Here is a 144,179-nt window from a genome sequence, read left to right as displayed (position 1 = left end):
GCAGTGTCTCTATTTAGAAATAAAAGGGCAGGAAGTCCTGACTGAAGCTACAACATGGATGAACCTAGAAACACTTCATACAAAATGTTTATCCACAATGACAGAGGGCAGGTCGGTTGCTGCCTTGGGCTGGAAACATGGAGGGGGCGGAGTGGAGACAGCTGAGTACAGAATCCCTTTTGAAAAGAATTAAAAATACACTATCAATCTAAATCCATTTGAACAGTCTACCAACTCAAATTTATCACCATCATTTCTGATGAAGACATTCAAAATCCTTTTTCTAGCTTTCTGGGATACGCAATACCTAACTGTTATCATTTGACACGGTCCTGTGCAATATCATACCAGGATTTTGTTTTTTAGTATTCCTTGACCAAGCTTACCTCCCTCTGAAAATATTTTAAACTTGACTGTGGTCATGGATTTAAAGCTCTGAATACAGTCAGTCCTCTACCCACTGGTTCCTCATCCACAGGGTCAATCACGTAAGGATAGAAACTATTGAGAGGGGGGAAAACTACATTTATATCTAAGCACAGAGGTATTTTCTGGTCATTATTCCCTAAAGAATGCAGTGTGGGGAGTATTTACATAGTTCTAGGTATTATAACTAAATATAGAGGAAGTTTCAAGTACAGGACAGGTGTGTGTAAGTTCTATGCAAATACTATGTCTTTTTATATAAGGGACATGGGCATCTGCAATGCCAGTGCCTGCAGGTTTCTGTAAACCAGAAACTGTATGGTTGATATTCCAAGGACTAGTATATATAACAACTATCTACTGAAAGCACTGAATTATACACTTCAATGGTGATTGGTTATTTGTTTTGTTTGTTTGTTTGTTGTTGTTGTTTGGCAGAGTTTCACTAGATGGTCACAGTTGAATTTGAATTTGACTGAAATCCTACTGCCTCATCTTCATCAGTGTTGTGACTACAGGTGGGCACTACCACATCTGGCTTCTAATGGTGAATTATGTACCAATACAGCTGTTAAAAATACTAAACTGATCCAGAAAGGTTAAATAAGCCTGCTCAAGTCACAAGACCATTAAGGCAGTAAAAATGGACCCAGGCTTGCTTTTTTATTTTTAGGTATTTTTAACTGTATACATAGAAGGGGTACAGTTATATATGTCAACTGAAGAGTACATTTCTTTTTTGGATAATGCCTAGGCTTGCTTAAATTTTTTTTCTTTATTCTCATAGCACAAGACTCAGATTCTGTTCATTTCACCTATATATGGTCATTTTCACCTCCACAAAATAAAGAGGAGAAGATTTCTATTTTGCTTTTCCCTTGTGAAAAACTAGGTTATGTACTGACTAGATATCAGCGTCCAGTATTTCCAGACTTGAAAAGAACTGAAATGCCCATCGCTCAAACCCATAGAATCAGCTAACACACTGGGACCACAACAGACAAGGATTAATAAGCATTACTGTCTGGACCTTAGAAACGAAGTCCTAAGTGTTTGGCAAGGGCCTAGTGTCCACACGGGACCTGCTTCTTTGACCATGGCCTCAGATCTAAGCAGATCCAACGGGTCCTCTCTTTAACACCACCTTCAAGGCTCATTTCCCTGGCTTAGTTAACTACACTTGGGTGTGAGTTCACTAAACAAAGGCTACCCAAACCTTAATGCTTTATCTACCAAAAAAAGCTAAATAAGAAGTGTTCCCAATACATAAATGACATTCTACTTTAATGAAAACTCAAGCCATTCACGCTATAGATTAATCACAAATATTTACATGGGTTAATAATCAGTTACTAATCAATGAAACGAGCAATTGAAACTTTAAAATGGCAAATTAGGAAAATCCACAGGGAAGCCATTTCTCATTACTAAATTTAGGCATAAGTAATATCCTAAGAGAGTTAAACAAATATGACTCCTAAGGCTGAAACAATTAGAGTGGTATTAATGTATGTCTTATTAAAAACTCATTCACCAAGAACTTCATGTGAAAGTAAAATGAGTGGCCAGGTATCACATCCTTTCTGATAACTGGCTCAAATTTTTTAATACAGTCTAAAAATGTTCTTCAGAGAACCAGTTTTCACCCCTGTATCTATTTTCTCCATGGAGGTTTCTTCCTCTTCTTACACTGCCCATTATCTTTCTTTTAAGGAAAATAACCCCAGCCTCTTGAGTGCTGAGATTACAGGCATGTGCCACTCATCTTACTTGTCTTTAATTCTTGAAATGACTGGAACATTTTAAGAACCAGAGTCAGACACAGGTTCAAAGCCAGCCCTGGCAGGGAAAGTCCGTGAAACTCATTTCTAAGAAACCATCAGAAAACCAGAAGTGGCACTGTGGCTCAAATGGTAGAGTGCTAGCCTTGAGCTGAAGAGCTGAGGGACAGCGCCCAGGCCCAGAGCTCATGACCCACTACCAACAACAACAAAAGACATTCTAAATTGTATTTATTATTTGAATATCTCTGTGTGTGCGTCCAATATCAGAGCGTGAACCCAGACGTTGTGTTCTATACTTGAGCCATGCCTCCAAGCCAGCATTTTGTTGGTTAGAGATAAAGTCTCATAGAGTTCTCTGCCTGGGTTGGCTTTGAACCATGATCCTCAATGTCTCAACATCCTGAATAGTTAGGATTACAGGCATGAGCTGATAAATGCACTTACTACATGCAACCAATGGCTATAAGGATTAATATAAAATCTGTAAGGGGAAGCACTCTTAGGTCTTTGCTAGAGATACAATATTGTTGAAATTTTCAGGAAAAAAAGATTCAAAGGAAGTCATCCGTTTCAAAGACGGTTTATGTCCCTTGTGCCTTTCTGGCCCGTGGGCATCATGGGTGAATTGAATGAAAACTAACTTTCTGGACTTTCAAATTAAATCTAATCTCCTGTAAGGGCTTGATTAAAGACTGTGTTCTCCATGAATTTAACAAGAGAAAAAAGAGGGCTGGAAGATTCTTAGTCTGAAACAAAAAGTTGTTTCTATCTACTGCTGATAAGTAAACAACTCAAATAAAATGTCTACTCTATATTCTTTGGTTTTCTCTAAACAGTTTGCCTGAAAACATCTTAGAACTTCAGGAAACAGGAGGAAACATTTAGTGAGACAGAAAGATTGGTGAAAGGAAACCCAATCCTGTAATGCACACACTTCGGACCAGAAAAACAGAAACAGCTCCAGTGGATTCAACTGTGAGCTGCTACCCATTCTCTACTCCCTTCCCAGTCCAGTCAGGCACAATTAAATTTAAACTGACAACCATGTGTGGTGACAGTTCTGTGTTCACCAGTAAGAGTTGAAAGAGATTCTCAATATCATACACAATCGACCTATTTTTAATTTTTGCTTTTTTTTTTCCAGTGGTACTATCATTTAACCCACCACCACCATCTTGTCTTTGTTTGCTTTGGTTACTTTTCAAATAGAAGCTCATGTTTTTGCCCAGGATTGTGACCAACCTGGACGGCAGTGTTGCTGATTCTCCTCTAAGGGAGGAGATAAGCTCTTGCAACAGCTTTCTCATGGTCTGACCTTGATACTTACTCTGATCTTTGCTTCCTGAACAGCTGAAAATATAGGCGTGAGCCACTGCAACTGGCCCATAATTTTAATACTTTAAAATTTGCATACCATGTATGTATAACTTAAAGATAGGCTGGGGAGAGCCATTGAAAATGGGTTATTTGAGCATTTTAATGTGATGACAAGTAGGTCAATTCTAAACTAGAATAAGACAGTGAGACTACATTCCACCATTTAATTTTGTACTTAATCGTTTTTAATGTTGAGAAATAAAGGCGTCTATAGATTTGGTGTACCTTTTGAAAACTTTAATCATTAGGCAAATATCTGCTCACAAGAGAAAAGCTTGAACTTGCTGCTTCTGAAAATACCACACTAAATGCCAAAGGTGACATGCTTGTCAGTCCCTGGTCCTCAGGAGCTAGTCCCAGCTGACCTTTCCTCCCAATTCTCTAATTTCATCTCCAGGGTTCTTTGCCTGGCTGTGTGTACAGCTGCACGCAGTTCCCAAGAGATCACGTCTGCCTTTCCTGAGTGTCTTGCTGCCATTCTGAGTCTAAACTTGAAACTGCCTAATTCTTTGCTTGAGCCCAGACTAAACAATCCATTTCCTCTGACAAGGTGTAAACCATATCCAGTGCTCAGCCTAGTACCTGGCATTTCCTTCAGTGTGGACCAGAGGAAGCAAACAGGAAGTGACTATGCCAACCACTGAAAAAGCAACACCAACCTGTCTGGAACATTACAGAGCAGGATGCTCTGTGTGGGAAGTTTTCATAATGTGTTGTGAGAAGTGTGTCTGAACCAGTCAGAGGCAGATCCAACTTTAACCTGGACTTATTGAAATAGTGTAGGTAATTGTTTATGCTCCCCCAAATCTGTAAAGTAGATCCTTGAGCAGGAACTTTTTTCCTATATAGTAAGAAAATTCATGGCTTGTTTTTTCTTCTGAATATATTAAGAATTATCATATCAAAAAGTAAACCAATCTAGTTGGGCATGGTGATTCACTCCTATAATCCCAGCAATCTACTTCTGGGTAGCAAGATTACAAGTTCTAGGACAGCTTGGGTTACATAAATGAGATTTTGTCTCAAAAAACATATAAAAATAAAAGTAAAGCAATCTTCGATTGCATACAATTTATAAGATATTACATAAATAAGTCATCTGGTAGGGTTGAGGTTGGCCCATCAGCCTATTTGAGCACTGACATTTGTTACTATGCTTATGGTTATGTCCATTTCAGATCATTAATACTTGTGAAATTAATATACTGTAGCTGTGGTACTTGTGAAGGGAAAAGGCAATGTTATTTAATAACTGTACTGAGCTAACAGGTATAAACCAGAAAATGAACCAAGTTATCACATGACTGTAAATGGGCAATTAATGTGGTTAATTTTGATAGGTTTTGACACACATACACACACACACACACACACACACACACACACACACACACACACACACACAGAAATTGAAAGGTAATCCTTCTTATAAGAAAATCTTGTATTTCTTGCCTAATTAAAGAAGATTCACACCTTTTTTTTTAAGCCACAGCTCCACTTCTAGCTTCACACTTTTTTTTTTGAGACTTGAAAAGTTAGCATCTAAAGTCAGTAAAATGCTTGAAGGTTGGGAATTAGAAGGTCAGGTGTGGAAGACAGTAAGACGTTATAATATTGTTTACTCACCATTTTGGTGAGTAAATGCATTTGTACATATTAATACATTTTTAAATGGCTAAAATCTCACTAAATTATCAGAGATGACATAAAAGAAAAAGCAAGCACTATTTTTCAGTGTATACTTTAAAAGTAACTTGATTAATGGAGACTGAAGTTAGAGGCTAAGTAATTCATGAAGTGATTCTAAATTCCATCTCAGACTATTTCATGCAGAAGAAATAATCTCTACCACATGAGTCCTCTGGAGTTGAGTCAAAAGGGGAATCAGAGCAACAGCAGAGAATCCGGGGACTCATCCCAATGGTACCACGAGGGGTACTACAGGCCCAAAGGGCACAAAGTTGTCCTACGTAGGGTGGTTGATGGGGAAACTTCAAACTACCTTCACGTCATTCTGTGGATGAGTCACTATCATCACACCCACTCATATGCATCTAATTGCATCTTGCAGCTTTTCCGACCAACTTTCCTCCTGAGCATCTGTCTGTCATCTTGCTCTGTCACCAACCCTATCACTTCCATTCTGCTTGTCCTTCTCAAATGTCTCCCTTTTCCTGAAGCTAGCTTCCAGCCCTCTTGTGTTCTACCCCTAGGGACACCATTCCTCCAATTTCCTTCTTCCCACACCAAGTCCTCTGCTTTAAATTAATTATCTTCCAAACAGAAGATACACACTTTCACACACTTTCATGAAGTGTGTACATCTACACACTTGAGTTATAAACTAAGGTTATTTCAATTTTATTCATCTCTGAGACTGAGTTTCATACCTCTGACTTTTAAAGAAGGCTTCGGGAAAAACGCTGGAAGCAGCCAAGACTAACACGACTCACCTCTGAGAGCGTGAGTCCTTTTCCACCCAGCTGGCAGAGCTGTTTTCACTTTCTTCTTATTGTACATTCTAGACCTGTGCATATGTTTTGTTATGGCACAAGCTATTGTTTTCTAGCGAGTGACAACTCCATTAGCCTTCAATCCCTTTGAGTATTTTTAGCTTTGATGAGATATAACTTATCCACTTAAAGTGTACATTTCAATAACGTAGTAGTTTGAGTTTTGCAACCCTCACCATAACTTTGGCACACTTTTACCATTCCAACATGAAATCCTATGCTCATTTACTCTCAATATCCTCACCTCTACCTCACCGTAATGCTAGCTAACAACTACTGTACTCTTAACTTACAACACCTATTCTGGACATGTACTAAATCATAGCATGTATGATGGTCACAATGATTCAATGTTCATCTGTGTTACTGAGAATGTGAATACTTCATTACTTTTTTTTTTTTTTTTTTTTGTCGGTCATGGGGCCTGAACTCTGGGCCTAGGCATTGTCCTTCAGCTCTTCAGCTCAAGACTAGTGTTCTACCACTTGAGCCACAGTGCCACTTCTGGCTTTTTCTGCTTTTGTGGTACTGAGGAATTGAACCCAGGGACTCTTGCATGCAAGGCAAGCACTCTACCACTGAGCCACCTTCCCAGCCCTACTTCATTGCTTTTAAGTGCTGAATAATAAATACTCCATTGTGTGGACAGACTATATTTAATTGACACACTTATTGGGTTGATCTACTGGTAGATCTGGTTTCTGGTTTTCATAAATATGCTGCTAAAGTTTGTACACAAATTCTTGTGTGGAAATGATTACAGACTGAATTAGGGCCCCTTCAAAAGATAAGCTTAAATAAAACAAAGGCAATGTTCAATAACAACAAGCTTTTAGAGTTATGATAAATAAATAAACCAGCTATTCTCCTAGTAAGGAAGTCTCGTTTGAAGAAATAGCAATGTCACAAAAGAATTCCCTAGAAAACCTAGGTCTAAAAACATAGCTGTAACGGTTTAAAATTGGAAGAAAGTGGGAAAACTAAATCATTTAATTTGAAAAAGTCAAATAAGACATTCAATTCCATTTTTATAATTCCCTCACCTTACAACAACAAAGTCTTATGGGCCTTTAGATCAATGCTTCTCAAGTGTAGAACCCTTAGCTGCAGATGCAGTAGCAGCAGCAGCAGTACCGGGAAATGTTTTAAGAAATGCAAATGCTCAGGCTGCACCCCAGACCTACTGATTCAAAAACTGATATTCCACATCATACTGAGCTCCTCTGGTGACTCAAGCCTAAAAACTTGTTTTGTATAGGTACCATGAATGCCAAAGGCATATGATTTTTGATTTTTACAACAAATGGTTCTTAATCTCAAGGGATCAATGGACATAAAGAAGGGAATTCTGTTATATAAACGGTGGATCAATTAAGGCTAACTCTATATCAAACTTAACTACCTCTACTAAGTAGGGACATAAAGTAGGGACATACCTTCCAGATGTTTCAAGAGGGCTCTACTGCTGTTCCCATGAGCAGATATCAGAATGGTTTTGCCTTTTAGCACTTCAGGAGCAATCCTTTCATTCCAGTAAGGAAGGAGTCTCTCTAGAACGTCCTTCAAGCTTTCAGATCGTGGCAATTGCTCCAAGGGTACATCACAGACTTTGTACCTCCGGTCACTGTAGATTTCATGGTAGTAAGGATGGGATTCATCAATGGGAGGTGGAGTCACGTTGTAGCTTCTTCTCCAGAGCCTCACTTGTTCTTCACCGTGATTCAATGCCATTTTCTCCCTGTTGAGCCCAATCAAGGCTCCATAATGACGCTCGTTCAGACGCCAGGAGCTCTCCACAGGAACCCATTCCTGCCCCAGCTCTTCCAGGATCAGCCAGGCTGTGTGAATGGATCGATTAAGGATAGATGTGAACACAAGATCAAATTCAAAGTTCAGTGCTTTGAGTTGCTTCCCACAGTTCCGAGCTTCCTCCAGTCCTTCACTGTTCAGTTTCTGATCTACCCAGCTGCAAAATCGGTTCTCCTTATTCCAAGCACCCTCTCCATGTCTTAACATAATAAGTTTATGCTTGGACATCCTGGTGACTGACCCTCCTTGGTGTTTTCAAATGGGATAATGTTCAAGACCAGCAATACATCTGGTGAGAAAAGAAACAAAAAAGCACAAGTTATTTTACACCTTCGAATGACGGCTTAGGAATGGGGGCATAATTTGACAACAGCCAGTTTCTAAAGAAAACTGAGACGCCTTTGAACAATTCTGACGTCAGTTATCCAGGCTTCCTACACTGTGGTACCTAGAGGCATGTTCTCCAGAAAGTTAATTACAGACAACCTAGCTGACTTACATGGCTGGATAGTAATGCTAATTGTATGACGTAAAAAAACAGAACACTTCATTCTAATGGCATGCTGTGTTTCCGCCAGATAAAAAGGCAGTTTATAATACTTACAGTAAGTAGACAGGATTTAATAAAAGGACTTGTCAATGTGTAAATGAATGAGCTAGGAACTCCCAGCTCCCAGCAGCTGACTCTACACTGACAGTATCCTTCTCTCTTTGCTTTTCCACAGTGGCCAAAGAAATGCATACCAGCCTTACCTTCTTATTATGGAAGTTGTAAACATGTTAACTCAGTGAACCACTCCATGTGGTTCTCCTATGCATCACTGATTGGTAGCAACTAGTTTATCAATGCTCCAGGCTATACCACATACAAGCAAATGTTAGGAATGTAAACACATTGGCTCAATATTTGAAAACACATCAAAAGTGATTTAAAGTGATATTAACAGCAAAAGTGGTACTCACCCAAATAAGTTTTCTACCGGCCTCAAGATACAGCTATGGGAAGGAATAAATCCGGATGCAAAACATGGTATCAAATACAAGCAGCAGAGAGACTGCATGTCTGAACAGATTAGGGGAGCAGGTCTGTAGAGGAGCAACACTGATAAGGAGGCCCGGCCTCCTCTTCCCCAACTGGGCAGACACTACACACACCAGCCACATCTTGGCAGAAGAATCTAGTAAAGTGGCATAGACCGCACTAAAATGATTTCAGATTCCCTTTGTCTCAGCTGCTTTCTAAGGATCGGTGTCTGCAGACCTGGCTGTGTCAGCCTGCGTTCATTCTCCATGCAGTGGACTACAGGAAGTCTACCCTGATGCACTCTGCCAGGTTGACATGTTCCGTGCCCTTCTCCTCCACCTCAGTGTTTTTCTACACTGGGAAGAAAGATTATATGGACATCAGAGTCTCGCTTTCTGCCATTCTTGGCAACTTCCATTCACTAGGGATTTTCTGTCCCACTTAAACTGTGATTCACTTCCAATTATACAACCATCAGGGACCAAGTTCGCTGGAATCTATAAACAGTTTCTACTAATTTCTTTAACAAATTCTGAGGAAGGGGGAACCCTCTTTTGTATAAGGCTTCAGGGATAGGGAAGAAACCGAAATGAGGTAATTTGCAAGTAACTGAGAGGCTATCATAGAATTACAATTCCCCTTTCTTGTCAAGCAATAGGTTTGAACTTTGGTGCACAGAAAAGAAAAACCACAGGTGATCAGAAGAGGGGAGTGATCAGGGTTCAGGGCTCCGGTTGGAAGCATCTCAGAGGCCTAGGAATTTCTGGGAAGGAAGCACAATGTCTATTCTCAGCCTAGGAATGGACAGAGGAGAACAAAAGCTTGGTCAGGGACTGCCTGTGCCAGGGGCAGAATGACCATGAGGCTAATGAGGCTCTGGTCCCACACCTGGGAGAGACCAGACACTGGATTCCTAGAGATGGGTGTACGGGTTTGTGAGTCGATGGAGGGTAAACAAGTTAGAGTCAGACCAGAGAGAACCTGGAAATTAGAAGAATAAATATTTTTGGTTTGCTTCTTTTGGTTTTGATTTTTTTTTAAAACAGGATCTCACTATATAGTCCAGACTGGTCTCCAACTTGTGATCCTACTGCCTGTCTTCTAAGTGTTTACTGCCACACACGGCTAAATATTCTAACACCCAAACGATCATCTCATCTGCTAAAAATTCATATATAAAATATGCTCTGAGTAACTTCCAGTCACTATTACCTTCTTGCCACTTCATTCTCTCCCTGCTTTAGGAAACCTCTGTTCATCCTTCAGATCAGCTGGGTCTAATTAAAATATAATGTAAGTCACACATGTCATTTTTAAACCTTCTAAAAACCACATCAAAAACTGAAAAGAAGCTGGGCACCAGTGGCTCATGCCTATAATCACTGCTACTCAGGAGTCTGGGATCCAGAGTATCATTGGGCCTGAGCAGAGAAACTCTTGAAACTCCATCTCCAATTAACCAACGAAAAAGTAGGGCTGGAGGAATGGCTAAAGTAGTAGAGCACCAGCCTAGAAAGTATGAGGCACTGTTAAAAAACCTTAGTACCACGGAAAAGAAAGGAAATGGGTAAAATAATAATACCGTATTTCATTTAACTTTATAGATCAAAAATACTATCCTTCTAACATATGATTCACATAAAATTAAGGATATATTTTCTACTCCTTTTCTCAGTTTTTGATGTGTATTCTACACTTAAAGCACATCTCACCTGCCACTTTCAAGTGTTCAACAGCTATTGGATTGGACAACCCAGCTTTAGAGCTCAGTCTAAACATTTTTTAGCTTTAGGCATGTGGTTCTCAAAGGTTAATGTGCATGGAAATCCCCAGTATCAGTGAGAACAGTGCTTCCTCTCCTTCCCCCAAGATACAGGTGATGCTGACACTCCTGGCCTGAGAGCCAGGCTTTGAGGGCCCTCCTCGGGGCAGACTCTGTCCTCCCTTTTCATCCCCTGGGATAGGTCAAGACTGCTTGATACTGTCTTGTACTGCCCCATGGTGCCAGTCATGCATTTGTCAGTAGTTCTGTGTGTCCTGGTAGAGTAAGTGCTGTCAAGGCTCTCTAGAACTTCATGTGTCACCTGGCTCTCTAGAACTTCATGTGTCACCTGACATGCACAAGGCATCAGCAGGTGTGCTGACCAGACTCAGAAAAACATCACTAGATTCTACTTGTGCTACTGAGGCTAACCATGAAAGCAAAAACAGTTGGCTGGTTGAGAAGTTAGCAAGGACAAGTTCAAAGTAGAAGCCAAGAATAATTATATACCATGGCTTTGTAGCATGTACTTTTAGGCTGAGAGCTTAGTATATTCACAGATGGCCATGATCTCTACAGAGATCCTGACTTTTTCAAAAACAAATGGCCTACCTGGACGCTGGTGGTTCACACTTGTAATCCTAGCTACACTGGAGGTTGAGATCTGAGGATCCAGGCTCAGTCAGCCATGGGCAGACAGATCCAATCATCTAGCACAAAGCCAAAACACACACACACACACACACACACACACACACACACACACACACACACACACACACACACACACACACACACACACACACACACACACACACACACACACACACACACACACACACACACACACACACACACACACACACACAAAATGATCAAACAAACCAAAAACCAAACGGCCACTAAGTAGCAAACTGGGCCTCTCACCTAATTATTCTGCCTCCAATCCCTGTCTTCTTTCTTCATACTCCTGTGGATTTTAATCTTGGCATCGGGGTCTAGGCTCACTTAACTTCACTTCACAAGATCATCTCCAGTCACAAATTACCCTTCCAAAAATAGGCTGCCATTTCATTAAATATAAATCCAAAGGCACAGAGTCAGGCCAAATAGTGACCACCCTAACTTATGAGAATGGATCTAAAATATACATACCTTTTACCCTCAAGTGAAAAACGATTTTTGAAAAAAACTCAAGTTGTATTTTGTTTTTGGTGAAGTCAGCCCTGCTGTTGTTTCTGAAGATTCTTCTTTAATCCCTCAGCAAAACTTATTGACAGTTAAGAACTACTTTTAGGGCTGGGAAGGTGGCTCAGTGGTAGAGTGCTTGCCTTGCATGCTTGAGGCCCTGGGTTCGATTCCTCAGCACCACATAATCAAAAAGAAAAAAGCCGGAAGCGGCCCTGTGGCTCAAGTGGTAGAGTGCTAGTCTTGAGCTGAAGAGCTGAGGGACAGCGCCCAGGCCCAGAGTTCAGGCCCCATAACTGGACCCCCCCCCAAAAAAAAAAAGAAAAAGAAAAAAGAAAGAAAGAACTACTTTTAATCAATAGTTTTACTACATACCCCTAAAGGGGACCACATGATATTGGATTATTTTACAGTATGTGCTGGCTTAAAGAAAAGGTTTAGTCAACCAACATCTCTTACACAACTCTACCTCACCTTCCCTTTCTTGGTCCCTAGATATAACTTTCCCAGTGCCCTGACACCTCTAACAAGTGCTTGTCAACTCTACTGAAATGATTTTTTTTCAAAAGACTGTGTACAAGTTACTTCTTACCAAAGGGACACCATCTTCTCCTAGGACCCCACACTGCTGTGACCCCCTCTCCCAAGGTGACTGCACCCATCAACAGAAACTCATTCATTAAAATTTTGGCACTGCATTTCCTCCAGCTCTTACATCCTGGTTTGGGGTCTTGATACTTTCTTACCCACCTGTAATGGTAGTATGATGGCGTGATGACATTAACCACAACAGCCAACATTCATAGAGTCCTTACCATGTTCCCAGGACTGTTTTGAAGCCTCAACTGTCATTCCATGGAGAAGGTTCTATGATTACTTCGGAGACCTTAACTTGCCCAAGGTAAGACAGGTTGTAAATGGCTGTGCTGTAATTCACTACACCAATGGCTCAAACCATCTGGCTACACTGCCACACTGGAACCGAAAAGGCTCTCTCCTTCAAAGTTAACTTTTCTCAATGCTTTAGTCATATTGAGATGACTAATTCACAGATGGGAAACCCCACATACTCAGTTTCTTCAATCTAATCCAGTCAATTCCTTCCTCAAGAAATTGTGTGTGAGTGTGTGGGTGTGTGTATGTGTGTGTTCCTAAAGATGAACGTAGTTCACAATTTGAGAAGTGCTTCATTCATAAAGGAGGCAAGGAGAGATCTCTGAGTAAGATTTCATGGATATGGTTCTATTCTAGCTAGATCTGAAAAGCTATGTAAAAGGTTTAGAAAAGTGTCCTGCATCTTGTATATACATTTTTCTGATTTGAGGAGGGGAAGGGAAATAACAAGGTGCTAAAAATGGGGATACAGAACCCATTGTGACAAGGGATGTGAGGGACACTGTGTTGAGAAGGAACTTTACAACTTTTGGCGGGGTAGGGAGAAGTTGGGGAGTAGGGAGGGAAGGGATGATGGAGGAAAGGGTAAGGGAGGGGGTGACAATGCTCCATGGGAAGTGGACTCATTGCCTTGCTCATGTAGCTGTGGCCCCTCTGTACAACACCTTTACAATAAAACATAGATATCAAAAAAAGAAAAGTATTCTGCCTAAGGGAGCTATGAAGAACAGGTGTATATAAAGAATAAAAAGCCCATTCAAACTAGATACAGGTATAAGCAGGGTGGCTATATATGCTGATATGTCTAAAACAGGACTGTTTCCTGTTTCCTCCCTTAAGGGCTCCTTTCATACTTAAGTGTTTTGCTTGGAAAAATATATGGTCACTCTAAGTATAAGGTATAACCAGGAAGTAGGAGGAGATTTGCCCAAACAGATAAGACTGAAAAGTGACATAATAAGGGCTTTGTGCCAAAGAAAATATATATATAATTATGCTTCATACTTATATAAACTCTATAGATATTTAACAGCATATTTTAGGAGGATCAGGTAGCACTTCCAGAAAGAGATGGAATGAGGAGTATGAATACTAGTGAGGTTTCCATAATAATTCTGGTCCCCATAAAAAAAATGAAAGAGATAAGTATGAAAGATATTACAACCTATCTCAGATCTTAAAACATTTTCTTTATGAGGGCAAATAGTGCATTTTTAAGGATTTGTTATTATCTGTCATAATTACGTATAATTGTATCATTCTGTCATTGTCACTGAAAGCAGCTCTTGGTAATATATAAATGAATAAATGTTATTGCAAAACTATGTATAGACACTAAAATCAGAATTTCATAAAATTCCCATGCACATGAAATATTAATACTACTGGATTAATTTCAACAAGTCAAAATGTAAAAACCATTCACACTTTATAGACTACAAAAACAGGCTGTATCTTAGGCAGGCAGATCTCTGCTTAGCTGGATCACATACTCACATTAGCATGTGACCTTAATATCCATTTATAGGACACTCCCAACATTACCAAATCACCAGATGTTAGTTTTGATCAGAACTGAAAGAACTTTGAGTAATAGAATCCCATTCAGAATTGTTTTGAGTCCTCACAGAAGACAACGCGAGCACATTTACATCAGTCTAAATAACAAACTTTTGTTTCATTGAATTACATAGGAATAGGTTTGAGATAGAACCAGAGGAAAAAAGCAATTGCCCTTGTTAACCACCTTCATTCACACATTCACAGATACTTCCTCGCTCCGAGACATCCCCATAAATTGTGTCAAGGTGCTTCTCACTACAGGTGAACATGCACCTGCTCAGAAGTAGTGCTCCTATTCAACTGTCTTGGCAACAAAGGAATAACTAGGTGATACAGAGGACTTTCAAAGACCTTTTGCTATATTCTGCATAGAAGTTCAAGCTATCTTAACTAAAATGCACAAATGCTTCTTTTCCTCAAGTGCCACCATAAAACTGAAGTCATGCTTCTTGATTAGCATTCATCTGGCAAGGCAAGAACAGAGGCAATAATGGGGGAATGAAACTGATGCAAGGCTGATGTTTCATCTGTAAGACGTTCAGAATCTCCAACAGCTTCCAAAGTGTGCAGCACCACACATGGCCTCCACTTCCTTCACCTGCCTCTTATTTAAACAAATGATGTCTCATATCCCCCAGCTGAGGCCCATCCTGTCCTCCAAATGAAAATTTCTAAGACTTTGCTTCCTTCAAGTGTTTGCAAGTTAATGACTTAAGATTCTAGAATCACAACTCATAAAGGACAGGCAAATGATAAAGTCCAGCCTAAAACAAGTTGTTCTTATACTTCCAAAACCAGAGCAATCAAAATATGGTATCAAGTAATATAAACTAAGGGGCATAGAACCAGAATCATTTTGAGCCAAAGCTTACACTTAGCTAAAAATATTTGTCACTCCAGGACATTTAACTGGTTTGGTCCAAATCCGCACTGTACAGTTTTGAGCAACTTCTAACATTCTCTGCACTAGGAATCTAAGTTTTTTTTTGTCTACCATTTGAGCCACAGCTCCACTTCTGGCTTTTTCTGAGTACTTTACTGGTGATAGGTGATAGGAGTCTCACAGACTTTTCTTCCCAAGCAGGTTTGAACCAGGATCCTCAGATCTCAGCCTCCTGAGTAGCTAGGATTATAGGCATGAGCTATTTGCACCTGGCTCACTTAAAAAAAAAAAAAAACAAAAAAAAAAACTTGTGTCCATTTCCTGGAGTTCATTTTGATAAATACTATTTATATGATCAGATTCACTTTTGTTTTTTGTCATTCACAGGGCTTGAACTCGGGGCCTGGACACTGTCCTTGAGCTTTTTCCCTCAATATTAGCTCTCTACCACTTTGAGCCACAGCACCATTTTCAGTTTTCTGGTAGTTAGTTGGAGGTTTGAGTTTCATGGATTTTCCTGCTCAAACTGGTTTTCATAATCCTCAGATCTCAGCCTCCTAAGTAACTGGGATTACAGTCATGAACAACTGGTGCTCAGCCAGAATCTAACTTTTAAAAGATTGGCTAGCTATATCTGAGGACAGAGAAAAAGGAATATTAACAATGTCTCTGATAAATTAGAACAGTTCTCAAGGAAAATGAAATTTGATGCATTAAGTATCATAACACAATACATGCATCCAGTTCTGCTTGCTTACTAACAGTGAAAACTGTTAACATTCCTTAAGTCTCAGATTCCATATCCATAATGATGAGAAGAAACCATAGTTCTCAAAAGACTATTGGGAATTTTAAATAAATTACAGTGAAGCCTTCTAATAACAAGTGAGATAGTGTGGAAGCTCAGTAGTAGAGCGCATGCCTAGCAAGCACAAGGCCCTGAAATCTAACCCCCATACTTACAGTAACTCCTGACACCAATAAATTTATGAAAGTGATCTTACCTGGCTGCTGTTATGAGTAAAATCAAAACTGAAGAATAAAGTAAAATGAGAAAAGGGATTAGAGAGAAGTTTGCTAGCAGAAATAAAATCTAATGGGGGTGAAGAAGGTAATGAAAAAATACAGCTCTAGAAGCATATAAAATATTTGATTTATAGTCTATAAAGTACGATTCCCCCCGTTTGTAGCTAAGTTTCAAAGAAAGGGGTTTGGTTACCACTAATACTTTTTGCCTTGTGTCCTCATACAAATATTGCCTCATACCAGGTGTCATTCCAAGGATGTTCAAGAAACCATTCCATTCAAACATTTCTGCATCTTCTGTTTTCTAAGATGCAGATATGCCAAGATGAGTACATAGATGAATTTAGGTGTATCCATTATCACTTATAGAGAAATAGCCTTCTTAATCTCAGGCAAGGAAGGAGAAGAGAGACTACATGCTCTACCCAAACACTACCAGTGCTTGCCTCTGAGGGAATGAAGGATGACATGTTCTTCCACATTGCAGGGCAGAACTTTCCAAATTATCTACAGTGATTGGCTTGGTTTGGTTTAAATAAGGACCCCAAAGAGAATATGTCTTTGAAGCTGGAAACTTTTTATCTATGGGCAGATAATTTACTGCAAGGGGATTTGGCGTATGTATTTGCAATGGAAATTAGCTAATCATCTTCATTTTTAAAACAAGGCTTTAAATATGAAAAGGGACCTCAGAAACAATCTAAAGCAATTTCTGCATTTTTTAAAGATGTGAAAATTGAGAAATGAAATGATTTGTTTATGATCACAAAAATAGTAACAGCTTCAAGACTAAAACGAAAGTGTCTTTACTTCTCACTGACCATTTCTTAATCCAAGCTACTTGTTGAAATTGGAATTCTCTAAAATCCACCAGCATGTAGAGAAACATCAGTGTGTAAGGTCCAATAGGAATACAAAATTATATAAAACCTGGACTAGGGGGTAGGCTTTCTCCTTTGGTGCCCATACTGGGGCTTGAACATAGGGCCTATACACTGCCCCTTAAGCTTTATCACTCAAGGGTGGTGCTCTAACCACCTGAGGCACACTTCCTCTTCCAGCTTTTTGGTAGTTAATTGGAGACAAGAGTCACAAAGACTTTCTTGTCCAGGCTGGCTCAGATCTCAGCTTCCTGAGTAGCTAGGATTTTTGGTGTGAGCCACTTCAGGTGTGAGCCTGGCTTCAGAGAAATTTTAAGTAAAAGACAAACTGATCCTAGATCTGCTTTTATTATAGAAAAAAAAAATCCTTCGTACCTACTGATAAAGTGTAACCTTTGATTTTTTCCCCCCATCCATAGGGCTCCCATTCAATTAACATTCTAGGACCATTCACAAGCTATAAAATCCTCCACAATTTTTGAAGTGTAATTAGCTAATAATCAATTATCATTCAAAGTCTGTGAACTTCAACAATGCATCTCTTTGGGGTAATACAACCCCCATCCCTCTTAATCCCTAAAAATTACCCTTTTTTTTTTTTTTTAGGGCTTCTTGTAAACCTGTGATTTGGTTCCTGAATACGTTCACCTTCTCTCCTTTCAAACATATCATCATCATCATCATCATAATTATCATTATTATTCATCGACTTACCCATCCACAGCCAGGTCTGCCATTGCCCCGGATACAGCGCCAACCCCAATTCCTTCCAGGATCTATTAGGGGAGGCTCTGCCGCACCAAGCCCCAGGCGTCCAGGAAGGTAAGTTCACCATCTCTCTAACTTCTTATGCATCCTAGCCTAGGACCCACGACCGAGGCGGCCACCTCCTGCCCTGGGCCTGCCCCAGGACACTGGAGAGAGATTCGGGGACTCCCCGGGGCTCAGCATGAGGCGGGTGGAGAGGACATCAGATCCCCACCAACAGCTCGGGCGGGAGAAGGGCTGGCCTCCGCGCTCCGAAATTTAACACCACGTCATTCAAAAGCGGAAAGCACCCGAACAATAATATTCTACAACACATCCACTCACCTGCAAAGAAGCCGCCACCAGCAGCAGCAGCAGCAGCCGCTCCTCGGCGACGCGGACCTGCCAGCGCCTCCAAGGACTCATTGCTGCTGCCGGCATCCACGCACTTTTCTAGCCCTGAAGCCAAAGGAGGAGGGAGGGGGGAGGGACTATGGCATTGCTTATTGGAAACTTGCGCCGTCACTCACTTATGGCTCCGCCCTACCGCCGCGGGACCGGCCAAGGTCCTTTCCGGTTCCCAAATCCCTAGGGTAAGAAGCCAGGCATTGATTAGCTTGCTGAGAAGACGAGCACGTACCTGGACCAATAAGAAGATGATCTTATCGCCGGTGGGCGGGATTAGGACTAAGGAAGTAGAGACACAAACCCGGGAGTGTCTCCAGGGCGACGGGAAAGCGGCTGAACGGTTGGCGGCTGTAGAAAGAGGCTTACGTCAGAGGGAAACACCTGCCGTGAAAAGTCCAGTCGGCGGAGGGCAGGAAGAGATGAGGTGATTTCTTCTTACTCAGGGGGGAGTTTTCGGATTAAAATTAATCCTCACAGAAGAGAGCTTCTTGGCCACAGGTCTTAAATCGCGATGAAAGCGAAGGCCTGCGGCTGCCGGAGGATAAGCTTTTGTTAATTCCGTCTTTATCGAAGTGCTCTTAAACGGGCACCCCCTGACCGTGTTTGGGGTGAAGAGAAGATGCGAATGGAATGCCCCCAAAGCTTCCAGAACAGAAGATGGGTACGTGGAGAGAAACTGGTCAAGCTATGGAAATGCTACCCAAAGCCTGGCACCAGGCCCTGGAAACTTCTAGAAGGTTTGAACCACTACCACACGAGGAAGCACAGGTGTCAGAATTTTTTTGGCGGCTGGGGAGCGATTCTTCCCGCCCCCCCCCCTTGCAGGAGCGAAAGATAAGGAATGATGCCTTTCCTTACCCACATGGGAAATTCTCCTTTTTGATTTCTAGAAGCTTCGCTATCTAGTGTTTAGTGTCCTCTGAATTATTCTGCTTTCATCTCGGAATAATTAGATGTATTTGAAAGGTAGTCTTGCCACTCATTTAACTTCTGTAACACGTTGACGTATCTCATTAAGACCTAATTGTAGCCTGTTCTGTATCTCATTTTTCCATCCTAGAGCGCGATAATTAATTCCTCCTGAGTTTGCACCCCAGTAGGTGGTAGACCCTATGTAGTGATGGTTGGATTTTAGCTTGGATAAGATTAACTAGAATTCTGAGTCTGAACAGCCGACTTCCAAATGTTATCTGCTCTTCCACTGGAGTCTAGCAGAAGAGGAGAAAGTTTTCTACTACACTGTAATATACTCCTATTCAGAGTCCCCACCATCCTTACTTTGGAAGATAGAAACAGCCATAAGTTAACAGCCATAAGACAGCTGCATTTAGTCTTTTTTTTTATTGTGAAAATACTGTACAGAGGGGTTACAATTAAATGGGCAAGATAATGAGTACATTTCTTATCAAGCATTGTAGCCTCCTCCTTTGTTTCCCCTTCCCATCCCTTCCCGTCTTCCCCCCCCTCCCCCATACCGCCCCACCCAATCCTCCTCCCCACCCCCACCAAAGTTGTAAAGTTCGTTTTCTACATAACAACTTGTACATCTCATTGTTGCAATGGGTCCACCTGTATTCCTATTTAGAGGATTTGTTTTTTCCCTTCCCCTCCACAAATTATACCAACATCAAATACAGTGAAAGCAGGGGTTATACCGTGGGGGAGGGACATACAAAACAACAAAGAAATAATCTTATAAATGTGTTAGAAAGAAAAAAACATTTGAATATATATCTTAGGGTTCATTTCCCTAACATCAACTTATCTGACCTTTTTTGCTTGACTCAGACTAGTTATTGCAAATAAGGGAAACCATGGGACCTATGTTTCTTTGGGCCTGGCTGCATTTAGTCTTAATGGTATCTGCTCATTGGATTTAATTTTACTATTATGGATAGCAATGGAATACTGCCTAAAACCTGAACAATTTCAAACATTTATCTGTAGGTAAGCCAAGAATAGTTGGCTTATAAATATGTGGTTTTGATGTAAGACAGGAGAAATTTCCATCTTAATTTGGTCAAATAGGAATTTTTAAAGCAAATTTTAGTCACATGGAAGCATGGACTGTGTGGCATAGATATACAAATGCTAAAGAATTTTAGAAGTCATTTATTTTCTAATGGCAAGATGGATTTTCTGTAGTTATCTGTGTACCCCCCCCCCACACACACCCTTGGTTAGTAATTCTGATTTTCTCTGAATTACTTGATCAGTTGAGGAGAGAGTTAAATACCCAAGGTTACTAATTTGTAATTCTTGGAAATATGCCTTCCTCCTGCTATATTCCCCCTAAGCAGAGAGATGGGGGCGAGGCAAGGAGGGGAAGAAAGGAAGACGGGGAGAAGTTTGGGGAGAAGGGGGGACCAATCAGTTACTAAATTTGAATTAACTTCCATTAGGACAATCATATAGATACTATGCAAGTAACAACTTTTGATGTAGTCCCATATTCATCAAATAAGAAATAAAATTCAATGAGTTACAGCCATGTTGTCTCTTTGTCTTTCTTTTTGTTAAATGTGTATATGCAAAAGTCAATATCAGTCTATATGGTTCTTTAAAAATTGTTGGATTCATAGCTTGAATAGAACAGATATCCATGCAATGTTGAGGTCTTGCCTTTGTATACAGAGCCCCTGTAAGTCTAAACTGGCCCAGAAAACATAAAAACATCTTCCACTAACATAGGCTCTTCTTTCTTTATTTAACTTGGCAAAAACATTTTCTCCCTCCCTCCAAGAAACTCCAGAGTCAGTCCTCTGTCGATATACAGGACTGTCTCCTGTCTTAACAGTGTCATTATAAAGTGGCTGTTTTCTCCTGGTGTCTATTTTCTGACCTATCCTTTTCATGGTCAAATTAAAATCTGCTACCCATAATCTAGTATAACAGGCCTAGCTCTGGTCCCTGGTCCCTTGTTGACCTCTCTTTCTTTCCATGTAATTAGGCCTCTGCAGAGATATTTCCCCTACCTTTTTACACCAATTGGTCTAATGAAGTGCTCTTCAATGTTGGTATTAGATGAATGATCATTTTCTTAGAAATGTGTTCTTTCCTTGCTCAGTTCTTCTAGATTAAGGCACTATTCACTTCACTATACACTACACACAGAGGTACTTACATTGTACATTACCTTTTTCTCCACTCTGCAAGCTCCCTAAATAAATAGGCCCTGTTGCTTTGGTTTACCATAGGTTCACACTGTACAGCATTCATGGCTTCAAAATTATTTCACTAATGAATGCACCAATAAAAAGATATGAGATTAAGTTACCTCCAACTTTATTTTTACTAAATAATACCTGATATGCATGTAGAAGAATGTATATACCTATATATATATATATACATATATATATATATATATATATATATATATATATATGTCTGTATCTCTGAGAATGTATTCGTGAGCTAGTTCTTAACTTTTTTCTATACTGGCTTTAAACTGTGATCCTTCTGATTTCTACTTCCTGAGTAGCTGGGCTTGAATGAGCTACTGTGTCTGGCCTTTTCTTTGTTAACTTGATATAATAACAATAAGTATATGAAATACAGTGTGATAATTTTGTACACATGTACAGTACATAGTGAACAATATAGGGTAATTATTTCTATATTCTTAAACATTTTTATTTGTACTAGGAACCTTTGGACTCCTAATAATAAATATATAATAAATTGTTGTAAACTATATTTACCCTACTATGTTATAGACCACTAGAACTTACCACTCCTATCTAACTGCCTGATACCAAAGGGTATTCCTTTCCTGCCCTTTAGGAATCACTATTTTATTTATTATATACTTATACAAAACCAACATTTTTTGGCATCCCAAAAATGTTTACCTTTCAGAGCTGGGCTTCTTATTTAACATAATTTCCTCCAGTTCCATCCATTCAACTCTCTTATTTTATAATTGAGAAAAAATGGAAGCTCAAAATGTGAGAAAACTGCTTGAATACAAAAGTATTTAAGACTCAGGATAAGAATCAACATTTCCTAACTCTCAGGCTAAATCTTCAATGCAAGCATATTACTGAGAACTAATAATAATCCACCCAGGAGATAACAGAACTTGTGGATTTAAAGACACAACAATGTAGTGGGTAGGATGTGTGGAGCCAGAATGTCTGAAAGTACTGACCATTCTGCACTAACCATTGGTCTTGGTCAGGCCGAATAGTGGTAGCTGCCTCATAAAATTCTTGTATTATTTAAGCAAGTAAATATGTGGAAAGTAAGTAAGTTCCAGCTTTAAAAGTCTCAGTGATCATTTAAAGACCCAATATAATTTATATATAGGGCAAAATCAACATTGTTGATTTTCTCTTGGTCCCCGCTGCCCCCCTACCCTACTCCCAGGGACATAGCATATAGATAAGCAGGCAACTGGGAGGCCTTCCTAGGGCAGAGAAAGGCTGTTCCTGGCAGATAAGGTTCTGGGGACTGAGTGAGGTAGAGAGAGGCATGTGGTTACTTGGTCAAAACAAGTGCCGGGTCACACTTTGGTCAGTTAAGAAAACATGAAGCCAACACAGAGAGGGTTAAGCTGTTTAAATAAATCTAAAGCACATAGCATTTAAAAAATCAACAAATGACACACTAACTGTTGAAATCATCATCTTAAGCTCCTAAAATGGAGTATTATAATGTTAAAACATTTTTTCCTTAGGTATAAGCATTTTGGAGGCTACCTGCAACCCCAGGCATCACCCTTTTCAAACATGTTCTCTACTGCATGTAAGAGCCGTCATTCCGATAGCTTCTGCTATTTTATGTTCAGTGAGAAACTCCTTTTCCTGTAACTCTATGAATCCAACATGAAGGAGAACAGACTTTTATTTTACATCTGAATCTGTATAGGATCCTTATAAATTTAGGAAGAACTTGACTGGTTTTGTTTTGTATTGGATGTTCTGGAACTCACCATTCTATTCAGCCTCTCAAGTGCTGAGATTACAGGTGTGAACCACCAGTCTTGTATTAGCAGTCAGTACTGTAAATTGACTTTTGTTTTCTTCATATCAAGCAAATGTCCTCACTGGCCTGTCATACGTGCTTTGTGTGAGGCAGCAAATTAGAGAAATAGATGAATCTGTCAGCAACTAGAAAGTGTGAATGTTATCAAGAGAAGGAAGGTTACTCTGTATGGGGGTTTATGTATACAAGTTCTGATTTATGAAGTGAGTAAAGGTGCAGGCTCCAAAACACACTGATTCTAAGAAAGATGGCATGGAATTCAGGAAACTGTGACATATAATCACTGCAAAGAACTGGCAAAAATACCAAATAACCAATATTTCTTTGCCAGGGGAGCACCAACTATCAAAGGCCAGGCATCTATGCCTTGCTAGGGTTGGTTATTTCTGTAGAGAAATATTTTAGGGTAGGTAGGAAAAGGATCTATGTCCCAGTTAGGCAAAAAAAAAAAAAAAACAAAAAAAACAAAGAATAGCACAACTTCATAAAGAACATTATGGAAAATGTAACTTCATCTGTTTCCTCTGCTTATCTGTGTTCCTGTTTCCTCATGTATCTGAACTTTCAGTGGAAAAAGAAGAGCAAGAAAAGAAAAAGGAAGAAAGAAACTAAGTGAAACCTTCAGAAATGTACAGGATTTGATCTCAACCAGCAAATTAAAGCAGTAAGTAACCACCATTCATTGAATGCCTCCTAAGTTTAATTTCAGAATTTGCTTAGGAATTTTGAAGGAACTGAATTAACCTTTTTAGTGCCTGCCATAAACAAGTTATTGTGACTAAGTACTCTCCAAGTGACTCTAATAACCTGCTTTAAAATTTTTAATTTCCCACTTACTACAATGCTGTTTGCTTGTACTCCCTTATACATATATCTTTATGCTCACCCAATACTTTTCATCTGAGAATATCAGAGTGCTATAAATACTCTAATCATCAAAACCTGTGGGCAACAGCAGAGAAAGGCCACTTCCAGCTGTGTAACCCACATCTCAGCACACTCTGTCCAGATCTGGAGATGCCTCCTGCTCAGGGTTGCATCTAGAAACTTGTAAAATCTGAAGAACTTTTTTGAATGTATATGGACTAAGGATTGAATCCAAGGTCTTAACCATCCTGAATTTGCACTGTAAGTGATACACCAAGCCCTATATAATTTTATTTGGATGTATAAATATAGGTGGCTCATGTCTGTAATCCTAGCTATTCAGGAGGCTGATCAGTAAAGTCCATGAAACTTATCTCCAATTAACCCTTAGAAAACCAGAAGCAATGCTGTGGCTCAAAGTGGTAGAGCACTAGGCTTGAGTGAAAGAGCTAAGAGCCAGCACCTGGTCTCTGAATTCAAACCCCACAACTGACAAAAAGAAAAAAAACAGGTATAATTACACCTATAGAAGTTTGAGTATATTTCTTCCATGTGAGACTTTACCCATACCTCATGCCATTTGGGCCATGATTTGTATGCTCATCATCTGATTAATTGAATCTGAAAGAGGGCCAAGTATGGTGGCTCATGCCTATAATCATAGTTACTTGGGATACAGAGATTGGAGGACCTGGGTGTAAGAGATCAAGCAGGTTTTCTACCATTTGAGCTATATCTCCTAAAGCACTGGGGATGTCACTCAAGTGGTAGATCATCTACGTAGCAAACTCAAGATCCTGAGTTCAAGCCCTACTGCCACTAAAACAAACAAATGTCTTTTTCACTTGCTTTATTCTTTTTTATTTTGTAAAAATAATAACACATATGGTTATTACTATATGATTTGGTGAGAGAACAGCATTCTTCCATAGATGCCGATGAGAGTGAGCCCTCAAGCATGCTTAACAGACACAAGGGCAGCAGCATGGGCTGAAAAGTGAGAAATATTTTCTCAATGAAAGAAGCTCATTCAGTAGTACAACCCTCCCTTATATTTTTCATTTTTTTTGAAACATGGTCTTATTTTTCATCACCTAATCTTATAACGTAATACCATTGAACCAAAAGGAAATAATTCAATTAATTATCTGTCATCGGTTTATTTTTTAAGGCTTCATGAAGCTGGAGCCCTGACTTTAGAAACACAAAAGTGTTTTGTATAATGTTCTGAAAAACTTGTATTTAATTTACTGAAGAGATGCACCGTGATAATTGTGGATATGAGAGAATCATTATCTTTGAGGGCACATGAAATTATGGGCCCAGTTTCTGAGTACTCTTCAAAAGAAAAATAGCATAATAATTATGTCTAATTGTATCTCTTAGCCATAAAATAATAAAAAGAGTTTTGCAGACCATATATTGTATGATTTCAGTTTTATAAAAACTAATCAAAGAGGCAAAATTACAGAGATGGGAAGGGAGCAGAGATTACCTGCAAATAGTCAGAAAGGAACTTTGTAGGACAGGGGAGTATCCTGAAATTGGTTTGCAGTGACTGTTACATAGTTGTATTAAACAATTAAAACTCATCAAATTATATAATTAAAATGGGTACTATTAGCTGGGCTTTGGGTGGCTGTCATCTATAATCCTAGTGACTCAGAAGGCTGAGATCTGAGGATGGTAGTTCAAAGCTAACCCATGCAGGAAAGTCCATGAGATTCGTATCTCCAATTAAGCACCAGAAAACTGTAAGAGGCACTGTGGCTCAAAACGTAAAGTACTCGGGCTGGGAAGGTGGCTCAGTGGTGGAGTGCTTGCTTTGCATGCATGAGGCCCTGGGTTCGATTCCTTGGCACCACATAAGCAGAAAAAAGCCAGAAGTGGTGCTGTGGCTCAAGTGGTAGAGTGCTAGCCTTGAGCTGAAGAGCTGAAGGACAGCGCCCAGGCCCAGAGTTCAGGCCCCACAACTGGCAAAATTTTTTTAAAAAAATGTAAAATACTCTAGCTTTGAGCACAAAGAGGCTCAGGGACAGTGGCCAGGCCCTGAGTTCAGCCCCAAGATTGGCAAAAAAAAAAAAAAAAAAAAAGTACTATTACGGGAAATCATATCAAAGAAAACTAAAAAAAAAAAAAAAAGATCATTGGCCTCAGAATCAGACAGATGTGGATAGAGTCCTTCCTCTGCAAAGTAGTAGTTCTTTGGGCAAGTTAAGTACAACCTTTCTAATCCCCAGTATCCTCATGTCAAACAGTAACAAGGACATCTAGCTCTGGGGAGGTAGGAACACTAAATGAGATAGAATATGCAAAGAGCTTGCAGTAAGTGTTTAGTATGTGATAGTTCCCTTCTTCTTCCAAGGAAGTGTTTGATTATGCACACTGCCCACCAGGTGCCTGTTTGCTCTGTTAACTGGGGTGGGAGCAGCTGTGGCTTCTCACTTCCTCATGGTGGAACCTGGCCCTGCCGCCCCCACCTGAACCTCTCTTCTTCCTTTTGCGCCAAGCACCTTTATCCAGCACCTTCCCTGTAGTTGCATCGAAGTTTGTCTCAGCCCTTGTTCCGGCTGTTCTTCCTGCCTGAAATACGTTTCGTAAACCTCCTCACAGAACTAACTCATACTCATTCTTTTTAAAGTTATTCAACATTTCAAACAGAAAAGATTAGAGAATAATATCTAAGTCCCAGCTTTATCTCATCTTAATGTTTTGCCGCACTCTATAACTTTACATTTGAACAAGTCTCTGGAAGTTTATTTTTCTGTTTGTTTGGTTTTTGGCATAAGGTATGGTGATGAAAGGAGCAGATTCAAAAAACAATTTCTGGGATAGACTGTATATTGGATTATGTAAATCAGTGTTTAAATGTTAGATTTTATCCTTCAGCAAAATCTCCATTTTGTAGAAACAGCAAGTTCCTATTTGCTTTTATTAATACCTTCAGATCTTGGTTGGTAAAGAAGTGATAATTTGCCAGGTGCTGGTGGCGCATGCTGTAATCCTAGCTATTCAGGAGGCTGAGATCTGAGGATCACGGTTCAAAGTCAGCCTGGGCAGGAAAGTCTGTGAGACTCTTATCTCCAATAAACAACCAGAAAACTGGAAGTGGCTCTGTGGCTCAAGTGGTAGAGCACTTACCTTGAGCTGAAGAGCTGAAGGGACAGCGCCCAAGCCCAGAGTTCAAGCCCCATGCATGACAAAAAAAAAAAAAAAAGTGATAATTTTCTGCAAGCTCATTGGTGGAGGACTGAAGGGCCGTTAGGTACAGCAATGGTACAGTCCAATTCCACGAGATTGAAGTTTCTCATCTATGGACACATTGTCTGTGTTTCTACCTATAATGCAGTAGGCATTTATTCGTGAGTGCAACTTTTGAGATCATGAGTTATTATGGTCAATTCATCTGAAATAACCCAAAGAATTTGCATAAGGTATATTCATTAGTGTTTTGTCCTGGTAAGACTGATAGACTCAAGAAGGTTGGTTTGCTCTTCCAGCTAGAGCATTCTGAAGTCTCAAGCTTCAGAGTTGAGGGTTTTTGTTTTTTGAAGGCCTATGTTGGTCTCCTTTCTGGTGGTCAGAGGAGAAAGCATGTGTGAGGTGCTGTCAGTTGGGTCTCAAGTTTTAAAAAATAATAATAATCAGACAGTAGCTACCATGCTTTATCAAATGTGAACTATCTCATACTCACTGTCTATTTTAACTCTCACATCAGCCCTGAAAGATGCATCACATTAGCCCAGTATTCAGTGCAGAATAAAGGGCCTCGGAGAGTTGAAATGAATGATTTATGGCTACCAAGTGATTGCTGGGCAGGTTTCCTTCTGAGCAGCCTGTAGCTAGAGCCTATGTTTAACATGTAACTCAAATATCTGTTGGATGTTGGAGAGCTCTTTAGAGATGGTCCTATCTCATAGTACTTTTTTTTTCTTTTTGCTTCTTAAAATAATAGTTCATTACCCATGTTTTGACTAGCCCTTTCTGGACTCAACTACTTTCTACTTTAATTAATAGATCTTGATCTTTTACTTTCCTTATCTTTTATCCTTTTAGTAAAGTTCGTTAATTGATCATTTTATAATGTCTAAGTATGTAATATTTTTTTTTGTTGGTTGTGGAGCCTGAACTCTGGGCCTGGGCTGTCCCTCAGCTCTTCAGCTCAAGGCTAGCACTCTACCACTCGAGCCATAGCATCACTTCTGACTTTTTCTGCTTATGTGGTGCTGAGGAATTGAACCCAGGGCCTCATGCATGCATGGCAAGCACTCTACCACTGAGCCACCTTCTCAGCCCAAGACTTGATTCTTTTAAGACCACTCCCAATCAGCAAAAATACTCATATCCTTGAATTTCATCCATGTATGCTTCTCTCTTTTTTAAACCTTTTCCTCACATATTTACTCTGTGTGTGTGTGTGTGTGTGTGTGTGTGTGTGTGTGTGTGTGTGTGTGTGTGTGTTTCCTAGGCTACTGGAGTTTGATGTGAAAATCAGCTCTTTTTTGACCTCTAACTGGAGTTGTATTTCTTGTTTACAACTTGGCAGAGTCCATCTCTAATGACTACGGTTACAGTTGAATTATTGTACACATACAAATAATCACTGTGTCTTTATGAAAGTATGAATTATCTCTTTTGAACAATATACAATTGAGGGGTTATATTCATAGAGAATATGTGCTTCTTTCAACAAACAAGGTTCTGTATGAAGTCATCAGTTCTGTGAAAAGGAAAGAAAAAATCCAAAGAGCATCCTCCTCCCCTTCTTTTGGGTATGCAGTGTCACTTACTTGAACAATTCACATCAACTCGGTTCAGTGTTGTAGTGTGGAATAATACATAGTGTGTGTGCAAGAGTCAGGAGCCTTTGGTCTCTTCCCATAACCTACTATTCTCACTATGGAATGCCAAAATAAGCCTACATTTTTGTGTGAAGCTACATCACCTTTAACAATCTTTGTGGTATCCCAAAGTACTTAGGTACTTATTCTCTGATGAGGTCCTGTACAATATGAGAGAAATGTATCTTTACTACAAGAGGCTTGCCATTTCCTGAAAATAAGATACAATGTTTTCTTTTTTCTCATTTTTAGGGTAAACTTCATTTAGACAGTTTTTGCTCCATTTATAACTTAATTTTTCTTCATCTATTCTGCTTGCCTTCACTCTGGCCCTTAGAAAAGAAAGCATGGTATAAACGGTTACAAAAATCCACTCCTGGGGCTGAGAAGGTGGCTCAGTGGTAGAGCGCTTGCCTTGCATGCAGAGGCCCTGGGTTCAATTCCTCAGCACCACATAAGCAAAAAAAAAGAAGCCGGAAGTGGCACTGTGGCTCAAGTGGTAGACCACTGACCTTGAGCTGAAGAGCTGAGGGACAGTGCTCAGGCCCAGAGTTCAGGCCCCACAACCGGACCCCCCCCCAAAAAAACACTCCTGTTATTCAACATATCTACCTAGCTAGCTTATTATTTACTCCTCACTTTCTCTTTTCTTCTGAAGTCATGACCTTCAAAATAAAAAATACTCTGACCTGTGCATTGGTGGCTTACATTTGTAATCCTAACTACTCAAAAGATTGAGAGCTGAGGATCTTGATTCTAAGAAAACCTGGGCAGAAAAGTCTATAAGACTCTATCTCCACTAAACCAGCAAATACCTGGACTGGAGGTGAGGCTCAATTGGTAGACTGCCAGACATAAGGCCAGAGTTTAAGCCCTAGTACCTTCCAATAAGCAAAAATGAAATCGATGATGCTAAGTGAAATGAACCCCAAGATAGGGACACAAGAGGTTTTATCTTTGTTGCTGTTCTTTGTAATGTACTTATAATGTTCTGTGTTTTTTTGTATGTTCTTCCCCCATGGTATAACCCCTGTTTTCACTGTATTTGATTCCAGTGCCCTACATCTTGTATATACAGTTTTCTAATTTGTGGAGGGGAAGGGAAATAACAAAATGCTGAAATAAGGATACAGGTTAGCCCATTGTAACAATAAGATGTACAAGACACTATGTTGAAAATGAACTTTACAACTTCAGTGAGGGGATGGGGAAGTGGGGAGGGAAGGGATTGTAGAGGAAAGACAAAGGAGGGAGTAATAATGCTCCACAGGAAAAGTACTCATTACCTTACTCATGTAACTGTAACCCCTCTGTACAGTATCTTTACAATAAAAATATATATGAAAAAAGCAAAAATGAAATCTATAACTCACTCTTAAGTCTACACAGAATCCCAGCTTCACACACAACACACACAACACACACACACATACACACACACACACACACACACATACACAAACACACACACACACACACACAATTTATTACATTGAGATAAAGAATTTTTTTTGGGGGGGGGGTCCGGTCATGGGGCCTGAACTCTGGGCTTGGGCGCTGTCCCTCAGCTCTTCAGCTCAAGGCTAGTGCTCTACCACGTGAGCCACAGCACCACTTCTGCCTTTTTTCTTTTTGCTTATGTGGTGCTGAGGAATCGAACCCAGGGCCTCATGCATGCAAGGGAAGCACTCTACCACTGAGCCACCTTCCTAGCCCCCGAGATAAAGAAATTTAACATAGTCTCTTCTTAAAACACAGCATTAACATTAGTCTGTTTTAAAATAACAAATGATAAGTAGGGTGGTTTATTGAAAATGTTTCTTATATACTTTCAGAACACAATCTTATAAGACATTTATAATTGTTTTTAATAGTTGTTGGTTGGATGTGGCATAATTTAGTTACTACAACTTTAGAAGCTTTTACCAAGTTATGAAAGGGGATTATACTAGTCTGAACCTGCACCAGTAAGTCCATATTCTACTACATGGCTCATGCTTAAATTCTTGTTTTGTTTTGTTTGTTTGCTTTAACAGTCATGGGGCTTGAACTCTGGGCCTGGGAGCTGTCCCTGAGCTTTTATGCTCAAGGCTAGGTGCTTTACCACTTGAGCCACAGCTCTACTTCTGGCCTTTTGTGGGTAATTGGATATAAGAATCTCATAGACATTTCTGCCCAGGCTGGTTCCAAACTGCAGTCCTCATATCTCAGCCTCCTTGTGTTTAAATTCTAGTTCTGATTACTACCAGGTTCCTGAGGGAACAATATTTGGTAAATCATTGAGATCTGAGACACAAACATCTTTTCTTCTGTCTTCAATTATTCATTTATGTTAGCCAGTCATTGTAACCATCCACACTCTGGAATGAGAGGTGACTAAGAGATTTGGTGTTTTCAGTATACCACTGTCTGGGAAAATTCCTATGAGATGAAAGAGTGGAAAAGTCTCTGTTTCAGCCATCCTGGACTATTCTTAGCTTTTGATTATTTGTATTTGTCTTTTGATGGAAAAATTCACCTATTACCAGTATTCTGCCACTGTAGTTTCATCTATGCCACCAATCCCCAAACTCTCCCACTGTTACTATTTTTAGATGTTTCTAAAGTAAAATTTACATATACTGAAATATGCAAGTCTTAGTCAGCCAGTTTTGACAACTGTTTATACCTGTGTTCCTGTACCCTTACTACATTTTTATCTCATGATAGTCTTCCCTTTGGATCATCAGCCCCCAAAGGCAGTATTGTATTTCCATCTTGTCTTAGTTTTACCTTTTCAAGAACTTCAGATAACCGGAAACATACATTACATACCCTTTATATCCAGTTTCTTTTCCCAGGATGGTGTCATTCATTCATGCTGTACGTTCAGTAACTTGCTTCTTTATGTCCCTGAATGATGATACACTCCAGCTTGTTTATTCATTTTCTTGTTGATGGCCACCTGGCTGTTCTTAATTTTTTATTACTATGGATAAAGATCTCTAATCATTCTTGAACACTTCCTCTTATGGACTTATATTTTTACTTATCTTGACTAATTACCCAGGACTGACATTGCTGGATCAGAAGGTAAATGTGTATTTACCTTCATCAGAAACTCTTTATGAAGATGATTATATCATTTTATACATATATTCAAGTTCTAATTGTTGAATATTCTTACTAGTATGTGATATCATCAGTATTACATTTTACCTGTTTGAGCAAGAATGGAGTGGTTCAACATTAGAGAAACCTCTTGAGATACAACTTAGACTCATTTTCAAGTCATTTTCCCTATCTACAATAGTGCTATAAATCCTAGAAGTTAAAGGAAATAATGTATTTGAAAGGGTTGATCAAAGCTTATTCATTCTAATCACCTATCAGAAATTCAATAAATGTGAAGCTATATAGTGATTTATAATCACACATTTTTTCAAAAGTACATAAATTCAACTTTTTTTTGAGGAAACTGATTTCTTTGAAAAGACATGCATTTTTATGAACCCCAAGATAAAGGTTCAAATGTTTTTTTCTTTCTTGCGATTGTTTCCAACATATTTATAAGATGATTTTTGTTGCTTTGTATGTACCTCCCCCAGGGTATAAGCCCTGCCTTCACGGTATTTGATGTTGATATAATTTGTGGAGGGGAAGGGAAAAAACAAGCTGTTTAAATAGGGATAGAGGTGGACCCATTGCAACAATGAGATGTACAAGATGTTATGTCTTTGGCTGGGTGGGGGGGTGGGAGAGGTGAGGAGAGATAGTAGGAGGGTGAGGGAGTGAGGGGGTGGAGAGGAGAAGGGATGGGAAGGGGAAACAAAGGAGGAGGCAACAATGCTTGATAAGAAATATACTCACTATCTTGCCCATGTAATTGTAACCTCTCTGTATGGTATTTTCACAATAATAAATAAATAAAGCTACCAGCAAAAAAAAAAGACATACATTTTTAGACATGATCTGCTTTTGATTTGCTTCTATTTAGTCAATGCTGCAGAAGTTCCTGGTCACTTCTACTTTTCCAACCACTGTAATCTTTCTGATTTTCACAATTTAAATAATTACATCTCTTTGGCCATCAACTAAACCATAGCAATAACATGAAGATATTTTATTTGAAGCAAAATACTGTGCTAGTCAGATTTTATTTTTCTTTTAGTAAATGACATTCACTGGTGCCTTCTTATCCTCCTCACTTTATTAAAAAATATTTTCCAGTGAAGCTAGGAGGTTAGAAGTCACCTTCAAAGTTATATGAGAACTAGTTTTCCAGAATCAACATCAACCATTACGTAGCTCCATGGAACCTCTCCCAGTTCTATTTAGAAAATACAAATAGTCCAACTCATAGTTAGTCATTCTGTCTGATCTTAGAAGACAAAAAGAAAACTTTGGAGGCTAGCACACCCATGGAGAGGTACTCATAAAGTCTAAAGAGAGGCAAGCTATCTATGATGGTGCATGTCTCTGGTCTCAGCTGCTTGGGAGGCGGAGGTGGGTGGATTGTGGTTTATCTGAGGCAATCCAGTACAAATTAGTGGGACCCTGGTTACAAAACAAACAAAAGGGTTAAGAGTATGGCATGACTCTAGGGCTACTTAACTCTCAGTTCAATCCCCAGTTCCACCAAAAAAAAAAAGTAAATAATCTGTAGAGACTAGTACATGAATCCTGTATCTGAAAGGCTGAATCTCCCTTTGAAAGGAAGAGCTGTATGGCTTTCAGCATGTAAAAAAAAAAGTAGGATTTACATTTATAGTCTGAGAAAGAACCATTATCCTCTTAGAATATAGGCATTACGAAATGATGAAAAAAGTGTTGTATTCTCTTGCTGGCTGTGTTCTGTAAAGCTCCTCCTCTGACCTGTTCACAGTGTTTTCTGAGAAGAGAAATAAATTTTTCTCTGGCCTTCCTTTGCCTAAACTTCAGTGATTTCTTGGAAGTTGAAAGAATTATTTAAGAACCCTGTAAGGAAGAAAGTAGGATTATACTTTATGATTTTATTATCTAACTACATTTGAATCACTTGTTTTTTTGTGCTTCTCCTATTAAGAAGTAATTTTAATAATGTGTTTATAATCAGTTATTCCTCTGAAGTAGGTATATTTGGTGTCCTGTGCATATGTCCTCCAAACTTCACATTCTCCTATAAAAAACTGATAGCTTTCTGAAAATGCCTACATCCCTTCACCTCAGAGCTGCCTCTACCACAGGAGTATGCTGGGTATTAGACAAGCTGGAAATACAAGGGAGCTACAAGTCACTGGAATGGCCCCTCTTCCCCCGGCAGATGGCAGTTAGTAGCTAAATTCTTGCCTTTCAGGTGGGACAATTCTGAGGCATGCTTTCCATTACCTTTCAGGGTTGCCAGTAGAAATGAGCTCCAGCTTCCAATGGCAGAAATCTACTCATTAATGTATCCTCTACTCTGTTGTTCTCAGTCTCATTGTCTCTCATTGAACCCTGGGACTACCTTCTAAATAAACTTATGGCCTGCAGTCCTAGTCTTAGGAACTACTGTGAAGAATCTAGACCAACCTAAGGTCCCACAAATTCACTAATAAAATAATGAGATGAGCATGCTGTTAGAAAATCTAAGACTCTAAATGTTTCATTTCTCATATAATATTCGTAATGGCTTAGAATTTACTACTTTTGAATTTATTGGTATTATCCCTGAAATATTAATGTTAGAGACTGTCACCTCAAGTATAAAACTGGTTTAAGAAATAATCAAACAATCAAAGAAGAATGTCTTACATATTTACACTATGATGGATGGTCAGCTAATCAGTATCCCAAAGCAAATTAGTATAATATATAATACTGTTTTCTAGCATATTGTAGTTTTCTGTGTACAATAAAAACATCCTTCATGTATTGACATTCTGGTGTTAGCTATTTGGGGCTGTGACAAGCAGAGTGTGAGAGTCATTTTGCTGAAGGTGATGTGGCTAATGCTACTGTACATGTATGCATGTATGAGTGGATATATTACACATGTATATGTGTACATGTGTAGGTATGTATATATACATATATATGTATATATACATATATATATATATATATATAGAGAGAGAGAGAGAGAGAGAGAGAGAGAGAGAGAGAGAGAGAGATGCATGTAAGCCAAGGCCACCTCAGCATCACCTGCCCTGCACACATTAACAACAGTTAAAATATTCTAGGTTTGGGCTGGGAAGGTGGCTTAGTGGTAGAGTGCTTGCCTCGCATGCATGAGCCCGGGGTTAGATTCCTCAGTACCACATAAGCAGAAAAAACTGGAAATAGGGCTCAAGTGGTATGGTGCTAGCCTTGAGGTGAAGAGCTGAGGGACAGCGCCTAAGCCCAGAGTTCAGCTCCCACGACTGACAAAAAAAAATAATAATTCTAGGTTTATGGATGTGCTGTGGGTTGATAACTTTGCTAAATAGCGGATCCACATAGTTCTATTATTTTGTTTTTTTTTTTTTTGTTTTTGAGGGTTTAGTTTGTCTGTTTGGGTCTGTCATGGTATTTGAACTGTGGGCCTGGATGCCATACCTGCGCTCTTCAGCTCAAGTCTAGCATTCTACCACTTGAACCACAGAGCCACTTCCAGCTTTCTGGTGATCAATAGGAGATAAGAGTCTCATGGACTTTCCTCTTCCTGTGCTGGCTTTGAACTGTGATCCTCAGATGTCAGCTTCCTGAGTATCCAGGATTACAGGCGTGAGCCACCAGTGCCCAGAGGGTCTGCATAGTATTTTTATGAGGTGATGAATCAGAGAAGTGTCACCAAATAGAATCAGTGTCAGAACTCTGTACCTGAGGAATCTGTTGGCACCAAGATACTTCTTGCCTCTATCCATTTCAATGTATATACTTAAATCCAATTTAAAGTTCAGAGATTCAGACTTGATACTAGTTTCATGACCTTGTCAAAATAAATACCCTTCAGGGTCTTTTTTTTATTTGCTGGTCCTGGGGTTTGAACTCAGAGCCTAGGCACTGCTCTTATGCTTTTATATTCAAGGTTCGCTCTGTACCACTTGAGCCATAGCTCCTCTTCTAGCTTTTTGGAGGTTAATTAGGGATAAGACTCTCACAGACGTTCTTGCCCAAGCTGAATATGAATCCTTAGATCTCAGTCTCCTGAGTAGCTAGGCTTATAGGCATGAGCCACAAGTACCCAGCTTCCAGGGACTTTTTAAAATTAAAAATATGGTATTTTTATTAGCATGTATTAGTTTTACAAAGTAATGAGCTTTATTATGATATTTCAACAAATGCATATAATATACTGTGACTATAGTTTTTTCATTTGCATATTTTTCATATGATTTCATGTTAAGTATAATGACTATATTTGAACACATTGGAAAAGAAAACTGCCACACAATCTTATTACATTAACATAACTACTGTAAAGAAGCTATTACATTGAAATTGGTTTGGGGAGGGGGGGCAATGAAAAATTCCTTTAAAGTTCAGTTTGGGATTTCTGGGCTTTGAAACCTAAATCCATCCCCTTTTTTCCCATCCCACCCCACCCCCACCCCACCCTCACCCCCAGCAAGGTTTAGATACTGTCAAAAGTTATCTTATTGTAAGTTCTGGGAGGAAACTCAGCACATACCAATGGAGATGTCGATTGGAGTCTCCATAATCACTACATCCAAAATGTAGTCAAAGGGTCTAAAACCTGTACTCTACATTTCTCTAATTGGTAACTGATTTGGTTTTACTTGAGACTTGTCCAAGAGCCCCTCAATTAGGAAGGGATTGAAGTTGAAGTTCCTAAGAATTTGCACTAGCTTAGAATCCACCGATTCTTTCTTCTCCTAAGGTAGGGTTCTTTAAGTAAAAAGCCCTTAGTTACTTAGATAGTCTTTGGGACAGTGAAAGAAAAGTTTAAAATGGTGAAAGGAAATAGCTACAAGATCAACCAAAAAAACCTCACTAATGCGACTAGCCCAGCATGTGGACCAGAGTGTCCATATATGATAAGGTGATTCCAAATCAAAACATTAGCTTGCCCTTCTAGCTCTTGGGAGCTCTACAGATATTCAGCGCAGAGATATACTAATATGGTTTTCAAGTAGGACAAATTCTAAAGATAGGCCCTAGAACTGGAATCAAAGGATAAGTAGGTTTGAATAGATGAAGAAGAAGGAAACAAACTGTGAGAGAAATGGGGTCTGGGAATGATCGTGCATGTTGAGGGGGAGTAAGGAAGCCACCATGACAAAAATGGGGAAGTGGTCAGAAATTCATCAGGAGAGAGATTATGGTGCCAGATCATGAAGGTCTTAATAAGCTAAGGAGTTCCTGTGTTAGGTGATGGGTGTTAAAAGCTGTTGTTGAGGAATAGCAGACATCTGCTATCATCACACAGTTTTCATGGTGACTTTTGGCCAGCTTTGACTTGGTGTGGTAGTCATGAGGATGCTGGATGAAAGGGGATGATTCATGTATATTTTGACTCTTTTACAAATTTGATTCTAGCCTGAATCATAGAAAGAGTCTGTGGCTTTTTCCCATGGCTTTTGTTGGCAGCAGCTACATGTTCCCATGGGAATATTCACCACTTACCTACCCCAGACTTCCTTTTGTATTTCTGCTCTCAACTTCTGTTGACTTCAATGTTTCACCTCCTCTGTGGAGGGCATATTTGCATGCAAGCTTAGAGCAGCTTTGAGTTTTCTGTACAACTGAGAATTCATTCTCTCTCTCTCTCTCTCTCTCTCTCTCTCTCTCCCTCTCCCTTTCTTTCTCTCTCTCTCTCTCTCCCTTTCTCTTTCTTTCTTTCTTTCTTTCTTTCTTTCTTTCTTTCTTTCTTTCTTTCTTTCTTTCTTTCTTTCTTTCTTTCTTTCCTTCTTTCCTTCTTTCTTTCTTTCTTTCTGCCAGTCCTGGGGCTGGAACTCTGGGCCTTGGCACTGTCCTTGAGCTTCTTTCACTCAAGGCAAGTACTCTACCACGTGAACCACAGTGCCACAGCTCTTTTGAGTAGTTTATTGGAAATAAGAGTCACATGAAATTTCCTGCGCAGGCTAGCTTGGACCAGGGTCCCCAGATCTCAACTTCTGAGTAGCTAGGGTTACAGGCATAAGCCACCTGCACCTGGTTCATTCTGCTATTTCTAAACCCATTAAACTCTAGGTGAAATATGATGAAAGGAGACATTTGGACAAACCATGGGATGATAACATTGAGTGCTATCTGGCTTTCTGCAGTGACCAGACAAAAGAAATGTGGCTTGGTGGGTTTCTTTGGTGATTAAATCTGGAAAGCATTTGTGAAGATCTTATTGTAAGTAGGAAGAGTCTACCTTCCATGTGTTCAGTGAGCTCATGACACTGCCCATTGCATCTGCAGAGAAGATGTTAGTCAGCACCTCCTAATTCTGAAACTCATATAAGACACAGTTGTTGTTGTTCCTTTGCCAAATGTAAATGACTTGAAACATTAAAGAGCTAAAGTTAATCACAGCAGTTGTATGCTTTAGAAAAACTTGATGATAGTTATAGTAGATTTTTTAACTTAATGCTTTTCATAATTTATATAAAAGTATATAAATACTTAACCTAGCCATCTACATTAAGTAAGTGCTAGTGATTCAGACATGAATAAGTCATGCCTTCTCTATCGTGTTTCAGGTAAGATCACTTACCTGAAAAAAGAAAAGCCATAAAAGAATTTAATAAGTCTTTTAATAGACTTTCAAACTTCTATGAGAACACAGAATAAAACAAAATTAATATTGTGTTTCAAGAGCAGAGCCAGACTTTGGAGAAATCTTGAAAGAACTCCCTTCATTGGAGGAGGGTACATAGAGACTCAAAAAAAGTAAAAGCTTTAAAGTACAGTGTTGGTTCTCTCTTCTCATTCTAGAGGAAACAATCCTGGTTCAAACACATGTCAGTAAGGCTGCCCTCCTTTGGGACAGACTTAGTATAGACATTTGGCAAGCCAACTCTTAGACTACTGGATTAGGATGACTAAACCTTATGGGTATGATTTCCTGGAAAACAAAATATTTGCAGACACTTACATGGAAATGAGACAATGGAGTCAAAATAATTTTGAGGTTTCCAGATTATCAGGATGTCTGGTGTCTGGAGGTGCCACATTCTCCTAAAAAAAACCTTAGAGAACTGTTCTACAGTTCCAGAAATTTGAACTGGTCCCAATCTCCTTCCCTAGACCCAAGAATATGGCATAGTCTTTTCTTCCACTGTTCTCATTTTACTTAACTAAAATATAAATTCCCTTCCTGGTGTCAACTTTCTGCAGCGACCATAAGGAATTACCACATACTTGGTGACTTAAACAATAGAAATGTATTCTCTCGCAGTTAAGTAAACCAGTAGTCTGAAATCATGGGATAGGTTTCTGGGACTGTTAGAGAGAGAATCTATTCTAGGATTGTCTACTAGGTTTTGGTGATTGCCAGTAATTCTTGGTACCTGAAGACGTAACACTCCAATCTCTGTCCCATCCTCATCTTGCATTCATCTTTGTCTCTGTGTATCTCAACTCTCTTTCCTTCTACTTATAAGGACACTAATCACTGGATTTAGGGAACACTGTAAATCCAGGATCACCTCATTGCAAAATTCTTAATTTCTTCTATCTCCAATATTCTTTTTAATATAATTTAATTGTTATTATTAAGGTGCTGTACAGAGCCAACATTCTTTTTTTTCTTTTTCTTTTTTTTTTGCTTATGTGGTGCTGAGGAATCGAACCCAGGGCCTCATGCATGCAAGGCAAGCGCTCTACCACTGAGCCACCTTCCCAGCCCAGAGCCAACATTCTTAATTAAAGCTCTAATGAAATGACTTTGATCCAAATAAATTTGCCCAAGTCCTAATTCCTCCACCTGAGAAGGTAAATTTATTTGGATCAGGTACCAAGAATTACTGGCAACCACCAGAACCTAGTAGACAAGCCTAGAATAGATTCTTTCTCTAACAGTCCCAGAAACCTATCCCATGATTTCAGACTACTGGTTTACTTAGCTGCGAGAGAATAAATTTTGATTTAGCTCAATAAATATTTTTGTATAAACTAAGAAAAGCAGTAACTTAGAAAAGCTACAGTAGCTACAATCAAGTTGAAGCTAAAGATCCCAATGTTTTTATCTCCTGCCAAAACTTCTCTCTAGATTTTGGAATCATAAATTGTTATTAAAGGATTAGAAATGCCTCTAACGCTCGGAAAAGGATGAAGTCATTCAGTCTTTACACCTGTCCTTTTGTGTGAGTTCTATTGTTTCCATATTTTACTGATGAGGAAGTCAGGGTACAAATTGGTAAGGCAAATTGTCCACATAGGCATAGCCTGGATGTGGACCCTGGAGCACAATGCTACCCTGCCTCTGTGGAATTTGAGCTGGGGGCGGGGGGATAAAAACGGTACTCACAAGGAGAAAGCCATTGTACAGTTTAATTTCACTTTTTAGATTCACAGACATTGAGAACATGGGAGTTTACTGTGGTATTCTCATACATATACAGCTTGTACTGGACATGCTACTTTATATTTTCACTCTGCCCCTTTCCGCTTCCTTTCTCAAATCAGTGGATTTCATTATGCTATTTGTATGGCATAGTTTGAACCTCTTTACTCCTCAGCACTGCTTATTTTCCCCTCTCTCTCTTCTCCCTCCAAGGGGAGAGTTAAGTAGTTGGGGATTCTGGTAATTATTTTTTGAAACATTTACAACTCCCCCCTTTCGTGTCCCATTATTATCATAACTAGCATCATTGTTTTAGGTCTAGATTCCACAAATAAGCAAGAACATACAATATTTGGCTTTTTGAACTTGGTTTACTTTGTTCAACCTGATCTCCACTTCCATCCATTTTTTGCAAATGACATAATTTTATTTTTCTTTATGACATATTATATAATATATGGAATATATTATATACTATACAATAGCATCACAGTAGCATATACTATATAATAGTATACTATGTAATAGTATATAGTATATGTATATATAACATTTTTGTTACTCATTCTCTGGTTATTGGTGCTTTGGCTCATTCCACAATTTGACTATTGAAACAGAGCTGCAGTAAATATGGGTATGAAATATCTTTTATATATTGATTTGTATTTCCTTGAATTTATACACAAGAGGAATACGACAGAGGCATCTATAGATTTATTTTTGTTTTTTCTATACTGATTTCCACAGTGGTTGTATTAGTTTACATTCTCACCAAAAAATGTGTTAGAGTTCTTTTTCTTCCTTTGGATTTCCCCTCCATCTTTGGCAGCATTTGTTTGTTGTTTTATGTCTTGATATTTGTCATTCTGAATCAGGAGAGATGGAATTTTAGTGTAGTTTTCATTTACATTTCCTTTATGGTTAAAGATATCGAACATGTTTTAATGTATCCATGAGCCATATGTGTCTTCTTTTGAGAATTGTCCAGTTCCATTAGCCCATTTATTGATGGGGCTCTTTATTCTTTTGTTGTTTAGTTTTTAAGTTCTTTGTATATTCTGGATAGTAATAATTTATACATTGAATAGCTAGTGAAGACTTTCTCTAATTCTGTGCGTTTTCTGTTGATTCTAGTAACTGTTTCTTTTGATGTGTAGAATCCTTTTAATTTAATGAGTCCCATTTGTCAATACTTGCTCTTATTTTATGGGCACTTGGAGGCCTATTCAAAATATAATTACCTAAAAATATCTTTCCAGAGTTTTCTCTGTGTTTTTCTGTAGCCATTTCAAAGTTTCAGATCAGTTTTCATTTTTATAGCATTTCTAGATGGGAAGATGGAGTAATGCAGTGTAAAATGTGTGTGTAGATTTGGACAAAGCAGTTGGCAAATCCCTCATTAGGAAATGTCCAATAATGTGAACTGGATTCTAGATCAATTAGGTGAATTAAGATCCAGTTGAATACCCATATCCACAGAGTGCTAATGAGTGAATTTCTTTCAACCTTTTAAAAGGCTTCTTGTGACAAATCACGGGCTTTGTGTTGCCCACTGTCCTACTTAAACATTTTTAGTAGTGTCTTCAATAAAGGATATGATTGAAAGAAAATCAATCTAATTGGAAGAGGATATATGGAATGGTAACAGGACAGAATAGTTAATGTGCCAAAATCTAGGATGGCAAAAATGAATCTAACATGATGGAATTTAAAGTATATGAAAGGGTTTTCTACTGGATTCTTTTTTAAAAAATCAAACAATAGAAAAAGGGCTCAGGGTTTTCTTCTGCCTAAAAGCTAAATATAGTCAAGAGCAAGTTGTGGCTGCTAAACCAAGCAAAACCCAACCTCCCCCCAAATAAAACGCCAAAGAAATTTTTTGCCTTGAAAACAGAATTGGAATATGCAGCTCACAGTGTAGGAATGTTTTTCTCTTTCTTAGTAGTCAGTTCGGACACAGGGGAAATGAGAACTGTTTGAACCATTGTGTCACAGATAGAAACTAGCCATAGGTGGGGCAGAAGGGGCAGAAGAGGCAGGAAGAAGCCCCAGTTCACAATCAGTGACAGGTACAGTATATTCTCTACTTAATAGGGAGCATATCGCCAAGAGAACTTGGTATTGAATATCTGTGCCAAGAAGTGGTAGTCATTGATTCCCTTGCATTCTTGTTCCAGCTCTCTGAGACTGATATTAATGTGTTTCTAATATCTTAGTACATTCTGAGAACTCATCCTCTTCATGATCAGGCAAGGAAAAAAAGTATGCTCTTCAATATGAACGGTGTTTTGGTACTAGGCTCCAGGACTGAACTTTAAATGGTCAACTTCAAGGGAAATGACACTTTTTATCCAGGGTCTGACACAGAAATATACTATTTACTTCCTGTTCTAATAGGCGTCAGACTGGGACAGGACAGTGGGCAAACTTAAGAAAAGAAAAATTCATTGGAGGTTTCCAGATCCAGAAGAGATGCCTCGGGAACAGGCATCTGCCTGTACCACCTTAGCTGTTTCTGACTGGTGGACAGAACCAGTACTTCAGGCTGTTATCATGAACTAAGTCTCTCTCACTTGAATAATGTAGGATAGTCAACTTCATCACTACCGTGGTTTCTCTGCTCAACTCAGGCCCTGACCACTGCTTCCTCGGCGGAGTACTACCTTTACCCGATTGTATCTTGAAGTTCAGTTTATAAGCAAGAACTTGCCGGGCGCTGGTGGCTCACTCCTGTAATCCTAGCTACTCAGGAGGCTGAGATCTGAGGATCGCGGTTCAAAGCCAGCCCAGGCAGGAAAGACTGTGAGACTCCTATCTCCAATAAACCACCAGAAAACCGGAAGTGGTGCTGTAGCTCAAGTGGTAGAGCGCTCGCCTTGAGCTGAAGAGCTGAGGGACAGCGCCCAGGCCTAGAGTTCAAGCCCCACGACCGACAAAAAAAAAAAAAAAAAAAAAAAGCAAGAACTTGAGCAATTATTTTGAATCTGAGAATTGCATTCATTCTCAGTATGTCTTTTTAGTGTAATCCTGCTGCCACAACAAAACACCCTAGCCGGGGTAATCTATGGGATATAGACATTTATTTCTCATACTTTTAAAGGCTAGAGAAGTTCAAGAAAATAATGAGAGCAGATCCTGTGTCTGGTGAGGGCTCCTTCTTATAACACCCTCATGTGAGAAGAAAGGCAGAAGAACTGACAGCCTTTTAGGTAAAGACAGCATAATTCCATTGGTGAAGGCAGAGTTTTCTACTTCACTATTCTCCAAAGGCGTTACCTGTTGATACCATCACCTGGGGTAGTTAAGTCTTCACATAAGAATTTAGGAGATATATGTATATCCAGACCACAGCAAATGTGGACCAATGACATCTAAATTCTGCCACCTAGTGCCAGACTCCAGCTGTAGGCCAAAGGTGTTTTGCAGGTTTCATTTTCTGTGACATCTGTATGTGGGTTCTTCAATCTCTCATTCCTAGAGTCACACTGCCATACATTTTCCTGCTCTTCCCACTTCTTAGAATGACTTCATTCTCTTTATCTTTTCAACTCACACTCAGCATATCAAGTGCCTCTTCAGCATCATCTCCCTCATGAAGTGCTCTTTGACCAGCAAACCCCACCCCTAAAGATGAGATTTTTTTTTCCTTTCTTGAGCTCCATATCACAAAAATGAAGGTTTTGTACAGCCCTTTCATGATCATTTCCAAGCCTTCAAAACCAGCTCACATAGGAAGATATATTTTGTTCTCTGTGTTTATAAAGACAGAATTCCTCTGTTTCTAAAGACAGTTCATAATCCACAATAACTTATTTCAGCCCATTTCCTTTGGTTTGTTTTTGTTGTTGTTGTTGTTGTTTCTTTTTGTGAAGGTACTGGTACTTGAATTCAGGGCCTGAGTACTGTCCCTTAACTTCTTTTTCCCTCCATCAAGGCTAGCACTCTGTCAATTGAACCACAGCTTCACTTCTTCTGGCGTTTTTATGGTTAATTGGGATAAGTCTTATAAACTTTCCTGCATGGGCTGGCTTTGAACCTTGATCCTCATATCTAAACCTCCTTAGTTGCTAACATTACAGACATGAGCCACTGATGCCTGCCTCAACCTATTTCCTAAATGGAAAAGACAAGGGAAAGAAGTAGGAAGCAGGTTTGTACTGCAAAACTTGTGCAACTCCTTATTTGAACCATCTCTGATTGTTAGTATACAACAAGGGGAAAAAAAACATTTTTCCTCATGGCTGCCTGCAAAACATTGTTGGTTCACTTATTCTATACATTGTGTGTATCATGGGCAGATCAGTTTTTTTTTTTAACTCTTGAATATTCAAGCAGCTTGATTTTTCAGGCCTTAAAAGGTAATGCTCAGTTAAAAACTTCAAGCTATGGGGTTGGGATGCTGGCTCAGAGGTAGAGTGCTTGCCTCACCACATAAGCAGAAAAAAGCCAGAAGTGGTGCTGTGGCTCAAGTGGTAGAGTGCTAGCCTTGGGCTGAAGAGCTGAGGGACAGTGCCCAGGCCCAGAGTTCAGGCCCACAACCATAAAAAAACAAAAACAAAAAAACCCCAAAAACTTCAAGCTATAATACATTTCATAGTACTTTTTTAACTTTCCTTCAACTCAGAACTGATATTTTTAAGAGGACTTAACATTGGGAAGGTATGGTCTCTTCCTTCACTCTCCTTTCTCTGGGTTTTTTACTCCTCTACTTTGTCCTAGTAAGAACATTTCCTAATAAGCTTCTAGGGTATTTCCTGCAGGCTTGGGCAATATTATGGCTATAATAAATGAGATGAAGATGCTAGAAACTCCTTGCGAAAGTAGAGGGTTAAGGGTTCAGATTTCTTGTATAACCAGAGAGCTACTATGTGATGAAGTCTCCTTGCTGTTTACTAAAGAAATAGGGAATGTATTCCCATGGGAGGCACAGGCATCTTTAGCAACACTTTATATTGTCTGTTCCCCACTCACTGGAATTGACAGTAGGAGATAAAAATGGGAAACTGGACTCCTTGGTATCAGTAAAGTGATAATGTATGAAATAGCAGAAACTTGAGAGCAGCATAAAACTCACAGGGAACTCATAGGCAGAGGCCTAGGGCCCACATCTAACTCACTGTCTGCTTTGATTTGCAAACTATGAATAGTTTGTTTTTTCCCATAAAACCAACAAAGATGTCTTATATAATCTCTGTATGGACAATGATGCATCACCTTTAGAAAAACAAAATAGTAAAATAGTACAGCCCCTTGGGCAGCAATTTTTCAATGCTTTTCAAATTTCACAAGCCCATACTGCTTGACTCAGTCATTCCACATCCATAAAACTAACCACATACCCAGGCAGACACACAAGAAATGTGAGCAATGATACTCATTGCAGCCTTGATGGAAATAGTCACAGATGTTCACCAGTGAGAGAATGGTTAAGATGCAATAGATTCAAAACTGGTGGGAAGATCTATTGCATAGAAAAAGAAAGTTATAAGATACAACATGATGTTATTCTAAGAATCTTTGCATATACATTTTTACATGGTGAACATGAACAGTATTTTGTGGTATAAAAATCAGTTTAAAATTAAGGGTTAATAGTAAAAATGAAGTCTTTTTGGTAACAAAGCCACATTCTTGTTTACAAATGTCTCTGTGTCTGAGTTTCCATTGCAGAGTTGAAGAGTCACAAGATGGACCAAATGTGGAACTCCCACTGCTTCTTCTGCTGCTTAGTGAGGCTCAGAACGTTTCATTTGCCAAGCATTTTTGTTTACCAGTGCATATCCTTCATGTCAAAACAAGAAAAATCAACTTCAGATGTTGCCGTTATAAGTCACTGTCACATGTGGCATGTTTTGTTATGAAATTAGATGAAAATCATTTGTTTATTATCCAGTGGGAGTATAATTCTGATAACACAATATATGTCAATATGGCTAGAAGAATTCATTGCAATATCTCCAACTCACAAAGAATAGGGTGAAATTTAGAAATCTGAATGGCATATCTCACTGTAGTAGAATTCCATGACAAGAGTTACAAATGTGAATGAGGCTTCATGGCCTATTAGCAATCAAGGAAAATCACTTATCAATGATAAGTTATTTAAATGGTTTGCATAAACTGAAGTGTGTTAAAAAAAACCATGAACTAAGAATCAGCTTTTTTATTTATTATATTTATTTATTTCTTTTTGTCGGTCATGGGGCTTGAACTCTGGGCCTGGGCGCTGTTCCTCAACTCTTCAGCTCAAGACTAGCACTCTACCACTTCAGCCACAGTGCCACTTCTGGTTTTCTGAGTGGTTTATTGAGGTTAAGAGTCTCATGAGGGGCTGGAAAGGTGGCTCAGTGGTAGAGCGCTTGCCTTGCATGCCTGAGGCCCTGGGTTCCATTCCTCAGTACCACATAAGCAAAAAGAAAAAAGCCGGAAGTGGCGCTGTGGCTCAAGTGGTAGAGCGCTAGCCTTGAGCTGAAGAGCTGAGGGACAGCGCCCAGGCCCAGAGTTCAGGCCCCACGACCGGACCCCCCCCAAAAAACAAAACAAACAAACAAAAAAAAACAGAGTCTCATGGACTTTCATGTCTGGGCTGGCTTTGAACCATGATCCTTAGATCTTAGCCTCCTGAGTAGCTAGGATTACAGGCATGAGCCACCAGCGCCCGGCAAGAACCAGCTTTTTAGTGAGAATAGATACTAGACCCTGGAAAGATGTTGGGAACAACTATCAATAGTTAATTTAAAATGGCAGGGTTGGAGGTATGGGTAATGCAGTAGAGCACCTTGTGTTAAGCACGAGGCCGAGTTCAAACCCCAGTACTGCCAGTATATGTATATAAAAGGGAAAAGAAAAGGAGGCAGGCTAAGGTGACTGAATACCTTTCTTTCCTTGGATCTGTAGTTGACAGTTTCTGCTGATACTGTTCAATGGTTTTGCTTTTTTTTCATTTCTTAAGGAGCTAATACTGAGTTTGGAGTTACTGAAGAATTAAGGTTTATGAATAGCCTGTGTGGAGGAACTACAAGTAAGTAATAATTTCAAAGAACTGGATAAAAATCTCTAATTTACCATGGAATCTGATACAATGTGATACAATTCATAGGGTCAAAATCTTGTATGGAGCAGACCATTTGGAAGGAGCAGACCCAGACTTAGTTGGGCACATTTATGAAGCTTTTGAAAAAGTAAGATATGAAAACCTGTGATTATTCAACATCTTATTCAACATTTTTTTGGGTAAACCATATATTGGTAAATGCACTGGTAAAAATAGCACTGAAACATGGATCCCCCCAAAAGGAACTCCTCTATGAGTTGAAAACATAGATGGCCCTTGTGACTAGCAGGCCCTGAACTCTTTGACCTTCATCTTGAAGATTCTTATTCAATCTTTTCTGTCTACACGCAGCCATTATAGCCCTTCCTTTGATATATCCTCAATGCTGCTCTATCCTCAATGTCTCCAACCCCAAAATTCTTTCAGATCACAACCTCTCAGTCTTCCGAATTTCTTGTTCTAATATATTTTTCCTTATCTTTGTGTGGTGAACTACAGATTATTTGAACATCTATGTCCAAATCTGTCAGCTTTGTCTTTGTTTCTCTTGTCTCCTTCCTAGCCTACACCATGGACCATAAAGTTAATCATGCACCAGTAGGTGGCAGCAGAATCCTAACTAATTTTTGGGGTGCAGGGATCTCAAGTCAGGTAAGGAAATTGGCATTTGTAATAGGAAGGAGCCTTAAATGTGGAGTGGTGAGCCAATAGTTGAATTATGCAAAAGAGTGAAAAGCTGGGCACAGCTTTTGAGTCCCAGTACTCAAGGAGCTGAGGCATGGGAATCACTTGAACCCAGAGTTTGAGGCCTCCCCAGGTAAAATAGTGAGGCCTTTGTTTAAAAAAAGTGAGAAAACACATAGAAATTTTAAAAAATGAAAACTTCAAGATCATGAGAATAAAAGGAGGTTCTTCTGCATAAGCCAAGAAGAACTTCGAGCCCCATACAAGTAGAAATGAGAGACCTAGGGGGAGACCTAGGCAGGCTAGACCTAGACAGGAGAGATGGTAGGTTCTCTCAAGATTATTGTCCATAACCACTTCATACCTATACATGAGCAGTTTTTGTTCTTCGTGGAAGCATTTCCTACCCAAAGACTCTCCAAGGGCTTTTTCTATTTAAGAATCAATTTCTTGATGCCAGGAAGCCTCTGGGGACCTGTTGCTCTTAACTCTGTTCTGAATTCCCATTGCTTCAACTCAACCTTCCTGTCTCCATCCTTCTAGGCAGGCAGGTGCTCTGTAGAAAGTCACAGAAGTGGAATTTCAATGTTGTTTTGATTTGCATTTCTTTTATGGCTAGAGAGGCTGAGCATTTCTTCATGTGTCTATTGGCCATTCTTATTTCCTCTTCAGAGAAGTTTCTTGTTAAGTCTTTAGCCCACTTACTTATTGGGAAGTTGTTTCTTTGAGGATTTGTTGTTGGGGAATTTAATTTTTTGAGCTCCAGGTATATTTTAGATATTAGACACTTGTCCTTTGTGTGGCTAGTGAAGATCTTCTCCCAATCCGTGGGCTTTCTATTGATCTTGCTAGCTATGTCCTTTTCCATACAGAAGCTCTGCTGCTTCATGCAATCCCATTTGTCTAACCTTTCTTTGATTTGTTGAGTTTTGGGGTCTACCTCACCCCAGTTAGAATGGCTATAATCAAGAACGCTAACAACAGATGCTGGAGGGGATGTGGACAGAAAGGAACCCTACTGCATTGTTGGTGGGATTGTAAACTTGTTCAACCACTTTGGAAAGCAGTATGAAGGTTCCTCAAAAGACTCCACATAGAGCTCCCCTATGACCCAGCAATCCCACTTTGGGGCATTTACCCAAATGATCACAAACAAGACCATACTAAAGCTACCAGCACAACTATGTTTATTGCAGCGTTATTTACCATATTTACCATTATTTACCTCCATCAGAAAGAATAAAATCCCCCCACTTGTTAGGAAATGGAAAGACTTGGAAAAAATTATATTAAGTGAAGTAAGCCAGGCCCAAAGAAACATAGGTCCCATGGTTTCCCTTATTTGTAATAACTAGTATATGTCTGGGACAAGTACAAAAGGTCAAAAGCTATATACATATGACCAGATAAGATGAAGTTAAGCAAAATGAACCCCAAAATAGGGACACAAGTGATCTTTTTCTTTCTTGCTATTGTTTCTAATGTATTTATAAGGTACCATGTGATTTTTTTTGTTGCTTTATATGTCCCTCCCCCACGGTATAACCCATTTTCACTGTATTTAATGTTGTTATAATTTGGAGAGGGGAAGGGAAAAAACAAAATGTTTAAATAGGGATACAGGTTGACCTATTGCAACCATGAGATGTAGAAGACACTATGTTGAAAAATGAACCTTACAACTTGGGTGGGTGGGGGGGATGTAGTTGTGGAGGTGGGAGGGAAGGGATGGTAAGGGAAAAACAAAGGAGGAGGCAACAATGCTTGATAAGAAATGTACTTATTACCTTGCTCATATAACTATAACCCCTCTGTACAGTATTTTCACAATAAAAAATTTATTAAAAACCAAAAGAAAGTCACAGAAGTCTGTGCCTTGGCTCAGGTCTATTTCCATGATCTGGAACCTCAGTGGGATCTCAAGGCTGCTCAGTGTTCCCTCTCTTTCTCTTGCCTTCTTTCCTTGGCATTCCTCATAGAGAAGTTCTCAGCTTTCCCCGCTTCCCGGAAACCTTTTGTACATTTCATATCCCCGCAACCATAGCATATGACCTTACATCTTTCCCACCCTGAAGGGCAGGGACCATTCATCTTTTCCTCCTGGGAAGCCCCTCTTTATTGAGACCAGAGTCTCATAGTCCTATGTGATACATATATACATTGGATAGAAATAACACCAAAAACCTACAGCTTATGTCTAAATCAATTTATTCCTCTGGAAGATAAGCTATAAATATGAATGACTGGAATGCTTCCCAGATTATAGGAAGATGTATAATGTATCAGCTTTTATAGGCCTCACCTACAAAGATTAACCTTTCAAACTATTCAGTAAGTAATTTACAGACTAATATAAAGTTATGCTCTTTTAAATTTGAACTGACCATATACTGTTCAATGATTCATAATTTATTCAGTCATTCATCTAATAAATACTTATTGCCAAATAGAGAAATGTGATGACATACAACTTGTATATCAAGTAACAACTATAGAAAAATGCAGAACTGTACATGCAGAATTTGTCGGCACCTTCCAGTGCTGTGGGGAGAGAAATCCCTGTGTGCTCCATTGTTACTGTCTATTGAGACACTAAGTAGCTCAGATTTAAATCTTTTTTTTTCTGTCGGTCGCGGGGCTTGAACTCTGGGCCTGGGCGCTGTCCCTGCGCTCCAGCTCAAAGCGACTCCTCAACCTCTTGAGCCACAGCACCACTTCCGGTTTTCTATTGGTTTATTGGAGATCAGAGTCTCACAGACTTTTCTGCCCAGGTTGGCTTTGAACTGTGATCCTCAGATCTCAGCCTCATAAGTAGCTAGGATTACAGACGTGAGTCACCAGCGTCCAGCCAGATTTAAATCTTATTTTCATATGCTCTTTGTTCTGACATTCAGTTAGCTTCTGAATACTTGCTATCTACTGAAGAGATAATGTTATAATTAAAAAGCTATAAATAGCAATTTAGTCTGCTTAATAAATATGTTGTGTGAGCAGCGATATAAATTAGAGTTCTGTCATATTTCTCTATGTATTTATTAACTATAAAGGATAATCTTCAAGATTTTTCCAAGTAGAACAATCAAATAAACTTTAAAAAGTGAATTTTTAATATATTTTTATTGTAAAGATACTGTACAGAGGGGTTACAGTTACATGAGTAAGGTAGTGAGTACATTTCCTATCAAGCATTGTTACCCCCTCCTTTGTTTTTCCCCTACCATCCCTTCCCTCCCCATCTCCCCTACTCCTCCCTCCCCCCCACATCCCCCCACGCCCAGAGTTGTAAAGTTCATTTTCAACATAATGTCTTGTAAATATCATTGTTACGATGGGTCAACCTGTATCCCTATTTAAGCATTCGGTAAAAAGTGAATTTTTTAAATTGCAGTATCCTATGAGAGTCAGCTTGGTATTCTTTGAAAGTCAGCTTGAAGTTTGTGTCTTTACTAAAGCAGCCAGTGTGAACTTAAGGACATGTCTGTTTAAACTGTGTTCATTCAATTGATCTATCAAGTTGATCTATCAACTTGATGTGACTTAGCTTATTAGTATATTAAATTAAGGAAACTGTACGTAACTGAATTTCAACTTTATCCATTAAACTAGAGTTGGTCTTGTTTGGTTTCTAGATGAGGTTTTACTGTGTAGCTTAAGGTGGCCTTGAACTCGTGGTCCTCCTGCCTCAGCTTTCTGAGTACTGGGACACAGAAATGTGCTGGCACACTCAGCTAACTGGAAAGTGAGTACTGCATAGAAAAATATATTGCCTATATTAAATACTTGGAGGTTTTTCATAAGAGCTATGATGTACTCTGTCCTGTCACTGTATACAGGACTGAGACCTACAGATGCAAAACAAGGTATGTGAGAAAGACTTTATAGACATAGCATTTTTCTCTATAGTTGAGAACCATATTCAGTCACTAGAGGTGTTAAAACAATAGCCAGACTGTGATGCTTAAGATCTGTTGGGCTTTTAAGTCTTGCCACCCTGAGAATTCCTGACTCCAGGCTGGCTGGCACAGGCTAGAGCTCCTAAATCAGCCACACTCTTCCTACTGGAGCCCAAAGCCAACAATCATTATGTTGGCCTTGGAACTCCATGTTGCTTTGGCTCTGTCCAGGCCCCCCTCCTGCACAGAAGTAGGGAAGGCCTCCAGGGAGATGAAACACACCTGTCAGGTCCTCAGATCTAGAGCTTGCAGCTATGAATGTGTGGCCCGTTGTCTGATGAACTCAGAATGGGTGATATTGCCTGGATGATAATTGAAACAAGTATTTTAAATCCTTGCCTGTGTACTGACCAACTTATCTGTGGAATTGTTACAAACCCTTAGATCATGAAAATAAAAGCAAGGTTTTATTTTCTGCTTAGACTATGCTTAGGTGATATAATTGTTACTTTCGGTTAAAAAAAAGTAACACCAAGAAAAGTGATGAAAGAGACAGAGATTGGAGGATAGAGGAGGAGGAGAAAGGTGGAAGAAGAGGAGGAAGAAGTAGGGGGAAGGGGCAGAGGAGAAAGAGGAGAGAATGAAAGAGCTGGGCTTGTGGATATTTGGGATCCTCACCAGCCTGCTCTGGGGTGAGAGAGTAAAGATAATGTGTCTTGTACAAGACAGGAAGCAAAAGCTCAAGTCAAAAGTCAAAGTCATGGTGTTGGGAACTCAGCCAAGTTCACAAGTGATAAATTGACCCTAAGATAGTGATGGTGCCACAAAGGAGCCCATGCCAAAATCAATAGAGGTCACTCATAACACGAATCCTCACTGTAACCAAACACAATGGGTTCATATCCTGTAGCGGGCAAGGCCAAAACAAGCACAGCCACAAAAATCAACGTGTGGTGGAAGATTAATTGCCTGTACCAGTAAAGGCAAACATGGGAGTTCATTTCAAAGCAATACTCTCACTGAGGAAAGGAAGCATGGAGATTTTACTGGGGAGCCTATACATATTCACATAGGAAAGCACTTTGGGTGTACACACTTCCTGAGCATGCCCAGTAAAGGAATACAGTTCTGAAGATGCCCAATTCAGATCATAGTTTAAGAAGGAAAGATGGCAGATAATTTTGGGGCATGCTTAGCTGGACATTGGTCACATGTTTGAAAGGTGAAATGATGGACATAAACATAACTGGGCCATAAAGTTTTACTCAGTTTGGCCCATAAAGTTTTATTCATCTTGGCAATGAAGTTTAGCTGAAAGTAAATCATAGAAAGAATACTTTGAAGGTATGTTAATATAGGAGTTTGCCCTAAAGATTCTTTTTTTTTTAATTTTATTTTATTTTATTTGAGAACATACTGTACAGAGGGGCTACAATTACATGGGCAGGATAATGCATACATTTCTTACCAAGCATTGCAGCCTCCTCCTTGTTTACCCTTCACCTCCCTTCCCAGCCTCCCCCCTCCCCACACCCAATTATACCCCCCTTCCCCCCCACACACCGACATTGTAAAGCTGGTTTTGACATGACATTTTGTACTTCTCATTGTTGCAACAGGTCCACCTGAATCCTTAAACGACTTGTTTGTCCCCATCTCCTCCACATGTTATACTGACATCAAATATAGTGAAAGCGGGGGTTACACTGTGGGGGAGGGACATACAAAGCAACAAAGAAATAATCTTATAAATGCGTTAGAAATACATGCATGAAAGAAACGAAAACATTAAAATACATATTTAAGGGTTCATTTTCCTAACATCACATTATCTGACCTTTTCCGCTTGACTCATACCTATACTAGATATTGCAAATAAGGGAAACCATGGGACCTATGCTTCTTTGGGCCTGGCTTACTTCACTTAATATATTTTTTTCCAAACCTTTCCATTTCCTAAACAAATGGGGAAATGTCATTCTTTCTGATGGAGGCATAGAATTCCATTGTGTATATATACCACATTTTCTTGATCCATTCATCTACTGAGGGGCATCTGGGTTGGTTCCATATCTTAGCTATGGTAAATAATGCTGCAATAAACATAGTTGTGCTGGTAGCTTTGCCCTAAAGATTCTTGACTCTCCTAGTGGCAAACATCACAGTTGCCTCAAGTAATATATTATCTTGCTAAGCCAATAAAACCTTTAGACTGTGACTGGTGTTGTAATGTATACTATGATCTCACCTAAGCAAGAAAAAATTCTCCAGCTGAGGCTGGTCTCCACAAAGAACAAGAAACACTATCTAAAAAATAAAGAAAATAGGGTTGGAGGCATGGTTCAAGTGGTAGAGTACTTACCCAGTATATGCAAGGCCTGAGTTTAGACACTAGTATTATAAAACAAAACCTAAATCTGAGTAATTCTTATTTTTAAGGAACTAGATAGCCTCTGTGTGTTAATGGAATGTTAGTTTCCAGGAGAAACAATTAAGAATAGGTAGTAAATATCCACTTATAAACATAATGATTATAAACTCTTATTAGTGCTACAATTGAATTTTGTGAACAACCTAAATGAGACTGGAAGATAACCCCATTCCCAAAGCTTCTAGGTAAGCATCCAGCCTTGATGACACCTTGATTTCAGCCTTTGGAGACCCTAAGTCAAGAATTCATCTGATCTTTCTGACTTAGAGAACTCTGAGATCATAAATGAGTGATGTTTTAACCTGTCAAGTTTGTGATCATTTAATATGAACACATAGGAAACTAATGTATCTAGTCTCTATCAGTTTTACCCAATGTAAGCACCCCTTTACCCTTTAGCAAATAACTAAGTAACTAATAAGTAAACAGATACTTTTTTGTGAACAGATACTTTGAGCCTTGGCCCATATCCTATTGCTCATCAAATATTTGCCTACTAATATAAACATTCACAGATACTTCTTGAATGAACAGTTAATATCAATGTGCAAAAATGGCTTTCTAATTCCATCATTTCCTCTACATTTATTAGCTGGCTATATATTTGAGGAAACATTTTCTATTCTCTTTATTCATTTTTGTGTACTCATGTGAATTCCATTTTCATTCAGTAGCTTATTGCCCAGTTGAAGCTTCATTAATTGTTATGTCCTATTTAATCTGGCTTCTGTGTACTCTACACAAGAATCCATCATTTACCAAGCACTCCTTTAATATCAGGTAGAAAATACTGTACAAGCTGGGCCCCACTGTCATACTGTCTGTAATCCGAGGTACAGGCTTGCTCCTTGACATGACTGGACTCCTCTAGTCATCTCAGGGACTTAGGCAGCAGATGCCAATGGTGGCACTGTGCTGCATGAGGCACACGTTGCATGTCCACTAGAGTGCATGAATGCAAAGTCATGGTGCTTGAAAAGCAGCCAACATCAGAGACATTCTATATACATCACCTTGGATGCACTGCTACAGCCAGGAGTGTGAATATGTACAGAAACAAACAGGCTACTAAGAAACATAGAGGCTAAGTGTAGTCTTCAGGTACTATCAAGAGATACTATATCACCACCTGAGTAACAAAACAAAGTTCTAATTAAAAGAAAATCCATAAACATTTTCTCACTAATATTGTGTAATCAACTACGGACATAGTAATGATGTGTCACAACTACTTGAATAGTGAATCCCAAAAGTATGTGCCTGCCTAGAAATTCATAATATGACTTTATTTGAAGAAGTAATAGTGGCAATGTAGTTAAGATAAAGACATGCTGGGTTAGAGTGGATCATGACTCCAATGACTGTTTTCTTTTTTGAGAACATCATGACCCTAGCACAATCACTCATGAGTTAATTCTTGCTTCTTAAGAAGTAGAGATGGAAGGTTGTGACTTTAAGTTAAGCTGGAAGAAAAGTTAGCAAGATACTGTCTCAACAAACAAGCCAAGTATAGTGGCTCCCATCTGTGATCCCAGCTATGTGAGAAACATAAGTGGGAGGATTGCAAGCAAAGGCTGGCCCTGAGGAAAAAACACAAGGCCTTATCTGTAAAACAAATGAAACATTGCTGGGGGCATGGCTTGAGTGGTAGAGTAACTGCCTAACAAGTGTGAGACCCAGGGTTCAAATCCTCATGCACACCCCTCAAAAATCAAGGGGTTAGGAGAGTGGAAGGGGAAGGGGAGAATGGGGGGAGACATGATACCCTAGAGTCTTGAAAAGCGCACAGCCCTTGATTCTGGAACAGCTAGCATGTGATAATTTGCTACTGCATCCCTGAGAAAACTAATGGAGACATTAAGGAAGAAATAAGAATGGAAATCATCAATATTGCTGTTCCTGTGAAGAGAGCAAGGATATGAACCCTGCTTTCCAATGACTGTAGGGCAGTCACCATCTTCCTTTAATCTCCAGTATTGTCCCAAAGTTGAGGCACTGCAGTGTTGCTTTTTCAATTAAGACAACTTAAAGCTCCTGGAGTCAGTCAGGTGATTGACTAGGGCAGTCGCCCGAGCTGTTAGTATCTTTGGCTCATTGACAGTAGCACCCTGCCCTCTCTCTCCTCTCTACTTCTCTGGTTTTCTGGAAGCTATGTCCTAGGAAAGAGAATATCATGGCACTATGGCCTATAATCAAGCTCTGCTCAACTCACATTTACAAAAGAATTTCTAATCAGTGAAAATCATTTATTTCTGAACAGAGAACTGAGTAGAGGATATTAACACTCTTTCCATTCCTATGTCACCTTGTACTATGAGAATAAAAACAAAAGAATTATGAATTTACACCGAGTCTCATTTATCATCGTATGCTTGAAAATATTCTGTCATTCCCAGTTTCAGAATCAAATTTCCCTGTTGATAAAAGTGTATTTCCAATGGTAGATGTTCTGTGAAAGAATAACAAAAATAAGATTAACTTGTTATCAAATAAGATAGGAAAATATTTGCTAAAATTGATTTCTAGGTAGATTTTTTTCCTTTTCTCCCTAAGTTTTGTTGATATGATACTAAAAATAGCTTGTTTTAAGTTGAGTTTTGGATTAGATGTTGAATCACTTTTCATAGTGATTTAATCAGTTTTCCACTTTCCTTTTGGCAGCTTAGTTTTTCTTACTAAGTTCTTTATGTTGTAAATAAAATTACTGATCCATTTCTGTTACATTCACAGCAAATGCTTTTATTCAAGTTTGTTTGCTACCTACTATTTTTGCATATTTTTATGGTTATACATACTCATTATTAAAGCAAAAGTTCATTTCTCACAATCTTTCCCATTGAAATACTTCCAAATTTTTACTGAAAATCACTTTCTACATAGGCTTCTTTATAATGTATATCACTGATCTATAATTATGATGTGCCATGATAATGTAATAAATAGAATCCAATTGTGTGATTATTTAACATGTGGAATTGGGCTGGGAATGTGGCTTAGTGGTAGAGTGCTTGCCTAGCATGCATGAAGCTTAGTGGTAGAGTGCTTGCCTAGCATGCATGAAGCTATGGGTTTGATTTCTCAGTACTACATAAACAGAAAAAGCCAGAAGTGGCTCTGTAGCTCAAGTGGAAAAATGCTAGCCTTGAGCACAGAGAGGCTCAGGGACATGCCTAGGCTGAGTTCAAGCTCCAGGACTGGCAAAAAAAATTAAAGTGGGGAATTACTGCACTCCTATTTAAGAAATTGAACCAGGCCTGGGCAGTTAGGCATCCTGAGGCTTGATTGAGATCCACATTGGGTCTCAGTTGTAGTTTGGTGTCATCTGGACAGCATTTTTCAGCTCTGCTTAAATACTACTGGATTAAATTTAGTCTCTGGGATTTGCAGGACAGCCATGAGAACTCCAGGATCTCCACAGTAGTTAGTACTCACTATTTCCAGCTCAGTTCCAGTGAACAGAATGCTGGAGGCCTGAGGTCATACACACTCTGCCTTCCTTCTTCCCATGACCAGCTATCTTTCTTATTCACACATAGCCCTTCTTCTCCTGTTCCTAGTTACTCCCCTTCCTCCCTATTCAGAAAGCAAGTTCCCTACTTAATTGTAAAGTAGAAAGAGCTGATTCAACAGGATTATAGTACATATCTTAGAGTCTCTCCCCATTGCAGAGGCTTTTGGATTAGTTTGTAACTATGGTGACTATTCCTAGCTATCCAAAAACAGCAAATACATTTTAGGATTGACTTAATGTATGTGTTAGAAGACTTGAAGAACTCCAGGCTTGCAAACTTCTCATTATTTAAAGTGTTAAGACAGATCATAAAATCAGGACTAACTATAACGCAGCTTTTATATTTACATCTGTGTTGGTAAATTTTGGCACATGTTATGAAAATACGTTCTGTCTATGTATGAAGATGGCATAAGGAAACACACTGAAAAGTTTTGAACAAGGTGAGATAAGGAAGATATGGAGAGAGAGGGCAATAGAATGAAATGTCATGTGTAAAATATCAAATGATATATGTACAATTGGTATACACTAAAAAATGAAATGAATGACTACAAATTGAATGACTGTAATGTCTAGCAGGTTGGGGGGAGGGGGCAGTAGGTACCTATGAGAGGAGGGAAGGTTAAGGAAGATGCATATTGTCCAAGTACTTTATATGTGCATATGAAAACAAAACAATGAGACCTATTAAAATTGTTTCAAGAATGGGAGGGAGGATGGAGGAGAGTGATAGAGGGGTTGCAATTTATCACAGAACATTGTATGTATTCATGAAAATGTCATCCTATATACCACTATGTGTTACCAATGAAAAATGTAAAAAAGAATCAAAGCAGTTGAAAAACTCTGTGATGGCTTCAGAACATAGAGAAATCAGTAAGCGGAGGAAGAGAAGATCTTGATCCCCATAAACGGGCTAGACCTAAACAATAAGAGAAATGACAAATAATCTCAAATTCATTGTAACTATTTCATACCTACCCACACACATGTTCTTCCCTCTGCTTCTATATATTTTCACCCCAGTGACTTTGAAGGATGTCTAGTTATGAATCTCTTTCTTGATGCCAATAAGACTCTCAGAAACCCATTCCTAAAACTACCTTTCTAATCCCAGTGCTCCAAGTTAATTTCAGATGTTAATCTCAGATGCTAATCTTATCTTCAGAGACAATGCTTTCACATGATTCACTTCATAATTTACAGATTAACATAATACTTGTTCTAGTCCTTCCAATTTCCGCTAATTTTACTCTATCCCAACGTTTAAGTTCCATTTATTCATTCAGTCATTTATAATAAATACTGCCCTTAGAAACAGGAGTCATAGTAAGTGTACGGTACGTACTGTCAAAGGAATGTCCTATACAAGGACTTCTATGGCAGGTAGCTTAGATTTAAAAAGAAGAACTTGTCAGAACCTCCCTTACGGGGCAAGAGAACTGACCCACTGGCCAGCAGACAGGTACCTGTGTGCTCCATTTTTAGCATCAGTTATGACAGTAAGTGACTCCGGCTTAATTTTGTTTTATCATACTCACCATTCTGACATAAAAATTGTTTTCAAAGATATATAGGATCAGACAATAAAGAACATGAGAAAACTTTCTAAACACAACATTATTTGAACTTAACTGGGAGCTGCTTTCCTAGTTACTGGAGGTGTTAGACTATAATACAAAAGGGGATGTTGAAGATTTTGAAGGAATTTTTTTGCCTCTCAGTTCTGCCAAACTTGAGAGTCCCTGACTCCATGCTAGCTGTCTCAGACCTCATCTTTCCAAGGAGTCACTGGTTCAGAGAGAGACACAGAATAGCTCTATTTCTTCTCAGGAAGGCATGTGGAATTTCTGAAGCCTTCCCTCCAAACTTGAATAAACATGCTACATTGTGTTTGTTTTTTTAATGATAAAGAATTGCTTCTGTGAAAGATAGAATAAATGCTCTCAGCCCTCCAGAGAAGGATGATTCTGTGTCATCTGCTATAGTTGCAGAAACGTATTATGGGAAAGAGTTTTAAGGAGCTGAGGCTTCAGAACAGGGGAGTGTCTCAAATCAGACACATACTTCTACTGGAGCCCAAAGCTAGGAACTGCATGTTGTTGGCCTTGGAGCTATCTGTTGTCCTGACTTGGCCTAGGCCCGGGCATCTTGTACATTGGAGGGGCAGGCTGCTAGGAAGAAGACAGAACAAATCTGTTAGCTCATCAGAGCTGGTAGAGCTTGGAGCTATGAAAGTACTCCCCTTTGGTGGGCTCATAAGGGATGTTGTCAAACAGCTGATACTGACAATGAAGGAAGTGTTTCAAATCTTTGTGTGAGTCCTGAGTTTCTGGCTTACTGTTAAAATGGAATTGAGTTTTGAAGACATTTAGATTCACAATCAACAGATTAGCCATGTCTTCTTAACAATTCATATAACCTTAGATTGCATATATTTTGCCATTAAATATGTTTTTCATTAGAATATAAATAGGCAGAAATTGATGTTTCCAATGTTCAATTTTTATGTTATATATATAGATTTTTTTAAATTGTAGGCTTTAATATACATAACTGTAAAGATGATTTATTTCTATAATCTATATTTTTACAAATATGTCACTAAGTTGTCTTTAAAACAAACAGAGAAGCTAGAAAGCTTCCTCTTTGTCTAGAAAATTCTGTGCTTACCACCCTACCTGCCCATCCCCTTCCCCATCCCAGCCTTTAAAGAACAAAAAGAAAAATAGTAATTTGAGGAGCTATAATAAACCCAAGCTCCATTTTCAAGTGACCTCACAGCTTTTTGTTTGAAAATGTTTATCATTAAACTGTGTCAAGACACAAAAAAATACAAACATGATCCTTACAGCATGAAAATTTGCTTTCAGAACATTATTTATTTACAAATAAATCAAGCCAAGCTGAAAGGCACAGCTGTGCCTTTAGTGTAGAAATCAGAAAGGAAAAAAGGAGTGGACAGATTTATTTTCCTGAGATCACTTTTCCGTCTGGAGACTCAGGCAAACATGAAATATATGGATTAAGAGATCCTGGCCTTTAGGACTAACATCAGATTGTTGCCAATAAGTTGAGGTTGGAAAAGAACCTCTTTCTGGAGCTGCTTAATGTAGGAGACAAACAAAAGAGAGGGAGCTTCTTTTGGTGGATGTGGAAATTTAATGCTTTAGAAAGAGCATGTTTTCTAATTTTACTGTTCCACTGACTTATTCTGTTTCTGCTCTTTCGGTATATGATTTATTCTGACAGTTACTCCTGGGAGAATCCGCATGTTGCGTTTTTTCTTAACCAACACCAGGAAGAGAGATTCTTTTTATTTATTTATTTATTTTATTGTAAAAATACTGTACAGAGGGGCAAGATAATGAGTACATTTCTTATCAAGCATTGTAGCTTCCTTCTTTGTTTCCCCTTCCCATCCTCTCCCTGCCCCCCCACCCAATAATCCCCCCTCCCGCCTCCCCCCCCCCCCCCAGAGATTCTTAAGGGAAAGAATGAGCTGGGTCTATGAATGCCTTGCTTTTCAGCAGCCTGCTCCCTTCTAACACTCTATTACCCCAGCTTTGGTAGGACGAAGAATAATGACCCTATGTCTTAGACAGGAAGCACAAGCCCCAAATCCAAAGACAGAAAGAGACTGTGCTTATGCACAGTCATGGTGTTGGGAACTCACCCAAGTCCACAGCTGATAAGACCTGGATTTACAAGTCAGCACAGTAGTGCAGAAAATCTCATTAAAAATGTATAAATGCATGACCATCTCAAATATCTATACAGACTGAAGTTTAATGTTACAAAGCAATAAAAAAAGAAACAAAAAGATAATCTCTCTGTGTTTGGTGATGTTGAATCCCAGGAGAAACACCTTCATATAGGCAAAAAGATCCATTTCTTATAAAATTAAAAAGAATAAAAACCCTATAAACCCTTGTTAGTACATAAAGGAAGGCCACTGGATTACTATAACCATGGGAACATCCTAGCAAGTTGACAGACTCTTGGCATTTCTATGTCCTGACCATTCCCTGGTGCTGGGTACTGAACCCAGGATCTTGCAAGTACTAAGCTCATATTCTATCAGTGAGTGTTTTTCAAGTTGTCAATGTTCTGACAATTTAACACATAGAAAAGGCTATACATTTTTCTAATGTATACACTGCAAATTGGCACTTTTCCCTTTTCTGAGGGTGTTTTAATAAAGAGGTACTTTTGAGACTTAGCTACTAGTTTGAGCATCATTTCATGTTTGTCTTGATTTTATTTTATTTTTTATTTCTCCCAGAATTGGGGCTGAAATTCAGGGCCAGAGCACTAAACTTTTTTGTTCTAGCTTTCACCACTTCAGCTATAGCTCCACTTCTGGCTTTTTGTTGGTTAACTGGAGATATAGTCTCAAGGGCTTTTCCTGTCTGGGCTAGCTTTGAACTTCTATCTCAGACCTCAGCCTCCTCAGTAAGGTAAGATTATGGACTTGTTTGTTTCCTGAAACTGGTTGTAGTGTATTCTGTCCTTGAGCTTACTACGTTGCCCAAGCTAGCCTCGTTCTCCTCTAGGGAGAAGAGATTATATTATATGCCACTATACTTGGCCATTGAGATTATTTAAGTGGATTAGTTGCAAATATAAGCACCAAGATGGTGATTTTCTAATTCCATAGGCTACACTTATTTGTTGAGAGTATATGGAAGAGTTTTCTATATTTCTTGTTTAGCTATTTCTGTGTGGTCTTGAATGCCTTTTTGTCTCTGACGTATTTTCTTCTTATTTTAATTCAGTGGGTTATTATTCATTTTCGTTCTTTAGTTGAGCTGAACGTTGTGTCTCTTAGGCAAGGCCCCATCATTTGTTACCCAGTCCTTAGTTTTTGGTGCAAAAAGCATTTTAGATCACCTTTTTTCTTTTCTTTTTTTAAAATCAGTTTTTTTATTGTGAAAATACTGTACAGAGGGGTTACAGTTACATGAGCGAGGTAATGAGTCCATTCCTTATCAAGCATTGTTGCCTCCTCCTTTGTTTTCCCATTACCACCCCGTCCCTCTCACCTCCTCAACTACACCCCCCACAGTCCCCCCATCTTTTTTCTTTCAAATGTAGAACAGGTATCTGAAACTAACTCTACTTCATGAATGGAGAATTGTACATATGTATTTATAGTTACACAAATCTTTTCTCCTGCATTTCATGTTATATTGATCTATTGTAAATCAAGATTTTATATTAATTTATATCCAATTCTGAAGGGCTTATTCTAGTTTTTAAAGTTTTTATGGATGGTGTCATTTCTATCTACCTATCTATGGCAAATCTATATCTTGGTGATAATGGAGTTTGAACTCAAGACTTTGGACTTGTTCGACCTACTGTTTGATTGGTGTTCTACCACTTTGGCAACATGGCCAGCTTGGCATTTTGCTGGTGATTTTGAAGATTGATTCTTTTTTTGGGGGGGGGGGTCCAGTCATGGGCCTGAACTCTGGGCCTGGGCGCTGTCCCTCAGCTCTTCAGCTCAAGGCTAGAGCTCTACCACTTGAGCCACAGTGCCACTTCCAGCTTTTTCTTTTTGCTTATTTGGTGCTGAGGAATCGAACCCAGGGCCTCAGGCATGCAAGGCAAGCGCTCTACCACTGAGCCACCTTCCCAGCCCTGAAGATTGATTCTTATGGACTGTCTAAGCTGGCTTCAAATTCTGATCTTCTGGATCTCAGTCTTCTGAGAATTAAGGATTACAGGCATGAGCCATTGACTCCCGGATTGTTAACTTCTCTTACAGTAAACCATCTTTCTCTATAAACTTCATAACTCAGTAGAAAGTGAAAATTCAGGACCGTTGTCTAACAGGCAACTCACACTTAGGAAGAAATTGCTGATAAGTATAAGACATAGAATAGAACAAAGGGAACAGAAGAGGGATTGTTGGTGCTCCCTCGGTTCCTATCTCACCTTGCACTGTCTCTAGTGAGAACAGATATAAATATTTGATCATCAAGACTGACAGTTTCAGCCTCATCCAAACTCCAAAATTATTGTTTCAATTTCTGATTAAAGTAGGCTACCGACTTTGAATTTATGATCGATTGTAAAGTCCTTCGTGGAATTACTTCAGATTATTTTGAGTACTAATTATGATAATAATGAAGACATCTAGCTTCAGTTTTCTGAGCTATAAAGTTGGAGTAAAAACATATTCCATGCATGTCCCATTCTCCTATGTGTCCTGCAGATATTATTGGGACACAAGGAAAATATCAATATCAACTAATGAAACAAAAATCACTCGCAACTTCTTCTAAAGGGGTAAAGAGGGTATCCCCTCTGAGCATACATTCTAGTGAATGTATGTAAATTATATATGTAATATGTTAAACATATGCTTTGCAGAAAAAGCAAACTAAGAAAGGTAAGAGGGACTATCAAAGGTCATAGTTTGATTATATATGAAGTGATAAATTAAGGAGTCATTTACAGGATAGTAAGCAAAGAAATAAAGAGAGGCAAAGAACTGTCTTGATATTTAGAGCAGACACCCCAGGGAGGGATACAAAGTAAGAAGAACAGCCTAGCTTGTTTAATATATAATGACAGGCAAAGTGTTGTTTGTTGTCTCTGCCAATTCTCTCTAATTTACCAGGGGCTGACTTTTGAATCAACAAAATTTCTGAAAAGAAGCTTTATAAACTTTGAAGTTATCCTACTGACAACAAATGAAGGAAATCATGTCAACAAGAACTGGCTGAATGGCCAGACGAATGTAAATAATTTCACAGAAGACTTATTTCTTTCATTCAGCTAATCCAGTGGATACATTAAATAATTAACTGACTTTAATCCTTATTTGTTATTTTTTAAATGTTTAATATTTCCCTGATTATAAGAGGACCATTTCCAATGTTAGAAAACTTTTACAAGGATAACAAAGTGAATTTATTTGTTAACACCAAGCCCACAATGGGATGTTATGAAAAGTTAAAAGACATTTGGACATTGGATATTTAATTAAAATAATGGGTGGATAAAGGTCAAAAAAGGGCCAGAATCAAACAGAGATGATGAAGCAACTCAGAAGATAGCAGCAGTAGAAAGAGACAATGGATCCCTGTTTCTTAGGGATGAAGAACATGAGAGAAAGTGATGTGTCCTACTCGTAGAATCTATATCATTTTTTAGAAAACAAGAGTCAAGGTGAAGGATTCCTGGCAAAACAGCAGAGAGAAAAGAGCACATGTGACTGCTATTGAGAACACTACTGAAGAGGGGAAAGAAAGGCAGACAGAGAAAGACACCTAATTTTTCCCATCTCTAGGACCTTCAACCTCTTAACATCAGACCCTTGAGCAAACTCAGTGGAAGTTATCTGACTATGGTAAAGCCTTAGGAAATCCTCTTCAGTATTATCAGACAGAATAAGGAATGGAAAGACATGAACTGATATGTGAGCCATTAGACAATGACCAGCAGAAGATTAAATGATCCAGCAACCTAAGGCTGGGTATCGTCTATGGAGAAGGCTGAGGAATGCAGATGGGAAGAGGTACAAAGGCAGGAGGAAAATGAGCCACTGGTGGTAAGTGTTGTAAGCATTCACCTCATCTCTGGTCCAATCCTGTCATCCTCCCTTTGCTTCCTTTGGAGAGAGTAAGAAAAAGAACACTTTGAGTGACTGTCTTCCTTTGAAACTCAATTCAGACCCTTACCATGCAGGTAGCCTTGAGCAACTCCATTGACCAACTCCTACCTCTATTTCCACTTCTAAAAATGTGAAGGATTAGAGTTGGGTTTCATGGAGTCATCTATTCAAAGAGTACTTCAGTGTATCCGTGCATAAGAAACTCTTAATACACACTGATTAATTTTAATCATTTTAATCATTTTCATCTTTGTATCTTAAGGTTAACAGAATTTGTGGCATAGAATAAACATTTAGTCAAATCAAATAAGCATGTCTGTATCACTTATGTGTCTGAGTCAGACATCTCTGTGGTAATCAGACATTGGTTGTTGACCTAAATCCAAGAAAACCCAGGTTTGACTTGGGTTTTGACCAGGCACAGTATGATTTGACCAGGTCACTACTCTGTGTCTCCCCTTACTTCTCAAGTACCTCCAACCATCAACCTGAGGAAGAGCTTGTTGTGTGCTCCATTAAAGTGCAGTATGATTTCAGATAACTTTTGCTAAATAAGACTCAGGGACAGAAAATTCCAGTACAACAGAGAACACTTATCTGGAAATCTCATCAAGGTCATTCAGCCTCAGTATTCTGCATGAAAGATATAGTCATTCAACTCAGTAAACCTATAGTGTCATCAAACATAAAAGAAAATTATTATGCCTTGGACATACAGTATCTTCCAAAAGATTCTTTCATTGAAGGTTTGGTCCCTAACTCTGGGATCCAATTTGAAAAGCAATGAGAGCTCTGAATGAATGAATGAACGAATGAATGAATGAGTGAATGAATAAATCCATAGACTGACAGATAATTTGATGGTATTATTGGAAGGTTATAGAAATAAGGCCTGGTTGGAAGAAGTAGGTTACTTCTGGCATGTGTGTGAAATGTATGACCTTTTTCCGGTCTCATTCCTGTCGTCTTTACTCTGTTTACTATGTACCAAAATGTGATCAGCCTTCTCTATGACATACTCACAGTGCTATGAATTTCTGCCTCACCGAAAACCTAAAACCAATTGAGCCAACCAACCATGGAAGGAAATCTCTGAAACCAAAAGCCAAAATAAATTCTTCCTCCATTAACTAATTTACTTGGATATTTTGTCCCATCGACCAAAAGTGACAGAATGTATTCTTCAAAGGCAAAATGAATGATGTAAGAGACATGGTTCTGTGGTGTATTCTGTCATCCTGTGCTCGCTCAGCTTCCTCCCATACCCAGATTTTGTGAGAGCACTTTAATGGAGCTCACAACAAGCCCTTCCTCAGGTTGATGGTTGGAGGTACTTGAGAAGTAAGGGCAGACAAAGAGTACCCAGTTACCAGAAGAAAGCTATATTCATGGCTCATAAGAAGCCCTAAGTGCTCTAAAATACTGTTCCCATTCATTCTCACCACATCTTGAGGTAGGAAATTGTACTGTCATTGACAGATTTGTGGTTCCTGTGAGTATTAATAAGATCATGATATGGGCAAAGAGTGGATAATCCCTGGCGCATCCTAAGCTAACACTGGGTGGATGCCCATTATAATCACAATTATCACCCCTAGTTTGTAGAGAAACCAACTTGGTGAAGTTAGAAAGGCTTCCCGAGGGTACATAGCTGATAAATAAGTACTTTCATTGGGACATAAAACCAGACAGGTTTACTCCTAAGCCTAATAACCCCTGCTTCTACTCAGCATCCAGCTCTTATTTCCTCCTTCAGTGTCTAACCACATCACAAACACATCTCAAAATAAACTCTTGATTTCTTTCCCTAAGTGGCAATTATATTCTTGTGTTGCTCATGCAAAAACAACACCAAATAATCAGGGCCAGCCTTGCTAATTCATTAGCAAATCTACTTGGCTCTCTTTCCCAATATATCTACAATCTAATTAGTCCTCACCCCTCCACCAGTAGGCTCAGTGATTGTCATCCCTTCCCTGTATTATTATAAGAGTATCTCTTTCTCCTCTCAGAACAAAAGCCAGTGGAGATCTTTTAAAACATATCAATAACACTTTTCTACTCAACAGCCTTCAAAGGCTTCATAGCTCATTCTAAGATAACCTACATTTCCTGCATGCTATAAGTCACTGACGTGCATCTCCAGACCCATTTGATTTTCCCTTTCCCCTCATTCCAGTGGCCTTCTTACTCATGTCTGCTAAATATTCCACCCCAGGAACTTTGCACCTGCTGCAGTCATGGTCAAGAATGCTCTGCCTCCACTATCCACATGGCTTATCTCTCCGTGCCTTCAGGTTTCAGCCCCAGTGTCACGTTAACTGTAGAACTGCCCCTAGCACCAACCTCCTGAAGTATCATATCACAACCCATTTACTATCACCGTTACTCTATTTTTAGTGTGGCTTTGCTTTCTATACGACATGTGTGTCATGATTGACTTCTGTTCAGTGGAAGTATGGACTTCGTATAGTGTGTTATCAGAAGCACCTAGAACATGCCGGACAATAGTACTTCCAATACTCAATTATTCTGTGGATGAATGAATGGGTTAATGAGTCTACCTCCTATATAGTAATATTACTCTCATAAAATTGTAGATAAACAAGAATTTCAGACATAATCTGCAATTCGGAATGCATCTCTCCTCATAGTGATTCACTGAATCAAATTTCAATGTTGGTAAGTTTCACAAAATAGTATTTGAACATAAAGTTCATCTTGGCTACCTTCCAGTTCTCCCAGCTAACCCTCTACCATTCAGAGAAACCTGATGAGCCTTCTGGATAACACTGAGCCACTTATTGAACAAAGACACGGGCCCAGTTTCTGTTAAAGCTGAAGATGGTGGCCATCTCCTCATTACTCAACGTGAAGTCAAAGACCATGAAAAGAGAGTCTTCCAAAGCACCCTTAGCAAAGCAGATCTCTGTGTGATCTGAGGTCTCATTCAGGGAGTGAGCATATATCCATGGCACTCCCAGGACCCAAGAGCGTCTCTCCTTATGTTCACTGAACACAAATAAATTCCCTAAATAGAGTCCTATATAATGACCGCAGTATTTACAGGAACTGCCAACGGAAGAACACTGGACTTGTAGGCATGCAGTCCCACAGTGAGTGCAGTGTTTGTCTTCCCCTAGGAACACAGTTGGGTCTCGAATGATACTTTTTCAAATTTAGTCAATAGCTCCAAGTATTCTATAAAGTAGGTATGCAGACTGGGCCAATCAAGTGGGCAATCAAGTGTCTCATCAGAGATGTAAGGGACATCTGTACTCAACCTGACAGAGCTTTCTGGTCTTTTTTCCCAGCTTTTCCTTGGACCATGGGATATATATCTTAGCTCCACTAAGACCAGCTCCTTAACTGAAGAGTTCAAAAGATAGTATTTAAAAAGAAGGATCCATCTGGTCACTGTAGCTCACTCCTGTAATCCTAGCTACTCACGAGGCTGAGATCTGAGAGAGTGGTTCAAAGCCAGTCTGGATAGAAAGTCCATCTGGCTCTTATCTCCAATAAACTGCTCAGAAAGAGAAGTAGAGCCTTGGCTCAAATGGCAGAGCTTTAGCCTTGAGCAAAAGAAGCTAAGGCCCCGAGTTCGAACTCCAGAACCAGCATTAAAAATAAACAAAAAACAAGAAAAATAAAAGAAGCCACCAAGAAGGCAAGGACTGCCTGAGAATCCCAGCGAGCGTGTCTCCCCAGCCCTGCACAGCTGAGGAATCTAGATGCCCAGCTGTGATCTTACCTCCAAGCTCTAGTGTCACGGATTTGGGGATCACTACAACACTCCTCTGGATAGGTAAGCAGATCAGAACCTGTGCAGGGGAAGGATGACAGTGTGTGTCCACTCACCAATACAGACCCCACATTCTAGTGCATTCTAGTAATCACGTCCTCCTCCTTTTTCTGCATAGTTTTCCTAACAGAGCTCCTTAGTATGTAATAAGCTTAGTTTTATTTGAAAATAGTAGTTGAGAATACTGCTGAAAGTTTGTCTAAACAGTACTTCCGAAGTAACCTCGGCAAAGTATAAGAGGCTATTTTTCACTTGAGATTTTGTGAAGTTTTCCAAAGGACATATTCACACATTTTTGAAATATATGTAGGCTTAAAGGAAAACAGGAAAAGAAAACACACCATTCAATCATTCATAAATATGTGATACTTATCATGGAACTGATTATATAGTACATATAGTGAATTTTTTTCTTTCTTTTATCTTTTTGTAAACTAAGGAAGATGAGGGCAAAATGCAGAGCATCTTGTACTAGGTATGAAAGATTTTCGAAATGAACGTAGGATGTATTCTAAATTGAATTCCAGGACGCAGTGAGATCTCGTATTGATATGTTCTTTGTAAATAGTCTTTTCTGTTGTTCCTTTCTAGAGTATATTCATTGTAAAATGTAATGAATTTTATTGTGATATTTTCATATACTCACATAATATCATTCAATTATATCCCTCTCCATTACCTTTTACTCTCTTCCCCCTTCCACCGATCCCTTACCTCTTCTTTAATAGTCTTTTTTCTATGTCGGTATTTTTAAAAACCTAGATAAAGAAAGAATTCATGGATGATCAGGTGAAATTTCCTAAGATTTTTGACAAGCATATTTGATTTACTTCTATATATTCTCATGAGATGTGCTGCTTTCAGTAATTTATCTACTGTGGCTCTTAATTATAGTAAAGCATTGCTTTCTAATATTATTTATTTGACTTGTAGAATGTAGCTCTATATGACAATGCATTGCTGGTAACATTTGTTTGTTTCTCTGTTCACATGCATTTCATAGAGCCTCAGGAGAGTCTGGGAAATCTGTCCATGAGAATGCAGATATTCCCATACTTCCTTGATTCCTTTTAACAGGCTTTTGGCTCTTGGCAGGCCCATTTAACAGTTTACTTGCCAAGGATAATTCCTTTCAAATGCATTTCCAGGATGCTAAGGTTACTATTTCATAATGGATTTTCTACTTCTTTTCCTCAGTTCTCATGAAAAGTTCACTATAAATTTTCTTACATTAGTTGTTAGGCTTCAAAGCACTAAGAAGAATTGTGTGCTGTGGATAAACCTTTTTGAACAAACAATCCACTTAATTCAATCATATGTATTCCAAAGTCTAGGATAAGCCAGGCTTAATACATTTTCAAGTGGTAAAAAGAGTACAACCTTAGGCCTACCAGTGCTTCCAATAGAACAGCTGAGCGATAACACAGTTCTTAGAGACTGTCCATTCTTTACTTTTAAAGATTTACATATAAGACTCCTTCATTTTCCCAGGCTGCCCTTCAACTTCCTATGCAGCCCATGTGGGATTCAAACATTTGGTTCTCTGCTTTAACCTGCAAAGTTTCGGGGATTAGAGATGCATAGTGCAATTCTTTGCTCAACATTTTGGCATTTAATGATTCTCCAATAGATAACATGTTGTGCTTTTGTGGTCCAACTGGGCAAGAAAGGGCAATACAGAAGCCTGCAGAAAGATCTTCCCTCTTCACCTCAGTCTCCTTTTTCACTGCAAAACCTGGAGCTACAGTGAAGAGTCCAAGAGGTTGATAATGTTCTGAAACAAGATATTAGGCCTATAAAACTAAACTTAAATTTGCAAGAATTGTCTAATCATTGATAAGCATTTGGTTTTCTGCTTAATAGACAAGATAGTCCTATATCTCTGCACCTATTCAACCCTACCCCAAGGATTGGAAGGATTGACTGAAAGAAAAGCTATGACATGTCTCATATTGGTACCAATAATATACATGTTCAGTGGCTGAACAGAATAACCTCTACTGGAGGAAAGACTTGGATTAAAATTAGAAATAAATGAAAGATGTTGCTTTGACTACTTGTAAAGAAGGGATGGGATGAATGACTTGAAGCTATTTGTAAAAGTAAAATCCAAGCCCAAACAAACAAACAAAAATCATGAAACCTTGAGAATACAAAGATCAGTATGCTGAGCAAAAGAAGAGCTTGAGCCCCATACAAATGGAAGCTAGAGATGTGGTTAGATACAAGCAGTGGGAGGAGTGACAGGTGCTCTTAAGTTCATTGTCTGGAACCATTTCATACCTATCCATGAGCATGGTATTCCTTCTGCTGCCAGATATTTTCTGCTCAATGACCCTGAAGGATTTCTACTTAAGAATTACTTTCTTGAAGCATCCAGGAACCCATTGCTCCTAACTACCTTCCTGATCCCCAATACTTCAAGTCAGCTTTCGTGAAGCTGACCTTCTGAGCAAGCATGTGTTTCAACATATTGACTCAACTCTAAATTCACAATATAAAACCTCAGTGCTTACCTCTAGGTACCTTCATGATCTTGAAGTTCATATTTTTGGAACATTCCTTATAGAGTAGTCTGAGCTTTTCCACTCCTTGACGACTTTTCCCACATTTCCTTCATACATCCTCTCCTCTCTGGAGTGCTGGTGCCATCTGTCCTGCCCTATGAATCCCTTCTGTATTGTAGAAAACAGCCATATGTGATACTTTTATACAATGGGATGGGAGGACACTAGAAATTTCACCCACTTTCAAGGGAAGAAATACAATTGACTATCCTGTATCTCATCTCTAAATCAACTTACTGTTCTGAAAGGTAAGTTGCAAATATATATATATATTTGGGGGGGGGGGGGTCCGGTCATGGGGCCTGTACTCTGGGCCTGGGCGCTGTCCCTCAGCTCTATAACTCAAGGCTAGCGCTCTACCACTTGAGCCACAGAGCCACTACCGGCTTTTTTTCTTTTTGTTATGTGGTGCTGAGGAATCGAACCCAAGGCCTCGTGCATGCAAGGCAAGCGCTCTACCACTGAGCCACCTTCCCAGCCCCGTAAGTTGCAAATATTAATGAGGGAACTATTTCTTTTTTTTTTTTTTTTTTACAAATCTCAGCTACAATGCTTTCAAAATATTGATTATGTGATTTACAGACTAACATACTAATGTAGTCCTTTAAATTTCAACTGGCTGTACTATATTCCAGTGCTTTGTGACTCGTTTATTCAGTCATTCTAATACTACTTTTAGAGCCAACAATCATTTAGAAATATGATGGAAATAATTTTATGGAAAGGAATATGTACTGAAAAAGAAGAACTATACGTGCAAAATTTGCTAGAATCTCTTTCCTGCACTATGGAGAGACAACTCACCGGCCAGCAGGCTTGTGCCTGGATGCTCCATTGTTACTATCAGTTGAGACACAAAATGGCTTGGGCTTCATTTTAATTTTTATTAGACTCATTGTTGTGACGTGATTTCAAAAACTTTCTATCTAATGAGATGATAATGTATAAGCAGCAGATATATCTATGTGTACAGTGGTTAGTGGATATATTATAAGTATTGAATTTTCATGAATTATATTACAATAGACAAAGAGCATTCCTGAGCAAACTTACAAAAATTAATTTTTTGAGACAGGGTTCTGTGTGTATCTTAGGCTGGCCTTGAACTCACTACATAGCCCACATTCACCTGGAAGTCTTCCCTTAACACTCTGAATGTGTTCATATCACTTGTGGGTAAAAATTCATTTTTATTGAAGTTTTAGATTTATAATATTGTATCCTAGGTTTTGACTTAAGAGCACCTCCCATTCTGCTTGCCTATTTTTATGTTAGTATCAAACTGTTTTTGTTATTTTAGCTCTGTAGTAAAGTTTAAAGTCTAGAATTGTGATACTTCCAATATTTCTCTTTTTTTGCCTAAAATTACTTTTTAGTCTTTTGTGATTCCATGTGAATTTTTGGATTGTTTTATCTATCTTGGTGAAGAACAACTTGAACAATATTTTTATACGAGTTTGGAGCATGGGCTAGATTCTCATTATATTAATCTCTCTTCCTGTCTAGATAATGAGAACATTTCCTAAGAAAAAATGTTATAAACAAAAAGAAATGTCCCAAATTGATGTCAACAGCAAGTGTTTTATGTGAGTTTTTGTTCAGATTCACCCTTATTTTCCCTTCACTCCCAAGAATGCTAAACTCTCTTTACATGAACACTAGGTTTCACAGGCTCTGCCATCATTAGTATTAATTCATTGGGGTGGTGGCATATTATAATAGACAAGGTGTGAAGGGGAAAGGAAAAGGCTAGAGATGGGTAGGAAGGAAGAGGCCAGGGAAGACTTGGGAGAGAGAGGACAACAAACAACCTTGAAACTTGGTTCAGTCTCTTGCTACCTGGGTGGCCTTAAGCAAGTCCCTTGATCTATCCATTGCTTTGTTATCTCTTCTATAATAAGGAAAGGATAAATGTTGGATTGCATGAGAGGTCCCATTTGAAAAGTACTTCCCACTGTATTGGTTCATAAGGAAGTCTCAATACATGTTACTTAGTATTATTATAGTTTATTCTTTCAGCTTCTTATTCACACTGTTAGCAGTGCTAACTGATGTTTAACAGACATCTACTCATTTCAAGTAAGTAAAAAATCATTTGCTTCACTGACTCATACTTCTCATAATCATATTAGTGCCTGTCAAATAATTGACTGGTTTTCAACAAGGCCAGGCTCAGGATGACTTGAGATAAGTGTGGCCAGTTAGGAATTGGGAGGTGAGTTCTACTAGCCAAGAGGGAATCCAGGAGGCATTCTCATTGGGTCATTCAGCTTCAGTATTCAGCGTGGAAGGGATATTCCTCCATCTGAGTTGTTCTGTACCAATAAGCAAAGAATTCTGGCATTAGAAGAATACTTCTTTCTCTTGTGTATTCTATCATCTGTGTTCTTTCAGCCTCTTTCCCTCCACTACCAAGATTTTTAAGAGACCATGAGAAGGGTTCTCACACCTTGTCCTTCCTTCAAGTTGGTTGGAGAGCTATTTGAGTGATGGCTCTTAGGAAGCCTGGTGCCAAGCTATGTGCCTTAAAAATATTATCTCAGAGCTGGGCACTGGTGGCTCATGCCTGTAACCCTAGCTATTCGGGAAGTTGAGATAGGAGGATCATTGTTTGAAGCCAGCCTGGGCAGGAAAGGCTATGAGACTCTTATCTAGTAAGCTACTCACAAAAAGTCAGTACAGCACTGCTTTGAGCAAAAGAAGCTCAGGGACAGACCCTGAGTTCAAGTCCCAGGATCAGCTATATACAGCATATATATATATATGTATGTATTTATGTATTTATGTATGTATGTATGTATGTATGTACGTATGTATGTATGTACATATGTATAGTATCTCATTTGCACCACCACATAATGAGCTGGAAAATAGCACTGGAATTGATAGCAAAGGACTTGGGATTCCTGGCACATCCATAACTAGCACTGAGTGGCTGTCCACTGAAATTATTTCTATTATCTCTACTTGGTAGAAAAAGACAGTGACTTGGTGAAGCTAGAAATTTACCTAAGAGCAAGTCATTTTTAAATAAGTGTTAGAACTAGGATTAGAAGCCAGATAGGCTTATTCCTGAGACCACCAGCCAACGCCTCCATCAATACATTTGGATTTTATCTTCCATATCTATCAGGCATAATGTACTCATTACCTTGCTCATTTAATTGAAACCCCACTGTACAGTATTTTCACAATAAAAAACGTATTTTAAAAAGTCATGTCTCAAACCAAACACTCTTTCTTCCTTGAAATGTCAGCTCCATTCATTCGTTACTCAAGCAAAACAAAAACTTAGAGTAAACATCTATGCTTGCTAATTTGTAAGCAAACCCATTTGCCTCTTTTCCCAATATATTCACAATCTGATCTTTCTCATCTCCTCCACTACCATGACCCAAGTCCAGGAACTGGCATCTCTCTCCCAGATTATGATAATTGTCTCCCCATAGTCTCTCAATAGAAATGTTTAGTGCGTGTTTTCTTAAAGTATAATATCATGCCACTCCTTTGCTCAAAGTCTTTTGATTTTGAATGAGCTTCTCAGCTCATTCCAAGCTAAAATCTCTCTCCTATTTTTTTTGTCAGTTGTGGGGCTTTAACTCTGGGCCTGGGCACTTCAGTTCAAGGCTAGTGCTCTGCCACTTGAGCCACAGCACCACTTCCAGCTTTTTCTGTTTATGTGGTATTGAGCAATCAAACACAGAGCCTCATGCATACAAGGCAAGCACTCTACCACTGAGCCACCTTCCCAGTACCCCTCTCCCATTTTCCATACTACATATGTTCTCAGAGTTCTCAGAGTTCTACATCCTCATTTCCTCCTGGCCTTCCCCTCATTCATTCTGGACCAGCTTCTCTGGACTCTTTACTCAGATGCCCTGAGCATCCAACTTTAGAATCTTTGCACTTGCTGCTTTCACTACCAAGAATATTCTTCCTCCAAATATCCTCATTGAACACATAGATGTTATCTTTCCCTTCCCTCAGGTTTCACTTCATCTGTCACCTTACCAGTAAAACCACCACTATCCCACCCCATGTGATCTATTACCAGGACCAAACACTTTCTGTCACCTTACTTTATTATTCAGTTATGACACATATACTTTGAGTTATGTCTCTATGCTCTCTCTGGAATGGAAGCCTGTTGAAGCAAGGATTATGCAATGTGATCCCTTGATCACATATAACAGGTATGGCATCAGTATATTACCAGTGAATTATTGAGTGAATAAGTGAGTGACTACTTCAGCCTCTGACATAGTAATGACAATAATCATGTCTTAAAATTCTAGCTCTACATCAGGAGGCTCAGAAGATGAGATGGCATGGTGGTTTATGTCTGCAATCACAGCTGTTTGAGAGAAATCAATAGAATTGTGGTTCTAGGATAGCCTATGAAAAAGGTTAGAGAGTCCCCATTTCAACAAAACAAGCCTGGAGCAGTGGTGCATGCTTGGGGTCCCAGCTACACTGGAGAGTTCGGTTGAAGGATAATCATTTTAGGCTGGCCCCTGGCAAAAATGTGAGACCCTATCCAAAAAATATAACTAAAGTAAAAAAGGGCTGAGGATGTGGCTCAAGTATTAAAAGACCTGCCATCCCTGAGTTTAAATCCCTGGCTACCAACAAAAAGTTCAGAGGCTGTGCAGCAACTAGGAATATGTCTTTCTTCTTAATGATTTTTAGGGATGCCGCAGTTAAAATGTCAAAAGTGCTAGAAAATACTGTTGGAAGTCAAAAGTCATTCTAGCTACCTACAGCACTTCGAGATAGTGCTCTAGTGCTCTACCTATTTAGAAAACTTCCTGGACATTTTTGCTACCCCACACCACTTACTCAGGTAGGTCAAAGGCCCTCCAATTTCTGTTGAAGCTGAGGATGGTGGTCATCTCCTCATCACTCAACGTGAAGTCAAAGACCTGGAAAGGAGAAAATGCCAAAGCCTCTGTGTCAAAGAAAGTCCCAGTGAGATATGAGGCCTCCAGCCACTCAGGCAGGGAGGGAGTAAACATTCACAGCACACACAGGATGCGCTAGTATCTCCCATTATTTCTGCTGGATGCAACTCATTTTCTACATTCGTTTCTACACAACCACTATGGTATCGTTCCAAAAGTGGGAGGCTAAGCTTGTAGGCAAGAAACTTCAGCATGGGTGAGGTCTATGTTTCCTATGGGACACAGGTTTTTCTAGAAGGACACATCTTCAAGTCTAGTGCATAGCTCCTAGGCTGCTAGAAGGCAGGGATATCATGAAGACCAGTTTTTCTTTGCCTGTGGCCTGTGACTCAACTACTTAATGGCAGCTTAGGGTTTTCTCAGAGGTATGAGGAATAGCTGTGACCATCCTTGACCTGGCTATCCCAGCCAATCATAGGCCCATGGGTGACTCACCTCTGCTGGAGCCAGCTCCCTGCCCTGAGACTTGACAAGGTAGTAGGGAGAAGGAAAGACGCTGGAAAGAAGTCCATTGAGCGGGTTTCCCAGCTCATCCTCCATGGAGCCCTCCAAGAGTGCAAGCTTGAATCTTACCTGAAAGTTCTCAATGATGCGTGCTGGTGTTACAGACTTGGGGATCACCACCACATTCCTTTGGATATGGAAGCGAATCAGAACCTGTGCAGGAGGAAAGCACAGCATGTTTCCACTTATTTTGTAGTAAAGAGAGAAGACATGATCTTCGTGCCCACTGTGGCTTTGGCTATAACAGCTAATGTTGACTGAGCATTAAATGGGGACATTTGCTAGTCCTTGTCTTCTTTAATTCTAGCAGCAACCCTTTGATTCCCCTTGTTTAGGAAATTGAGGAGAGGCTTGGGGTCAGCTGGCTGGGATGTGGTACAGATTCAAAAGCAATACTGCGGGGGGGCTCAGCTAGAGGGCAGGCATGAAGCCAGTGGCCAGAGGCAATCTTTGTTTCTTTCCTGGGTCCCAAAAGACTTGCACAGAGCATTTTATTCCTCCCCAAGGAATTAAAACTGATCATTCTATGAATGAAATACAAAACTGAAAAATTTGATTGAAGGCAAAACTGATCCCAGCCACCTTCCAATCCTCCCAGCGATCCCTCTTCCATATTGTACCTGGGCTGGGGTTTTACTGTGCTTTGCAGCAATCTCCTTTATCTTGGGATCCTCCAGTAATGAAGGCTCTTCTGGCTTGGCCCTAGAAGCAAAGGGAATATTCATGGCCACTACAAGCAGCTGAGATCACCGTGATGGCTATTTCAAGGCTGAACACCTCGACATTTTCAATCTGCTAGGCAGGCAGGAGGACCTGAAGGTGCTGTGTCTATTCCATGGGCCCACACAAGAGCTAGGGAGCCTCAGCAGTTTGATTTAGTCCTAGAAAGAAGTACTGTAATATTCTCTGAGGGTTAGGCATGCTGCTATTCTTTTTTTTTACATTTTAATCATTGTAATATTCCATTTGGATATTCTATTTTTGTCCCTGGTTGTACCAACTTAACCAATTATAAAATAGTATTTTTAAGAGAGTTAAAATAAAGATCCACTACTCACAAAACTCACCAAGGTCTCTCTGGAGATCCCAGGGGGCTGTAAGCTGTGACACTGATGCCCTTGGAGAGGCAGTACTGGATCAGTTTGTCTTGGGTGAGGTATGGGTGACACTCAACCTGCAAGAGTGAGTGATCGCTTTCACTAGGCAAAGATGGCCTGGTGTTTGAGCAGCTTATAGGAAGTTCTATTGCCCCCCGCCCCAAAGGACACAAAGCAAAGGCCAGACACAGAGGTCTGATTCCCAACTCCTTAACTAACCTTAGCCACTACTGCTCAGCTGAATCTCAGTACACAGCATTAGTACTTGCTTCCAAATATGCAGGAAGCCATTTAGAATTTACCTGATTCATCACTGGTTTATATTTCAGTCCAGGCTTGTTCAGGACCCGCTCAATCTGGAAGTGATTGAAGTTGGAAACACCAAGGGCTTTCACCAGCCCCTCATCTACCAGCTCTTCCATGACCTGTCGTAGAAAGGAAAACTTATTATGCAGTCTTAGTGACTGTAGGAGTCCTGGCTGAATCAGTCTTCTCTGAAGTAGGAGAGATAGATCAGTGATTCGGGGTAGCAAGGTTAGCTGAAGCATTTAAAGGAGATTTCCATCAAGAACATCAAGGACTGGCTCTGGCCCTGCTGCTCTCCCCAACACAAATAGAAGTAGGAATAGAAAGTGAAGATTTGATGTGCTTGCTGCTCTCACTTCACTAAGCGTGAAGGATCCAGGTTAGCCAGGAAAAGGGTGGAGACACACCCTTGTCTGGAGACACTCCCTTCACTGTCTCCCACCAACCCTAGTTTGGTTTGCAGTTGGGGAAAGGTCATGCAGACAGATTGTTTATAAAAGTATACAATGAGCTTCCTGCCTCTGAGATTCCTATACTCCAATTTCAGTGCTAAGGGAGCAATCATCTGACAGTGGTAGAGAGAGTTGAGGAGGACAATAGGAAGAATTCACATGGATCCTAGGGGAGACTTCAGAAGTTCAGTTAAACTTGGCATCAGAGGCTAATAGAGGATCAAGAGGAGAAATGTGAACACGTTCAGGAGGAAAGTGGGATCCAAAGCTCAAGAGGCAGGGACAAGCATGATGTATTCTGGGGTCAGTTTCAACCTATCCAGTGGTTTCAACCTTTCAGAGGTAACTTGGAGCTCTCTGAAAGCTTTAAAGCTCTTGCCCAGGTTCTGCTCTATGAGATTCTTCCTGATTTGCTCTGGGATACAACACTGAGATTCAAACTCTTCTGGTGATTTTAATGCACAAAGAAGGGATGTGCTGAGGTTGCTATAGAATAACTTTAACAAACGAGTTGAACAAATAATGAGATCAAAACTCCCCAAATCTCCTGAGTGGGTAATGACATTGCCTAAGTGTGTCTGTGTTCTGGGCCAAGTTTGATTTGGGTGTGTCACCCTTCTTAACTTCTTTATACTTTTTTCCTCCTCTCCTCTTTTCTAAGACAGTCCATGAAATTGCCATTGAATTAGTCATAGTTCCACTGTGTTGGGATTGAAAATGTATATAGTATGAGATAGACCTAAAATCCAAAGGTATTCAGGAAAGAGATTGAAGATCAGAGAAACACGTTCATCACATGGGCTTTTTAAATTCCATATTGGAGACACCATGGTGACTGAGAATAACTCCCCCCTCTCCTCCCCCAAAACACTTGGTAGAAGCTGGAACCTACCTCCCAGGCCTCGAGGAATGTTGTCTTACTGGTGAGGATATTGCCTTTATCATCTCTGGGAAGAAATTCAGACCCAGCCTGTGAAATGCAGAACAAAAATATTATGGGGATCTGAGTGGAGATACTTGGTTTGGTGGACCAGCCTGCAAGACCTTGACTCTTGATAACCAATCTACACCACTCCGATAAAAACACTTCAAGGCAGTGCAATCCATGCATCCATCTATGGTATTCTACACATCCCTATAGTTCAGAAATGCTGGATTAAATTTTAAAATCCATTGTTATAATTCTCTTTTCTTCTTCATGCATTTTTATTATTATTATAAAGGTGATATACAGAGGGGTTGCATATCTTTTTGAACATTGTCACCCCTTCTCTTGCTCTCCCCCAATTGTTATTATTTTTATAGAAGCCATCATTATCACCATAGAAAATAACCTCCCAGAGCCAGACTCCACATAAACTTAAAACTTTGTGTCAAGGATATCAGAAATGGAATGTGGTTTCCTTGGGAAAATATTGGCCATATGCCATCCTTACAACCTCTATCTAGAAGGCAGACTTAGAGATGGAATGCCATCCTTACCTAACTGCTCACAAGGGACAGGGCAATAATTTATGTTCCTCTCACTTCTGAGGACCAGAATCCCAGAATCTCAGGCATTGAGCACTGTTTCTTCAATGGGTGCTTTCAAGATGCCACTTCCCTAGTGTGCTTTGTTTGACAGGATGGTAGAACCCTGAAATGTGTTTTGCAAGGCTATCCCAACAATTCTCCCCAAATGGGACTCCTTTAATGGAATCAAAGGTAATATGGAGCTGCAGCTTGTTGGGTTGCCATCCATCAGTTTCTCTCAGAACCTCATGGAAAGTTAAACCTGTGCCTTGTTAAGTTAAAGCACAGTCTTGACCTCCTCACCCAAGCCAGTGCCTTCCTGTTCTGCACAAGAACTCCTACTTCTGCCACCCTCAACCCCCACTTCCCACACAGCTACTGTATTCTGGCATCTGTCTGCACAGAAGCCAGAGATCAGAGCAGAAAGGAGCTCGAACCTTCAGCCCTTGTGGAAAGTGAATAAGATAGAGGTCCAAATAGTCTAGCTTCAGATCCTTGAGTGTCTTCTGAAAGGCTTCCTTCACCAGGCTCCTCTCAAAGAAGGTAGACCACAGCTGCAAATGAACAATGAAGCATAAGGATGGAGGACAGAAAGGGCCACATCACACTCACTCTCCCTACTTTGTGATTCGCAGCCTGATCTAAATCAACAATAGACCACCTCTAACAAATCGTTAACATAAGACCCCAGATCAGTAAGCCAGTGACATTTTCTAAGTGTCGATGAGAATTTGTTTGTTAATGCTCTTAACATTCTTTATTTTACTTAGATCATTTATTATATTTGGCCAATATTTAAATATGTAACTATCTATGTATCTATCTATGTATCTATCTATATATGTATGTATGTATGTATGTATGTATCTATGTATCTATTTATCTACCTTTCTACCTTTCTACCTTTCTACCTTTCTATCTATCTATCTATCTATCTATCTATCTATCTATCTATCTATCTATCTATCTATCTATCTCTTTCCCTTTCCTTGGTTATCAGATCTTTGAGGGTAGGAATCATGTCGAGCTTTTAAATTTTAAACTTTTTTTTGCAATAGCTTTGGAAATAAAACCAGGGGCTCATGGTTGCTAGGAAAGTACTCTAACTCTTGACCCATTCTCCTAGCCCAAATGTCAAGTATTCTTGCATCATTGATAAGTTACAAGGAATTTATCCAGATGTGCCTATGACACACAGTAGGTCTCTTGGTCTCGCCAAGAGAACTAATTGGGTTTTTTTAAGCAAGTTGTATATAAAACAATGATTTTCAACCCATCACACTGAAGACTTTCAACTCTTTTTTTTTTTTTTGGTCAGTTGTGAGGCTTGAACTCTGGGCCTGGGCTGTCCCTCAGCTCTTCAGCTCAAGACTAGCGCTCTATCACTTGAGCCACAGCGACACTTCTGGCTTTTTCTGCTTATGTGGTGCTGAGGAATCAAACCCAGGGCCTCATGTATACAAGGCAAGCACTCTACTACTGATCCACCTTCCCAGCCCCTCTTTCAACTCTTTTAAATAAAAGTTTTGACAACCTTTCACTGAACTTAAAGTCAAAAAAAGGAAATTCATATATAGCAATAAAAAGCTGTCACCATTTTTCAAGTTTTTCCTAGCTGAGCTCCTCAGGACCATTGAGATCACAGAGCCAGCCTCCAGATCCATTCATACTGCACCTTTAATTTCTCAATGCCACTGGACAGATGGGTCCCTCTGACAGGAAACAGAATGCACAGAGTGCCAGAATGCTCAATGGAACCATCCCCACCTGGAACAACTAAGTCCACACGACAATACTGAATGGAGTATGAATGCTTGCATCCATGGATGCAGTCCAGGCAGAAATGAAGAGTTCTAGGAGACTCTGGACTTACAAAAAGACTTGATAGAGTTCTTGGTGCTGACCACATCCAGATACTTCCACCTGCCTTGAAGTCAAATTCTCCTAGCAAATGGGCCCGTGTACCTTGCTAACAATGAAGAGGTCTTCCCTCTTCACCACCTTCTCTTGGATCTTCTCTTGGATGGCTTCTCCCACCTCGTTCTCATTCTTATAGACATAGGCACAGTCGATGTGGCGATATCCTACATCAATGGCCACCTTCACGGCTTCTTTGACTTTGCCTGGAGGAGACTGAAAAACAGTAGCAAACAGGATCTGCTCCTCTGATCCTAAGAATTCCTCCAACAGACTAAACTCTACCCAGGTTCTGAAAACCAAGGCCTGGCTGAAATCACATTTCCTGAGGAACAGGAAAAAGAAAAGATTAAGACTCTGTGTTCTACCCTAGCCAAAATAACTCATCCGTTTTCCTGAGGGCATCTAGCTGACTGAGAGTGACAGATGGCTCTATTACAATGTGCCCCTGGCCTTCCTTAAAACTATACTCTCTTATGGTCTAGAGGAACTTTTAGATTCCAGGTAGTTATAACGATCTGCAAATTGGGGCTGGGAAGGTGGCTTAGTGGTAGAGTGCTTGCTTGCATGCATGAGGCCCTGGGTTTGACTCCTCAGCACCACATAAGCAGAAAAAGCTGGAAGTGGCGCTGTGACTCAATGGTAGAGCACTATCCTTGAGCTAAACAGCTGAGGGACAGCACCCAGACCCAGAATTCAGGCCCCATGACTGACAAAAAAATCTGCACATTGACATTGCACAATAAAGCCAATCTAGAAAATTGTGAACCTGAGCAGATCCTATCTCTGTAATCCTTTATGGTAGAATAGGCCCCAGGCCAAATCATACTTGTGTTGATTACCTGAGAGTGTGACTGGGAAGTATTTAGCACATGCAGTAAAGTTCAGATGATGAAATCTATTATGTAATTATTGTTTCAGAAAAAGAAGAAATAGAAAATATTAAAACAATGGACTTGCTTTTTGACCATGAAGGAAAACCAAACAAAGCAAAACAAAAGTAGAGAAAGAGCATTGGAAATAAGACATTCTTATGTAAGCTACCCAAGCCAAACAATGGAAATGGGAATGATGACCTGAAAAACACACCTCTCACAACATCTTCAGTCTTGTCTACCACTACATAACAAGCACATGAATCAGAGCTGTACAATTTCAACAGCAGCAGGAGAAGAAATTGCTACTAGGGCCTCAGAAACATCCTGGGTTGCATAATATTTTAACATTATATCATCCCCCATGTCTTGAAGAGAATTTTCTTTATAATCTTTACATCTGCTTTAAAATTCTGAAAATTAATTTCTGAAAAATTTCACTAGAGATCCGGAAGTGATTCTTGGTCATCTCCAGCTAAGATTAAAATTCTGACTTGATGCTAATCTTGATGTCCATGCAAGAAAGGCTAAAACTGAATCAAAGTGACATTTTTCTACTCACCCAGCTCAAGCAAGAATGTCTGGTGAGAATGGCTCAGTGCTGAAACCAACAGGGATCATACATTCTGACCTGAGAGGCGATGGGAAAGGGAGCACCGAAGGAAAGAGAGCCAAAAGAAGAAAACCCAACAGACATGAACTAGGGGCAGAAGAGAGAGATGGAAGGATCCAAAGACAGCTCACCCGCATCAACTAGAATGAAGCTGCCATTGAAATAGATGGAGAAAGGAGAAGATCAAGGAACAGTGTCACACTTATCCCCAAGAGAGGCTCAGGAATCTGCTTCACAGGGCACTGGAATGTGTCTTAGGACATTTTGCCAAATGATAACAGAATCAGGGCAGGACCAGAGTTCCTGGTGCCCAGACGAGTTTCTCTGTGGTCCCCATGCTGTTCAGAAAGCACATGGGCCTCTCGATCAAGTGCAGAAGCTATTCAGCAGCCTGGCCTGAGGTCTGAGCTCTTGCATTTTCATCCAGCTGACAAGGCACACGATGCTACTGGTCAAAGACCCACACACAGCCTGAGCAGCTAGGCGTGCTAGGTCTGTCAGTGCTCAGTGTCCTCTCTCTCTCTCTCTCTGTCACTCAGCCTGCAAGAAAACCCACTAAAATAACCCTGTAAAACAAAGTCCTGTTAATTATCCTCAAATTGGAAACATATTCAAGAAGAAGCCTGGTTGATAAGTAATTCCCCTGGAAACAGTTACAATTTGATGTTCAACACTTGCTGCCAACTAGAAAGTTGATAGTGAAGCTCTTATCTATGCTGGATAAAGGCAGCATGAGAGCTTTGAATCACAAGCAGCCATAAGATAGAAAACAGCTAAGGTCCACCCTGTAGAGCTAAATGTCAGTTCTCCAAACCTCTGTCACGAATGTTCAAATGGCCCCCAGGGAAGCCCGTGTCCCAAGATTTGCATTTACCTGCCAGGTGCCCAGGCCCACAATGGGCATCTTAGCTTTGGTACTGAGCTCCACGAAGTTGGCCATGGTTGGTGCAGAAATGGTTCTGAGCAAGCAGTTGGAGGGATGCTTGCTGGCCAACGGTCTGTCCTCTTAAAGGAGGTGGTCCCTGCTGCAAGGGAGGAGTGGACACCTGGAAGCAGCTCCAGAACAGGAAATACCTTCCCCTCCCTCCCCCTCTCTCCTGCTCTCCCTCCCCCTCTCTTCCACTCTCCCTCCCCCATCTCCCTCTCTTTCTCCCTCTCCTCCTCTCTGTCTCTCTCTCCCTTCTCTCTCTCTCCCCCTCTCCCTGTCCTTCTCTCCCCCTCTCTCTTCCTCTCTCTGTCTCTCTCTCCTCTCTCCCTCTCTCTCCTCTCCCTCTCTCCTTTCTCCCTCTTTCTCTCCCTCTATCTCTCCCTCTCTCTGTCTCTCCTCTCTCCCTCTCCCCCTCTTTCTCGCTGTCTGTCTCTCCCTGACTCTCCCTTTCTTTTTGTTTAAGATTAATGCTCTACCATCAGCTTCACTTCTGTCTTTTTGATGGTTAGTTGGAGATAAGAGTCTCTTGAACTTTCCTGCCTGGGTTGGCTTCAAACTGTGATCCTTACATATCAGCCCTGTGAGTAACTAGGATTATAGGCATGAGCCACTGATGCCTGGCTACCTTCTAGTCTTTTGTAAGACTATTTTTTGAGTCAATATTTAACATAACCATCTAGTACAGTTTCTCTGGTCCACAATACATGAATTGCTTTGTGAGCAATGCTTAGAGATCTGTGAGCCTGAATAAAACATAGTGAAAGAGTCTCCAAAATGAGTGGCCAGTGCAGTGACGAGATGCGTGCTGAGGTCAGTCTTGCGCTTGGTTATGAATGCTGACTCGCTGAAAAGGTTCCAAGGGCAAAAGGAGGAGTTTTGCCTAAATTGATTTTTTGCAACAATAATCATTTGCTGTAAGGATAAGAGAGTTGAGGGGCTTCAGTCAGAAATTAAGCAGAGTTGTTGGGAAAATGTCCCTGTAGATTATCTTTTCTTATCTGTAGCTTTTTTTGAGATTAAAAAGGATATTTCTTCAGTATTCTTACTTATATATATTTTTGGTGTGAGATTAAAAAGAATACTTCTTCAGTATTCTTCCTTATATATTTTTTGGTGTAAGATCTTGCAAGACTGTACTTCAAGTCATGCATTATGATCATCTCGTTGTTTTTAACTTCTACAAGCCTCACCCAGCAGAAATTACCTGTTTGCCAGCTGGATAGGATCTCTTTATGGTCACATTCTTCATTTATACAAGATTTGATTTTTTATTCTTATAGTGAACTAAAATTGAAATTACTTTGCCTACTTAAAGAAAAAAATTGATTACAAAATCCTATATAATTACCCTATAATCCCACCACTCAGGAAAGCAAATCAGAAGGATCATGTGTTCAAGTCCATCGGGGCTATGTAGTGTGACCCTCCCTTTAGAAGAGCCCCACCCAAATGGGAAAGATTTGCCACGAAAAAGATTGGAAATACAAATCCTATAAATCACTTTTATTCCCGCTACTCAACACACTGTTGCTGTCATTTTGTTCCTATTTCTCTTTAAACAATCCCAGAAAACAAATTTTTTAAATATTTATAAAAACTTTCCACAATGCTCTGATACCAACAATTTCGTGAAAGAAAATGATACTCTTCTGTGATCATTCATTCTGCCATTTCCTCTCTCCTGAGACAATTAGTTTCTAATTGGTGGCTATTAAGATTAGTGATGGGAAAGGGAAGTGGGGGAGAAAACAGAAGGGGTGACATTTGTCACTATGCATCATACGCATAACCTGGCTTGTGGAATTGTAACTTTCTTTCACTAATAATACATTGTTTAAAGATCAGTGAGAGTTCGAGTATATCAGTATAGCTAGAGCACCAGACACATTTTAGCTAAGTTTTCTGGATGGGATCTCCAGAATTGGTCAAAGAATATATTATGTGAGATGTGAATTCAAATTAATGTTTTTCCTCAAGGTGAAAATTTTTCCACTGCCATTTATAGAATGATGTATTCTCCATTGCTTCTTAATCTTTTAATTATTAATGTCTTAATAATTATTTATGAAAGTGTTTGCACTTTTATGTTTTAGTATCATAAAAGCAATATGTGGCTCCTTGTAAAAAACAGAAAAAGTATAGAATAAAAGAATAGTGTGCAAGAAAATAAAATCAACCACATTCTCAGTTTAGAAATAGTTGTTAATATCATGGAGGTATAGCTAGGACATCTGGTTGATATGAAAAACCCAAGAATCAAAGAACTGCATTCTACTTCCTAGAGAGAGCCTAGGAAAAACTCATCCTACCTAGATCAGAAGCCCCAGACCTCAAGAAAAATGACAAAAACTAGGAGATGTCCAAGTGTGTGGTCAAGAGTAGCCCATAGTTCAGGGAGAAAAATCCAACTATCCATGTGTACCATAGAAGCTGACTGAAAAGAGAGTCAGAAGTCCACAAATAGCTCATAATCAGGATGGGAAAAGTTGTAAGGATCATGTATGTACACTTCTCGGATGCTCAAGCAAGATGGATCTGAGATCAGCCCTCTCTGGCCAGGGATTTGATCATGATATGAAGATCTTGGCTGCCTGAACACACAGTGGAGCAGATCTAAGTTACAAGTCAGAGGGAACCATAGGTTACAGCAAAATCTTATTCCCACAACTGTAGCATTTTACAGGTCTCCCCAGAAACTCCACTGACATCCAAAGAGAAGGAAGCCTAAACATGAGTATTTAAATCCTGAAATCAGCAGAAGCCAAGGTGAAATAAAAGGGAAAAGAGGGTCAGCCATGGGAGTGGAAGCTGGAAACACTATATCTGGGTTGAAGACGCTCCTGCAGACTGTCTGACCTTGGCTGATAGAACATCTTGATTGTAAAGGCATGGAATATTGCCAATCTACAGCCAAGGTTGTCTTGGGCACTCTAGGTGGATATCTATCCACTTCTGTGTCTGGACTGTCTTTGTGACTTCTAGATCAAAATTCTTGGAATGTGTCACCTCTAGCTTTTTGCCCTGAAGCTGAGGATGTAATGCATGACACCTGAAATCTACGGAAGAATCTCCCTGCTTTGCTGGTGCCCATCCACATGATGCTCCCCCACAGTAATTGGTAAATGTATTGGCTTAAGACTTTCTTTTGTTCCATGTCTGTGGAAGCCCATATAGCCTCTTCCATGCTGAAACGTGACATTCAGGTTAACTTGAATCTGTGTTCCCAGTCCATGGTCACTCAGAATAAGCTACTTCCTTATTTCCTTGAAAGCATAGTTACTTTACATCAAGAGCCAGGAGTGAAACAGAAAAATTTCCAAGTACACCATCTGTTGAAGCAGTTTTTCTATATGACCTCAACTTCATTGTAACTAGCCCATCTTTCTACACATCAATAATTATTAAATTTAATTTCATTTATTTAAAAATAAGTTTTATATTAATGATAAACTTCAAGGTTTCCTAGTTCAGAACTGATGTCAGTGGAAGGAGAAGCCAAGAATAAATGTACCTTGGCAAAAAACAATAGAAAACCCTTAGTTAGATGAAGAGAAGGGCTCATTTTTGGTTCAATATATTCTCTTTTTTTCCAGGGCTAATTCACTTATTAGTAATTCCTTTGCCTTCCTAACTATTTCACATGTCAAACTTTTCTTATTTTCCCTTTTTCTTATTATCCTTACGTGGTTGCGTAAATGGGTTTAAATTCAACAAGTCAGCATGTGAGTGCAGGCATCTTGATCAGTGTCACCCCTTTTATCTTTCTCCCCATCTTTCCCTACTCCAGCCATCACCTCAATTTATCTAGTTCCATTTTCACATATCCACGTTCAATATTATGACTTAATTCATTCATCCTTCCTCTCTCCATTCATCTATCCTCCTCCCCTCCATCTCTCCACGGTGTGTGAAAGGTGATTTGTTCCTGTCATACCTTAGAAAATTGGGAAACATAACAGGGAAGAGTCCATGACTGCCTATCTGAGATACTGTTTCTAGTGCTTTCTGAAGTCTTACAAGAGATCTCTTCTATTCTTGTTCTTCATGTTACTAATTTTGAAGTCTCAGAGCATAGACTTCTGTAACAAAGTTTATCTTTACAATCGTTAAGCCTGTAAAAATTCAGACATGAAGCTTTCCACAGTTCACTTGCCCCAGCATTAGCCCCTCCGCCAGTGAGCTAAATTTAATTCTTACCTTGGAAATTAATTCCCTTTTTTGCTTTCAAAAGCTTTCCCTGCCCTCCCTTCCTTGACTGCTTGCTTCCCTTCACAGTTTTCTGCGAAGAGCACTGGTGTTTCCATTGCAGTGTGCTCTCATTCCCAAATAAATAACCATCATTCTTTAAGGAATCTCTGATTGCTACTTTGATAACTGTGCATTTCCTCATCCTGTCCTGTGCTGTGTGGATTATCTCATGAGCTGGTGCCAGTGTTATCCTCACTGCATATACATAAAGAAGGGACATGTAGTGATTGTTACAAAATTTGCTCCAAGTAAATGTTAGTTGTGGCTCCAGATCCACTTTTCCTCTGCTTGCTCACCTCCTTAGGCACTGTGCCCACTCGTTTGTGTCCCCAGGTTGATAGTCATCATGCTATAAGGTAGGGATGATTGGCAACCCAACTTTCTAGAAGTAAAAGCTCAGACATTGGGCTACGGTTACATGCAGGTCAGTTTACAATGCAGATCTATTATATTCTAGAGCCTCTGTGACTATTATATTATTTTTTCCATTACTACCCAACACTAGTATATCACTTGTTTGCCACTTTTGTAGACCCCAAAAAGGAAAGAAACTAAAGTATCAGGCTGGAGGTGGTCCTGGTGACTCTTGTAGATTCTGATCCCAGTTTAAAAAAAAGAGCTGATATTGCCCATACATGGTGACACTTTCTCGAAGTGTCAGTGGGATCAGTGGACGAAGCAGTGATGCCCAGGAAATGGCTAGCAGTTTGTGTCCATGAACATGTGAGGGACATTCTCTGGTGTATTAATTATCTATTGCTGTATAACAAATTGCCCCAAATCTAAGTGGCCTAAAGTGACATTTATTTTCTTCCAGTCTTGGTGGCTAGGGTAGATACTACTGGCTTAATGATGGAAGAAGGGGGCCAAAAGCCAAGGAATGCAGACAGGTGGCCTTTAGAATCTGGAAATACAAGGAAATAGACCATTCCCTACAGCCTCCAGGAAAGAATGCAGCGCTGATGAGCTTGATTTTGTTTCCACCATTAGTCAGATGTTAGTCAGATCTTTGTCAGATGTTAGTCAGGTTTTTGAGGCAGTTGAATTTAAAACCTTATTGGTTATTGTCTCTGTGGAAGACAAGCACCTTAAAGGATATTTATATTATTAATTATAGATATATAATGTTTATTAATCACTTATCAAATATAGTGGATCAAGTACATATACCAAAACCAAGCATGATGGAACATACCTGTAAGTCAGGTACTTGGGACGCTGAGGCAGAAATATAAGTTTGATGCCAGCCTGATCTACTGAGATAGTTTCAGGACAGCCTGTGTACAGTTTAACTTACTGGTACTAAAACTTCATTGAGATTCTTTGGGTTTTAGTTCAGGCTGAAATTGGATCTTTTTTCTGGTATAAGGACTGACTCTCAATCATGATATAGCTCTGAATAACTTTGGAAATTTTTTGTCAAATGAACATGGATGGTATTTACCTTTTAGATTCAAAAATGAAAGATGAAAGAATGTGATATTTGGGATTTGCTTCAAAAGATGAGATGGGAGAGTGTAAAATAAAAAGTACAGACAAAGTAATATATATTATTTATTAACTGGTTATCTCCAGTTTTGCACATGGCTTAAAATTTGTGTGATAAGGAAAATGTCTATTATTGTCCGTAAAGTGGGATCAACTTAGATAGATTTCTCTAAAAAGATGCTAGTAATTAAAATTAAGAACTGTAATAGTGAAGTATTGAAAGTAGTAGCAAGTTGTCTAGGCAGCTGGAGTCCGGGGTACTACTGCAGCTTTGGCTCTGGACCTAATGAGTCACACCAAAGTTAAATCAAAGGATCAGCAAGAGTGAGTCACCATATGGAGTGATCCCCAAGTTCACAGAGGTAGAGAGTCCACAGGATGAAGAAAGGAATTCCTCCAGCTGGCTATATGTGGCTTAGAAGAGGTGGTTATGAAGCCAATACTTGAATCCCATATTTCATTGGGAACATGTGAGGAAATAGATTCACTCTCAATAACCTTCATAAACTTAGAAGGGGGAGGAAGAAGTAGGCTTTGGAGAATAAAGAACATGCCTGAGATCAACCAACATTCAAGTCAGTCCAACTAGCATTTTAAAGGAAATGCTGGCTAATTAAAATTTTAAATAGCACTGAAGCATGGACCTTAATAAAAAGACTCTCTATGAGTGGAGAATGCGAATAGCTGTTATGACTAGCAGGCCTTGAATTCTTTGACCTTCAACTTGAATGTCCTTCCTTGGTCTTTCCCACATACCTACAACCATAACCTTTCTTTTGATATATTCTCAATGCAGCTCCACTCTCAAGATCTCCAACCTCAAAATCATTTTAGGCCAAAATCATTTTACTATTCTGGTTTTCTCATACTAATACATTTTTCTATACCCTCATGGTGAACTGCAGATCATTTATATGCTTACATCTAAATCTTCCAGCTCTGTCTTTATTTTACCTCCTTCCTAGCCTAGACACCATGGATACCGAGTAACCATGTACCACTAGGTGGCAGCAGAGTCAGGCAAGGAAATTATTTTTAATAGGATCCTCAGGTTTGTAGAGGCAAGTCAATAATGGAAAAGATTTTTTAAAAAACTGTGCAAGGTGGAATACCACCTGTATGTAATAGAGATAATATATATACACAATGGAATAGTATTGATCTACAGAGAATAATGAAATTAAGTCATTTGCAGAGAAATGGATATATTATCCACTTATAATTTATAATGGATAGATTATCCATTTATCCATAGGTATTGGAGATTATCATATTGATGAAATAAACCAGGTTCAAAATACAAAGGCCATGTGTTTTCCCTCACAGGCAGAGTCTAGTCCTAAGACTTAGATAGATACATATACATGAAGAAAACATAATTGTGACTCTGAAACTGTTTAGGGGATGTAGACCCAGAAGCAGAGTATAAAAGAATGATAGATAGCAGAAGGAAATCCACTGAAAGCTGTTGAATAATAAGGGAAAAGGAAGATATGGAAAGAGAGAGCAATAGAGGGAATCACTGTGATTAAAGTATAATATATTCATGTGTAACATACTACAATAAAGCCCCTTTGCACACAACTGATATGCATTAAAAACAAATGACCAGGAATGTATAATGGGCTCTGAAGGGAGTGAAAGGGAGGATGGAGGAGCGTTCATATTGTTGACATATTTTATATGTGCATATGAAAATAGAACAATTAAACCTATGGAAATCGTTTCAAGAATGGGAAGTAGGATGAAGGATAATGATAGAAGGGTTGGATTTTTATCACAGGACATTGTATGCATTTATAGAAATGTCACCTTAAATCCCTTTCTACCAAGGGAGCCACTTTCTGGGTCTGTGTAATGTGGGAGAGAGAGCAGTGTAAGCTGAAGAGAGAGCTCTTTGGGGGAGAAGTGCAAATAGGAATACTTTAGAAAGAGTGAGGTATCTCACTAATCATTAATCCACTAACTTATTCTCTTCCTTCCTCCCTCCCTCCCTTCCCCCCTTTTTCTCTCTTTCTTTCTTTTTACTGAGGCTTGAAATCAGGGTGTATGTGCTGTTCCTTAGCTTTTTTGCATAAGGCTACACTCTACCATTTGAGCCAGAGCTCCACTTTTGGCTTTTTGGTGGTAAATTGGAGATAAGAGTCACACAGATTTTCCTTCTTCAGCTTTGAAGCCTGATCCTCAGATCTCAGTCTCCTGAGATTACTAACACAGAATGTGATTTATTCTAAAGGTTAATTGTAGGAGACATGTTACTTTACTTAACTAACACCCAGAAAGAATGAGCTTTCTTTGGAGATTGTGCTTGTCAGCAGCCTACTCCCCTCTAAGACGCTACAGTCCAGCCCGTGGTGGGAGGAAGAATAATGACTATGCGTCTTAGACAGCCAGGAAGCACAAGCCCCAAATCCAAAGACAGAATGAAGTCAATGCCGATGCATAGGTATGGTGTTGGCAAGTCAGCATAGCAGTGCAGAAAAACTCATTAAAACCATAGAAATTCAGCTGGGTGCCACAGGTGCATGCATATAATCTCAGCTACGCAGAAGGCTGAGATCTGAGGATTGTGATTCAAAGCTAGCCCAGGCAGGAAAGTTTATGAGACTCTTACCACCAATTACCTACCAAAGCCAGCCTCTTATCTCTAATTAGCCATTGGGGCTGAGGTATTAAAGCATCAGCCTGCAGCAGAAAAAGCTAAGAGACAACATCCAAACCCTAAGTTCAAACCCTAGTACCAGCACACACCAAGTAGAAATTCATGAGTATCTCCAGTATGCATAGAATTGAAGTTTATAATGTTACCAAAACAATAAAAACCTAACCTCAGATGTTTTTTATTTTTACAGAAACCAAAAATAATCTGTTTATTGAGGGTTGAGTTTCAGCAGAAACAAGTAAGAATGAGCAAAAAATATCCATTGCTTATAAAATTTAGACCTGAAATTTTACTCATCCATTAGAATGATAGTGTACCATTTGTAAAGAAATAGAAAGACTTGGAAAAAATGATGTTAAGTAAAGTAAGTCAGGCCAGAGAGACAAAGGATCCATGTTTTCCCTCCTATGTGGAAGCTAGATTTAGCTTGTAAACTTATAAATAAATATGGGTTGGGTGTTATGCAAGTATATACCGATGTTAGGGTAGATTCAACTCAAATAGAGTAATTTCTTAGGAAAAATCAAAGCTCAGCGAAATGAAACACCAGGAAGCAGGCATTTGAATGGGGTGGGGTGGGGAGGAGAAGAAGGGGTAGATGATCGAAGAGAAGGGGAGAATGCAGTCAAGAATCCAATGTATACACTACAAAATTAAGGGTAAGGGAAGGGGTGGGTATGGGTGAGACTGATAAGAATGTTGAAACAAAATCATTTAAGGGGCTGGGGGTTTAGCCCAGAGGAAGGGCGCCTGCCTGGCGCATGCAAGGCCCTGGGTTCGGTCCTCAGCCCTGGAAAAGAAAAAAAATCGTTTAAATAGGGATACAGGTGGACCCATTGCAACAATGAGACGTACAATTTGTTATGTCAAAAATGAACTTTACAACTTTGAGCGGGGGAAGGTTGGGTGGGGGGGCAGGGGGGGGGAGGATGGGATGGGAAGAGGAAACAAAGGAGGAGGCTACAATGCTTGATAAGAAACGTACTCATTATCTTGCCCATGTAATTGTAACCCCTCTGTACAGTATTTTCACAATAAAAAAAGAATGTTGAAACATGACATTGATCATTGTGTATTGATAAGCTGCTTTGTTAAGTGGCAACTCCTTTGTATGACTATTTTAAAAATATTAAGAAAAAAATTCTAAGGAAGAAAAAAAATGACAAAGCATCACACATGACACTTAAAAAACTTTAATAAACCCTTTGTATAAGTCCTTTCTCTGGTGCTGGGTACAGATCTTTGCAGATGCTAAGCTCACACTCTAACCATGAGTGTTTTTCAAGTTGTGGATGTTGTGACAATTTATCATATGGGGAGATAAAGCTTAATACTTATGGTTTCTATTGGGTTTTTCTAATTTATACCCTGTAAAGTAATGCTTTTCCCTTTAGTGATGAGTATTTTATGAAAAGTCACTTTTGAAATTTAGCAAATATTCTATTCCTAATGAAATGTTGACCTACTAGTTTAAACATCAATTGGTGTTTCTGGTTTTGATTTATTTTTTTGAGATTGGGTTAGCCTGATCTGTCTTTGAACTTGCTGTGTTGCCTAAACTAACCTTGTTCTCCTGCCTCAGCCTTGTGAGAGCTGGGATTATGGCATGTGTCACCACACTTGGTCACTGATACTATTTGAGTGGATTAACTGCTAATATAATCACCAAGATGGTGATTTTCTAATTCCATAGGCTCTCTTCTACACTTATTAGTTGACTATATAGCTGAATAAAAGTTTTCTGTTTTCCTTGTTTATTATTCATTTCAGTGTGACCTTGAATTCATTTTTAATTCAGTGGGCGACTCATTTTTATTCTCTAACTGAGCTCGATGTTTTGCCTCTTAGGCAGAGCTCCATCATTTGCTATGCACTGCTTGACTTTCAGTGTGAAAAAACATGTCAACATTGTCTTTTCCCATTTCAAATGTAGAACTAGGGGCTGGGAAGGTGGCTCAGTGGTAGAGCACTTGCCTTGCATGGTTGAGACCCTGGGTTCGATTCCTCAGCACCACATAAGCAAAAAAGAAAAAAGCCGGAAGTGGCGCTGTGACTCAAGTGGTAGAGCGCTAGCCTTGAGCTGAAGAGCTGAGGGACAGCTCCCAGGCCCAGAGTTCAGGCCCCACGACCGGACCCAAAAAACAAACAAAAAACAAACAAACAAAGAAACAAATGTAGAACTAGTTCTGAAACTAACTCTAGTTTCACTAATAGAGAATTGGACATAGATACCTATAGTTACATAAATCTTTTCTTCTGTATTTCATGTTAAATGAATCTATTATAAATCGAGTTTATATTAATACTAACCCAATCCTGAAAGATTTAGTGTAGCTTTTGAAAGTTATGAGACTTTTTATGATAACTTTTCTCCTTTTCCCTTTTTTTTACCATCTCCCTTGCCTCTTTCCTTTCTCTCTGCAGTACAGGAATTTGAACTCAGGACCTAACACTTGCTTAGTTTATTTGTTTTACTACCACTTTAGCAACATCTCCAGCCTGTCTTTTTGCTGGTGATTTTGAAGATGGTGTCTTACAGATTTTACTGCCTTAGCTGGCTTTGATTTCTGATGTTGATTCCTGAGTCCCTAGGATTTTGCACATATGAGCCACATGAACCTAGCTTGTTAATTTCTCTTACAGTGTGGAATGTTGCTCATAATGTTTATTACTCAGTACAAAATGAAAATGTAGAGCTCTCATCTAAAATTCTGGGTAAAAGTGTTGATAGATGTATTAAAATTGAGAGCCTTCTCTCTTTTTGTTTAATGATCTTTTTCATTATCACAGTTTAATTTGTGTGTTTGGTATTCAGTGTCAGTTAAAGCATGGTGGTACACACCTGTAACATCAACATTTTGGAAGCCCTACCTCTGTTATTCCAACATTCCAGAGGCCTGGTAGATGAACCAAGAGTTCAAGGCCAATCTGGTCTACTTAGTGAACTTGAAGCTGACTTGTCTAAAACAAACAAACAAACATTTTTAAAAATCATTTTTTCATCCTTTTAGCTGTTTGTTTCTATGTGGTCTGTGTGTGTGTGTGTGTGTGTGTGTGTGTGTGTGTGTGTGTGTGTGTGTGTGTGTGTGTGGCAGGTTTTGATTTTTTTGTTTTTGTTGGTCGTGGGGCTTGAACTCTGGGCCTGGGCACTATCCCTTAGCTCTTCAGCTCAAGGCGAGCGCTCTACCACTTGAGCTACAGCACCACTTCCTAAAAATCATTTTTAAGTAAAGAAAAATTGAAAATTTAAATTATCAGTGTGAGTTATATTGGTTGTCTTTATATCATGTAATTGTAAATGTAAGGGCATTTAACCCATATACAAAATCAACAACCTGAATACAACACATATATATTTTAGAGCTCGTACATGTATAATGTACAGTGTTCTTACCAGAACAGTATATACACTTCACAGTATTAACTCAAGTAGTTTTTGTTTGTTTGCCAGTCCTTGGACTTGAACTCAGGGCCTGAGCACTATCCCTGAGCTTCATGTGCTCAAGTCTAGCGCTCTACCATTTGAGCCACAATGCCACTTCCAGCTTTCTGTTTATGTGGTACTGAGGAATTGAACCCACAGCTTTATACATGCTAGGCAAGCACTCTACCACTAGGCCACATCCCCAACCCCTCAAGTGGTTTTTATTTTAATTCTTTGTATGTACACATCTGTCAACAGCTCTACTTTAGTTTATGATGAGTAAAATAGGACATATGAAAAGAAAACAAAGGTTTGCCCTCTCTTTTCTTTCTTGACACTTTCAATGTAGGAAATTGTCTCATAAACTGAAGGAACTCAAGTAAGGGTCCATGTGATTTTAAATAAGACCCTTCCTATGTGATTTTTTTAATGTTATTTTCTTGTAAAGATGCTGTACAGAAAGGTTACAGTTACAGCAGTAAGGTAATAAGTACATTTCTTGTCCACCATTGTTACCCCGTCCTTTGTGATTTTAAGTGAGATCATCTCCCTATCTTACACCAAGAGATAAACTCTATTTTAAAGGCAATCACTATCTTAAAGTCAAATGTAATCAATGTCAAGGGACATTGATTACATCTGCAAAGCCCATTTACCACACAATATAATAAAAGAGTATAATAAAATCTTATTGTCACAGGTTTTGCCTATACTCAAGGGAAGGGAGTTATATAAGAATAAGCATCACTGGACACTGGTGGCTCACACCTGTAATCCTAGCTACTCAGGAGGCTGAGATCTGAGAATCATGGTTCAAAGCCAGCCCAGGCAGGAAAGTCCATGAGTTGTTTATCTCCAATTAACCACCTGAAAGTGGCACTGTGGCTCAAAGTGGTAGAGCACTAGCCTTGAGCAAATCACAGACAATGCCCAGGCCCTGAGTTCAAGCCCAAGGACTGACAACAATAACAACAACAAAACAAAACAAAAAAAGCATCATTCTGGGTATGATGGCACATATATATGGTACCTGTAATCTCAGGTTCTCTGGAGAATGAGCTAGAAGCTTGCCTAGCCCAGGAGGGGAAAAGGGGAAAACCCTACATAAACATAAACAAAAGCAAACAGAGTTAGGGGGTTGGGCTGAAACCCAGTACTACAAGTGTGAGGAGTGAGCATCACTGAAGGTTGTCTTAGAATTCTGCTCCCACATCTGTCTTGGGACAATGCATGGCTAAGGGGAAGGTTATTATTGACACCACTGGGCTGGTTCTGAAAAACAGAATATTGATGAGAGATGGGTAATGACCCAGTAACCCCCGTTGGTCATATCAGGGACTTAGGATTCCTTCACAGAGATAGTGAATGTTAATTCTGGGACTAAAGTGCCTGAGATACACATTACATATCCAAACACAAAGTGCACAAATGTACAGCTACACATACATCACCTTGATTACTACATTACAGCCTCCCTAAAGCCCAGAGAATGGATATATACAGAAATAATCTGGTTTCTGAGAAAAAATGGGTCTAAATTATGTTTGTAGATGATGTCAGGAGATGCTATTTTAGGTACTGGGTAGCAAACTAATACAAAATAAGTTCTACTCAAAAATATCATAAATGAGCATTCGGCTATGGACAGATGTCAGACATTACCTGAATAGCACCCATCAAATGTCCGTTCTTCCCAGAACCTCAGCAAATGCTGTCAATTGAAGAAAGGATCTTTGCAAATATAGTTAATTAAGACAGTAGCATGTTCAGTAAGGGTAGGTTCTGAATCAGTGATTGGTGTTATAAGGACATAATGGAGAGGAAAGGAAAACACAGGACTGCTATGGCTATAAGGCAAGGACCCCCAGAGTTTCCAGTGACCGTGAGGAGTAGGAAGAGGGAAAGAATTCTTTTCTAGAGCCTTCTAAAGAAAGCACAGCCTTGCTTACACCATTATTTTGGAATTCTGACCTCAAAAACTGTTGGAAATGATTTATTGATATTTTAAGCTACCCAACATACTTAGGAAAAAAATGAGGCTCCAGAAAAAGAGAAATAAAAGCTGGAATCATTTGATTATTGCTATTTCTGGAAAGACAGCAAGGATGTGAACTCTACATATCAGTAAAGATAGAGGAATCATTTTCTTCTTTTGAATTCTAGTATTATACCAAGGTTGAAGCACTGGGGAATTGCTTTTTTCAGTTGAAATAGCTAATGACCTTTAGGAGACTAATTCTAGGCTAGAGCTAGTAATATCTCTGGCTCCATAGCAGCAGTACTTCCATTCTTGCTGCTTCTCTGGCTTTCTGGAAGCTGTGCTCCAGGAAAGAGGAGATCCTAACACTATGGCCTAAAATCAAGCTCTACTCAACTCACACCAAGAAATTTCTGATGAGTGGAAGGTACTTATTTCTACTGTGGAGTAGAACAAACGGAACTGAAGAGAGATTGTTGCTGCTCCCTCAGTTCCTGTCTCACCTTCACTATCTCTAGTGAGAACAGAAATCATCATTTTATCATCAAGACTGACATTTTCAACATCATCCAAACTCACAATTACTGTTCAGTTCCTGTGTAACGATAGGGTACAGTCTTGGAAATTTACAGTCAGTTGTAGAGTCCTCCATGGAATTACTTCAGGTTATTGTGAGTAAACCCAGTTGTGGTAATAATTAAGACATCTATTGTCAGTTTTCTGAGCTATAAACTTGGAATAAAAACACTTTCCTTGCCTGTCTGTCTCATCCCCACCAGAGTTCTGTAGATATTATTGGGACACAAGGAACACAGCAATTGGTGAGACAGAAATCACTCGTAACTTCTTAGAAGAAGGTAAGGAAGGAAATCCCTTCACTCTTGGAGTTTAATATGTACAATATGTTCAACAGATGCTTTGCAGAAAAAGCAAGTTGAGAGAGGCAAGAGGGACTATCAGATGACGTAGTTTGATTATACATAGAGTGGTAAGGTAAGGAGTCATTTACAAGACAATAAGTGAACAAAGAAATGAAGCCCAAGGCAGAGAAATGTCCTGATATTTGGAGCATCCCACGGAGAGATAGTAGCCAAGGGAACAGCCTATCTTGTGTAATTTTTTTTCATATGAATGGAATTAATTAACTAATTAATATTTTGGTTGGTTGTGGGGCTTATAAAGTGGTAACCCCTCGGTACAACACCTGAATAATAACAAAATTATATTTACAAAAAGAAAGAGTGAGTCTTATTCTTGGCCCAGTCCTGCCATCCTTCTTTGCTTCCTTGGGAGAAAGAGTAAGAAAGGAACACCTTCTGTGACTGACTTCCTTTGAAATTGGATTTGGCCAATTACCACCAAGGTAGCCTGAGTAACTCCCTTAACCTGCCCCTACTTCACCTCCTCTTCTGTGAAATGTGAAGGGTAAGCGCTGGATTTCATGGAGTCACCCATTCAGAGTACCTCAGTGTGTCAGTGCATAAGAAATTCCCCATACACATTAACTGGTTTCATAATTTTTACTATTTTCATCTTTGTATGCAGAATCCTAGCAGATTTCCTGGTATTCGGCAAACATTTAAGCAAATCAAATATGTGGAAAAAATTTTTGTTGCTTGTGTCTCTGAGTCATACATCCCTGTGGTCCTCAGCCCCTGTTTGTCCAGGGACCTGTATCCAGCAAAACTCAGATTCTGGCCAACAAGAGAGCCAGGCACAGTATGATTTCAGATCACCTTTGGTGAAATAACAGGGGCAGAAAATTCCACTTCAGCAGAGAGTGAACACCCATCAGGTGATCTCAAGGCCATTCAGCTTCAGTATTCAGCATGGAAGGGATACTCACTCAAATGAGAAAACCTGTGGTGATATCAAGCATAAAAAGGAGAATTGTTAGGCTTTGAATATAAAGTATCCCTCAAAAGGTGTCCATGTTCTGAAAGCTTGGTCCCCAACTCCAGGATCTATTCTGAAAGATAATGAAAGCGCCGACCTAGTCAGTAGATTCATCCACTGATTGATTCATAGTTTGATAATATTATTGGAAGATTGTAGAAACAATGTGAGACCAGGCTGGAGCAAGTAGTTCACTTTGGGCAAGCATGTGAAATGTCTTTCCTGGCTCATTCTGTCCTCCCAATTCTGCTTACTATGTGACAAATGTTGACCAGCTTTCTCTATGACATACTGTCAGTGCTATGAATATCTGTCTCATCTAAGACCTAAAAACAATGGAGCCAACCAACCATGGAAGGAAATCTGTGAGACCAACAGCCAAAATGAACTCTTCCTCCATTAACTTGTTCTTTTGGGTAATTTGTCCCATCCACCCAAAATGACAGAAAATAGTCCACAAAAGCACAGTGGACAGTCTCAGAGGTATGCTTAGGTGTTATATTCTGTCATCTTTGTGCTCTCTCAGCTTCCTCCCCTCCCCAAACTTGTGAGAACACTTTAATGGCACTCACAACAAGCCCTTCCTCAAGTTGATGGGAGGCAGTATTTGAGAAGTGAGGGCAGATAAGTAAGTAGTGCCTGGTTACCAGAAGGAAGCTATAATCATGGCCTCCAAAGTGAAGTTCCCTAAAATATCATTCCAATTGATTCTCACCATGTCTTGAAGTGGGAAACTGTACTGTCATTGACAGCTTTGTGGTTACTATAGGTGTTAATGAGGTCATGATACAGGCAAAGAGCTGATGATCCCTGGCACATCCTAAGCTAACACTGAAGAGGGAAGAAACATTAGGAAATTAAAGGTCAAATAGCAAATGCATATGTAGTTGAGCTGGGATTAGAAGTGAGGCAGACTTACTCCTGAGCCCAACAGGCCACCACTTTCACAAATAGATCAGACTCTGACTTCCCTCTGCCCAACAGGCATCACAAATAAATTTCAAAACAAACTCACTTCTTTCTCTAAATGTCAACAATTCCATTGTTTTTCTCAGACAAAATAATAATAATAAATTAATGAAAAATAATAAAAAATAAACAATGCTAATATTTCTAATTTGCTAGCAAATCCATTTGGCTCTACTCTCAGTATACCCATAATCTGATTAGTCCTCACCCCTCCATTATCAGGCCCAATGATTGTCATCTCTTCCTGACCTTATTATAACCATCACCCTATGGTTTGTCAAACCAAAAGTCAGTGCAGGTCTTTTATTTTTTTATTGTAAAGATACTATACAGAGGGTTACAGTTACATGAGTAAGGTAATGAGTATACTTCCTGTTGAGCATTGTTATCCCCTTCATTGTTTTCCCCCTACCATCCCTTCCCTCCCTACCTTCCCCAAGGTTCTTTTTTTTTATTGTGATTAAGTGATTACATAATTTCCCGAATTTCACAGTATTGTGGAATAATGATGCTCATTGAAAGTCACAAGTTCATTCTAACTTCAGTGCAGGTCTTTTAAAACATGCCAGTGACATCCCTTTACTCAACATCCTCTAAAGGCTTCTTAGCTTATTCTAAAAAGGAAAAAAAAAAGCAAAGTCCCTACTATGATCTACATAGCCTTCATGCTCTGAGTCCCTGATGTCCATCTCCAGACGTATTTCCCTTTCCCTTTACTTTTGTTCTCCTCCAGCTCCACTGGCCTTCTTACTCGGGTCCTCTGAATACCCCTTTCCAGGAACTTTTCACCTGCTTCCATCAGGACAAGAATGCTCTGCCTCCAATAGCCACCTGGCTCATCTCTCCCTTTCAGTTTCAACTGCAGTATCACTTTGCCTGTGAAACTGCTTCTAGAACTTCCCATGGGAAGTAACAATTACATCATAACCCACCATTTACTATCACTGTTACTCTACCTTTTTATGTAGGGCTTTTCTTTCAATCTGGCATATGCTTCTGGAGTTACTTCTGTTCTCCCTCTCTAGAATGTAAGTCTATGGTAGTAAGAACTTTGTATAGCATGATATCAAAAAGCACTTAGACTAAGTCTGACAATAGCACATACACAATAATTTAGTGAAAAGATCAATGAATGAATAAATGATTCTGCCTCTTACATATTAATAATACAACCTTCTCTTAAAATTCTACATTAACGCCAAGTAGTTCAGACAATAATGAACAATTTAAGGATGCATCTTTCCTCAAAGTAACTCTCTGAGTCAAATTTCAATGTTGAAAAGGTTCACAAAATAGGACTTGAATACAAAATTCATCCCAGCTGCCTTCCAATCCTTCCAGCTACCCCTCTCCTACTTTAGAGAAACTTGATGATTCTCCTGGCTAACATTTGAGCCACTTACTACAACAAAGAACAGGCCCTCCAGTTTCTGTTGAGGCTGAGGATGGTGGCTATCTCCTCATTACTCAATGTGAAGTCAAAGACCTGGAAAGGAGAGAGTTCCAAAGAATCCTTGGCAAAATAAACGTATGTGGGATCTGAGATCTCCGGCTATTTTGGCAGGGAGTGAGCCGACATCCACAGCCCTCACAAGCTACAAGAATGTCTCTTATTGTGTCTACAGAAGATATACAAACTCTAAATATAGGCCTACACAAAGACAGCAGGATTTATCGGAACTGCAAAAGGAGGACTGCTGGGTAGAGATAAAATCCCAACAGTGTGTACAGTGTCTGTTCACCCTTAGAAACACAGTTTTCTCCAGAAGAACATTTCTTCAATACTAGTCCCTAGCTCCTAGGTTGCAATAAGGTGGACATATAGGGCAGGCTAGGCTACCCTTGTGTGTAGTTGAAAACCTATCTGTTCAAGGACAACCAATGGGCTTATTAGTATAAGGCACATCTCTGCTCAGCCTGACAGGGCTCCCTGGTCACTGACCTCAGCTTATCCTTGGACTATGTGCCTTTCACCTCAGCTCTACTAAAACAGCTCCTTAGCTAAAGAGTTCAAAAGATATAATGAAAAATAGCATTCTACCAACAATGCAGTGATAGAATAAGAAATCCAGCCAGAGGGTCTCCCCACCCCTGCACAACTGAGGAATCCAAATGAACAGCTATGACCTTACCTTCAAGTTCTCAATGATGCGTGCTGGTGTCACAGATTTGGGGATCACCGCCACATTCCTCTGGATATGGAAGCAAATCAGAACCTGTGCAGGAGGAAGAAACAGCATGTGCCTATTCACCAACACAGAACCACTGTCCTTGTAAAAAGAACAATACAGGGCTGGGGAAGTGGCTCAGTGGTAGAGTGCTTGCCTCACATGCATGAAGCCCTAGGTTCAATTCCTCAGTACCACATAAACAGAAAAAGCCAGAAGTGGTGCTGTGGCTCAAGTGGTAGAGCACTAGCCTTGAGCTGAAGAGCTGACGGAAGGCGCCCAGGCCCAGAGTTCAAGCCCCACAACTTTGTTGCTTTGTATGTCCCTCCCCCACAGTATAACCCCTGCTTTCACTATATTTGATGTCAGTATAACTTGAGGAGGAGATGGGGAAAAACCAGTTGTTTAAGGATACAGGTGGACCTGTTGCAACAATGAGAAGTACAAGTTGTCATGTCCAAAACGAGCTTTACAACGTCGGTGCGGGGGGGGGGGGGGAATGGGGGGGAAGGAGAAGGATTGGGATTGGAGGGGAGGGGGGAGGCTGGGAAGGGACGTGAAGGGTAAACAAAAGGAGGAGGCTGCAATGCTTGGTAAGAAATGTACGCATTATCCTGCCCATGTAATTGTAACCCTTCTGTACAGTATGTTCACAAATAAAATAAAATAAAATAATAAAAAAATCACACAATACATTCCCTTTATCATTTTAATTCCAACAGCTGATATGGACTGAGAACTTAACAATTCATCACTTATTAGTTCTCTTATTTAATTCTAAAAGCAACCCTGTGATTTTTTAGAGATGAGGAAGATAGCTTGGGCTCATGAGACAGTGATATTATAGTGGCATTTGAACTAAAAGCCAGATTCTCACAAACTTGGCTGGAGGATGTGACAAGAAGCAAAAGGACTTCAAACAATGCATTTCAGTGGACTTCACTTCTCATTTTTTCCCCTCCAAAGGGTTAGTGAATATAATACAGGGAGTAAACAGGAAAGGAAAGAGGGTATTGCTGAATAAAAACAAAAATACAAATAGGGTACCTGGGCTACACTTCTTTTGTGCTTCACAGCAATCTCCTTAATCCTGGGATCTTCCAGCAGTAAAGGTTCCCCTGGCTTGGCCCTAGAAGCAGAAAGATGGCTGGTGTGAATAATTTTCATAGCTACAACACGCAGATGACATCACTGCACTGATAGCATAAAGGCCTGAACATCTGCAAGAGAGGGAGGTAGTCACAAAAGCTTTGTATCCTTCTTAGCGACCATTAATGGGCTCTTTGCCTCTTCATCTGGCAAAGATGGTCCCTCACTGGTGGCTGAACTAGAACATTCTCAGAAGGTCATGTAATATTAATAGCATTTCTTTCCACTAGAATCACATCTATGTAGACCAAACATGTTACCTTAAGCATACTTATTTCCATAGTCATACCCAACATGGATGAGTTATAAAATAATATTTAAGACTATCAAAATAAATAACCACCAATTATAAGACTCGCCAAGGTCTCTCTGGAGATCCCAGGGGGCAATAGGCTGTGACAGTGATGTCCTTGGAGTGGCAGTACTGAATCAGTTTGTCCTGGGGCAGGTATGGGTGACATTCGAACTATAAGAGTGAACAGTCTGCATCACTAGACAAGTTGTTCTGCTTTTAATTGTCTTATAGAATTACTTATCCAAAAATGATTGCTAAACAAAGGCTTAACCTGTTTATTGACTGATAAACCAGACCTGGAATTCTCTATCTCCTCTCCTCAGCCTTTGACTGAACTTCAGTATACAGCATTGTAGAGGTCAACCTTGAACTTGACTGGATTGGAGAGATACCTAATAGATTAGTAAAACACACTTCTGTGCTTGTGTGTGCATTTCTACCATCACAAGCATGTGGGGCATCAACTGAATGCAGAAATCTTGGCCCAAATGAGGGTTCTAAAATTCAATATCCTGATGACTTGGAGAGGAGAAAAAGAAAAAGAAAAAGGATGACACCTGGTAGCAAAGACCTTGTCTTTCTTTCCTTTCTAGTTGCCATGAGGTGAACAGACTCCTTCAACATGCACTACATTGCTCTAAAATTCTACCTCACTTCTGGCCCATGTTGGAAAGAGCCAATCATGAACTGAACACATGAGCCAAAGTAAATCTTTCTTCCTCTGAAATATTTGTCAGGTATGCTGTCACAGTAATGAGAAGTAATGATGTATTTAATTTGCCTCCAAATGTTGATGATGAAACCTTGCTAACAAATTACCTGATTATTCACCGGTCTGTATTTCAGTCCAGGCTTGTTCAGGAGCCGCTCAATCTGAGAGTAGTTGAAGTTGGAAACACCAAGAGATTTCACCAACCCCTTCTGCACCAGCTCCTCCATGGCCTGTTGTAGAAAGGAATGCCTTTTGTCCAATTCTGGAGAGACTGTAGAGTGGGTTGTTCAGTACCTCCCTGAGGTAGGGGAAAGTGGACAAGATTTCAATCCAGGAAGTGGATGCATATCAAGTATTGGTTCCAGCCCCTTGGCAGTCCAAATCTAACAAGTGGTTTTATCTGCTTGTTGCTCTCACTTCACACATGACCTGTATAACCTTGTTAGCCAAGAAAAGCCTGGAAGCCTATGGAGAGACATTATTTGTCTGGGTTCTAGGTACTCTTCCAGGCCAACCTTAGTTTTGCTTGCAATAGGGTAAGGTCATATGGATAGATTGTCTCCTTAAAGGTGCACCTAGCCTAGGGTAAGGATGGAGCGAAACTGGATTCACATTCCATTCGTCCACCAAAACCATACCCCATGAAAGGGTATCTTTTTATAAATTAAATATCTAATAGATAGTTTCCAAACTTTCCCTAAAATACTATTGCTTTTATTGTCATGACAGCTATAAATGTAACATGTATTTATTTTTGTATGTCCTATTTCTGCCTAGGTACTCAAAACATAAAAATAATAAATTTCTTGCTTCAAAGATTACTATAGCCCAAAGGCTACAGTTAATATATTAGTGTTCCCCTTTATGGAGCAATCAGTGCTAAGACTATCTTAGATTATTTGTCAGTGGCACATCCCTCAGATCAGGGAGGAAATAGGAGAGGAATTCATGTGACTCTTAGGAGAGACTTCACAACTGGAACTTAACTCAGTATCACAAAATGACATGGAGGAGAGGGAGACCTGAGCAGGCTGGGGAGGAAGGCAGGAACAAAGGCTTCGAGGCAAGAACAAGCAGAACGTTTGTAAGGGACACTTTTAGATTGAGTGGTCCTCAACCTTGGTGTGACTTGGAATTGTCTGAAAGCTCTAAAATGGATGTCCAAAATCTTTGCTCTGAGTTTCTTCCCCCATAGACATGGGGATTCTTGAAACTTCTCTGGTAACTGGATGCTGTGCCTCACAGCTGTGTCCCAACTACTGAGACAGATGAACTCTGAGTATTACAGTTCAAAGCCATCCCAAGAAGGAAAGTCCATAAGACTCTTATCTCCAATTAACCCACAGAAAGCTCGAAATGGAGCTGTATCTCAAGGGTTAGAATGCTAGCCTTGAGTAAAAAAGCTTGGAGACAGCACCTAAGCCCTGAATTCAAACCCCAGTACTGAATTCAAACCCCCAAGGGGGGGGGAGAGAGGAGAGAGAAAGAGAGAGAGAGAGAGAGAGAGAGAGAGAGAGAGAGAGAGAGAGAGAGAGAGAGAGAGAGAGAGAGAGGAAGGAAGGGAGAGAGAGAGGGAGAGAGAAAGAGAGAGAGAAGGAAGGAAGGAAAGAAGGAAGGAAGGAAGGAAGGAAAGAAAAGAAAGAAAGAAAGACAGAAAGAAAGAAAGAAGGAAAGATAGAAAGAAAGAAAGAAGGAAAGAAAGAAAGAAAGAAAGAAAGAAAGAAAGAAAGAAAGAAAGAAAGAAAGAAAGAAGGAAAGAAGGAAAGAAAGAGAAAGGAAGGAAGGAAGGGAGAGAGAAAAGGGGAAGAGGGAGGGAGGGAGGGAGGGAGAGTGAAAGAAGGAAAGAGGAAGAAAGGAAAGAGAAAGAAAGAAAAAATAGAGAGAAGAAAAAGAAAGAAAGAAAGAAAGAGAGAAAGGAGGAAGGAAGAAAGAAGGAAAAGAAAGAGAAAAAGAAGGAAGGAAGGAAAGAAGGAAGGAAGGGAGGGAAGGAGGGAGGGAGGAAGGAAGGAAGGAAGGAAGACAGGCAGACTCTGGTAATTTTATGCACCATTTTGAAAACTACCATAGTTGGTAAGAAAGGATGTCAAACTAACAAAAGGATATAAAGAAGATCCTCAGGGCTCCCATCAAGACAGTGATATAGCATGAATTCACTTCTGTGTCTTGGGTCAAGTTTAGATTGGATGTATACTACTTCTTCACTGCTTTACATTTTCCTCCTCCCCTGTTCTCACAGGTGATACAGGAGGCTTCAGCACAGAAATAATCTGTGCTGACACATTTGATCCTATCTACATCAAAGCAGAGCCTCTACCCCAAATCTTGATTTTTTTCATATCTTTAAAATTATTTATTTAGCAGACATTCTTGTCTTCTGTTAGGTGGCACAGGACTATGAAAATCAGGTTCCTCAAGTACCCCAACAGCAGAGGATTGTGAGATGATTGCAATACTTAATACAAATATCAAGAACCAAGGCAAAATAATCCTATGGAGCCAACATTAGATGTGTTAGTTTGCACATCTCACAATAAATTATTACTACAATGTTTAAGTGGTCATGTTGTATCATCATATCAACTTAATGCACTCAATTGAATGAAAATAAATGCTAAAATCTTAGGCTATATTGCAAATCTAGACACACTTTCCAGGGCTTTGTTTTTATTTTTGTTTGTTGGTATAGCAGGGCTTTGTTTTTATTTTTGTTTGTCGGTATAGCTTTGCTTTATAATTAGCAGAAAAAGTAATGCTTTTCCCAGATGGTTTAGGCTTCATGAACCTCTTTTGTGGCTCTATTGAGCAAAATTTTTTTTGGGGGGTCCGGTCGTGGGGCCTGAACTCTGGGCCTGGGCGCTGTCCCTCAGCTCTTCAGCTCAAGGCTAGCACTCTACCACTTGAGCCACAGTGCCACTTCCAGCTTTTTCTTTTTGCTTATGTGGTGCTGAGGAATCGAACCCAGGGCCTCATGCTTGCAAGGCAAGCGCTCTACCACTGAGCCACCTTCCCAGCCCTATTGAGCAATATTTTGACTGTGTGCTTGAACTATGTATCTCGCATAGTAAAGAGGAAAGACTATGTCAATCTAAAACAAAACCCAGAATTTTCCCACTCGTAGTGGGTTTGTTGTTTTCTAGAATTGTTCTATGAACAAATTCTATAAAATAAAACATAATTCTTAGAGACTGTTACTATTTAAGATTTGTTCTCATTGGGTGGGGGGAGGGGGGAGGCTGGGAAGGGAGGTGAAGTGTAAACAAAGGAGGAGGCTGCAATGCTTGGTAAGAAATGTATGCATTATCCTGCCCATGTAATTGTAGCCCCTCTGTACAGTATGTTCTCAAATAAAATTAAATTAAATTAAAAAAAAAAAGATTTGTTCTCTTGGGGCTGGGAAGATGACTTAGTGGTAGAGCACTTGCCTTGCATGCCTGAGGCCCTGGGTTCGATTCCTCAGCACCACATAAGCAAAAAGAAAAAAGCCAGAAGTGGCGCTGTGGCTCAAGTGGTAGAGCGCTAGCCTTGAGCTGAAGAGTGAGGGACAGCGCCCAGGCCCAGAGTTCAGACCCCACGACCGGACCCAAAAAAAAAAAAAAAAAAAAAAAGATTTGTTCTCTTCTTACACTTGCTAGGCTATAAAATGGTTTAAGTAAACTTATCCAAGAAAGTCTTCCATTCATTAATTCAGTTTTGCAAAAGTAGGTCATTGTTTCTTTGTGTTCTTTGATACTTAGATGTGTGGTCTCTGTGAAAGTGCTCAAGGCCATGTTGTTGTAATTATAAGTCAGATAAACTTGGGTACTGAGTCCAACCCAGCTGTGCCACATACTTGCTCCATGACCTGACAAGTCAGCAATATTCTGGGTCTCAATTTTATTTTCAAATAACTTACCTCAGGTTACTCAGCTAAGACCTGCAATTTCAGGTCAAATCCCTGTTCCAAACACCTTTCCCATGGTTTCAGAACAGTATATATATTCCCCAAATTGGAGTACAACATAGTTTCAGTCTCCTTTGAAAATATAGTCTCAAATGGACCCCCAAATCCCAAGATTATGAGAAAGGAGTTAGAAAACTGAAGAAAAACAGATTAAATAGGACACGACACACATGGGTTCTTCTTACCACAGTGGAGTCTCGAGGACAACTGAAGGAAAACTCTTTTTGCAGCACACTTAGAAAAAGCTAGAACTAACCTCCCAGGCATCCAAGAGTGTTGCTGTGCCCATGATGAATTGGCCATTAGCATCACTGGGGAAGAGCTCCTTTCCAGGCTGTAATGGAGAACAGAAATTTTATTGGAATCTCTATTGGACACCTTATTCTGTTAGTTTCAGCACCATGACTTTTATTAATACACTTTTTCCTTATCTTTATGTAGTTGTACAAAGGGGTTTCAATCCAGTGTCAGTTTATGAGTACAATGCATCTTGATCAATGTCACCCCTTTCGATATTCTCCCCATCTCTCTACATCCCCACCTATCTCCTTAATTTCCCGAGTTCCATTTTCACATGTACACATTGAATATTATGCCTACATCTTTCACCTTTCCTCTCTTCATTCATGTAACTCCTTCCCCTTGGTCTCACCCTGCCTCCCCCACTGGCACCTCAGTTCCAGCTTCCTGGTGGCCACTTGGTTAGACTGTGAGTTTTTCAAAGGAGTTACATGATTGGAATTCTCCTCTGCATATAACACACTTGAATATGTTCACATATTTGTGTATGTATGCATATGACCTGGTATATATTTAAACATATATTTATAAATTAGATCTAACTTCCACATTTGAGAGAAAACATGTGCCCTTTGTCTATCTGAGCTTGACTTACTACACTTAACATAATTTTTCCAGGTCCACCTTTTTCTCTGAAAATTTCCTGATGGAAAGTAAAATTCAGATAGGTAGGTAGGGAAGTAGATGGATTGATAGATAGATATACATTCATTTATATCTACATTTACATTTTTGATGCATTCATCTACTGAACGGCATCAAATCTGTTTCCATAACTTGGCTGTAGTAAAAAGTTGAGCAATTAACATGGTTGTGCAAGTGGTTTTACTGTATTCTAACATGTAATCTTCTGAATTACAAAAAAATCTTATGAGTGACCAGAAGTGGTATGGCTGGATCAAAGTCGTAGTACATTGTTTAGTTTTTCGAGGAATTTCCAAACTACTTTCCGCAGTAGTTGTATCAATTTACATCTCACCAACCGTGTAACAGGGTTCCTTTTTCTCCCACATCCATGCCAACATCTATTGTTTTTTGTATTCTTGATAATGACCATTCATACTGGAGTGAAATTAAAACTCAGTGTTGTTTTGACTTGCATTTCCTTTATGGTCAGAAATGTTGAATATTTCTTTATGTGTTTAGTCAATTTTACTTCTTCTGAGAAGTCTCTACTAACTCCATTGCCCATTGGTTAATTGGGTTATTGATTCTTTGAGTGTTTAGTTTCTTGAGCAAATCTTTGTATGTTTCAGATATTAGACTGCTGTTGGATGCAAATACATAAACTTGCATAAAACTTTTCAGGCTTTGAGATTACATTTTATTAAAATCTGCCCATAAACCTACTGTAGTATTCAAGTTCCAATATTTCAGAAACTATTGGATTGAATTTACTATCCATGTTACTGTATCTTGGCTATCCCAGTATTATAATGCACATTCACCTCACATACCCAGGCCCCACATAAACTTGGAGCAAACTTCAATTTCATGAATTTGTAGACAAGGTGACTTAAATCTTAGATACAGTTTTCTGGGAGAGGTACTAGCCAGCTTCTGTTATGACAGCTTCTAGGTGGTTAGAGTTAGAGATAAAAATGCCATCACCAACCATCTGTGTCCTTCCAACTACTCAGGAACAGAATTCTGGACAACTAGGGTTACTTCTACAATGAAGACCAGCTATCTTACAGAACCGCCATACTTTTTCTCCAAGACATCACTTTCTAGATGTGCTTCAGTCCACAGCATGAAAGAACCCTACAATATGATCTGCAGCAGTATACCAAGAGTTTTCCTGAAAGGAGACTCTTTGGATGCAACCAAGAAGAAGGCAATATGGCAGTTGTAGCTTGCCTGTGTTTCTCTCATAGTTGTTATAGTTCCTTTTGGTTCTAACTAAAAGAAAACCTAAGCATATGGTCCCCAACAACCACATGTGTTCTTTTCCTCCCAACTTCCAGGCCAGTGCCTTGCTTCTCTGCACAAGAACTCCCACTTCTGACATCCTTATCCCTCTACCTTGACATAGTTACTATACTCTGGCACCTGTCAGCACAGAAGCCAGAGATTAGAGCAGATTAGAGATCAGATCCTTGAGTGTCTTCCAGAAGGCTTTCTTCACCAGGTTTCTTTCAAAGAAGGTGGACCACAACTACAAATGAACAGTGAAACATAAAAATGGAGCAGCAAAAGGGCCACATCAAACTCACTCTCCCAACCTCGTGATTTGCAACCCAATCTAACCTGAGATCAGCCATTGATAGCATGTTGGTTAAGATAAGCCAACTTGGGCAAGTCATCATGGATCAGAATGTCAATAAGAGGAATTTTCGATTTTCTTTGCATTCTTTTTGTTTTATAGGTCAGTTTGTTTCTTTATCATATTTGGCCACTGACTGAATATATGCATACCTGTTATCATCTTCCTTTGCCGCCTGCTTCCTAAGAGTATGAATTGTGTCTAGCTTTTAAAGTCTATGTGATTGAAAGCAAGTGGTCCCCTTTCTGTATTTCATATCTCCAAGACCACCAGGCCCAAGTGATAAGTTACAAAATATTTATCTAGACATATCCATGACACACAGTGCTTCACTTTTTCCCACCAGATGTGCTATCAAACTACATGGAGCTAATGTTTTGTAGCAAGTTGTGTATATTGTAGATCCAGTAACTCAAAACACTGTCACCCTGAACACTCCCTACCTTCTTTTTTTAAAAATGTTTTATTCCTCAGATCTTACCTAACTGAATAAAAAAGAAATTCAAATGTAATGAAAATTAAGTTCCCACCATTTTTCATTTTCCCACCATTTTCCTACCATTGTCCATGGCTGAGAAGCTGCGCCATCGACACCACCATAAATAAAAGCAGATTCAGCATCCATTCCTTGCACCCTTAGCTACTGAATGCTAATGGCCAGATGGGTTCTACTGATAGAGAAATGGAAATCAAGAGGACCAGAACATTCATACATACCCACCATGAAAGGAGCCATTGCCATCACAAAGAATCCAGGATGAGAGGAAAAAAGGAGTGTCTTCAACATACTAGTTTTAGTGTGAATATTTGCAACAGGGTATATAATAAAGGCAATGAGGAAGAGGATTGGGGATATATGAATATATATATACATATATGCATATATATGTATGTATATATATATATATATATATATATACATACATATATTTCCTTGGTTCTTACCACATCCAGAAACTTCATCTTTCCTTGAAGTTAAGTCCATCCACCAAATGGACTCATATACCTTGCTAACAATGAAGAGGTCCTCCCGCTTCACCACCTTTTCGTGAATCTTTTCTTGAATGGCTGTTCCAACCTCATCCTCATTCTCATACAAGTAGGCACAATCAATGTGGTGATAACCTGCATCAATAGCCACCTTCACAGCTTCTTCCACCTTTCCTGGGCTAGCCTGGAGTGCAATAGGAAACATAGTCCACATGCTTTTATCCTAAGACCACCTTGAAATTCTAAAAACCAAGGCCTGGCATCCCACTTGCCAAGGGAACTTCTGGGAGGAAAACACACTTTAGACGTCTTCAAAAAAAAAAAAGAATGAATGGATTTTGTGTTTAGGATGCCTTGATCTAAGCCAAAAGTCAATCCAACTCCATGCAGATTAATCCTGGGGTCTCCAGGTACCTGAGATGACAGGTGATTCTCCATACAACTTGCTCAGAGTTAGCCTGAAATTGGACTCTTAAGTGATCCAGAAAATTTTCCAGTCTTCAATGGTGTTAAAGATCTTGAAAGGGCTAGGAAGATAGCTCAGTGATAGAGTGCTTGCCTTGAATGCTGAGGCCCTGGGTTTGATTGCTCAGCACCACATAAGTAGAAAAAGCCAGAAGTGGCACTATGTCTCACATGGTAGAGCACTAGCCTTGAGCTGAAGAGCTGAGGGACAGCGCCCAGGCTCAGAGTTCAGGCCCCATGACCAAAAAAAAAAAAATCTCAAAAATGGTGATTACATGATAAATTCAAACTCCAGCACATAAGTAAATTTGCAACACTGAACAGATTCCTTAATCTCTCTAAACAATTTCTGTAAGATATAGTAGCAATAGCCCCTTCCTTGTTGTGGAGCACATGGGCAGCAAAGATGGCGCTGAGAGGAGTTGAGTGGGCAGAGCCCGATTTGCTTTATGTTCAGTGTGTAACCAACCCGTGGAAGCTTAGGTGCATGATAGGGTGTGACCTTGACAGTGATTGGTTCCTCTTCCTCCCCTGCCATGCCACCCGCTCTTTTTTACTTTAAAAAGGGCTTGCTGTGTGGTAATAAATGAGTTTCCAGCTTGACTTGACTCCCCGCTGGGTCTGTTTGTCTGAGGGAGGCTGGGGAACAGGCAAGCAGCCGCACTTACCTTTCCTTGGACCCCGTCCGTCTTTCGTAGGATGGACAAAGACCCGACACCTTGTGAGGACTTTGTATTGATTATTTGCAATAATGATTGTAGTTGCATTGGGAATTGACCTTCAGACTTCATGCTTGCTAGGCTGGCACATACTATTTGAGACCCTCATTCTTTTTTCTTTTTTTCTTTTGGTATTTTTCAAAAAGCATCTCATAGTTTTGCCAAAGTCCAGCCCTGTACCTCAACCCTCCTATCTATGGCTCATGTATTACTGGGATCACGGGCAGCATGTCAATCACATGTGGCTGACTTATTGAGATGGGATTTTACTAGTATTTTGTCCAAGATGTCCAAAACCCACAATCCTCCCAATATTCACCTCCTGAATAGCTAGGATTTCTATGTATAATCCACTATGCCTAACTGAATGTAACATTTTTAACACATCATCTAAAATCCAGTAAGACATAGTAGATACAATCCCTTATAACAATTATAGTGATCATTTTATTTGATCCAGAAAAGTAGAAATATAAATATTTATAAGGATGGATTTTTTCCATAACCAAATTTAAAAAAAAGAGTACAAGAAATACTCCAGTTTTAGGAACTAAAACTGAATATTAGTTGCTTCCTGAGATCCCCAATTTGGGGAGCACCAGTTTGCCCAGGAATAGAATCAAAACAACAGGAGATATGCAACTCTGTGGAGTAGGTGATGATGAGAGTGCACTGAAGTTTAGGTTTTCAAGCCTGTGAAGCCACAGACATGAGAAAACGTAGAGACATTGGAGACTGAAACAGAATATGACAGAGCATCCCAGGACCTAGAGAATGGTACAGAAAGGCAAAGGGATAGAGGTGAAAGAAATGAAACTATCACAGCATCAGCTTCAGTACCATGTGCAAGTCTAGTCTAAATAAACAGGGAACTGACATCTATATAAAATACTGACACTAGAAAAATTGTGTCTCCTTTCAACATGTAATCATGGTACAGTGTTGGGAAACCATATTGGGAATATGTTCGAGCTTTGAAGGCCAAACATCTCTCCTTTGTTTTTTTTACTTCAGATATTCAATAGACAAAGAAATACATAGTTCCAACCAGTGTTAGCTACAAGGGCCACTATTGCTATGAGGAAGGATTTTGTATCAAAAGTATGAGTTTCATGTGATGGGAAACTGAGAGAACAAAAGTTACTTGACATTTGGATCCATTGATTTGGGAAGCTAGCCTTAGGCGTTTCAGATGATTAGGTGCAGGAATGAAGTTTCATATCACCAGAGTGGCAAGCGAGGTATATGCATCAGGTGCTCCACTCTGTGCAATGGTTGCATCCAATAGCTGTTCTGCACCACCACCACCACCCCCTCTCTCTGCACAGACTACACAAGATACTTAGAGATATTGATCTGCCTTGGAACTACAACCGGTGTCAATACAACAATAGTGTGTGCAGGGGAAATGAAAGCCAAGTGATCCTCTGGTCATGGTTTTGTGTTCTCCCCAGCCATCCTTATGTCAGTCTGTAATTGGTTATGACTGTATTCCTATATTAGTTGTGTTTATATGTTGTAGTGATTACTGCAGTTTGTATTCTCCTTTCTGAGTGCTCCTGCAGGATGAAGCCCAGGTAAGATAATCCTTGAGTCTAGTTGTGAGAAACTGCACCTCAGCTCAATCTCAAACTAGTCCTACCAAAACTTATTGAACACTCCCAACTTGAGCAATATGGGTAATTAACATTTCCAGCAGATTATGTGGCTCCATAGTGCAAATTTCAACATAGAAAAAAAAGTGACAAGAACGCACTTTCACTTTTCTGAAAGTTAAGAATTCCACAATAACTGACTGTAATGAAATCAAAATAAATAAACTTCCAGACAAGTAACCCAAGACAAAATTATAAAATAATTTAAAATTCAAAGCATATCATAATTAACAACAGAATAAAATATGAAAACAATGAAGAGTATGAAAGGTATGAAAGAGCAATTCCATGAAGATATTTTGAAAAAAGTAAATAGTAATTCTTAGAATTGATGGCTCAATAAATCAAATAAAATACTCAGGTGAAAACCTCAACAATAGACTGCATCAAGCAAAAGACAGGTGGAGATTGGAGTGAAATTGTTAATTTGAACAACCAAATAGAATTAAAGAAAAATAAGAAACTGTGAACAAAACATGAAATACATAATCAAAATAACAAACTCAAACTCATGATGGGCTTTTTTGCATAGACAGAAGCAGACTCAAGGTATAGAAAACTTTTTTGATGAAGTGGTAGCAAAAAGATATGGATATCAGGTACAGAAGGCATTTAGAGGTCCAAATGAGTAGATAAGAAATGAGTAGATAAGAAACTACCTCTGACATACTATGGTAAAAATACCAAAAGTTTGGGACAAAACTATTCAATACTTCAAGTCTACAGTGCCAAGTCACCTATAAAGGTAAGCCCAAAAGAACAACATCAAAGTGACACATCCATGAAATGGTGGTTTTAAAGCCATTTATCAAGAAAAATCCCTGGCAACACTGATATATACCCAGAGAAATAAGGACCTTCTAGGATAACAAAACTTGAAGAAATTCTTGACCATAAATTGTCTAGGACCAAAATCACAATTAAATTTTACCTGACCTGTAAAAGAAAGAACTAATAGACAACTAGCTCCAACTCATCAATGCATTCTATGAAGCCAGTGTTCTTGTGTTACCCAAAGAGGACAAGAACACAACCAATAAAGAAAGCTCACTGGGTACTGGTAGCTCATGCCTGCAATCTTAATTATTCAAGAGGCTAAGATCTGAGGATCACGTTGAAAGCTGGCTCAGGCAGGAAAATCTGTAAAATATTTATCTCCAGGTAACCACCAAAAAGCTAGAAGAAAAGCTGTGGTTTCAAGTGGTAGAGTATTATCCTTGAGCATAAATGTTCAGAGACATTGCCCTGGCCCTGAATTCAAGCCCCAGGTAACACACATGTGCGCACACACACACACACACACACACACACACACACACACACACACACACACACACACACACACACACAGAGAGAGAAAGCTGTAGAACAATTTCCTTAATGAACAGAGATGCTAAGATCTTCAACAAAACTGAACTTAATGACAAATCATAAAGATAATAAATTGAAAAAAAGATAATAAATTGAAATGAAATTGGATTTTTTCCATGAATGTAAGGATGGTTCAATACATAAATGAATTAACATATTTCAGCACATAAGTAGAATTAAGTACCAAAATATTATTATTGTCTCAATGGATGTAGAAAAAAAATCTTGTCATTATTTGACATACCTTCATGATAAAAAAAAAAAAACTAGGAATAGAAGGAACTTATCTCACCATAATGATGGCTGTGTCTGATAATTCTATAGTTGGTATTACACTGAATGGGGAGAAATTGAAAGGACTTCCTTTAAAATCAAGAATAATATAAAAGTATACATGTACTACTCTTACTTGGCATAGTATTAGAAATATTAACCAGACTAGAAATTAAGATGAAGAGTAAAAAGGATATTATTAGAAAATGGAAAGGTCTAATTATCATTATTTTTAGATGATGTGATTCCCTACATAGAACATACTAATGACTCCATCAGAAGACTATAATATCTAAGAAAAATTTTCATCAAGATAGGATACAAAATCAATATGTAAAAATCAGGAGTTTAATTATACATCAATGATGACTAAGGAAAAATATGGGGGTGGGGGAGGAGAATCCCATTTTTAAAAATCTCAGGAATGAAAAAAATGAAGTATGTGAAAGACATATACAATAATAATCCCTTTTAAAATCTAAAGAATGAAATAAAATGAAGATGTAAAACCCCTATACAATGGAAACTGTAATAAAGTAAATAAGAAATTGAAGAGGTAGCTCTCCACTGGCGGCTCACTCTTGTAATGCTAGCTACTGAGGAAGCCGAGATCTGAGGATCTAGGTTTGAAGCCAGCTATGGCAGAAAAGTCTGAGAGGTTCTTATCTCCAATTAACAACCAAACAGCCAGATCTAGGAATGTGGAAAAGGGCTGGCCCTGAGGGGGGAAAAAAACTAACTAAAGGACAGTGTCTAGGCTCTGAGTTCAGGTCCCAGTACCAACACAGGGGAAAAATGATGAAGACATAAAATGGATAGATCTTCTGTATTCATCTAAGCTTCAAATTCTGATTTGGAGAAAACTGTGGTGTTTCAAGAGGCTAAGAGTGAATCAATCTGGCATGTATATACTCTCCTTGCTTAACCAAAGGTGTATGCTGACAATAAACCAGTGCTAAAACAAACAGGGACCATACCCTCTGACCTGGGAGGAGATGGGAAAGACAATGCACTGAAGGAAAAACACCTAAGGAAGATCCCACACAACTGACTGTGAGGAACAGTAGGGGAAAGGGACCCAAAGACAGCTAGCTCCTGGACGCCAGTGAGGTTGAAGCTGCCACTATGGAAACTGGTGAAGAAAGCAGAGTGAGAAGACCAGCAGGAAGACCCAAGCCTACCCCAAGAAGGCTCAGGCTGCTTCACAGCTCACTGCAATGCACCGGAAGAGGTGTTGCCACATGAGATGAACAGGGCAGGAGAAAGCTAAGTAACTGCTTTGGTAACATTTTATTTACAAGTCCAATGGTTGCTTGAAACTTAGTGCTATATTCCTGCTAGGAAAGGCCAGAATGGGAGCTTTGGGGTCAGAAGTGGCCCTGAAAGAGCAAATCAACAATGGTCCCGCCTGTAGGGCTGAATCTCAGTTCTCCAAACCTCTGTCTGATTGAAAGCTAAAAGAAGAAAATACCCAAATGGCCCTGAGGAAAGCAGATGACTCTAGATTTGTATATTGACCTGCCAGGTGCCCAGGCCTAGAATGGGCATCTTGACATTCCTGAGCTTCAGAAAGCTAGCCATGGTTGGTGCAGAAATGATTCTGAACAAGCAGGTAGATGTCTGTGTCCTGGTGAAGGAGTTATGCCAAGGAAGTGTGTCCTGATAACGAAAGCTACAGTGGAAGTATCTAGAACCTAGACCAGGCACTATAATAAGTGACTGCATTTTAACATTGACTAATAGAATAAATATTAACCATAGCCACCAAGTCAAAGTTCATCTGGTACAAAGTGACTGAGTGACATCAGACAAAGTGACTGAATCAAAAATCACACTCAAGTTTAGCAAATTAGAGCAAGGGAAGGAGCGACATTGCCTAAAAGAATTGTACTCATGGGCTGGGAAGGTGGCTCAGTGGTAGAGCGCTTGCCTTGCATGCCTGAGGCCCTGGGTTCGATTCCTCAGCACCACATAAGCAAAAAGAAAAAAAGCCGGAAGTGGCGCTGTGGGCTCAAGTGGTAGAGCGCTAGCCTTGAGCTGAAGAGCTGAGGGACAGCGCCCAGGCCCAGAGTTCAGGCGCCATGACCGGACCCCCCCCCCAAAAAAAAAAGAAAGAATTGTACTGATTAACTGACTCGTCAACTGTCGCCCCTCTGTAGATTACCTTTATAATAACAACAAAAGGTAAAAATTCTTTAAAAAGATTAGCAAGTTATTTGGGGATCTACACTGTGGTGAGGGTACTCATGCCATTAGATTTCATCCCAGAGACTAGTTAGTCTGAGACTAGAGGCCTGCAAATCAAGGCCAGCATGTACAGTGCAGTGAGATTCCAGTTCAAAATGAAATGAAATAGATAGATAGATAGATAGATAGATAGATAGATAGATAGATAGATAGATAGATAGATAGATAGATAGATAGATAGATAGATGAATATAGGTAGGTAGGTATATATGTATGTATGTAGGTAGGTAGATAGGTAGGTAGGTAGGTAGACAGACAGACAGACAGACAGACAGAGACATAGAGACATAGAGACATAGTTAGACCAATATCTACACTATATAGAGAGCCCCAGCATTATTCAAAGAGGTTGAAGCAAGGAAGAAATGGTAAATGGAAAATGAGGTATATTGTCTAAAATTGGGGTTGGGTTGAAGTAGACTGTCAGTCTGCATTTACATAAATGACATTGGGCAGATTCCTTCCAAAAGTTAATTGTGTAGGATTGCAGTGGCACTTGGTAAACGTGACTCTAGGAGTCTTTTGTGAACAAGTCTAGTGATTAGAGAGACACAAATGGGAAACCCTCTCATTCACAAACAGCCAGCTTGGTTATTGTTCTTGGAAGGGATTGACACAAGTGATTCATTTTGAATCCAAAAACCTGCATGGGTTTTACCACTTTTTCATTTGCTAGTTTAATAAATGGAAAATAAATGTACAAATGCTTTAATTGTACCTATCTAATTGCAATAAATTAGTTTAACAAATAGTCCCCCCGAGAAAAGAAAGTCCCTGTTAGCCAGCCAGATTCTTTGAATGCTAAATTTGAAGTATTAAAATTCTTGATCCTAACTGCAAAAATAACCTCTGTTATTATAAAATACGATGTGTTTGTTTGTAGAAAATCAAGCAGATTATAAATATTACAATTACAACTTATTTTAATCCTACCAAGAGCCATTGCCTAGTGCTGCTGGGAGCTGGCTTTGAAGTCATGAGCAACTACTGTTCCAGCAGCCCCTCCACGAATGAGCTCACTCCAAATCCTGCCTTGGGTCTCTAGGACCAGCTTACATCCACTTCTCCACTTTTTCCTCAAAAGCTTTTCCAAGTCCCCCATCCTTGAGTACATCCATAGTTTCTTACGGCAAAACATTCTTCTTGCCATGTTCTGCCATTGACATAGAAGTATTTTTTTTTGAGGGAATCTCTCTCCAATTGCTGTGTACTTTGATAAGTATTTGGTTATTTCTTCATGAGGCCCTGTGCTCCATGGGTTCTCTCCAGTAACAGGTGCCATTATTTCCATTTCATAGATGAAAAGCTAGCATACAAGATGTTAAGTAACTCACTCAGGGAAATAGAGAAGCAGAGATTGAACCCACCTTATCTGGATCTGGACCCATCTGCTTTCTGTTTGTGTAGTTAGGCACTGTGCTGACTTATATGTGTTCCCTAATTTGGTTGTCACAATGCCATATAAGAGAGATGATATTTAACCAGATTTCACAGAGGAATAAACTGAGAATTAAATTGGTCCAGGGTCAAATGTCCAAGTGAAGATACATGTGCACTGTATTATAGAGGCCTAACTCTTCCACTATTCTGACACTTCACATCCCAGTTGTAGAGTTTTACTTTCCTACCCCTGTAAACTCCAAAGGAAATGACTGTGGGATTCGTCAGGAAAGGGCATATATGCACACACGGTAGCACTTCACCTAGGGTTTGGGGGAATCTGCAGAAGAAATGGTTACGCTCATCCAGTGGCAGGTGATGTGTACAGGTGATCTGTGTGAATAACAAGGATGTTCCCCCTGGTGTATTAGTTGACTATTGCTCTGTAACAGCCACTGCCTTGTATTTTCAGCTAAGTAAATACATTATTCAAATATAACATAGATCTAGGTAAGTGTTCAATACCTAAGCAATTGCTGGCAAAGATCACAAAGTAAATACTCCTATACTTAGAAGAATAAAATGCCTATTGTAAATTAAACAGATATGTAACAAGAAATGAGACTGAAGCTATAATAGTCTCTGAACAAAGGATCTAATAGATTGACTGGCGAATTGATGCATTTAAAGAACTAACCCCATCACACCTCACTCATTCCAAAACTGGAGACCAGGACACAGCAGAGAAAGAGACAGAGAGACTGAGGGAGAGAGAGAGGAAGAAACATCACATTGACTTTAATAGAGAGTGAGTCAGGAATGGTGTGACACCTAACTAGATGTTCATGCCTTGGAGAGGCTCAGAGTATTCGCAGAGATAAGGTCATGAACGTCTGCTTGGGCCGGCCTCCATGCCTCCAGACCTCTACATCCTGAGTAGCTAGGATTAAAGACATGAGCTACTGGTGCCTGGCTGCAATTGCATTATTAGAAATAAAACACATCCTACATAGGCTGTGTGGTTAGGGTTAACTCAAAAAAACTTGGAATTAGCTTATACTCTTATATGGAAGTCAGGAATGTATCTCCTTGATGACATACATGATTTGTATCTCATATTGGTTCAAATCCCCCCAAACTCCTAGTCTGGTATGGGGCAAATTTCTTAGCAAGACTATATCTACAGGGCCAACAAGAATGAGGCTCCAGCTTAGACTACATAAGCATCTAAGAGCTGATGTCTTTGAACCACCTTGTTTGGCCTCTTTTTGTAATGCACACCTTATACATTCAGCATATGGCATTGGAGAGCAGGAAGGATGGAAGTGACAATGGGAAAATAAGGTAACGTGGAACTTGTCTCTCTTCTCAAAGCTTCAAATGTCTTCAAATACACAGAGATCCTCAGCTGACTTTGAAAGAAGGCTGCAGGCAGTCTGGGAAGGGAGGAGAAGGTACAGAAGTTTTGAAGGAGAGTGGGTAGTGAGGATGGAGAGCAGAGACCTCTGTGAATTTGTTCCCACAGTCTAGCCTTTTTGGATTTTTGTTTTTGTTTTCCAACAGCCCCCCTCTTCTGCTTGCCTGTAGAGAGCCACCTTGTCCTGTGCTTTTCTTTTTGGCTCTTTTCCCCACAAATAACCAGCACACCCCCTAATGGCCCCTATGGTTAATCTCTACTAACTGGTGACATACAGAAAGCAGATGCATGAGGAGCCCAGCAGGGGTCGCCCTCTACTGTGAGATGGAAATAGAAGGATTTTGGGTTTATTACCTTTATCTGAGGATGGCAGTTTGAAGACAGCCAAGGGCAGGAAATTCCAGGAGACTCTCAAACCACCCAGAAAAAGCTGGAAGTGGCGCTGTGGCTCAAGTGGTAGAGTGCTAGACTTGACCACAAAGTTCAAGCCTCAGGATCTGCAAAAAAGAATGAAAAAGAGAGACAGAGATGGGAAAGAGAGAGAGACAGAAGAAGGAAGGAAAGATGGGAGGGAGGGAGGGAAGAAGGGAGGGAGACAATCCTCTCATGGAAAATCTCAGTTTGGGATTTATTGGTGATTACCTAACTCAGCTTGGAGAAAGACACAGTAGGATCAGCCCTTAGCACTCATATTTAAATATCAATGGTAGGGGCTGCTGGATGCCCTCCTCTCCTCCCGACCCGGAAGCTTACTCTACCAAACTCATTTTGGGGGCAGGAGCCGAGGGGTGAACCTCTGACTCATCACCCATCCTGTTCTAGAAGGAGTGCCACGCCCCCTGGCCCAGGGAGATGGCACTGGCCATGACCTGGAATCCTGTGAGGGTCCTTTCTATTGTCATTGTGACTTTGGCTTAGCCTCCATGAGCCTGGGCTTCTAGGGACGCTATTTCAGCATACATATTCTTTCCGGTCTCTTTTGGGGGCAGAGCGCGAATCTGAAAAATAATTGTGAAATACCTAAAGATTCACACACAGGCTCTAGCAAATCCAACTCATACTCTCAAGAACCCACTCGACAAATAGAAAGTGGTGGCAAAACTCAGAATGTGTGGGACATCTGGAGTTTTGTTTTATGGTGAACCTACTAAGTTGCAGAACTGAATCTCATTCCTTTTCTGGCTTGGAACCAACCCATGTGGTCTGAAAAACCCCACCCACCTCCAGGTCCAGGAGAAGAAAATGGAGTTGTGATGCACTTCAGCCAATGGACCACGCACCACACCGCACCGGGAGTTCCCATAAGTAATACAAAGCTTGCCCTGAGGTCCTCCTCCCTGGTGAAGAGGATTAGATTAAACATGTACTCACACCCATAATATTCAACCACACCGCTAGGCAAAATGAACTCTAAGATATAGACACAAGAGATTTTTTCTTTACTGTTGTTGTTTTTAATGTACAATGTGATTTCTTGTTTCTTTTGTGTGTTTATCCCTTGTCACCATATTTGATTTTGGTACCCTGGGTATTGTATATACATTTATCTCAATTAGAGAAGGGGAAGAACAGAATGGTGAGACAAAGGACAAGGGGGGAACCAATGCAACAGAGATACTCACAAGACAATATGTTGGAAACGATCTGTACAACTTGGGGGGGCGCGGGGTGGAGGGGAGGGAACATGGGAGGCAAAATGAGGGAGGTGGTGACAAGTTGGACAAGAAATGTATTATTACTTCAGTTATGTAGCTCTAGCCCCTCTGTACATCACCTTGTCAGAAAAGCAGAGTTTCATTCCCAGTCCTGGCCACTGAGTCAGGATCTTTAGTTTCATGAGTTTCTGAGATGATTCCTATTTATATGGAGTTTGAAGAGCTTGACCACACACCTGGCATTCAGAAACCCGCTTGGCTCCCTGTTCGGACCCTCCCTCCCCCGCCCCTGCACCCTCCCTCAGCTCAGGAGAAACTTCCTGCTGCTTTCAAGCCTTGAAGGAGGAGGGCAGTTTATGTGGCCTTGGTGAGCAGAACTGAGATTTGCCTGCAGGCAACCCAGGAGCTGCAGTGTCTTGGGGTGACATCTGTGCAAAGGAACACTGAGACCAGATGCCCCAATGAAATGAACAACCACAGCCCATTGCCCACAGCTAGTTTGTTAATTACAGAAAGACGTAACTTGAGTACACGATTCCTGTCCTTACTTGTATTTGATAAGTAGTTCCTTGAATCTCGGCCGTTTGTTGTCATTGTTTCAGGCTGCTCTCTCTGGGTGCTAGAGGTTTCTTTGAGGAAGGACCTTTTTCTAGAATGACTTTTCAACTATTCATATCCTCGTGTTGTGGCCGAGTGCTGCTGTTTGCTTGAGATGACAAACATTACGACGCTGTATCTTGGGTTGTAGGTAAAATGTAGATTCCTCCTAGGGTTATGTGTTCCTCTGAAGATGGTGGGACTTGTTTGGAGTGTAGCCTTTGAGTGGTATGAGTGGTAAGGACACCCTAACTATCCCATATTGCCCGTGCAGATAGCACCTGAGCCAAGCACTCTGTGGGAGGCACTTGGGAAGAAGTACTGTCCCCAGCAGTGATTTGAGCCTGGATAGCACTGAGCTAAAAAACAAAAAAAAATAGCACGCCACCTCTGTGAGGGTGTTTAGAGATGCAAGACACTGTGGTCTCAGGAGACAGAAGCGAGCCCTACTGACGCGACACCCTTTCTGTCTCTCCACTCCAACCCTGACTTTGCCTCCACCTGTACGTAAGAGAAGAAAGCAGAGCATAGCACAGAAAGAAATCTCTGTGTAAATCCCAGGAGTTGAAACTACAGCTTCCCCAGACGCCTACGATAGGTGTCTTTTCTAGATCTTTCCCCCTCTACCCACTTACTGCTCTGTCTCTGTCACTCTGCATTTCTGTGACTGTTTCTCGCTGACTCCATGTTTCCCCCTGTGCTTGGTGTTTCTCTCCCTCTCTCTTTCCTCCCTCCCACCTCCCTCCCTCCTTCTCTCCCCCTTTCTGTGGTTAAAAACCACAGACAAAGACTCTTTGGTTGGACAACCTTTGGTGGGTGTCTGAAACTTCTGCGAGGTCCCCCTGAGCACTTTCTTGTAAAATCCAGTTTGGGCAGAGAACTCTGCTAAGCCAGTTCCATGGGAACTCCTCATCCTTACTATCTGATTGTGTTCCCCCTTTTCTGCCATCCCCTGGGGCATGTCTGATTGCCCTGGCCTCTCCTCAGAAAGAATCCTGTTAGGTTGGTTTAACTAGAGTCCACCTTACCCCTGACATATTACTCTTAGTAATTTTCCATCCACTAACCCAACCTTGTTCTTCAGTTACCAATTTCCTCTACCCACACTATCTACAGGGTCCAGAAAATGTCTCTCCCCACAGCATGAACTTGGGCAAGGGACCCTGTGCCTACTGGTCTGAAGAAGGTCTTCCATATCATGCTGTAACATGTATCACTGAATATTTGTGTGTGTGTGTGTGTGTGTGTGTGTGTGTGTGTGTGTGTGTGAGAGAGAGAGAGAGAGAGAGAGAGAGAGAGAGAGAGAGAGAGAGAGAGAGAGAGAGAGAGAGAACTGGGGATTTAATTTGGAGCGTGGATGCTGTTCCCTAGCTGTTTCACCTAAGGCTGGTGCTCTACTACTTGAGCCACACCTCCACTTCTAGTTTTTTAGGAGGTTGATTGGAGAAAAGAGCCTCGAAGATTTTCCCAACCCAGGTGCCTCCTAAATTGCAGATAGGAGTCACCAGTGCCCTGCTCATTGAATACCTTTTTTTTTTTTTAACATTATTCACATAGCACTACATGGTCTATGGACCCATCCAGAGCCCTTTCAGGACACTTGACCTTGAGCAGCTTGTGGCTGAGCTGAGCTCTTGAGAGTGAACTGATAAGAAGGTGGGAGACACAACGTTCTGTTTTTCTATCTACAGAGAAGTCTAGGTTCCAAGGAGATACAGGATGGGAAGAGGATGCTAAGTGTAAGGTCCGCTCCTGGATGGCGAGCAGACTCCACCCTCCTCGCAGCAAAGTCTCCACCCAGTACCTGCGTTACCTAGGCAACTGGGACACCTGGAAGAGGTCACATCTGCATCTGCTGAGGTCACATCTGAATTTGATGTGGCCACACCTTTCCCCACCCATACCCTACATAAGGGCTAGCCGAGGCCCAGACTCTCCCTCTTTTTTCTCTCTCTGTTCATTTCTAGCTCTTGCTGCTCTTTTCTTGCTCTCTTGCTCTCTCTCTTTCCCAGCCACGTGGAGTGCCAACCTTGCCTGGTCCCAGCAGATCTACCCCTTACCTGAATACCACGTGAGTGCTACTGTTCTTACCCCTCTCTCTGCTCTTTTCTCTCTCTTTCCTCTCTTCCCAGCTCTCTCTCATTCCCAGGCCTTTCCCAGCCACGTGGAGTGCCACCCTTGCCTGGTCCAAGCAGGTCTACTGAATAAACCTACCCCTTATCTGAATACCACGTGCGTGCTGGTGCTGTTCTTACTCGGCTTACCTCTTTTTAAAAACCTAACACTAAGTATGTCACCCATCTCAAAAATATTGTCCTCTTCCCATTATCTTATCTTTTGAGTGTCTTCTGGGAAATTTCTGTGCCAAGATAGGCATTCAACTAATATTTCAAATTAAAAACAATCTGGAGTGTTGAACGTCATCAAGACTTCAATTGTGGTGAGGTGGGTTATATACACACAAAGACAATGACTGGTGGACTTTGCCTAGAACTATGACTGATGCACTTGACCCTGCATTATTGCTACCTCGATATTTCCATCAGCACCACAATTGTGGTCAGTGAATTTTAGAAACAAACATGCTTTTGCCCCCACAGTATGAGCATACTTCCTGTAAACAAGACAATATTAATTCCCTAATGAACTTTAGAAAAAAAATCAGAGAGCTATTTTTAGTATTTATGGCATTCGGACTTGTATTGAAAGACCTCATCTAGCCATAATGAATCTGAGATGTGGCTTTTGTTTCCGTAAGTCACACTTACAACTTTGGGTTGGGCTTGAGTCATCCCCAGGGAAAACATTAGATCTTCTTGCACAGAGACAGGACCTTATGCTTATTTAACTCTCCAAAGGCCTGGGCCAGTGTAACACATATGCTAATAACAGATCCACAGCTCTTAAACAAAACCACGGTCATCTGCTTTCTCTATTCTCCAGGCAACATCACTCCAACATCCCAAGCAAAGAAAATGCCTACACTCAAGAGATGAGGGAGGCAGCCACTGTTACTGAGCACCATAAATCTGTTCATGCTATCACTGTGGGGCTGGAGGTCAAAGGTTGCCATCAATAGTAACTGTTCTGCTGTGAACAAGGTCCCTGAATGGTAATTATCTTTGCCTTCAGAACATGAACGAGGCCCATCCATCTACCTAGGTCTAATCTGCCATACCACCTCCATATCTTCCATCTATCTAGGTCTAACTTCCATGTCTCTGTCCCATGAAGCACTGCTCTGCCCCTCTGGGTGGCAACCAGTGCTAGTCATTTAAAAGAAATACCTTTCTGTGTTCTTAGCATTTTGTCAGCACCACTTGTACCATACCCTCCTCCATTAGCCTGGAAGTTTCCTGAGAACAGGAAGCAAGCCCAGCTCCATTATCTCAGCACAGTTCCTGACATAGTCAATATTATTAAATAATAGTATAAGACGCATTAGTAAACAAACTCATACATTGAGGGATAGGATTCCTATGGCAGAGACAAGTGTGCATAGGAACACAGAAATATTCATATTGTAGGATCATCTTGGGGTAGAAATTGCTCTGTCTTTATGCCAGTATGAAAATGCATCAATGCAGAGTCTTGGGAATACTAGAGGTGTTTGTTGATATTATTATATCATAGATAGCTACTCACAGGGAGGGACCTGAGAAAGCATCATGTGCACATCTGGGTAGGTCATTATACCTAAACATATTGTGTGTGTGTGTGTGTGTGTGTGTGTGTGTGTGTGTGTGTGCGCGCACGCGCGCGCGCGCGCGTGCGCACGCATACCAGGACTTTTTTTGCTCAAGGCTGGTCCTCTACCACTTGAGCCACATCTCTGCTTTTGGCTTTTGCAGGTTATTTGTAGATAAGAGTCTCTCAGACTTTTCTGCCTGGGCTGACTTTGAACCTTGATCCTCATATGCTAGCCTCCAGAGCAGCTAGGATTACAGAAATGAGCTGCCAGCAACCATTTGTGGCTTTTAAAAGATAATAATACTGGCCCCTCAGTGTGGATTTGAGTCAAGTCTAAGCCCACACACCTCCTTATCTGTCATTAGGCAGCTTGCTTTACTCTGTCTGTAGAAGCATGATTCCCATAGAAAGGCTTCCTGTGAGTTGCAGAGAAATTTGTCTCAGATTTCAGCTGGGCAGTATCCTGAGCACAGGGACCTGCATTCATCAAATTCCAAACTCTCGCTGGCTGGAGCAAATGTGGTGTGCTTCAGCTTTCAATTCTGTACCAGGAACACAGGGAAGGCCAACCTCCACAGAACTGGAGGAAGCTTAGGAAGACAATGGAGGGATCAGAGGAAGATGCTGGAGGAGAAGCTGGACGCTAAACAAGCTCTCGCTTAGAAAGCAGTTTTAGTGTTCCAGGGAACAGTCCTAGGCCAGAGAATCACACCAAATGTGCCATCACAGTACAGAGAGTTTGGCCAGAGAGGGAAAATCCAGGCAAAGAGACAGATCTGATCACTTGCCGGCAGCTGCAGCGGCGGCTGTAGCCATCATACATGCAACACAGAGAGTCTGGGAGGAAGGTGCCAGACACGGCCCGTGAGCAGATTCTACTTAATACCATCAAGAACTGACAAGGAGCAGACATCTTCATCCTGCAGTTCGCAGACCAGAGACAACCCAGGAACCAAGACTTGGCGTGAGTAGATGCCTGACATCCTCACTCCTTCTCAGGGAGCAGAGGAGGGAAGGCCACCTCGGAGTGGCTTTCTTCACTGGGTAAACAGAGCCAGAGGCTGCCCCTCCCTACAGCAGCCTAGACAATCAATTGAAATTCAGTAAACATAAACCCTGAGAAAGGCTCCAGGCTGGGCTCTGTGAGTGTCTCAGAAGCTAGCCCCTCAGGGAAAAGCTACTGTTTGCTGAAAGGCTTCAACTCTACCCAGAACCTAGCCTCATCACAGCATCTCCAAACTAGAAGAAACAGCCATCTCCCTCTTTTGCGATACTCAAAACAGATCCCTCTCCCACTGAACTAGCCTGGGAGGAGGATCACAAAATCCTGGGTAAAGCAGCATTTTTCTGCTTGCCCAAACAAACTGACTTAAGTAACCAATCAAGTCACAAGAAAACCAAACATCACAAGCAGACCAGAGACTCCACCAAGAGACTGGTTACTGACACAAGGGAGATACAGAATCTTCCCATTCCCCCCCCCCAAAAAAAATCAAAGAACTTTTTTTTGTACCTTATTTTTAATTTTTTTAATTTTTAATTTTTGTTTTCTATTATTTTTTTCTTCCTCGTATAACTTTTATTTTTAGGTGTATATGTGATTTTTTTTACTTTTTTTAATCTCTACTGACCTTTTGATCGTTTTTTTTTTCTTTCTTTTCTCATTCTTTTCACTTCTTCTCTTTCATTCTTTTCTGCGTGACTTAATTGCTGTTCTGCTCACCCTCAAATATACCCGTCATCGATTATTAGATATTATCCTCCCTTGTGTACTCACTTAATCCAGAAATTTATTACTCAGTTCAAAACTTCTTAGACTTAAATTCCTTAATAGCGGTATTACCTCTTTATACCCATATAACATTTTAAAACATTTTTACTTTTCTAGTTTTTCATGTCTCCTTTCTATCCCTCCCCTCCTTCATCCCATCCCCATTCTTCTCTGAATACTACTATTATGCCAAGGTCGCAGGAACCCCGCAAGAAGACCACCGAGAGTCAGACTCTACAGCTGTTTTATTTAAACGGGCTGCAGCTCAGGCCTAGTCTTACCCTCCGACACAGCGGAGCCTAGGAGGAGAGCCCCGAGTAAGGATTTGCAGGTCTTATAAAGACACACAATCAACCAGGTGTTTGGATTAACACCATGTGTTGCTTTGCTAAACAGAAGCAAACAACAAGTGGTCACTACCTCAAACTTTAACCTTTCATTCCCCCCCTTGACTTATGGTCCTGAGACACAATCTTGTGGCTCTGGCCTAAAACTAAACTCCAACAGCTTTCGATCTTGAACGGGTATAGTCCCTCTCTGACCTTAGCCATACTATTAAACAACAATACCAATAACAATCAGTTCATTTTTCTTTTCTTGAGGTGTATGCGGAGTGGTTGGGTAGGATGCTTGGAGACTTCCCATGTTTCCCCATGGTCGTCCAGGGCAAAGGGGTCAGCTGGTCTGGTGTGGAGCAGTGGATCCAAGCAGCGATGCCGCCCACCTTAAGGGCAGTGGGTGTAGCCAGTAGTACCATGTAAGGTTCCTTCCATCATGGTTCCAGAGATCTCAAATTGTGGCTTCGAACAAACGCCCAGTCCCCTGGTTTAAACAAATGGGCGTAGGAATAGAAGCAGAATCATATAATGCTCTAAGCTGGGGCCAAATACTCTTATGCACCAGCTGTAGTCAAGCTTACACAGAAATTCACTATCATCCAAATCAGTAAGCAATTCAGTCTGAAGGCTAGGGATAATGGGTGGAGGGTGTCCATACATTAATTCAAAAGGAGTAAAGCCAAGCTGATAGGGTGAATTTCTTATTCTAAACAAGGCAAAAGGAAGGAGCGATACCCAGTCTGTGCCAGTCTCCAAGGCCAATTTAGTTAAGGTGTCTTAGAGTCCGATTCATTCTTTCTACCTGCCCTGAACTCTGGGGTCCATAAGCACAGTGCAATTTCCTATCCGTCCCCAGTGCTGCGGCTATTCCCTGACTTACTTTTGAGATGAAGGCCGGTACATTGTCCGACCTGATGGTGGATGGGAAGCCTTACCTGGGTAGGATTTCTTCCAAGATCTTCTTAGCCACAACGTTTGCGGTCTCATGCTTTGTTGTGTAGGCTTCAACCCATCCTGTAAAAGTGTCTACAAAAACTAGCAAATATTTATATCCAAATTTTCCAGTTTTAATTTCTGTGAAGTCTACTTCCCAACACACACCTGGCCTATCTCCACGGAGGTGAGCTCCTTTTGTAACCGGTTGATTGGGGGCATTGGTGAGCTGACAGGCTTTACAATTTTTAACAATGTCCTCAATGAGTTGATTTCCTTGCCTAATTTTTACTTCTTTTTTTTTTTCAATTTTATTTATTTATTTTTTAAAATTTTTTTTTGGTCGGTCGTGGGGCCTGAACTCTGGGCCTGGGCGCTGTCCCTCAGCTCTTCAGCTCAAGGCGAGCTCTCTTCCACTTGAGCTACAGCTCCACTTTCTAATTTTTACTTCTGAATGTCGGAGCAAGTCTTGCACTCTTTTGTTGACCTCTCTCAAGTCTTGCACTGATCTATAATCATTTGAGTTTGGCTTTTTGACAGGCAATAGCGGGTGTTCCAGGCTGAATGGATAGGCTTTAAGACTCCTAGATCTAGCAATTTTCTAATATGGGGGGTGATCGCCTTCTTTGCTTCTAGTGACATAGGGTACTGGCGAACTTTTACTGGGTCAGCCCCAGCTTTGAGTTCCACAAAGATTGAAGGCTGGTGTTTTGCCAGTCCCATTCCTCCAGTTTCTGCCCATGCTTGAGGAAACACCTGTAGCCACTCATCTTCCGGAGGCTCAAGCTCAAAATGTTGGTATAGCCTATATTCTTCTAACTTACTGGTTAGCAATATACTAACAGGCTTTCCCCTGGAGTCCATCACAGAAGCTCCACTATTTGTGAACTGTATCTGAGCTTGCATTTTTGTTAAGAGATCACGCACAAGCAATGGAGAGGGGCAGTCAGAGATCACTAAAAATGAGTGGGTTACCTGGCCCACTCCCAACTGTTCTTCAGGTAGTCCATTTATAGGGTTTGGTGCCAGTTGCACCTTGCACCCATGTTGTTTTAGTGGACATTGGCCCTCTCGGGACTAGTAATACTGAGTTTTCTGCTCTAGTGTCTACCATGAATGTGACTGGATTCCCCTCCACTTTCAAAGTTACCTTAGGCTCAGGGAGGGGGTCTGAGCCCCGACTCCCTCAGTCAATGTCCTCAGCTAATTCCACACGGCAGGGTTACCCCCACCCCACAAGAGGATCTGGGACATCTCCCAGTTTCTCCAGGGTTGTCGTGCAACCGCGTCCGTTTCGACAACCCTTTATGAATTGGAGCGGCCGTCCTCACAAGTGAAAACAAAAGTAAAACAGACAAATGACAGGACAAGACAAATTAACAAAGACAGCGCTGTTTTACCTTTGTAGTCTGAGGTCTCGGGGGGCTTTGGGGGGGTATCCCAGATGAGCCCCCACTAATATTTTATGCCAAGGTTGCAGGATCCCCACAAGAAGACCACCGAGAATCAGACTCTACAGCTGTTTTATTTAAACGGGCTGCAGTTCGGGCCTCGTCCTACACTCCAACACAGTGGAGCCTAGGAGGAGAGCCCGAGCTAAGGATTTGCAGGTCTTATAAAGGCACACAATCAACCAGGTGTTTGGATTACCACCATGTGTTGCTTTGCTAGACAGAAACAAGCAACAAGTGGTCACTGCCTCAAACTTTAACCTTTCACTACTTCTTCAAACTTGCAGTTTTTAAGGGTTTCACTTTTTAATTTTAAATTTTTGTTTTTCCATTTTTTCTTGTCTCTTTTTTTTCTTGTCTCTTTTTTTCTTATTTTTTTCTTTTTCTTTTTTTTCTCTCTCTGCTATCATTCTCTCCAATCCATTTCCTTCTTTGAGATTAGGACATGGTTAATTCCACTCTCCCTCACCTTCCCACATCCATCTAATCCTATTTTTCCCCACATTTTCCCTAAACTTAATAATTTCTGGTTGCCAAATACTCCTTTGCTGTTCTTAGGCCATTAAGACATAGTTGTTTGATGTTCAATAGATTGTATCTCTTGAACCAGATTGTATCTGCAGACTTTTGACTGTGCAACTATGGACTTTGGTTGATGCTTACTTTAAAATAGTGTTCTAGCACAAAACTGGTATTATTCTCATCCCAAATGGGCAGAACAAGCCGGAAAAACACAAGAAAAATGGCAAGCCCAGGGTTCTCAACTCCCACTCATGACAATCAGGGGACAGAACAGGTAATGAATAATTCAGAGGAGAGTTCCCAAAAAGCTCTACAAACACTACAGGTAAACAGGGTAAATGAAAAGAGTGAAAATCTGCAAAGGTCTCAGTGTGAGCATGATAGGGAGAGAGAGGAGGCAAACCAAAGATCAATACAGGAGTCTTATGAGCATGAGGAAGCTACCCAAAGATTGATACAGGAATTTCGTGAGCAGATTGAGAACACTCAAAGAGAAATAAAGGAATTGCATGAACAGGTTGAGATCAGTCAAAGAGATAGACAGGAATTGCATGAGCTGGCTGAAAACAGACAAAGAGAAAGTCAGGAATGGCATGAACAGGCTGAGAAAACACTCAAAGAGAACTACAGGAAATGCGTGAATGTGAGAATGCTAATCAAAGAGAAATACAGGAACTGAGAGATAGGGATGAGAATAGACAATGATCAATGGAGGCATTCATGGAATACATAAACAGAGAGCTGAAAGAAATCAGGGAGACCACAAAGGGAATGCTCAGTGGAGCCCAACAGAAGGAATGGGAGTCCAAGGAAACCATAACCAATCACCTAAGTGATTTGAGAATAAACACGGAACACCAAATTAAGGAAGTAAAGAAGTTCTTACAAGATCTAGAACAAAGTTCCAACAAAGAATTTGAAGCCATCAAAGCCAACCAATTAGAAGAAAAAGAAATAAAAAACAAAGTAGAAAGTCTTCATGGTTAGACTATGAAGAAGATAGAATCTCGGGGATTGAAGACAGCTTAGATATTATAGAGAAAGAACATATGACCATCCAAGACAAATCTAAGAAATATGATAGATCTATTCAACATTTGGAAGACACCATCAGAAGGCCCAATCTGAGGATAATGAGTGTAGAGGAACACCTAGAGATGGAAGTTAATGGTCTAGGAAATTTGTTTAACAGGATCCTAGCAGAGAACTTCCCAAACATGAAAAAAGATAGGCCTATTCAGATACAAGAAGCTTTTAGAACTCCAAATAGACCAGACCAGAACAGGACTTCCTACCGTCACATTATAATCAGCACAGGATCAATTCAGACCAAGGAAAACATCCTTGAAGCTGTCAAGGAGAAAAGATCAATCACCTATAAAGGGAAACTAATTAGAATCATCTCAGATTTCTCAGCAGAGACAATTAAAGCAAGAAGAGCCTGGAATGATATATGCCACGCCCTAAAGACAAACAACTATCAACCAAGAATACTGTACCCAGCTAAACTCTCCTTCATAACTGAAGGTCAAATAAAAACCTTCCATAACAAAGAAAAATTGAAACAATATATCTCCACCAAAGCCCTACAAAAGATACTTAAAGATGTCCTACACATAGAAAACAAACAAGACCACAATAAAGGCCAAGAAACTGCACCCAAACTAAGAATCCAAGAACCATAGGAAGAACCCAGTTGCTGCAACCCCCCAAAAAGGTGGATAAAATGGTAGGAACTCCCAAATACCTCTCAGTCCTATCTCTTAACATTAACGGGCTTCACTCTCCAATTAAGTGACATAGATTATCTAGTCGGATTAAAAAGCAAGATCCTTCTATCTGTTGCCTTTAGGAGTCACACCTTGTCCATAAAAACAAACACAATTTGAATGTGAAAGGCTGGAACAAAATCTACCAAGCAAACGGCCCCCATAAACAGGCAGGAATTGCAATATTAATATCAGATAAATAGACTTCAAATTAAAATTAGTTAGAAGAGATAAAGAAGGTCACTACATACTAATTAAGGGATCTCTCCTTCAGGAGGATATTACAATTCTAAATCTCTATCGCCAAACAATGGAGCACCCAAATTTATCCAAGAAACACTACTTTCTCTCAAATCTCATATAGATCCAAAGACATTAATTGTCAGGGACTTTAAACACACCACTATCCCCACTAGATAGATCAACTCTGCAAAAACTCAACAGAGAAACCGCAGACCTAAACAACTCTATAGATCAACTAGATTTAACAGACATCTACTGAATATTTCACCCAGCAGCATCAGAATACACGTTCTTCTCAGCAGCACATGGAACATTTTCCAAAATAGACCACATTTTAGGTCACAAAGCAAACTTGTCCAAATTCAGAAACTTTGAAGTTATACCTTGCATTCTCTCAGACCACAAGGGAATAAAATTAGAACTCAACACCAAAAGCCACCAAAGAAAGTCCTGTAACTCATGGAGGCAGAACAACACACTGTTGAACCACAGTGTGGGTCATGGAGGAGATTAGAAAGGAAATTCAAGTGTTCATGATATTCAACAAAAATGAGCACACAAACTACCAGCTCCTCTGGGACACAGCAAAGGCAGTACTCAGGGGCAAGTTTATAGCTCTGAGTTCCTACATCAACAAACTGGAGAGAGCTGAAACCAACAATTTAATGAGACAGCTGAGCCTCCTTGAAAAAGAGCAGCAAGATAAACCCCAATCCAGTAGATGGAAAGAAATAATTAAAATTAAATCAGAATTAAATGAATTAGAATCCATAAAAACCATAGAAAGAATCAACAAAACAAATAGTTGGTTCTTCAAAAAAATTAACGAAATAGACAGACCCTTAGCAAATCTTATCAGAAAAAGAAGAGAACACAGCCAAATAAATAAACTCAGAGTCGAGAATGGAAACATCACCACAGAAACAACTAAAATTTAGAACATTATGAGGGAATACTTCTCAAACCTTTATGCTAATAAGTTTGAGAACTTGGCAGAAATGGACCATTTCCTAGCAAATATCGACATGCCCAAACTAAACCAAGGTGAGTTAAACCATCTTAACAGGCCCATATCATGCATTGAAATAGAAACAGCAATAAGAGACCTCCCATCTAAGAAAAGCCCAGGACCAGATGGTTTTACAGCGGAATTCTACAAGGCCTTCAAAGCAGAACTCACACCAATACTCCTTCAACTCTTCAATGAAATTGAAAGAGAAAGTTCACTACCAAATTCATTCTATGAAGCTATAATAACCCTCATCCCAAAACCAGGCAGGGACTCATCAAAGAAAGAGAACTATAGACCCATACCTTTGATGAACATTGATGCAAAACTTCTCAACAAAATTTTGGCCAATCGGCTTCAACAATTCATCCAAAAAATCATACACCACAATCAAACAGGATTCATTTCTGAGATGCAAAGCTGGTTCAATATACGCAAATTAATTAACATAATTCATCATATCAATAAGATCAAGGACAAGAACCACATGGTTATCTCAACAGATGCAGAAAAAGCATTTGACAAGATCCAACACCCCTTTATGAAGGTTCTGGAAAAACTAGGAATCCATGGAATGTTCCTCAATACAATAAAGGCTGTATATGACAAACCTACAGCCAGTATTATACTCAATGGTGAACAACTAAAGACATTTCCTCTAAACTCAGGAACAAGACAAGGATGCCAACTCTCTTCACTGCTCTTCAATCTAGTACTAGAATGTCTAGCTACAGCAATAAGACAAGATGCCAACGTAAAGGGGATCCAAATAGGGAAAGAAGTAAAACTCTTCCTCTTTGCAGATGACATGATCTTGTATTTAAAGAATCCCATGGATTCTGCTCCCAAATTACTCAAGGTGATTCAATACTTTGGCAAAGTAGCAGGGTATAAAATTAACCCTCAAAAATCAATGGCTTTTCTGTATGCCAACAATGAGAAAAGTGTGGCTGAAATCAGAAAAGCAACTCCATTCTTAATAGCCCCACAAAAAAATAAAATACCTAGGAATTAACTTCACCAAAGAAGTGAAGGACCTCTATGATGAAAACTTTAAAAAAAACCTGAAAAAGGAAATCAAAACAGAACTTAGAAAGTGGAAAAAACTCCCATGCTCCTGGATTGGAAAGCTCTACATCGTGAAAATGGCAACACTTCCCAAGGCTATCTACAAATTCAATGTGATACCTATCAATATTCCAACCTCATTCTTCAAGGAAATAGAAGAGGCAATCCAAAAATTCGTATGGAACAATAAAAGACCCTGAATAGCAAAAACGATCCTCAACAGAAAGAACACTGCTGGAGGAATATCAATACCAAATTTCAAACTCTACTACAAAGCCATAGTAATCAAAACAGCTTAGTACTGGTACAAGAACAGAGCTCATGACCAACGGAATAGACTTGAAAACCCAGAAATGAACCTACAGACCTATAGCCATCTAATCTTCGATAAGGGAGCTAAAAAAAATAGAATGGAAGAAAGACAGCCTCTTCAGTAAACGGTGCTGGCAAAATTGGTTAACTACTTGTAGAAAACTAAAGCTAGATCCTTTTATATCACCCTGCATCAGAATCAATTCCAAATGGATCAAAGACCTCGGAGTTAAAGCAGACACTCCGAAAACATTACAGGATGGAATAAGAAAAACCCTAGGTCTCCTTGGCACAGGCCGAAATTTTCTTAATAGAGATCCAGAAACACAACAAATCAAAGAAAGGTTGGACAAATGGGATTGCATGAAATTGCAGAGCTGCTGCATGGCAAAGGACATAGCTAGCAAGATCAATAGAAAGCCCACGGATTGGGAGAAGATCTTCACTAGCCTTACAATGGACAAGGGTCTCATATCTAAAATATACCTGGAACTCAAAAAATTAAATCCCCCAACAACAAATCTTCAAAGAAACAACTGCCCAATAAATAAGTGGGCTAAAGACTTAAAGAGAAATTTCTCTGAAGAGGAAAGAAGGATGGCCAATAGACACGTAAGAAATGCTCAACCTCTTTAACCATAAAAGAAATGCAAATCAAAACAACATTGAAATACCACCTCACCCCAGTTAGAATGGCTATAATCAAGAACTCTAATAACAACAGATGCTGGAGGGGGGATGTGGACAGAAGGGAACCTTACTGCATTGTTGGTGGGAGTGTAAACTTGTCAACCACTTTGGAAAGCAGTTTGGAGGCTCCTCAAAAGACTATGACCCAACAATCCCACTTTTGGGCATTCACCCAAATGATTACAAACAAGACCACACAAAAGCTACCAGCACGACTACATTTACTGCAGCGTTATTTACCATAGCTAAGATATGGAACCAACCCAGATGCCCCTCAGTAGATGAATGGATCAAGAAAATGTGGTATATATACACAATGGAATTCTATGCCTCCATCAGAAAGAATGACATTGCCCCATTTATTAGGATATGGAAAGACTTGGAAAAAATTATATTAAGTGAAGTAAGCCAGGCTCCAAGAAACATAGGTCCCACAGTCCCTTACTTGCAATAACTAGTAAATGTCTGAGTCAAGCAGAAAAGGTCAGATAAGTTGATGTTACGGGAATGAACCCAAGATAAGTATTCAAATGTTTTTTGTTTTTTTTTTCCTTTCATGCAATTGTTTCTATCATATTTATAAGATTATTTCTTTGTTGCTATGTATGTCCCTCCCCCACATTATAACCCATACTTTCACTGTTTTTGATGTTGGTATAATTTGTGGAGGGGAAGGGGAAAAAACAAATCGTTTAACTAGGGATACAGGTGGACCCATTGCAACAATAAGATGTACAAGTCGTTATGTCGAAAAACGAACTTAACAACTTTTTGGTAGGGGGTGGGGGGAGGATCGGGTAGGGGGAGCGGAGGAGTATGGGAAGGGATGGGAAGGGGAAACAAGGAGCAGGCAACAATGATTGATAAGAAATGTACTCGTTATCTTGCCCATCTAATTGTAACTCCTCTGTATGATATTCTCACAATTAGAAAAAATAAAAATAATAAAAATAAAAAGAAGACAATGGCTATGAGCGGCTCATTGTAACTCCACAGTGATTTAGGAAAACTGGATTCATTATTGGAACATACTGTTATATGTTGATAGGACTCTGGTTCTTTACCTCTGTGCTTGGGTTACTTCATCTCTATTTCTAAAGATCAGAGAGAATCAGAGAAAGAGAGGAAGAAAATAAGATTAAAGCTTACATTTGTAGGATTTCATGAGGATTAACAAGAATAATGCATATGTAACACACCACAAAACTTCCTGCAATTCATGTACTTCCTTTTACCTACAGAAATATATCTCTTTATGAAATCGATAAACTACTATATCCCTGGAGGTTACTTTAAATGCATATTTTAAATAAAGAGAGAAATCAAAGAGCTACCCACATCCAAGTCCTATTGATGTTCTCTGGTGACCTGGCCCTTCTGGCTTCACAGAACTTCTCCTAGACTCCTTCATGATCCGTTGATAACCTATACCAATCAGTATGAAATACTTGGGCCTCCAGCTCTGGAGGTCTATGACTGGCAGATGCTCATTCTCCCTGCTTTTGGTGCTTAAAGCATTCAATGTCATGAATCCTCTTTCTGAAGATTTCACAGGAGAAAAATATTTCTGCCTGGACATTTATGATGAGCCTAAAATTCCTATGCAAGAATTCTGCATAGCTCTCTTGCCACAGTCCTCTGTTTGCAAATCCTTTAACCTCTCTCTCCCAGAGAAGTCATGTTGCCACATTCTCCAGCCTGGCTTAAGTCCATGGGAAGTAATTGCTAGGTTGATAAGTGAAAGATCCAGCCCCTTAGTAGCTCTACACGGTCTTGAGAGAGATACTTCAGCCCTGTGAGCCTAAAGGTCTCACCTATTACAGTAGCAAAAAACACCCTCTTCTCCAGATGCCCTGCAGCCTGCAGAACCTATGCTGGGCGGAGAGGGCAATTGCACATATTTGCATCTCTGTCCTGATTTCTACTTTGAGAATGGAGAGAATGGTGGCTCCATTGAATAATGATGTGTATGCAATACACCCACAATCTAAGCTGGCTTTCGTGACTGATCTGCAGGCCTAGAAATGTCTGTGTCTCATGAATGTTCTGTACAGAACCTATGAGGCCTCTTTACTCTATGACACTCTACTCTGCGGGGGCGGGGGGGGGGGGGGAGAGGTTGGGATTTTCAGAGGATAATGTGCATGCTCCTTCACTACCTCCATCCACTCTTCCCCTGAGAAGCAGAGGCACTTCTTAGTGAATTCAGGAAGAGTCTGAATGTTCCCCATCTCCTTTCCTCTCTTCTCTCTCCCTCTCCCTTTACCTTCCTCTTTTTCCCCTTCCTCTTCCCCTCCCCATCCTCCCTCCCTCCCTCCCTCCCTCTCTCTCTCTCTCTCTCTCTCTCTCTCTCTCTCTCTCTCTCTCTCTCTCTCTCTCTCTCTCTCTCTCTCTCTCTCTCGCTCTGTGTTGGTACATTTGTTATGAATTCTGTGGGAAAAGATCAAACCATGTTCTCCAATTCATTCAACTCATCAGAAATAAAGCTGGTATTTTGATCTCTAGATACCTGATTTGTCTATTGCTCAAATTCATGCTCAGAAGATCACAGCAGGCCTCTTCAAACTCTAAATGTGATACATACACATTGACTTTTGTCTTTGGCTTCCCAGAGACTTCCATACTTATGAACATACATTACAATGTGTGAACATGAAATAATAAGTTCTTTGATTCAACTAAGTTCAGATAGCCTTAAAGAAATATGACTTTAGTGTAAAGAAATATGACTTTTATTGACTGAGGGCATAAACTCAGATTAGGATTTGAGTAAATCTTTTTCTAAGCCTTTCCACAAGGCTTGCTCTCTGAGATTATTTTTTTTTATAATTGATACAATAAACAGAATGTTTATGCGCCCCCAATTCATGTATTGAAATTCTAACCTCCAAGATGATGATATTAGGAATTAGAGCCTTTGGAAGGTAATTACTTTATGAGACTTCTACCTTGGTGAATAAAATCAATGCCTTTCCAAAAGGACCCCAGAGGGGTCCTGTGCCCCTTTTGCATATGAAGTTCCAGTAAGCCAGCTCCCTGGGAAGGAGCGACCTTTCTTTTTTGTTTTGTTTTTGTTTCAGGAGCTGTCTCTGAGCTCTTCAGCTCAAGGTTAGCACTCTACCACTTGAGGCACAAGGCTACTTCCAGTTTTCGGAGTGGTTTATTGGGGGATGAGAGTCTCATGGGGTGGGGGTGGGGGGGTTGAGAAGGTGGTTCAGTGGTAGAGCACTTGCCTTGCATGCATGAGGCCCTGGGTTCGATTCCTCTGCACCACATAAGCAGAAGAAAAAAAAAGCCGGAAGTGGTGCCCAGGCCCAGAGTTCAGGCCCCACGACCGGACCTCCCCCACCCAAAAAAAAAGTGTCTCACGGACTTTTCTTGCCCAGGCAGGCTTTGAACTGTGATCCTCAGCTCTCCTGAGTAGCTAGGATTGCAGCGTGAGCCACTGGCACCCTGCAAGAAGCAAGCTTTCATCAGACATCAAATCTGCAGGCATCTTGGTTTTTCCCAACCTCTAGAACTGTCTGAAGTAAATTTCTGTGGTTTATTGGTCATTCAAGTGTGGTTTTTTGTTTTTTTGTTTTTTTGTTTTTTGTCTTCTGATAGTTTTAACATCTTTAGGGTTAGAAAGTCTTCAGAGAATCTCAAAGGAACATCTTGAACTCTTCTCTGGATGAATGCTCATTCAATCTATCTTCCAAATTTGTGCATGTAGTAATGATTATTTTTGTACCAGAAATGGACGTCCTTCACAAAAATAACACAAGTTATATTTATAATGCTGTATGTCTTTCCCTCCTAAATATCCAAGTTTACCAGGTTGTTTTGACAATGATCTTCCCTTTACTCCCAACCAAAAGAAAAGAAAAAGTGCCTCTTCTTGTCCAATTTTGTGTATCCAAAAGGCCTCTGCAGAGTCAGTGAGTTTCTTGGGCATCTGCTGTAACAGAAAGCTCTTTAAAAAGCCCTTATTCTAAAGAAACTGATGACTCTCACAACCACTAACAGGCCCTCTTTTATGTTTTTTTTTCAATTTTCGCAGAGTCCTTGAAATTTATAATGAAATGTGGGGCTGAGCGAACCCAACCTCTGTCTTCAGGAAATCTGTATTCCTTTGTTCTGTTTAACTCATTGAACGATGTTTCAACATCAGGAAAATCTGAATGAAAGATAGACACAAGAGCTTAGAATTCTGGCTTAGTGGCATCTGCAACAAAGTGGAAGTTTGTGAACTTCACTAATACAAAGACTCCTGGTAGCATCTCAAGGCTGAGCAGGCTCTGAAGCTGTGTCCTCATGGGGCCAAGGCGGGGTACCTTTGTGAATATATGTCCTGATTTAAGCTTCATGTTAAATATCCACACCCGAGATAGATTATCTATCATAGATGCTGTGTGTACCCGAGTAGACAGACACACTCAGCCAGCATCAGCAGGGTCAGTTGTCTTCCCTCCAGGCAGTACTGCCATGCTGGGTACCTGGGCAGAGTAGCCAAGAGGGCAGGGGTAGAGACTGTGCCTAGGCCAGCAACAGGAACTACTATGCAAGATGCAAAGACCCCATTACTAAGACAACATCCAAGACCAACACCAAATCCCTGTGAGATCCCACCCATCAGCCAAACAATAACTCCTGCCCTTTATTGTATAACTAATCTATAGAATCGCCAGTCTTATTCAGACACAGATAGATCTTTTGCCCCCATTTCTACCTCCCACCATGCCTCATCCAGCACAAGGACAGAGGCCTTTCAGAGAGTATGAGTCACTCATCAGGAACTCCGAATACAAATAAGGAAGTGAGAAATGTGGCCCCAAAAAATCATGGGTAGCTCACTGCCTCACTACCCAGGACTTCTGGGGGACTACTGATACAGCGACTTCAAGAGATAGTACGTTAGAGGAGGTATTTACCAAGAAGGAAGACACTGTATGGGCTATCTATTTTGAATCAAAGACTCCTATGG

At 40.0% G+C, this 144,179-nt stretch overlaps 2 protein-coding genes and 1 pseudogene across 6 annotated transcripts in view; all 3 read right to left on the bottom strand.

Moving 5' to 3' along the window:
- Bpgm (bisphosphoglycerate mutase) overlaps positions 1 to 18,594 on the bottom strand; it is a 23,496-nt gene extending 4,902 nt beyond the window's left edge. The window contains exons 1-2 of one of the 4 annotated variants that reach the window (XM_069996799.1): positions 18,518 to 18,594; positions 7,537 to 8,198 (exon numbers count right to left, since the gene is read on the bottom strand). In XM_069996799.1, the coding sequence (XP_069852900.1) occupies positions 7,537 to 8,137 (601 nt within the window). In that variant the 5' untranslated portion in view covers positions 8,138 to 8,198; positions 18,518 to 18,594. Of the gene's footprint in view, positions 1 to 7,536; positions 8,199 to 8,872; positions 8,954 to 12,633; positions 12,703 to 18,222; positions 18,332 to 18,517 lie in introns of those variants that run through there. The other 3 variants (XM_069996797.1, XM_069996800.1, XM_069996798.1) reach the window with 3 other exon arrangements.
- Positions 18,595 to 54,168: 35,574 nt separating this feature from the next.
- Positions 54,169 to 82,868, bottom strand: LOC138809812 (aldose reductase-related protein 2-like). Of its 2 annotated transcripts, XR_011366947.1 has the most exons (12): positions 82,694 to 82,868; positions 81,258 to 81,374; positions 80,201 to 80,278; positions 78,853 to 78,975; positions 78,521 to 78,627; positions 78,074 to 78,155; positions 77,523 to 77,606; positions 76,828 to 76,910; positions 71,938 to 72,096; positions 70,136 to 70,179; positions 69,371 to 69,440; positions 54,169 to 54,354 (listed from the first exon to the last, which is right to left on the bottom strand). XR_011366947.1 is itself a non-coding variant. In XM_069996801.1 (9 exons), the coding sequence occupies exons 1-9, from the start codon at positions 82,727 to 82,729 to the stop codon at positions 74,261 to 74,263; spliced, it is 753 nt and encodes a 250-aa protein (XP_069852902.1). In that variant the 5' UTR covers positions 82,730 to 82,868; the 3' UTR covers positions 73,199 to 74,260. The 2 variants fall into 2 exon arrangements, 1 of the variants encoding a protein (XP_069852902.1); XM_069996801.1 differs by lacking the exons at positions 54,169 to 54,354; positions 69,371 to 69,440; positions 70,136 to 70,179; positions 71,938 to 72,096 and adding an exon at positions 73,199 to 74,303.
- A 17,694-nt stretch (positions 82,869 to 100,562) lies between these two features.
- Positions 100,563 to 119,702, bottom strand: LOC138809810 (aldo-keto reductase family 1 member B10-like; annotated as a pseudogene).
- Between the last annotated feature and the right edge of the window lie 24,477 nt (positions 119,703 to 144,179).

This window comes from Dipodomys merriami, unplaced genomic scaffold (genome assembly GCF_024711535.1).
Source record: "Dipodomys merriami isolate MVZ:Mamm:240054 unplaced genomic scaffold, mDipMer1.0.p SCAF_5, whole genome shotgun sequence".
NCBI classification, from domain to species: domain Eukaryota; kingdom Metazoa; phylum Chordata; class Mammalia; order Rodentia; family Heteromyidae; genus Dipodomys; species Dipodomys merriami.
The sequence above is the reverse complement of the archived record's forward strand: the minus strand, read 5'-3'. Positions and strand labels throughout refer to the sequence as shown.

Coding starts and splice junctions, on each gene's coding strand:
- LOC138809812 (XM_069996801.1), bottom strand. CDS start 82,729: ATGTGGTCAGCACCAAGAACTCTATCAAGTCTTTTT. Junction 80,279..81,257: donor ACTTTCCACAAGGGCTGAAG/GTTCGAGCTCCT, acceptor TGCATTTCACAG/GCTGGGTCTGAATTTCTTCC. Junction 78,976..80,200: donor CATTCCTCGAGGCCTGGGAG/GTAGGTTCCAGC, acceptor TTTCTACGACAG/GTCATGGAAGAGCTGGTAGA.